At 40.6% G+C, this 143,646-nt stretch overlaps 6 protein-coding genes, 3 non-coding genes and 2 pseudogenes across 15 annotated transcripts; 4 read left to right on the top strand and 7 right to left on the bottom strand.

Annotated features, from left to right (window-relative positions):
• Positions 1–5,605: 5,605 nt before the first annotated feature.
• LOC137811517 (small nucleolar RNA R71) lies at positions 5,606–5,711 on the bottom strand (annotated as a pseudogene).
• A 1,021-nt stretch (positions 5,712–6,732) lies between these two features.
• Positions 6,733–7,401, top strand: LOC137806990 (uncharacterized). Its single transcript, XM_068607401.1, has one exon. It carries the CDS (start codon positions 6,733–6,735, stop codon positions 7,399–7,401), a length of 669 nt encoding a protein of 222 aa, XP_068463502.1.
• A 31,630-nt stretch (positions 7,402–39,031) lies between these two features.
• Positions 39,032–44,991, top strand: LOC137833422 (G-type lectin S-receptor-like serine/threonine-protein kinase At4g27290). The gene is made up of 7 exons (XM_068641777.1): positions 39,032–40,397; positions 40,501–40,620; positions 43,574–43,719; positions 43,794–44,004; positions 44,113–44,350; positions 44,424–44,574; positions 44,657–44,991. The coding sequence occupies exons 1-7, from the start codon at positions 39,122–39,124 to the stop codon at positions 44,960–44,962; spliced, it is 2,448 nt and encodes an 815-aa protein (XP_068497878.1). The 5' UTR covers positions 39,032–39,121; the 3' UTR covers positions 44,963–44,991.
• Positions 44,992–45,331: 340 nt separating this feature from the next.
• LOC137806980 (uncharacterized) lies at positions 45,332–46,524 on the top strand. The gene is made up of 2 exons (XM_068607389.1): positions 45,332–45,689; positions 45,863–46,524. Exons 1-2 carry the CDS (start codon positions 45,332–45,334, stop codon positions 46,522–46,524), a joined length of 1,020 nt encoding a protein of 339 aa, XP_068463490.1.
• Positions 46,525–50,168: 3,644 nt separating this feature from the next.
• Positions 50,169–62,561, bottom strand: LOC137830459 (uncharacterized). 5 transcript variants are annotated; one of them, XM_068637835.1, is made up of 11 exons: positions 62,296–62,561; positions 62,148–62,221; positions 59,159–59,317; positions 57,714–57,774; positions 52,778–53,176; positions 52,459–52,700; positions 52,173–52,302; positions 52,000–52,092; positions 51,810–51,911; positions 50,442–50,798; positions 50,169–50,354 (listed from the first exon to the last, which is right to left on the bottom strand). In XM_068637835.1, the coding sequence occupies exons 7-11, from the start codon at positions 52,266–52,268 to the stop codon at positions 50,280–50,282; spliced, it is 723 nt and encodes a 240-aa protein (XP_068493936.1). In that variant the 5' UTR covers positions 52,269–52,302; positions 52,459–52,700; positions 52,778–53,176; positions 57,714–57,774; positions 59,159–59,317; positions 62,148–62,221; positions 62,296–62,561; the 3' UTR covers positions 50,169–50,279. The 5 variants fall into 5 exon arrangements, 4 of the variants coding, with proteins under 4 accessions (XP_068493936.1, XP_068493928.1, XP_068493945.1 ...); XM_068637827.1 differs by lacking the exon at positions 59,159–59,317; XM_068637844.1 differs by lacking the exons at positions 57,714–57,774; positions 59,159–59,317.
• Positions 54,009–57,000, bottom strand: LOC137830454 (uncharacterized). The gene is made up of 3 exons (XM_068637808.1): positions 54,661–57,000; positions 54,277–54,585; positions 54,009–54,183 (listed from the first exon to the last, which is right to left on the bottom strand). Exons 1-3 carry the CDS (start codon positions 56,655–56,657, stop codon positions 54,024–54,026), a joined length of 2,466 nt encoding a protein of 821 aa, XP_068493909.1. The 5' UTR covers positions 56,658–57,000; the 3' UTR covers positions 54,009–54,023.
• Positions 62,562–74,832: 12,271 nt separating the features above from the next.
• On the top strand, positions 74,833–79,446 carry LOC137833222 (G-type lectin S-receptor-like serine/threonine-protein kinase At4g27290). 3 transcript variants are annotated; one of them, XM_068641590.1, is made up of 8 exons: positions 74,833–74,950; positions 75,028–76,227; positions 76,330–76,503; positions 77,805–77,953; positions 78,032–78,239; positions 78,352–78,589; positions 78,678–78,828; positions 78,926–79,446. In XM_068641590.1, the coding sequence occupies exons 2-8, from the start codon at positions 75,327–75,329 to the stop codon at positions 79,226–79,228; spliced, it is 2,124 nt and encodes a 707-aa protein (XP_068497691.1). In that variant the 5' UTR covers positions 74,833–74,950; positions 75,028–75,326; the 3' UTR covers positions 79,229–79,446. The 3 variants fall into 3 exon arrangements, with proteins under 3 accessions (XP_068497691.1, XP_068497686.1, XP_068497688.1); XM_068641587.1 differs by having other exon boundaries at positions 74,872–74,961; XM_068641585.1 differs by having other exon boundaries at positions 74,856–76,227.
• Positions 79,447–117,716: 38,270 nt separating this feature from the next.
• Positions 117,717–117,912, bottom strand: LOC137811642 (U2 spliceosomal RNA). Its single transcript, XR_011081108.1, has one exon. It is a non-coding gene; the product is annotated as a U2 spliceosomal RNA (small nuclear RNA).
• Positions 117,913–119,290: 1,378 nt separating this feature from the next.
• On the bottom strand, positions 119,291–119,475 carry LOC137811999 (U2 spliceosomal RNA; annotated as a pseudogene).
• Positions 119,476–122,389: 2,914 nt separating this feature from the next.
• On the bottom strand, positions 122,390–122,585 carry LOC137812002 (U2 spliceosomal RNA). The gene has a single exon (XR_011081217.1). It is a non-coding gene; the product is annotated as a U2 spliceosomal RNA (small nuclear RNA).
• A 2,895-nt stretch (positions 122,586–125,480) lies between these two features.
• LOC137811961 (U2 spliceosomal RNA) lies at positions 125,481–125,676 on the bottom strand. Its single transcript, XR_011081207.1, has one exon. It is a non-coding gene; the product is annotated as a U2 spliceosomal RNA (small nuclear RNA).
• Positions 125,677–143,646: the final 17,970 nt, after the last annotated feature.

The raw sequence follows: 143,646 nt of genomic DNA, 5'->3' as shown, positions 1-143,646 counted from the left end.
ACAAGAAGTCGGGATCGATCCCGGGCATGTCCGAAGCAGACCATGCAAACGCATCCAGATGCCGTTCTATCACCTTGGCGATCTGGTCCTGTAGCTCAACCTCCAGGGATCTTCCCAGCTTGAAGATTTTTCCCCCGATCTCTCTCTCGAGCCACTGCTCGACGGGTTTTGGTCTGGTTTCTCTGGCGATCACTGCCTTGGCGATTCCCAGTTCTCTCGCTTCCTCAGGGCGATTCCTTGCCTCTTCTTCCTCTAGACCGGCGTTCCGCTCCCCCAGATCAGCATCCACCATCTCTACGTCTCTTCCGGCGGTCTCTTCTATTATCGTCGACCTGGGCTTTACACCAGGAGGCGGGGTGGTTGTTACGTAACTCATCGATCTTTTGTTTTTCAGGCTATTCTCATAGCACTTCTTTGCTTCTTTCTGATCGGATTTGATGGTGATCACCACCCCCTCCATAGACGGCAACTTCACCTTCATGTGCCGAGTCGACGGTATAGCGCCTATCCGATTGAGCGTGGGCCTTCCCAACAGGATGTTGTAGGCTGAAGGAGCGTTTACAACAAGGTATTTGATTTTCTCTGTTCTTGAACCCGCCTCATCTGTAAACGTAGTCCTCAACTCTATGTACCCCCTGACCTCCACCTGGTCACCAGCGAAACCATACAAACACCCTCCATAGGGCCTCAGCTGGTCAAGGGGCAGCTCCAACTGCGTGAAAGTTGGCCAGAACATCACGTCTACCGAGCTTCCTTGGTCCACCAGAACCCTGTGGACCTTTCTTCCTGCTGTGATCAACGAGATGACTATGGGATCGTTGTCAAGAGGCACAACGTCTCGAAGATCCTGCTTGGTGAATGTAATGTCCACTTCCGGCGAGTGATCTTCAAACATATCCACCGTCATCACAGACCTCGCGTACCTCTTCCTCTGTGATGCGGTGCATCCACCCCCTGAGAAACCCCCTGCAATGGTGTGGATTTCCCCGTGCGTGGGCATCTCGTGCTGCTGAGCTTCTCCACCTGCTGGTTGGGAGCTCGACGCGCCCCCCGTCCTTCTATTCAGCAAATAGTCATTTAGGAACCCGCTCTTAACCAGATCGTCGAGCTGGTATCCTAAAGCCAAGCACGAATCCACTGTGTGACCAAAGCCCTGGTGAAACTCACACCAGGCGTCTGGCTTTGATCCCAGCACCTTGTCGCCCACCTTCTCTGGCGCTTTCAACCTAGCAGATATATTGGGAATGGCGATCAGGTCCACCAATCCCATGACAAACTTGTGCTTAGGTGGGCGATTGTATTCCTGGCGTGCTGGTTGCTGGCACCCTTGGCTCCTGCCCTTGTTCTTCCTTGGATCATAAGGATGGCGAGTCCTCTGATCCCTTCTGGCCGCCGCTGTCTCCAGCACCCTCTGTGGCTGGATCCTCGTCTGGGCGCGTGGCCTAGCGGGAGCCACGCTTCCCCTCTTCTCGGCGACTTCACTCTCGTCGGCGATCCACCGCAAGTCGCCTAACCTCAGCAAACGTGGCGGGGTGAGCCCTGATCAATGCCTTGCAGAATGGTCCCGGTAGGACGCCCTTCTTAAATGCATAGACCAGCATTTCTTCATCTTTAGCCAGCGATCTGACCATCTGCGCCCCAAAGCGATTCAAGTAGTCCCTGAGGGACTCTCCTTGATATTGCCTTATATCAAACAAATCGTAAGACACCCTGGGCGGTGCCTTATTCACGATGTACTGCTCGACGAAAATCTTCGAGAACTGTTGGAAATTGGTTATGTGACCGTTAGGCAGGCTCACAAACCACTCCAACGCCGTTCCCTGGAGTGTGCTCACGAACATCTTGCAGTATACGGCGTCTGATCCTCCTGACAGCATCATCTGCGTATGGAACGTGGTGAGATGAGCCTCAGGATCCTCCACGCCGGTAAAAACAGCCTTAACAGGTACCACACTCGCAGGAATAGGCGTGTCAGTAATCGCCTGAGCGAAAGGCATAGGAAAAACACGAGGTGGTGTTGATGGCGCGACCTCTTCAACAATAGGACGCCCTTGCTGCTCCTGAAGAGCTTGACGCAGCTCTTCAGTCACCTTGCTAAGCTCATCATTTCTGGCCCGAGAGGCGGCCAGGTCCTCATGCATTCTCGCCTGTTCTATGCGCGAGGCTTCCACAGTTGCCTGCAACGAGCGCATAATCTCTACCATCTGCGCCATGGTCATGGCGGCGGCGCCTTCAGCAGCAACGGGTGCAACTGGACTTGAACGGTTGCTTCTCATTTTTCTCATGAAAACTTAGCAAATCACAGAGAGTAATGAGCAACACTTCCTTCAGCGACGATCGACTCAGCGATCAATCGGTCAAAACTTCGCAGAACTTCGCAAGAAAACTTAAGAATACAGAAAATCTCCACAGAAACCTGCAACTCCACCAGAAACCACCGTTTCTCCCACGACAAACCAAACGAGTCAAAGAACTCAAACTTCACCGATCAAATCTCGCGCAAACAGCAGGAAACTTCACTTCACCGAACAAAAACCCAAACGAACGGTGGAAAACGCGAAATCACCGAACAAAACCTAGATGAACAGCGAACAGCGGTTGCACCAGCACACAACCACACAGAAAACTACGAAAACCTCCAAGAACTCACGTTGTGGATGGGAACAGGTTTTACACGGCCCCACGGTGGGCGCCTGATGATCCTGCCTGTTGACCAGAACGTTGGAACTTGCCTCGTCAAACTTGGATCGACGTGTGCACCGCTTCAACCTCCGTCCTTCATCACGATCCACCTCAAGAACCTGCAAAAGAACAGAGCGGCGCCGCTGCGGCCGATCGCACTCCAACGCCCAAGTCAGTGACTGAACCACCAAATAATTCAAGAGCAAACACTCAAGAACTCTCAAGGAACCGTGCAATGTTCTCTCTCACAGTATGCTCAAGAACTCGCAAGCGTAAAGAAGACAATCTGAACGTGCGTACCTTGAAAGTTCGTTGGGAAACCCTTAAATACCTGGTCACTTTCTCTCTCCTGGCAGTTACGCACCTGGACACGTGGCTCGCATCCAGTCGTACACGTGCCATCATCTGGAGCCTCCTTGACTTGGGCGCTGCTTCTGACTCTCTTTTGGCTAAGTTACTTATGCATGGTACTGCCCAGTGCATAGCTAACTTGGGAGCGCGATCTCTACTAGAATTGGCGAGTTAGGATGCCTTCGTACACCTTCCCTGTGGTCTCGCCGGCCGCCTTCATAATCTGCACCACCTTCATCTTCGGCGATGTGCTTGCTCTGGCGATCTCCAATCACTTGGTCGCCTGAGTTTACATCTGGCGACTTCATCTTTAACCCGGTGATCGCCGGTTCTGGTATGCTGGAGATCGGAGCACGCCAACTTAATAACTGGCGACTACACGAGCCCCCCGACTTCCTTCCCTTCTGCCAACCTGGCGTCTCGTCAACACGCCGATACTGTAGCTTGATGCCACGTCATCACTTCCGACTACCAAGGCGGTACACTTTTTATTTGGATTTACTCAAAGATAAAGTACTATTACACACTTTAAACATAATTAAAATAAATAATATTTATTTTAAATTAATTTATTTCGTATTCAAGATAACATTGAAAATGATAGAAACACTAATGCAGAAAACACATATTACACCGGTTCTGGGAGACATTTTATACTGGTTCTATAACCGATGTAGATCCCAGTGATGTAATATATCAATCTCATATTACACCGGGGTTGTAAAAATTGTTGGAATATGTTCCAAAATTTAAATAAAATAGTGTTCCAGAAGGGACATATTACACCGGTTGAGACAAACAACTGGTATAATATATGACAAGGGTGTTATCACCATAAACAGGCACCTCCTAAACACCCAATCAAGGGATGCCTCGTTTCATTTTCCCTGAACCACCACCGTCTACTCGACTGCTACACTGAACACATAACCCAATTCCCAACCCACACCATAGTCGTTCACCGCCTCAGCGCGTGTTGCATAGTCGGACGACGAACTTTGGAAATTTCCCTAAAGGAAAACCCTTCACCGAAATCCCTTAAGTTCTTCATCATGTTGCCTAGACCAGAACAAGCCGCTTCCGCCTCTTTTGACGATGTGTAACATTGGGTCGGAGATGAGCATCGCGCGGGTTGCATGACTATTGTTTCTGGTGTGGAAGGTGAAGAAAATGTTGAACGTGAGGTTAGAGAAGGCTCTGAATGAAGGCGTGAAGGTTGTGCATGAGTTAGAGATGAAGATCGTAAAAGCAAAGAAAGATGAAATCACACCTAATGGAAGAAAAGGTGGCATTGATTTGCTGGTTCGGTTGTTGGAGGGAGGTAGGGCAAGTGGACACGGTGGTGAGTCATATAATTATAAGTATGATAATGGCTGGGAGAGACACCACATCCCTAACAATGGTGTCGTTGTTCTAGTTGTTATCGAAACATGGAGAGGAAGAAGTGTTGGTTGTGAGTAAGTTTTATTGTGCAAAAGAGAAAAATGAGGGTTTGGATTATAAGTGTTTCATAGAGCTAAATTGTTGAACTCGTGTTTGTGTTACCTGATGGGACCCACATTCGGAAAGGGAATAGAGTGACTTATTTTCCAAACAGGGCGAGGAGAATGAAGAGTTTGTATGGGAAGGATTGCGATGAGTTTAAACCACAACGTTGGTTTGAATAAGAGAATGTTGCTAATGGTAGCTTCTCTCCTTAATCATTTTTAAAAATTTTATTAACTCACATATTACACTGGTTGGACTATCCAACCGGTGTAATATGTCAAGTAGAATTAAAAAATTTCAAAACTGTTTTCTTACTCTGTGCATGACATATTACACCGGTGTAAGATGTCATGCTCAGAATTTTATTTTTTTTACTTTGTACATAACATATTACACCGGTTGGGCCATCCATCTAGTGTAATATGTGTCAAATATTTACAAAAATGTCACCGCAATTTTAGTTACACCGGTTCTCATTTAACTGATATAATATCTACAAAGCGTTATTTATACTAGTGAAACGGTAATATTACTATTATTAACATTCAGATTAATAGTAGTATCTATAACATTAATAAATAAAGTGAATTCCTCTATTTAATGTACACAAATTCTTATCATCGTATCCTTTAAGTAGCAATTTTTTACTTAATTTATTTTATTTATAAAATAACATTGAAAATGATAGAAACGGTAATGAATTAAACCACATTGTCCAATTTGATATTATTAAAACGTTAATTAATTCATATGTTTAAAATGATCGCATATTACTTTAATAAAAGACAATTGTGTTGTATACTTTAAACATATGTTGTATATGTTTAAAATGATCGCATATTACATTGAAAATGATAGAAATACTAATGCAGAAAACACATATTACACCGGTTCTGGGAGACATTTTACACTGGTTCTATAACCGATGTAGATCCCAGCGATGTAATATATCAATCTCATATTACACCGGGGTTGTAAAAATTGTTGGAATATGTTCCAAAATTTAAATAAAATAGTCTAAGTAGTTGGAATGATGTAGAAGAGAAATTCCTACACAGATTCTTCCCACTCTCTCGATATATCAAGGCTAAGTCTGATATCTCCACATTCAGGCAAGGACCAGATGAACCTTTTTGTGAAGCTTGGGAAGGCTTGAAAGTGATGTTAAGCAGATGTCCTAATCATGGCTTTGAGGATATAGTTCAGTTGAACATATTCCATAATAGTTTGAGGCCTGATACTAAAATGATATTGGATGCTGCAGCAGGAGGTACAATGATGAGTGTTGATGCAGAGCAAGCTACAAGAACATTGATGCCTTAGCCTCAACAGATTACCAAGCTCAACATGATAGATATACAGTGCAAAAGAAAGGGGTGTTGGATCTTAGTACTTTAGATGCAATTATAGCACAAAACAAGATTTTGACTCAGCAAATTGAGGCATTAACCAAGCAAATGTCAAAACTGCCTCAACAATTACATGCAGTAAATTCTCCTTCAATTCAGAATCAAGCTTTGAATTGTGATTTTTGTGAGGGAGATAATCTTAATGGCCAATGCTCTTACCAAAATCCATCAGAGGAAGAGGTTCAGTATATGAATAATCAAGGAAGGCAAAGTGGCTTTGCATATAATTATCCAAATAGCATGACTCAAGGATGGAGGAATAATCCAAATCAAGGATTTGGGTGGAAGCAAGAGGTTGGATCATCTAACAGACAAGCTCCTTATTCGCAGCAACCACATTATCCTTCCGTTCATGAGAGAACATCCAAATTGGAGGATACTATTGAGAAATTCATGCAAGCCTCTCTATCTAATCAGAGAAATACCGAAGCATCAATAAAAATTTAGAGACACAGGTGGGGCAGCTGGCTAAACAGTTAGCTGATAATCAAGGAAGACAATTTTCAGCAAATACACAAACCAATCCCCAAGGAGCATTGCATGTCTATCACTACCAGAAATGGGAAAGTTATAGGAAAAGGAATTGGGAAAAACTTAGTTGTTGAGGAGGAGGTTTTAAAAGATAAAGAGAGTGAAAAAGAACAGATTGAGTGTGAGGGAGGAGAAAGAAGGAATAAGGAAGATGTTGTAGATATTGGTGAGAAAAAAAAGTGAAAAACAAGAGAGGAGTGTTCCTAGAAAAGATGTACCTTATCCACATGCACCTACAAAGAAATGCAAAGAAAGGAAATTTGCAAGATTTATGGATATTCTCAAAGGATTGCAAATTAACATTCCTTTTACTGAAGCTTTAAAGCAGATGCCTACATATGCTCAATTCATGAAGGAATTATTGACAAAGAAAAGAAAATTCAATGACCAGGAGATAGTTGAATTGGAAGCTGGATGCAGTGCTATAATTCAAAAATCATTACCACATAAATCCAGAGATCCTGGGAGTTTCACTTTGCCAGTTACCATAGGAAATCTTACTGTTGAAAAGGCATTATTGAATCTTGGAGCTAGTATTAATTTGATGCCTTTATCAATGCTGAAGAAAATTGGAGATGTAGAAGTGAAACCAACAAGAATGACTTTGCAGTTGGCTGATAGATCAATCAAATATCCACATGGAATAGTTGAAGATCTGTTGGTAAAGGTAGATAAATTTCTATTCCCAATAGATTTTGTTGTAATGGATATTGAAGAAGATGTTGAAGTACCTTTGATATTGGGAAGACCATTCATGAAAACTGCCAAAGTTATAATTGATGTAGACAAAGGAAAATTGAAGGTTTGTGTTCTAGATGAAGAAGTAAGCTTTAATGTTTTTGAAGCACAGAAGTATTCAAATGATCATAAAGAGTGTTTCAGAGTGGATATGAATGTTGTTGAACCTTCAATGATGTTAATCAGACGTCAAGCTATATGACGTTAAACGAACATTTGCTAGGAGGCAACCCGGTGTTTTGTTTTGAAATGTGTCTTTAATTTTTGTTTTGATTTAGTAGTATGTTTTAATATTTGATGTCTTTAAAACCAGTTTGATATCTGAAATGGTCATGCGGGTTTGAAATGTTAGGTGAAATGAATGGATGGAAGAAAGCTTAGAAAGGTTTGAAACTTTTGGCAAAGACAAAATGAAAATTTTCAAGAAAATTTCATTGCAGGGTAATTTTAGCTTAAGCTATAACTTTTAGCCTAAGCTAGATATGCAGAAAAAGAAAAAAAAAATTGTTCTGCAAATTTCGCTTGAGCTAAACTGGTCTAGCTTGAGCTAGAAAACTCTGTTGGTCTCGGCAAACCTTTAGCTTGAGCTAAAACGGTCTAGCTTGAGGTAGAAAAAATTGATGCTCTCTGCCAAACTTTAGCCTGAGCTAAAATGATCTAGCTTGAGCTAAACAAATTTGTTGCTCTCGGCCAAGTTTTAGCCTGAGCTAAAATAATCTAGCTTGAGCTAAACAAATTTGTTGCTCTCTGCCAAACTTTAGCCTAAGCTAAAAAGATCTAGCCTAAGCTAGTGAGTTTTTACATAAAAAAAAAAAACTGTAGCATTTTGAAATCACATTTGAAATCCCTGCACCCTAACTCATTTCATTCAAGCGTTCCCAGTTTTAAAAAAATTCATCCCAAAAGCTTTCATACTCATTCTAACATTTCATCTACATTTCTATTATCACGGTAAGTAGTGCTTTATGTATAAATCTATCATCTCCATAGCCATCATTGTTGCCTTCTCCATTCATTTTAAGATTTCATTGCTAAATTGCTATAAACTCAAAGATTCAATCTTGTTGATATTTAAATGTTTTGATGTTGAATATGATTGTTATTTTGAGTTTATCCAAAGTTAAGCACTGTCTTCCATAGATTAAATACCAAAAATTACTCATTCAATGGCATTCTATATCATGCATACCAAGTGTTTGTTAAAATGTCAATCAAATAGAACACTTTGGTTTGAGACGAAGGATATCGCGATCAGAGTTGATGGATGAAGTCTCACCCAGCAGGATTGCGGAGGCCCACGGATATAGTCGTTTGTAGTCTGGAAGAGGCTTCACCATCGCGCTGGTTTGTGGTGGGTTTGGTTGTGGTTGGCTAGGACGAGAGGACGCGGGTCTCGCGACTCGGTCGGAAGGGACGCTAGGATCCCTTGGGGGGTCGCGGGAAGAGGAAGGGTTTTCCCTACAGGTTTTCGTCGGAGGGTTGCGAGGAGATGGAGGAGGGTTTGGTGTGATTTTTGAACGAGCCATCGAGGAAGCTGCAAGAAGACGAAAAGGTATGAGAGTTCGTAAACATAGAGACTCGACAGAAGAGAAGGAGATGGAAGAACAAGGGGGGCTCGCAGAGAAAAGGTTCAGAAACCCTAAACGAAGAAAAGAGAAAACAAAGCAGAGAAAACATCCCACAACATATGCTCCAGACAGTTAATGGATGATGCAAACCGATTAAAATGCAGCAAATATCAGTAAAAATGATAAAAAGTTACCTTTAGATGATCAGAAGAGTATTCAGAAAGATGGTGGTTGGGGGAATCGAAGCGTTCGCTGGAGCGTTTCGAGAGTTTGAAGAGAGGTAGAAGATAATGAAATAGTGAAATGGCGCGAAGTGTTTAAGAGTTTCGAACGTTGCGAGAAGCGCAAACGACAATGAATAATGGCCGTTGATGAGTCCACGTGTCGAATGATCGAAGAAGTTGGTGAAGTGTCAAGTCAGTGAACAGTACGAGCGCCAACGTGCAAAGCCACGTAGGCAGCCGGATTTAAACTTCTTTAGTCTTCTCGCTGAACAAGTCGCAGCTCGAGACTGGGGGGCTTGTGTACCGACCAGGTCATCGGGTGTAATGACGTGTCTAACACGTGACTACGTGAGGCGTGTTTACCAGAGCACGTGGCTAGAGAAGGGCGAGTGGTTCAGAAGCTAGTGTAGTCACCGCTCGTGGAAGCGGCGTGCTACAACGTACATGATCGGTTGTCGCCGAGATTGTATAACGTTGACGTGTTAGACGATTGGCGACCGGGTGGCCTGACATCGCCGCAAGAAGCACGTCACCGGATTTCCCAACAGACTCAGTTAAGGCTGCTGGGAACTCAGAAGAGTAAGTCCAAGCGTGTAAGTCCAACGAGATGATTGTTGCGCTAGCATGGGGCATGGAGGTCGAGTAGGTTGAAGGGAACAGCTTGTCCATCAGCGACAGGATTCCCAGAGTGGACATTTGCTGGTGGCAAGGTTCCCCCAGCTAGAACATACATGGTGTAGCAATAAGGAAGGTACCACTAACGACAAGTGATGTCATAGATAAGGTGCATTTTGCTGCACCCGATACTCGCCTTGTCAGGTGGTGTTCTAGGGCATATTGCGTGCTAGCTTGCTCCTTGAGTAGAGGACTTAGCCGCGCAGATGGTTACTACACAGAAATAACGTGCAAGTTGCCCCAACCTAGATGACGACACGTGTAGGGTTGGATGCAATAGAGAAATGACGCTCAAGTTATCCTAGCTTAGACGATGACACGTGTAGGGCTGGGCGCTACCTGCTATCCCAGCCCAGATGGCGACACGTGCAGGGCTGGATGCGAGCCACGCGTCCAAAAGCATAACGGCCTAGAGAGAGAAGAAACCTAGCTATAAAGGTAAACTTAACAGAATTTGCAGAGGTACGTTTTTCATTACGGCTCATTGCTAGGGTTGTGTGCCTTTAGTACGGTTCTACAGAGCATATTTTCTCTCAGTTTTTGGGTGTTCTTGTTACTGACTTGAGCGTCGGAGCGCCACCGGCTGCAGAGGCGCCACCTTGTGTTTCCAGATTCTCAGAGAGGCTTTCTGTGGTGTGGACTTGAAGGGCACGTGGAGTCGAGCTGGTGAGGAGGTTTGTGACGAGGCAACGCTCTAGCGCTAAGTCAACCAGCAGGATCAAGGAAAAACAAACTTATTTATGCCCTTATATTAATGAGTAAGTTTAATTATAAGTCGTCAATTATTACTATTTCATGTTTAAAATAGAAAGTTAATTAAAAGTATTGTGTTGCGTTTAACTATTTATTATTATGCATATATCTTGAATGTTGCTCTCTACAACTAAATAATTATCAAACGACTTTGATTATATATCTCCGAAATACTCCAATATTTGTGTTGTTTCTAAGAACTCTAGTGTGGGTGGGTAGATATAACTCCAATGTGTTTATTTCTCAAGCAACTCGAGTGGATAGATATAATACAAAGTTAAACATATTTCTTAAATAAACCTTAATTAACCGATCATAATTAAATGAATTTAATGTAAATAATAATACTATTTACAAACAATTGCATTCATAACTGCTTCAAATATTTTTTCAAAGTGTTACTCTTTATCAAAGAGTTACTCATAACTATCTGAAATGCCTTTTAAAGACTTAATTTTCTTCACAAAGAAAAAAAGTTACTCTTAATTCTAACATTTTTTATCAATAATAAAAAATTAAATAAAAAGAAACATTGGGTATTATTCCCGTCCACCTAGCATGATATCCTTTGTGTATGCTTTAGTACTCCCATCAACAATTCATAAAAAGATTTGATTAACAAAAAAAAATAACATGCATAATTCAAGCAATATAAGAGGCGCATACACCATTCAACATAGGTAAATTTTGCTTTAGGGAACTTGTTAGTAATCTATCCCCAACTTTTTAACTATGCCACTCTAAAAAAATCTCATAGCATCCACTACTCCATTTTTAAAGATTATATTATCTTTATAGCCCCCACAATACCTAAACCACTGCTATCCACATGCGTTTTCAAATATTGTTTTAGTTTTTGTTTAGTTCCATAAAATTGTCTGAAGTGTTGCACAACCTTATAATGCATAACAATAATAATGACAACTCATCTATTGCATTGGTTCCAAACTCCCCTTGCATAATTACGCCTAAAAAACAGGTAATCAACACTTTCTTGTTCTAAGTGACAGAAAGGGCATATGCTACTAGACATAAGTATACCTCTACTATGGAGGTTGCCTTTCATTGCAATCCTATCTAACAATTGTCTCCAAGTAAAATGTTGTGCCGAAAGTAACAATTTAACTTTTTATAACTTTCTAAGAATTTTTCATACCAAAATTTAATGTTGTTACCATTTCCTATTGACCAATCCAAATTATTAACAAACCAACTCCCAGAATCCTCACCTCTACAAGTTCTTCTTAAATCTTTTCCACCACCATGAATCATTTTTACTAAGTTCCTTATCTATTAAAGTTCTCCAACTACCATTTATAGAAACTTCCTTCCAAATTTTCCCACACCCATTCTCCATTTTCACTTCCCTAAAAGAGCCTTTAAAAGACTTAAATCCTTTATTCCCAATCCTTTGTGTTCCTTTGGTTTACATATGCGATCCCAATTTAGTCAGATCACCCTTTTTCCCTTCATTGCCCAATCCCAAAGGAATTGCTTTTGAATACACTTAATGTTATTAACTATTGTTCTTGGCATCCTAAAAAGACAAGTAAACAGAGGCAAAGTAGTTATAACTGATTTAATAAAAAAGAAATCATCCCGGCTAAGGACAAAAACTTTTCCTTCCATCTAACTAATCTCCTGCTTATTTTTTGAATAACGTCTTTCCTCATCCCAACTTTCTAGGATTCCCCCAATTATCATTCCTAAGTATTTGAACGACAGATTCATTGTTCCACAATTTAAAACTATAGACTATTTTTGTATTGTGTGACCTTGTACACCCACCTCTTATTCAAAGAATCTAACTATGGTCTTGATTACCACAATATTGTGGACCTTGTCTTAAAAAAAAACAAAGTATCATCTGCAAATTGTAACATAAACACCATTACATTTTTCTTATCCACATATGCTCCCTTTAACAACTATTGTTGCACAACATTCCCTACTTAATTAGTAATACCCTCAAATACAATTAAATATAAGAAAGGGGAAAGAGGGTCCTCAGCCTTAACCCTTCGGACGAATAAAACTCTCTAGTTAAGTTTTCATTGATCAACAAAGAGACAAATGATGAAACTAGACACTCCTTAATCCAATTTATCCAGGTTGAACTATAACCTAATCTTTGCATTATGTCAAATAAAAAAAATATCATCTTATAGAGTCACATGCTTTCTCAAAATCTACCTTAACAAGAATACAACTCTTCTTATTACACCTCACCTCCTCAATTGTTTCATTTGCCACTAGGACACTATAGCATACCCATACCTCCAATAAAGATGATCGAGCTTGATCAATAACCTTATGCAATACACCCTTTCGTCTTATAGATATAATTTTTTTTATATGGTTTTATACATGCAACCAAAAGCTATGGGGATTACCATATTTTAGAATTATAACTATAAAAGAGACATTACCTCCCTTTGGCCATCTTCCATCTTTATAGAAGTTGTTAACACCTATTATTTCCCTTTTTAATATGTTTCCGAATTTTTTGAAAAAGTTAAAATTGAACCCATCTGGGCCAGGACTCCTATTACCATCATAATCCAAAACAACCCCGACAGAATGCTTAGAAAATTCCTCAATGAGATTTTCATTGTCTTGTGTATTTTTAGAATTAAATTGCACATTTTCTAACTTAACATCAAAACCATGTATTCTTATAAATCTCCTCTCAAAGAACCTTATAACCTCCTCTTTGATTACCACTAGATCCTTACATCAAGCATCTTGCACAATTAGTCCAATAAATGTTTTTTTGAATTTTCTCCAATTAATTGTTGAATGAAAAAAAAAAATCTAGAGTTCATATCCCCAACCTCTAACCACCAAACCCTAGAATTATTTTAAACATTGATTCCTGCCTCATGTTCACCCTTTCTAGTTAAGTTAAAAACTAAATTCTTTTGTTCCTTTTAGTTTCCCCCAACAATACCACAATGCTTACTATTTGGCCAAAGATCCAAGCAATCCGTAGAAAAAAGGTACAAATAACAAAAATCGATACATTTTGGGTTCACAAAAACAAGTTTTACAGTGTTGTTTACTCTTGTTCTGGGATTTATTGTGCCTTATTCTTTGAGTGTTTTATCTGAAATTTGTACCAGACATTCCTCATTAGTTGTGGTTAAAATTTGAGCCTAAAATTCGTTCTACAAAATATAAAATAAGTTTTTGATTCATCTTTGACAGTGCTGAAAGAAAGGTTCATTTCTGTGACCTAATGCTTCATTGTATGTCAAACTATTTTAATTTTTTATAATTGAATACTCATTATTTTGACCTGAGATTTTTTTCGTTTGATAAAAAATTGTGTTGAGGTTCTTGGATAAAAATTTCATCAACATATTCTTGCTAAAATTGTTTTCATAAATTATGGACTAGTCAGTGCCGTTTACTTTAGATATTTTTGTTATGTAATCCATTCTAAAGCTAGTCTTAGGTTCCATTTCTTTGTGCAAACTTTTCTTCTTTCCTTTAACTATTGTTTGTCTCATTAAATTCCTTTTGGTTTAACTTTCCCAAATTTTGATTTTCATGCTTTTGTTTATTGGATTGATTTTTTGGTGAATCAACTTTTGGTTTTAAGGAAGAGGACTCTTGGAATTCTTCTTTGAGGGTGATACCTGGCCTAAAACGTTTTTGTATCGGTCGATACCAGACGAGATATTCTCGGGCCTGGTGACCGAGTCAAAGAACACCTCGTGTCACGCAATAAATGAAAGTAACAACAGTTACAATAGCAACTAATGAGTCACATTCATATCCGGAAATAAGTAGGAAATAACTCCGACAAATCAGCTAAATACTGGTTAACTTAAAGATGGTACAAATATTCTTCAGATATTACAACATACTAATATTTTGCTGATAAAAAAAACATATATACCAATATACCTCCCTATTAATCAGGGATCATGATGCACATCAGTGAATAACTGATATTCGGCCCATCGCAACAAGAACCCATAACCAACACTATAAATAAACCCTCTGCAGAGGTGTAAGGTACGCTTTTGTCAATTACCAATATACAATCTTTACACAGATTGCTTACTTGATCGTCGGAGTATCTTTTTCAGGTCACTCCCGACCGAGCATCAACAGTTGTGGAAGGAGACTCGAAGGAAAGAGCTAAAGGATCACCGATATGTCAGCAATTGCACAACAAGTCTCAGGTAATATCTAGGCCTTCTTCGCCTATACAGGTACAATTGGAGCTCACCGTTGAGCCGAGATAGTAGTCAATTTCAGCATCAATTCCAGACTAGCAACAATGGTGTCAAAAAAGGAACATTGTCAACCACGACCAGGTCGTAAAGGAGCAGATCACACTAATCCAAACACTCCAGGCACAAGTGGAGGAGATGCGACAAAAAGGCATTGAAGATCAATGGCAGAATGAAGAAGAGGTATGCCTTCTCAAGGAGCAGAATAAAGAGTTGAAGCAACGACTCGATGGACCCGAACGAGAAGAGCAGTCTTAAACGCAGACTCATCAGAGCTCTAGGAAAACTGATTGATCCCACCTGGCCGATGACGATGAGGATCCGAAAGGAAATCCTTTTATGGATTAAATAATGGAAGCACAACACCTTGATAAGTGTCTAATTTCAGTAATATTTCATATTAAAATATACGCACTTATGAGAATTTATTGTTAATTTACATATAAAATAATCCTTAATTTATGAATTTATACCTTTTTATGAGCTTTATTTGAATAAGAGCATTTTATTTCCAAATTTAGTGTTAATTCCATATTTCTAGGGAGGATTGAAGATTTGGAGTAAAGGAGAATAATTTGAGATAAAAAGAGAAAGCTGGAAGGTCCCACAATGGAAAAAGATGCAAAGAAAGAGTGGGCCTTTTTATGTTTTATCATATAGCCCATTAACGCGACACAGGAAGCAACCTAACCCTCGAACTCTTATTGATCCTGCCTGTTGACCGGAACGCTGGAGAATGCCTAGTCAAAGGATCGACGTGCGCACCGCTTCTCCCCTTCGTTCCTCTCCGGGATCTACTTCAAGAACCTGCAAAGAAACGATACGGCGCCGCTGCGGCCGATCGCACTCCGACGCTCAAGTCAGTGACGGTATCACCAAAAACTAAGAGAACTAGAACCGTGCAAATCCTCTCTCACAATCAGCTCTATCACTCGCAAGCGTAAAGTGTATGAACTGAACGTGCGTACCTCAGAAAGTTCGTTAAGAGCTCTTATATACCTGGTGGTTTTCTCTCTCCTGGCAGTTACAGACTTGGACACGTGGCTCGCATCCAACTGTACACGTGCCATCATCTGGAGGCTCCCTGACTTGGCGCTGCTTCTGCTCTCATTTTGGCTAAGTTAGTTATGCATGGTACTGCCCAGTGCATAGCTAACTTAGGAGTGCGATCTCTACTGGAACTGGCGAGTTAGGGCCTTCATACACCTTCCCTGTGGTCTCGCCGGCCGCCTTCATAATCTGCTTCTCTTTCATCTTTGGCGATGTGCTTGCTCTGGCGATCTCCGACTGCTTGGTCGCCTGGGTCTACATCTGGCGACTTCATCTTTAACCTGGCGATCGCCTATTCTGGTAAGCTGGAAGTCGGAACACGCCAGCTTAACAACTGGCGACTACACGTGCCCCCCCGACTTTCTTCCTTTGTGCCAACCTGGCGCCTTGTCAACACGCCTATACTGTAGCAGGATGCCACGTCATCACACCCGACCACCAGGGCGGTACACAAGCCCCCCAGTCTTAAGCGAAGACTTGTCTAGCGAAAAGACTGAAAGAGCCTTCGTTAACACCGATCTACGTGGCACTGACACAGAATTCCAAGCGGTTGTACCTTCTGCTGCTCTGACGCTCCACCAAACCCTTCACTCATCGTTCAACACGTGGCTTCATCAACGGCTCTCTTCATCTACCGTTAGCGCTTCCTAAAATCATTTCGAAAACCCTTAAACCCATTACGCTCCATTGTTCCATCACTTTCTTCGTGCTTGCAAACGCTCTCACTTCCTTTTGCGAAAACTCTCAACACTCTTCAACGCTCCAGATCACCATTTTCCTCCATCGTCTTCCTGATCATCGAAAGGTAACTACTTTCCTTCATCTGCTGGTTTTCCTTGCATTTTCACCGATTCGCATCATCCTGTAACTGCTTGGTGCATACGCTGTGGGTTGTTTTTCTATTTCTCTTTCTGCGTAACTTAGGGCTTTGTCGATCGTCGCAACGAACCCACATTCGTTCGTCTTTCACCTTCCTTCTATGATCGAGTCAACCTTCGTAACCCCCCTGATCATTTTTCCTTTCTTCTTCCTTTGCAGCTGCTATCATGACTCGCACCAAGATTACCTCGAACCCCCCTCCATCAGCACGAAACCTTCCTTCACAAGCACACGACTCAACGCAAGTTCGTGGCGCTTCCTCTTCGCAGGCTGAGAGGCCTGCATCCTCCCAATCTGCCCTGGCCCAGGCGACTCCACCTAATGCTGGAGGAGCCCCTGTCCCTCTGCCAGACTTCAAAACATTATATCCCTGGGCCACCCCAACCCTTCTAAAAGAGACGTCCTCTGTGAACACCGCGGGAGCAGTCTTGCGGCTGACTAAAGGAGACGAGGTCTACCAATCGTTTCACAAGGAGCACGACGAAAAAATGATGGTGCTGCCTTACCCCGCCGACCTGCCCGTGTGTGCTGATGACAAAGTAAGCGCCGACGGGCCCTTCTGCTTTGTCTATACGACTCTGTTCAAGAAGGTCAGGCTCAGGTTCCCCTTCACTCGATTCGAGAGGGAACTTCTGACTGAGCTCAACATTGCTGCCGCCCAGCTTCATCCCAACAACTGGGCGTTTGTTCGAGCCTTCCAAGTGACGTGCGCCCACCTGGGGTTGCCCGCGTCGGTGGACGTGTTTTTGTTCCTTTTCGAAGCCAAGCACCCAGGTGACCGCCTGTGGGTCAGCTTGAACGCGATTGCTGGGAGGTCCATCTTTACCATCTTCCAGCAATCGTACAAAGACTGGAAGGGGAAATTTGTCCAAGTACGTGCAAACGACAAGGACACCTCTCTTCTTGACGGTTTCCCCTTGTACTGGGTGGACAAGGGGAAAAAGGAGTCCAAGAGCTGCTTCAGGAGGCCCAGAAGTCCTGATAGCATGGGAGCTTTGGACAGAGACCTTTGTCTCTTCTGGAAGAAGGTGGCGGACGCCAATGTATCATTCCTCACCGCCACCTTGATATGCTTCGAATTCTACGAAGATCAGCTAGATATCCGAATAGGTTAGGACATTTGAACTATTGCTTTAATACTGCCTCTGTTTAGCTGTTTCTGGGCGTCTTGTGCGTTATGCGCAAGACTTTGGTTTTACCTTTCCTGCATATACTACCTGCTTTGCTGCTTTATTACCTTATGCACTTATTCATTTCCCTTGAGTTAACTCGAGCATTTTCATTCCATGCAGACGACATGTTGCCCAGGAACATGCTCTCAGAGTTGAAGGCGCTCGCCCGAAACCACGGGTTGGCGAGCGGTTCCCAAACGGTGCCAAACTCAGTGGTGGAGGCCGCCATCGTCCATGGGCGATCACCACCGAAGGAGACTGCCCAACGCAAAAAATTGGTCCTTAAGAGACCCAAAAGGAAAGCCCCCCAAGTCATCCAAGAGGAGGAAGAAGAGGACGACGAGGTCACCGAGGATGGCCTTGTTACGAAGAGGAAAAGGGTGGCACCATCTTCACCACCTGCCCCACCCCCTCTTCCGACCTCAACACCACCATCAACGCCTGCTCCTCCTCCCTCATCGCCAACACCACAAGCTCCTTCATCACAAGTCCAAGCGGTCCCACTGGCCATTGCGCCACCTGCAGCTGAGGCCCAAGAGCCAAACTTCCTGGAGGACCCCCCAAGCGCCTCCACGCCACACATGTCAGCTGGAGGGGGCCCCCCTTCAAACGCTTCAGCTGCAGAAAATGCTCCAATCGGGGATGAGGTGGCTCATACCTCTCCAATCCTGATTACCGAATCCCCGATTGCGTCGCCACACCATGAAGCAACCACTGAAGATATTGCTAAGGAAGGTGGTGGCGAGAACCCTCAACAAGCCCCCCTGGCGCCTCTCCAAGCAGCAAACCTTTCCCTCAAAGTTACAAGGATGTGGGAACCTCTAACCGCCAAGTTGAAAACCATAGCAGAGGATATCCCCGCTATCATAACGAGGGCTGTGGAGAGCTCCACCAGGAGGCTTCAAGACGATCTCTTCAACCTCAAGACTGAAAATAGCACTATGAAGGTCGAGGTGGAGAAAATGTCATTCAACCTGACGCTCGCAGAAATCGAACACTCCCGAGTGGAGGATGCCATGAATACCGAGCTCAGGCTGGCGCGCAAGGAAGCTGCTGACCTTCGCCGCAAAGTTCACGATCTTGCCCAAGAGAAAGTCGAGTTGGAAAGCAAAATCGTGCCCCTTCGCGCCAAGGCGATCGACCTGGAGGCTCACATTCAAGCTGACGCCGCCAAGGTGCAAAAACTGGAGCAGAGGTCGATCGACCGCGAGAAGCTACTTGGGCAAGTAGAAAAAGCGAGGGACGACGCCATGGCTGATCTCGCCGAGGCAAACAAGGAGAAAGGAAAGATGGCTGCTGAGTTGGCCCAAGCTCAAACGGAATCCAAGAAGGTTACTGACGACCTTCTCCATGCTCAAGAGACCAACGAACAACTCAGAAAGCAGGTTGAAGAGCTGGAGCAGCAGAACAAAGAGCTCAAGAAGCAGGTTGAAGAACTTCAAGGGCAAATTGAAGAACTTAAGCTAAACTCTGCTCAGATTCTGGCTGCTGGATTCGAAGCCGCTCGGGAACAATTCGCATGCCTATTCCCCAATCTCGACCTCAGCATGGTGTCGTTGAACAACGAAGTAGTAGATGGAAAGGTCGTTCCTGCTGAAGACTAACCAACTCCACCTCATCTGCTACTTTATGATTTCCCTCGTATATATCTTGTAATAAACTCGCACCTATGTATTTTTAACAGATACTCATTTCAATCACAAAGCTTGGATATTCTCTCCCCTGACTCCTTTTAAGCGCTTTAACCTTCTTTGCATGTTTAACTTTGTCGGATTTAACTTAGTGATTTTGCAAACGCGACTTTTGACGTAACTGCCTCGAGCCAATTCAAACTTAAGCAATAATCACTTTAAACAACTTGTACTCTTGAGGCAACTAACCTTATTGCAAGAATGCCCTTCAAGCAACGAACTGTAACTCAATTATTGGCTCAAACAACGTCTCACTCGACCTGCTTTATCAAACAAGTCTTTCAACCTTCTCGCCGTGTTTGAACTTTTCCCGATCGCCAAGAACTCTTGGTAACATCAGCCTTTCCTAGCCTCATGCTTTGGCAATTGTTTCTTTATCTGGGAGCAGAGACGCCTTTAGGGATCTCTCCTTACCCTCCTGGACTTCAGAACAAAGACCGGCTGACTAGGCGTTCTCTTCGAACCTACATTAGCCACCTTCCATACTTCTTCCACCCTCTGCGCCGTACCTGAACTCGTTCGAGACGAGAAGGATTTTATCTCGCCTAAGCTCGCATGTAAGCGAGAAGGTCTTTAACTCGCCTGAACTCGCTCAACAGCGAGAAGGACTTTATCTGGTGCCTCAACTTGCCCAGGGTGTACATCTCCTCCCCCCTGGATGCACTGAGGACCTTTCCTTTTTTCTCGCCTGCACTCGCTCGACGGCGAGGAGGTCTTTTAACTTGCCTCTACATTGCCCCAGGAGTTACATCTTCTCGCTCCCAGAAACACGGAGGACTTTTTCTCTTTCTCGCCTGCACTCGCTCGACGGCGAGGAGGTCTTTTAACTTGCCTCTACATTGCCCCAGGAGTTACATCTTCTCGCTCCCAGAAACACGGAGGACTTTTACTCTTTCTCGCCTGCACTCGCTCGACGGCGAGGAGGTCTTTTACTTGCCTCAGGACGCGCGAGAGCGTTGAGGTCTTTCATCTGGTGCCTCCGATCGCCGAAAGACGATGAGGACTTTGAAAACTTAACTGGTGCCTCCAATCGCCGAAAAACGATGAGGACTTAAGACTTAACTGGTGCCTCCAATCGCCGAAAAACGATGAGGACTTAAAACTTTTTAGAAAGCACGCGATATATCTTTTCTTGCCTTAAATCATGTACAAATGACAAGGTCTTTCTTCAAAACTTTTGAAAATAGCACACATGCAATCTGAAAACACCTTATACTTCGAAAACTCTTCTTTTATTGGGTGGCCTCATTAAAAACCCTCCTTAGGGAAAAAAGAGTGCCCCCTTCAAACTGTTTTAACAGAGACATTGTAATATAACATTGTGTTTGTCTTTACTTACAAAGCTCTTAACTATAGTACAACTTCAGGTGTGTGGCGTTCCAGGTGCGAGGGATCGCCCCTCCTTCCAGCGTCTCTAAGCGGTAGGCCCCGTTCCCAAGCGCCTCGGTTATTCTGAACGGTCCAGTCCACTTGGGTGACAATTTATTCTCCATCTCGTACTGGTGGGCCTTCCTCATCACCAAGTCGCCCTCTCCAAACTGCCTTGGCATCACCTTAGAGTTGTATCTTCGTTCAACCCTTCTCTTCACAGCTTCAACTTTCAACCTCGCTTCTTCCCTGACCTCATCCAGCAGATCCAGGTTCAGCCTTCTCTCTTCATTCGAGTCTTCCTCCACGAATTTCTGGAATCTCGGCGAGCTCTCCTGGATCTCCACTGGAATCATGGCATCACACCCATAGACCAAGCTGAACGGGGTCTCGTGGGTTCCTGACTGCTCGGTAGTGTGGTACGCCCAGACTATATGGGGTACCTCCTCAGCCCAACTTCCCTTGGCTTTCTCAAGCCTTCTTTTCAAACCTCTCAACAACACCCGATTAGCTGATTCCACCTGGCCATTTGTTTGAGGGTGCTCGACGGATGCAAACACTTGTTGAATTCCCACCCCTTTGCAAAGCTTCTTCAACAGGTGGCTTGCAAACTGCGTCCCATTATCTGACACCAGGCGTTTAGGCACTCCAAACCGGCACACGATGTTCTTCCATACAAAACCTTCGATCTTGTGTGCGGTGATCTGGGCCACTGGCTCTGCTTCAATCCACTTGGTGAAATACTCAATCGCCACCACCAAGTACTTCATCTGCCTGATCGCCAGCGGAAAAGGTCCCAGGATGTCGATTCCCCAAGTATGAAACGGCCAAGGGCTATAGATCGACTTCAACTCCTCGGGAGGTGCCTTGTGCCAATCGGCGTGCTGCTGGCATTGTTTGCAGCACTGGGCATACTTCTTGCAATCTTCTCTCATGGATGGCCAATAGTAGCCTGCACGGAGAGTCCTCGCGGCCAGAGCTCGACCCCCGACGTGGCTTCCACATATACCTTCGTGGAGCTCTGCCATAATTCTCGTGCACTTCTCGCCGTGTATACATTCTAGGAGCGGGTGAGTGAACCCAAACCTGTACAGATCGCCATCAATCAACGTATACTTGCTGGAATTTTTCTTTACCTTCCTAGCTTCCGTCGGATCCAACGGGAGGAGGCCATCTGCCAGGCACCGTTTGTATTGCGTTATCCAAGTGTCTGGCTCATGGGCGGCGCAGACCTGCATCACGTCCACCTTCTCTCCTCGACATGCTTTAATTCTCGACGATCTCAGAGTTTCTTGCGTCAAAGACTTATGGCTTCTCGCTGCTCTCTCCGTCGACTTGCTTATCTGAAGGACCAGGTGATCTGCTACAAATGCCCTCGGCGTATTCAGAGTTTCTTGAATCACCGTCCTCTGCCTACCCCCCTTGCCTGAGCTGGCGAGCTTAGCAAGCAAGTCAGCTCGGGCATTCTGCTCCCTGGGCACATGTACTACTTCAAAGGAGGCAAAGGAACTCTTCAATTCCTGCACATACGCCAAGTAAGCCGCCATTTGTGGATCTTTAGCCTGGAACTCGCCTGTTACTTGCCCTGTGACTAGCAGCGAGTCACTCTTAGCCTTCAGCACCCTAGCTCCCATCTCCTTGGCCAGCAAAATCCCGGCGATCAGCGCCTCATACTCTGCTTGATTGTTGCTGGCTTTGAAGGCAAATCTCAACGATTGTTCGATCAGCACGCCGTTGGGTCCTTCCAATATGACTCCAGCACCGCTGCCCTGCTGGTTCGACGATCCATCCACCGAAAGCACCCAACGGAAATTGTCTCCTTCAACCCGCGTCGCCTCCGATGAGAGCTCAACCACAAAATCTGCAAAGATTTGCCCCTTGATCGGGCCTCGAGGCTCATATTTAATGTCAAACTCTGACAACTCCACTGCCCACTTCACCATTCTTCCCGCAACGTCAGGTTTCTTCAAGACCTTCTGGATGGGCAGGTCAGTCATCACCAGTATTGTGAAACTGTGGAAGTAGTGGCGCAACCTCCTCGCCGAAAACACCACAGCCAGCGCAGCCTTCTCCAGGGCCTGATATCTCGTTTCTGGGCCCTGCAACACCTTGCTCACAAAATAAATAGGCTTCTGAGCCTGATCTTGATCCTGGGCGAGCACCGCACTCACCGCCCTCTCAGTTACAGCAAAGTACAACCTGAGAGGGATTCCCGCCAACGGTTTGCACAGAACCGGCGGGCTCGCCAGATACTACTTTAGTTTGACGAAAGCTTCCTCGCACTCTTTCGTCCAAACGAATTTATTATTGCGCCGCAAACATTGAAAATAGGGATGCCCCTTTTCTCCGCTAGCTGACACGAAGCGAGATAGAGCTGCCATCCGACCTGTTAGCTGCTGGACTTCTTTCACCGTAGCCGGGCTTCTCATCGCCGAGATGGCGGCACACTTGTCTGGGTTAGCTTCTATTCCTCTTTCAGTCAAGAGAAAACCCAAATAATTTCCAGCCTCCACGCCGAAAATGCATTTCTCCGGGTTGAGCTTTAACTTGAACTTGGCGATCGTCGTGAACAATTCTTCCAAGTCTGCAACGTGCTTGCTCTTTTCCTGCGAGGTCACGACCATGTCATCGACGTAAGCTTGCACGTTCCTCCCCAGCATTGGTGCAAGTACTCGATCCATCAGCCTTTGGTACGTGGCCCCGCGTTCTTCAGCCCAAACGGCATCACCTTATAGCAGTAGCACGATCTTTCCGTCATGAAGGCTGTTTTTTCTTCATCCATGGGATGCATCTTGATCTGATTATAGCCCGAGAAGGCATCCAGGAAACTCAGCAGCTTGCACCCTGCAGCACTATCAACCAGGGCATCAATGTCGGTAAAGGATACGAATCCTTTGGGCAAGCTTTGTTTAAGTCGGTGAAATCGACGCACATGCGCCATTTCCCGTTACTCTTCTTCACCAGCACGACATTTGCCAACCATTCAGGGTACTGGACTTCCCTGATGTGGCCTGCAGCGAGGAGTTTCTGTGTTTCATCCCTGATCGCCTGCCTCCTCTCCTCGTTGAATTTTCTTCTCCTTTGTCGCACCGGTTTCACCAAATTGTCCATCGCCAGATGATGGCACAAGAAGTCGGGATCAATCCCGGGCATGTCCGAGGCGGACCATGCAAACGCGTCCAGATGCCGCTCAATCACCTTGGCGATCTGGTCCTGGAGATCGACTTCCAGAGATCTTCCCAGCTTGAAGATTTTCCCTCCGATCTCCTTTTCGAGCCACTGCTCGACAGGTTTAGGCCTGGATTCTCTGGCGATCACCGCCCTGGCGATTCCCTGTTCCCTTGCTTCCTCGGGGCGATTCCGCGCCTCTTCCTCCTCCAGGCCAGCATTCCTCTCCCCCAGCTCAGCATCCACCATTTCCACGTCTCTTCCGGCGGCCTCCTCTGTTACCGGCGGTCTGGGCTTCACACCGGGAGGTGGGGTGGTTGTTACATAACTCACTGATCTTTTGTTTTTTAGGCTATTCTCATAGCACCTTTTCGCTTCTTTCTGATCAGACTTGATCGTGATCACCACCCCTTCCATGGACGGCAACTTCACCTTCATGTGCCGAGTCGACGGAATGGCACCTATCCTGTTAAGAGTGGGCCTTCCCAACAGGATGTTATACGCTGAGGGGGCGTTTACGATGAGGTACTTGATTTTCTCCGTCCTCGACCCAGCCTCATCTGTAAACGTGGTTCTCAGCTCGATGTACCCCCTGACCTCTACCTGGTCACCAGCGAACCCATACAAGCACCCTCCATAGGGCCTTAGCTGGTCAAGGGGCAATTCCAGCTGCGTGAAAGTTGGCCAGAACATCACGTCTGCCGAGCTTCCTTGGTCCACCAGAACTCTGTGGACCTTCCTCCCTACTGTAACCAACGAAATAACTATGGGATCGTTGTCATGAGGCACAACGTCCCGAAGATCCTGCTTGGTGAACGTAATGTCCACTTCCGGCGAGTGATCTTCAAACATGTCCACTGTCATCACCGATCGCGCATACTTTTTCCTCTGCGATGCGGTGCATCCACCACCTGAGAAACCCCCTGCAATGGTGTGGATCTCCCCGTGGATAGGCATCTCGTGTTGCTGGGCTTCTCCACCTGCTGGCTGGGAACTCGACGCTCCCCCCGTCCTTCTATCCAGCAGATAGTCATTTAGGAACCCGCTCTTAACCAGATCGTCGAGCTGATACCTCAAAGACAAACACGAGTCCAAGGTGTGGCCAAAACACTGGTGGAACTCGCACCAGGCGTCCGGCTTTGTCCCCAGCACCTTGTCGCCCACCTTCTCAGGCGCCTTCAACCTAGCAGATATGTTAGGGATAGCGATCAGGTCCGCTAGTCCCATGAAAAATTTGTGCTTAGGCGGGCGATTGAATTCCCGGCGCGCTGGTTGCTGGCGTGCTGGTTGTTGGCGCGCTTGGCTTCTTCCCCTGTTTCTCCTGTCGTAAGGATGGCGAGTCCTCTGGTCTTTTCTGGCTGCCGCCGCCGTTTCCAGCACCCTCTGCGGCTGGGTGGGAGCCACGCTGCCTCTCTTCTCGGCGACTTCACTCTCGTCGGCGATGTGGGCCACCGCAAGTCGCCTGACTTCAGCAAACGTCGCTGGATGAGCCCTGATCAAGGCCTCGCAGAATGGCCCTGGCTGCACGCCCTTCTTGAAGGCATAAACCAGCATTTCTTCATCCTTGGCTGGCGATCTGACCATCTGCGCTCCGAAGCGATTGAGGTAGTCTCTGAGGGACTCCCCATGGTACTGCCTTATATCAAACAGATCATAGGACACCTTGGGCGGTGCCTTATTCACAATGTACTGCTCGACAAAGATTTTCGAGAACTGTTGAAAACTGGTTATGTGGCCGTTAGGCAGGCTCACAAACTACTCCATCGCCGTTCCCTGGAGCGTACTTACAAACATCTTGCAGTAGACGGCGTCTGACCCTCCCAACAGCATCATCTGCGTGTGGAACGTGGTCAGATGAGCCTCTGGATCCTCCATGCCGGTAAAGACAGCCTTAACCGGAACCACGCTCGTGGGAATAGGCGTGTCGGTAATCGCCTGAACAAAGGGCATTGGGAAAACACGAGGTGGCGTCGACGGTGCCACCTCTTCAACAGAAGAACGTCCTTGCTGCTCCTGAAGAGCTCGACGCAGCTCCTCAGTCACCTTGCTGAGTTCCTCGTTCCTGGCGCGAGAGGCGACCAGGTCCTCATGTATCCTCGCCTGCTCTACGCGCGAGGCTTCCACAGTTGCCTGCAACGAGCGCATCATCTCTGCCATCTGCGCCATGGTCATGGCGGCGTCGCCTTCAGCAGCGACAGGCGCCACGGGACTGGAACGATTGCTTCTCATTTTTCTCATTAACTTCAGCGAAACACAGGAATGCAGCGAACAACACTTCAGTCACGATCGAATCAGCGATCAATCAGAGAAAATAGCGCGAAACTTGCGCAAGAAAATTCAAGAACACCGTAAGCCTTCAACGAAAACCGCAACTTCACCAGAAACCAACGTTTCCCCGCGAACAGCCAAACAAACGAAAGAACTCGAACTTCCACCGAACAGATTACGCGTAAACAGCAGAAAACCTTACTCCACCGATCGAAAAGCCAAACGAACGGTTCAAAATGTAATCTCACCGAACGAAACTCAAAGAGACCGCGAACGACGGTTGCACCAGCACACAACCACGCTGAAAACCTCGAAAACCTCCAAACTTGCGCTGTGGATGGGAGCAAGCTTTACACAGCCCCACGGTGGGCGCCTGATGATCCTGCCTGTTGACCGGAACGCTGGAGAATGCCTCGTCAAAGGATCGACGTGCGCACCGCTTCTCCCCTTCGTTCCTCTCCGGGATCTACTTCAAGAACCTGCAAAGAAACGATACGGCGCCGCTGCGGCCGATCGCACTCCGACGCTCAAGTCAGTGACGGTATCACCAAAAACTAAGAGAACTAGAACCGTGCAAATCCTCTCTCACAATCAGCTCTATCACTCGCAAGCGTAAAGTGTATGAACTGAACGTGCGTACCTCAGAAAGTTCGTTAAGAGCTCTTATATACCTGGTGGTTTTCTCTCTCCTGGCAGTTACAGACTTGGACACGTGGCTCGCATCCAACTGTACACGTGCCATCATCTGGAGGCTCCCTGACTTGGCGCTGCTTCTGCTCTCATTTTGGCTAAGTTAGTTATGCATGGTACTGCCCAGTGCATAGCTAACTTAGGAGTGCGATCTCTACTGGAACTGGCGAGTTAGGGCCTTCATACACCTTCCCTGTGGTCTCGCCGGCCGCCTTCATAATCTGCTTCTCTTTCATCTTTGGCGATGTGCTTGCTCTGGCGATCTCCGACTGCTTGGTCGCCTGGGTCTACATCTGGCGACTTCATCTTTAACCTGGCGATCGCCTATTCTGGTAAGCTGGAAGTCGGAACACGCCAGCTTAACAACTGGCGACTACACGTGCCCCCCCGACTTTCTTCCTTTGTGCCAACCTGACGCCTTGTCAACACGCCTATACTGTAGCAGGATGCCACGTCATCACACCCGACCACCAGGGCGGTACACTTATGTATTGAGATGATATCTTATATATTAATATTCAGTTCTTGATTGATTATTGGTATTGTTGTTTTACTTTTAACTTTCCGTGACAAATTGAGAATCATAAATCTGATCGGGAGGTATGTTTAGGGTTTGGACCTAAACAACAATACTTAACATATTTGAGTGCTAGGAATAGACTTTAAATGTTAATTGTTATTAAAAGTCTGAGCTTCGTTCTAATTTGTTCTTATAATTATGCGAGAGATCGATAGCTATGGGACATTCTTAAGGATTTTATATGCGAGGAATCGATATAAATGATTTTTATACGGACCTCAATTTCAATCAAAGAACTTAATATTGACATGCTAATCAAAATACATAAGAGTGAGAAAGATGAAACCTAGTTCCTATTTTTTCCAACTTGAAGCAACCAATTCTTTGTCTATTTTTTATTGTTCTGTTTTTATATTTAGCGATTATTGTACTCGATAATTCATTGTTTCTTGTGGGATCGATATCCGTCTTTAGGGACAATTATTACTTCTGACAAACGCGGTGCACTTGCCGTAAAAAGTCATCAAGTTTTTGGCGCCGTTGTCGGGGAACATGTTTGAGTTGTTGAGTATAATTTCCTAAATATTGTGAATATTTTAATTTGTTTTAATTTTTTTGTTTTTATTTTTTACTGTTTTTATTTTGTTTTAAACAGATTTGTTTGTATTTTATTTGATTTTATTTTAATTTGCAGATTTACTGTATTATTTTAATTCTTATTTTGATTTTATTTGTTTCTATTTATTTTTAGATTTATTTTTTATTTTCCTTTTGATTTTATTATATTTTATTATAGTTCTTTTTCTTTAGCTTTAGTTACGTAGTTTTATTTAGGTATACGTAGTTTCTATTTATTTGTTTTAATTATTAATTATTATTAATTTTAGTTTTTATTTTTACGAAAACTTAGTTTACATAGCATTTAGTTGTTTAGGATTATATTTTTCTGTTTTATTTTGTTTTAGTTTTATTTTGTTTTTATTTTACTCCTAGTATTTATTTGTTATTTTAAGTATGTTATTCTTAAGTTTTTATTTATTTTAGTTTTATATTTTTTATTTATTCTTTTTTTTTTGTTTTTTTGTTTTCTTTTTTTTTTGTCTTTAGTTTTTAGTTTACGTAAGTCGTTATCTATATTTTTTATGAATATTTACTTTTTCTTTTTCTCTTAGAGTCATTTTAGTGTTTTATTTTATATTTTATATTTTTTTTGTTTATTGTTCTATTTTTGTTATTTTATTTTGCAGATTTATTTTTGTTTGTTTTTATTTTATCTTCAAATTTATTTATTTGTCTTTAATTTTATTTATTATTTTTTAAAAAAAGAAAAAAAATACTATGTTTTTTTTTTTCACTTATACTTTTTAGGAAAGTAACATGACAGAAAATCAAGCATCACCTCCTAATAGGACACTTGAAGATTATGTTATGTATCAAGGGCCAAGACATTTTTCTAGTATTACAATACCTGCTACCACCAAGGCCTTGGAAATAAAACCCGCTTTTCTCACTCTCATCATTACCCATCAATTCAAAGCAATGGATCATGAGGATCCATGTTCACATTTGTCTACATTCTATGAATTGGTGGGAACAATGGGCTTTCAATAAGGTGATCTTGAAAATGTTTATATGCGCTTGTTTTGTTTGTCATTGGCAGAAAAGGCTAAGGATTGCCTCAGATCACTTCCAAATCAGAGTCTCACTAGTTGGAAGGATGTAGAGGAAAAATTTCTGCAAATTTTTTTTTCCAATTTCTCGCTACATCAAAGCAAAGTCTGAAATTTTTGTGTTCAGACAAGGAGTAGATGAATCATTATTTTGTGAGACATGGGAAAGATTTAAAATGATACTTAGAAAATGCCCAAATCATGGTTTTGAAGATATTGCTCAACTGAGCATATTTCTCACCGGTCTCAGATTTGACACAAAGATGCTCTTACATGCTATAGTTGGCGGCACAATGATGGCTCTTGATGTAGAACAAGTGACAACGATTATTGCTGCATTTGCGTCAACTGATTATCAAGCCCAACATGATAGACAAAATACTCAAAAGGAAGGGTTGTTATAAGATGCACTCTTATCTCAAAATAAAATTTTGACACAACATATTGAGCAGCTAACCGCACAAATGGCTAAATTGCCCCAACAATTATATGTTGTTCATTCATCTCAAGGTCAAAGTCAAGCAATCAGGTGTGATTTTTGTGGAGGTGATCATCCTAATGATCGTTGTTCTTATCAAAACAATTCATCTGAAGCTGAGGATCCATCCATGCTTGAAAGAATGAGTAAAGTTGAAGACGCCCTGACAAAGCTTGTGAGAATGGAAGAAAATAGCATGACAACAGTCAGGAATATAGAGATCCAGATGGGAAAAGTGGCCAAACAATTTGAAGAAATACAAAGTGGCCAATTTTCAGTTGATAGCCAAACCAACCCAAAAGAGCATTGCAATAATGTAGTAACTGAAAAGGAAGATGAGACTGAGGAGTTAGAGAGAGAAAAGAAAAGAAGTGAGGAGGAAAAAATTAAAAATAAGGAGAGGTGTTATTGAAAAAGATTTATCATATCCTCATCCTCCTTCAAAAAAAGAGAAGGAAAGAAAATTCTTTGATAAATTGCTCCCTAAAAATTATTTTGTAGGAAACTTGAAGCAAGATTCAACATTTGAAAGATTTCGAAAGAATAGGAGCTACATTGAAGAAAGAAATATAGAGCTGGAGGATAGATACAATGCCCTTATTCGAAAAAGCTTGCCTAAAAAATTCAAGGACCCAAGAAGTTTTAATCTTCTAGTGTCTATAGGTGCTTTATCTGTGGACAATGCCTTGCTGGATTTGGGGACAAGTATAAATCTAATTCCTTGGGCAATATTGAAGAAAATAGGTGATTTGGAGATTAAACCCACCAAGATGACTTTAAAGTTAGTTGATCAAGTAACTAAGTATCCATATGGTGTGGTTGAAGATGTTCTTCTCAAGGTGGATAAATTCACATTCCCTGTGGATTTTGTTGTGATGAGGAGGTTCCCTTGATACTTAGAAGACCCTTTATGAAGACTGCTAGAATCATAGTTGACGTTGACAAAGGAGAACTTCAAGTTAGAACTCAAGATGAGGAGGTAACTTTAAATCTTTTTTATGGTCTTAAAAATTTTAAGGCAAGGGAATAATGTGTACAAAAGGATGCAACAAAGAGAGTTTTTCACCTTGAAATAAACAGGCATCAAGCTAGATGACGTTAAACGAGCGCTTACTGGGAGAGAACCCAATCCACATTTTAGTTTTATGTTGTTTTGTTACCTTTATTGATTTTATTTTAAATATATATATATATAAATCTTATATGCCTCCTAATTATTTTACAGGTTATGTATTTTGAATTGAGGGCAGGTTCTATTATTCAGGGGGACAGATGCAACAAATGAAGCAAGATTGTAGATAAAGATTTTAACAAAAAGCTGGATGACTTTTTAAGAAGAGAGGATTGAGCAAAAATATGATTTTATCTTTCTAATGCTCTTTTATATTCAGTTATTTGAATTTTATTTTTTTGTTTATTTTTATTTTATTTTATTTTTTTCGGTTATTTTGTTTTTTGTTTATTTGCTTATTTTTTTTAGTTTGTTTTAATTACTTATTTTGTATTTTGAATAAATTTGTTGTTTTTGTTAGTTTGCTAGTTTTAGGTTTTGAATTATCTTTCTTGAATAAATTTCAGTTTTAATTTGTTTGTTTTCTAGTTTATTCTTCAAATAAAAACGAACTAGAATATTAATTTTGAATTGTGGAAAAAAGAATTTGTGTTTAAATATTAAATAGTGAGATGAATTAGACACGGGTTGGAAAAGAAAATATGATTGAATCACTATTCAAATGTAGTTAAAATTATGATACATGAAAATTTAACAGGATGATTGATTAGGACAGATAATGACAAGACAAAAAGGAATGAAACCAATTAAATCAAGTGAATGTGTGAACCTTAAACAGTTTTTAGAGTTTTACTGATGAATTGACAGTTGTGGTTGCTTAATTTTTATTTTTGTTACATCATAAAAGAACATGAAGATGATTGAGGCATTTGTTTGTGAAAATTAGGAACCCAAGGCTAAAGAGCCAACCTTTATCTTATTAGAATTCCATTTTTTAATATATCCTCTTTGGGCCAATAAATTTTTTGTTCATATTGCACCTTAACCTTTAATGACATATTTTCCTACCCTTTAGCATGTTTAAGGAAGGAGAACATAGATGCAATACATATAGAAAAGAGAATTGTTGGTTTTAATTGTTGAAAATTCAAAAAGTTGAAAATAGGAAAAATCTATTCCTATTGATTGAAAAAAAAAATGGTTGGAAATCATAAAAAGGGTAGAAAGAAAAATGAGGAAAAGTGTGATCTTGAAAGAAAGCGGTGATTAGAGAACATATATGTTCTCTATAAATTGGATTGTAGGTATGTTCTTCTTCTTTAAGATGTGCATTTTGTTATCTGAAAAACCAATTTTTTTTTTTGAAGCCCAACCTCCTTACAACCCTAGAAAAGACCTCAAGATTCATGTTTCTAATATGTTTGTGATTTGAAGATGAAATGAAAAGCAACTATGATTTGTTATGATTCAGTGAAAATAGAGAGAAACACTTATTCGTGAGCATATGAGAAGATATTCTGATGAATTGTCATTTATTTGTTTTGATTTGATCCTAGAAGTTGATTGTGTCTATATTTTTCTATATTTTAATTTGGAGCATCATAAGTTTTTAATTTGATCTGTTGTTTAGTGAATTAAGCTGTTTGATATTTAAATTCAAAATATATTCATTTACTTTGCTTGAGGACAAGCAAGATTCTAAGTTGGGGAGACTGATAAGTGTCTAATTTCAGTAATATTTCATATTAAAATATAGAAACTTATGAGGATTTATTGTTAATTTACATATAAAATAATCCTTAATTTATGAATTTATACCTTTTTACATTTTTATGAGCTTTATTTGAATTAGAGCATTTTATTCCCAAATTTAGTGTCAATATCAGATATCTAGGGAGGATTGAAGATTTGGAGTAAAGGAGAATAATTTGAGCTAAAAAGAGAAAGTTGGAAGGTCCCAAAATGGAAAAAGATGCAAAGAAAGATTGGGCCTTTTTTATGTTTTATCATATAGCCCATTAGCGCGACACAGGAAGCAACCTAACCCTTGAAAACTAGGTTAAATAGAGGGCTAGAGGCTCAACCCTAGTGTGCTAGATTGAGAGGAAAACACCATAGAGTGAATTGTAAGAATGGAAGGTGGTAGAAGTATGCGTGGCTAATTCTACCCTTTAGGATTGGGAGTAATCTGCTCAAACTCTTATGTATTGAGGTGATATCTTATATATTAATATTCAGTTCTTGATTGATTATTGGTATTGTTGTTTTACTTTTAACTTTCCGTGACAAATTGAGAATCCTAAATCTGACCGGGAGGTATTTTTAGGGTTTGGACCTAAACAACAATACTTAACATATTTGAGTGCTAGGAATAGACTTTAAATGTTAATTGCTATTAAACGTCTGAGCTTCATTTTAAGTTGTTGTTATAATTATGCGAGGGAATTCTGTTAAGCGGTTTTAATATGTTTTAAATGATCCTAACTAACTTGGCTCCTTTATTAAATGCTTTTGACCACTTGGTGGGTCTATATAAAGGTGGTTTTACGCTCCCAATCTTGGAGTAACAGAAAGAGTTTATCAAAACAGTTTTTCCAAGATTTGAAAGAGCTTTGGATCATTCTTAAGTGTGGAATAGCATTGGGTTGTAATTCTGAACTTTAAGCTTTCTATTCCCTTCTTATTTGATTACTGTATTTCTGTGTTTGTATTGCCAAGGAGTGTTGTGTGTTCTTGAGGGGTTCAAGATCAACATTCTTGGTGTGGATTGCCAAAGGTAGTGTGTTTCTTGAGGGATTCAAGGTCACTACTTTGGTGTGTGGTGTTTGTAATCTGGTTTTGATTGCATAGTGGAATACCCAGTGGTTTCTGGGGACTGGATGTAGCTCCTGGTGTAAGAGTGAACCAGTATAAATTGCTTGTGTGCTCAGTATAAAAACAACCGATTGTTTTGACAAAACAACCGATTGTTTTCTGATATCATCTTAAAACAGTTTTGGGTATTTGATTCCTTGATTCTTTTCTCTGTAATTCAAATTGATTTTCATTATACCATCAAAGTTTGCGAAAATCCCTCTTATACAGTTCACCCCCCCCCCTCCCGTTTAAGGCCATATATTCTAACAATTGGCATCAAGAGCTAAGTTCTTGAAAGATATTCAAGTTTTGATCCTAAATCTTTTTTAAATGGCTGAAAAGTTTTCTTTTGGGGAAGGTGCCTGTTTAAGCAAACCACCTTTGTTTTGTGGTATGAAATATGAATTATGGTGTATAAGAATGAAATTATTTGTTGAATCTATAGATAGAAAAATCTAGAATGTTATTGCAAATAGCTATCTCATGCCTATATCTGAAAATGTTTCTTCTGAAAGAGAACATCTTGATTGTGTAGCTATGAACATCATTGTATTTGCACTTGATTCTAATGAATTGCTCAAGGTTTCTGAATGTAGTTCTGCCAAAGAAATGTGGAATACCCTTGAACAGTATCTCAAGAATCCAAGGAGTGCCTTGATGGACAAAGAAGAATCTTTTGTTGAATCTTTCTCTTCAGAATCCAGAAAAGAGGTTTGTCATATGACAAAAGAAGAATTTGGATCAAGTCAAGCTGCTGGGAACAAAAACTGTCAATACTCAAGCGATGAGAGTGAAGAGGAAACATTTAGGTTGCTGTTTAAGAAATTCAGCAAGTCCCTAAAGAAGAGAAACAACAAAAGTGACTCATTCAACAAGTATGATAACAAGAAACCTACTGAGTTTAACACTAACAAATATACATGCTTTGGATGTGGTGAACAAGGTCATATTAAAACTGAATGTCCCAACAAAGAGAGGAAAAACTTCAAGAAGCATGAGAAGAAAGGAAAATCAAGAAAAGCTTATAATCATGACTCATCAAGCTCCCCTTCGAGTGATGAAGAAGAAAGTGACACAAGCAGTGTAAGTTCAAGCACTTCTATTAATTTTGAGAATTATAGTCAACTTCTTGAGGCCTTCAATGAGACTCGTGAAGAAGCTAATAGGTTGACCCTTTTAAATAAACGGTTGAAAGGTTTAAAAAACTCGTTGAAAAATAGAGTCAAGATTTTGGAAGAAGAGTTGAACCATTCAAAAACATATTTTGAAAGTCTTGAAATGATTTACAAAAACTCTTCTTGCAAGTGTGATTCTAGCTCTTGTGAAAATTGTGAATCTCTTCAAAAGAAGGTTCACTATCTTTTAAAAACCATGGACAAGTTTTCCAAAGGCCAATCCAATCTTGAAACTGTTCTTGCTTCTCAAAAATGTGTTTTTGGCAAGGCTGGGTTGGGGTTTAATCCAAAAAGCAATAACAGATATGTTTCAAAACCCTTTTCAAGTTTCTTTGAAAAACAACCTGTTGTTTTATCGAAACAACCGGTTGAAATTTGTCATTACTGCATGAAAATGGGCCACACTATTAGATTTTGCAGAGTAAGAAGGTTTTCTGTTCCTAAAGGTATTTTGAAATGGGTTCCTAAGGATTCTAAGGTTCCTACTAACATCATTGGACCCAAATTCATAAGGGGACCAAATCTTGCTTCTTAATCTTTTCTTGTAGGTATCCTTGGCAGCCAAGAATCATTTTTGGACTTGAAGAATGACTGTCAAAGGGAAAAGCGACAAGAGTAAAGTCAATCTTTGTACCTACACCTTCAATTGAATATGTCTTGCAAGGTTCTTTGAAAGTCAAGAGACATCCTTGGCACATGCATAGTGTTGATCAAAAGAGAAACTTCAAAGAGAGTATGTGTGTTTTCATTTCACAATTTATGTAAGTATGCTTTATGATCATATGAACATCTCAAAGTCTTCTTTTTGGGTGAATCTTTTGGGGTTCTCTGTGCAAAGGTATAAACAAATTGCATACTGCTTTTTCATCAAATTAAAAGGTAATTTTTGGTTGTGAAAAATGTTCTTTTTGCTGTCACAGTAAAACAACCTGTTGTTTTTAAAAACAACTGATTGTTTTTCCTCTAGCACCTTTGTATAATGCTGCCAAGTTTGCTTATGCATGATTAAACCATTCCTCTTTTTCAAATCTTGCTTTTGGACAAATATACATTGAGTGTGCCTCAGAATTTGATAATAAAAGTTATATCCACTTGTTTTCTTGAAAGCTCTATGTCATGTTCTATTCTTGAAATGTCATCATTGTTTGTACTGCTGGACTACTCTATTATCATTCTGATTTCTGCTTTGTACAAGCCTTCTCATTGTCTATTTGTAGATCAAATAGGGGGAGCTGTTTATGCTTGATTTGGTTGTATAAGATAGCTTTAAAACTGATGCATTATGTTGTTGCTTCTCTGCACTTGAAAGCACTTGAACACTTTAATTTTTTTCTGGTTTTTCTGCTAATGTTGTATATGCAGAAAACTGGTTTGTGTGTGTCTTGTTATCTTGCTGTTATACTTGCTTTGTATAAGCATCAATTCTGTGTTACAGGACCTTTCAAGTACAGGTGCTATGATGAAGAATAATCAAAGTGATGTTTATGGTTCAAGAGTATACACCTTACTCAAATTCTTGACAAGTCAAAATTCATGACCTATGTAAAGTAAGTTGTATATGTTCATCCTATGCTTTTGGCTTCATAAGACCAAATGAGATTCTAAACATGCTTGAGGTAATGCAAAGGTATGAATGTATTTCATTATGCATTTCCCATCACTTTGAAAGATGATTTGCTTTGGAAAATAACATTTTCTTGTTGTCTCAGAAAAACAACCGATTGTTTTCACGAAACAACCGATTGTTTTACCTCTGGAACATTTGAATAAAGTTGTCATGATTTCTTATGCATGATTACAACTGTTTCTTTTCTTTCATAACCCATTATGAGTCAAATATGCATTCTTTGTGCCTCTAAATTAGATCATAAAGAGATATATTCTTTGTTTTCCTTGAAATTCAAAGCTTTTTATGAATGGCAACCACATTGGTGGTCATGGGGTTGATGAATATTTGTGAATGTAATCTTTGGAAAGCTTGAAGACCTTGCTGTTGGGTGTGTGTGTTGTCTAGTTGTTTGAAACTTGTTAATTCACTCCTTAAGATGATCCAAGTTCATTTGAATCTTTAACCTTTTGAAAAGATGTGTTTTCTAAAAAGCTGTAAAAAATTCAACAGGTTGTTTTACCTTAGCTGCTTTTGAAAAACTTGGTTGACTTTGCTGTCAAACCAAAACAATCGATTGTTTCGACAAAACAACCGATTGTTTTCCTGCAAATCTTAACAGAATTCTGTTAAGCGATTTTAATATGTTTTAAATGATCCTAACTAACTTGGCTCCTTTATTAAATGATTTTGACCACTTGGTGGGTCTATATAAAGGTGGTTTTACGCTCCTAATCTTGGAGTAACAGAAAGAGTTTATCAAAACATTTTTTTCAAGATTTGAAAGAGCTTTGGATCATTCTTAAGTGTGGAATAGGATTGGGTTGTAATTCTAAACTTTAAGCTTTGTAATACCCAGGTGTATTCTATTCCCTTCTTCCTTGATTACTATATTTCTGTGTTTGTGTTGCCAAGGAGTGTTGTGTGTTCTTGAGGGGTTCAAGATCAACATTCTTGGTGTGGTTTGCCAAAGGTAGTGTGTTTCTTGAGGGATTCAAGGTCACTACTTTGGTGTGTGGTGTTTGTAATCTGGTTTTGATTGCATAGTGGAATACCTAGTGGTTTCTGGGGATTGGATGTAGCTCTTGGTGTAAGAGTGAACCAGTATAAATTGCTTCTGTGCTTATCTCTTACCCTTAACTCTTTAAATTTTGTTTTTAAGTTGTTTTTATAAACTGCTGATAAAAACAACCGATTGTTTCGACAAAACAACCGATTGTTTTTCTGATATCATCTTAAAACAGTTTTGGGTATTTGATTCCTTGATTCTTTTCTCTGTAATTCAAATTGATTTTCATTATACCATCAAAGTTTGCGAAAATCCCTCTTAAACAATTCACCCCCCCTCTCGTTTAAGGCCATATATTCTAACAGAATTAACCACCCATGTTGGCCATTACAATGGAAAGCAAGAAAAGAAGATCCATAATGTTTCTCCTTGATGGTTGCCTCGTCTAGGGTTTTTTAACACCTTTTATTCTCCCAATTGATTTTTAGGGTTGTGCCTCACAACTCATATTTAACCTAGTTGGGCTTGGGCTCAGTGACTTCTAGCTTAGGCGTAATTGGGCGAGTTGGACGAAAACATACCCAACGTTACTCTCTCAACCCCTTATTCAGAACAATTTTAAAACTATAAGAGAATACCAATGTCCTATAGTGGAAGGTAAATGCAATTTCTTAATTCTTTTAAAAATTAGTTGTCTTGAACTAACCTAAATTTGTCTTTAAGTTATAGGAACGAGGCAAACCTTCTTTAGCATTTAACTCTAAGAGTTTAGCTTTGAATGCCTTTTGCTTCTTTTAACCTTTGACAAAACATTCCATTTTTGGCGAAGAATATTTAAATTTATTGAACTTTCTATAAATTCTTATAAGAAAGATGGAAATAATTGTGTTGGAGCTAAAAAGGATTGACAAGTATATATTCGACAGGAACTCAAGTGTAAATATGAGTATATGTTACTGAGTAAAAATAGAAAATTAAACACTATATAAAGAAAACAAATCTTATACCTATTTTTTTTCAAGATTTTGGATAGGAGGCCTTATACCTATTGTTTTTAAGATTTTAGATAGGAGGTGATTCTAGTTTTTTTTTTTTTTTAATTTACATCAATATTGTATCTTTCCAGTGTCACCTCTCCAAGATCCAACTATAATATTAGAGAGTAGATGGTTCTTTGTGACCCTACTTATACAGGATAAATCTTTTTATATTTCAGCTTTCAATTAAGCTTTGTGCTTCTTTTAACTTTTTTCACTTGGCAATAATCTTGAAAAAGTTTATTTTGACACTCAAACAATAAACAAAGTACGTGTGACACTTATAATAATATTTTAAATTAAAAAATAAAATAAATATAGTTAAAATAATAATTTATTAGGATGTAAAATGTGTATCTTATTCTATGGGGTGTTAAAGTATCACCACCCCAATAATCTTTCATCTCTGGAAAAAGGATCTTTGAAATTCTTCGAAGAAAAGGGGAAGGAATCGTGTTATGCTAAAATTGGTTGACAGCTATATGAAAGTTATTAATAAGATCTGGATTTATTGTATTAAATTAATTAGTAATATCTCTCTAAGAAGAAGGTGGGGTTAGTAGTTGACTTGGAAGTCAAGTCAGAATTTTTGTTTTTATCAGCAGTCATGTTAGAAATGAAGAGCCAAATTAGTATATATGTCAACTTGGAAAGTGATCAAGTTTGAAAAAAAAAAACAAAGCATACATACTTCACGGCACTCCTGAGTTTGTCCTGAATTTTCCAATTTCCAGTTGAACAAACACTTAGCTCAATCTATATCATCAATATCAAAATAACCTTGTACGACACACAAAAGCTCTGACAGAATGCACATTCTTACTTTCATGATTATGGTTGCATGCATACTTGTTCCCTCTCTCAAAATTTCCATAGCAAATAGTTCGATAAAAGTGTCTCAAGTCCTGAGGGATGAGCAGACCTTGGTGTCAAATGGTGGAAAGTTTGAATTAGGGTTCTTCAGCCCGGGTAATTCCCAGAAACGTTACCTGGGCCTTTGGTACAGGAACATCCCAGTTCAGAAAGTCCTTTGGGTTGCTAATAGAGCCAACCCCATCAATGATTCTTCTGGTATCTTAACACTGAACCCCACAGGAAATCTTGTTCTCACCCAAAATGGATCTGTTGTTTGGCACACCAACACTCTCAAACAAGCACAGAATCCAGTGGCTGTGCTCCTAGACAGTGGCAATCTTCTTATAAGAAACGAAGGAGAAACAAAGGAAGAAGAATATTTGTGGCAAAGCTTTGACTATCCCTCTGACACACTCTTCCCTGGGATGAAGTATGGACAAGACCTCCGAACTAGTCTTGAATGGAGTTATACTGCGTGGAAGAGTCCAGAAGACCCATCCCCAGGAGAGGTTTCTAGGGTCTTAAAACTCTACAACTATCCTGAGTTTTATACCATGAAGGGAACACAAAAATGGTTCAGGTTTGGACCTTGGAATGGCCTATATTTTAGTGGAACACCAGATCTACAGAACAACACCGTTTTTGAGTTCAATTTTGTCAGCAACAAGGAGGAGATATATTACACCTATAGCCTTGCAAATGATTCTGTGCTCTCCATAAATGTAATAAACGAAACCGGTACACTTTCTGGGTACGTGTGGGTGGAGGGTGGCCAAAATTGGAGGACATGTAGATACCTCCCAAATGAGATTTGTGACAACTATGGCCTTTGTGGACCCTATGGAAACTGCGTAACAACCCAATCACAAGTGTGCCAATGTTTGAAAGGTTTCAATCCAAAGTCACCTCAGAAATGGTACTCATCGGATTGGACTGAAGGATGTGTCCGTAATACACCGTTAATTTGCAATGGTACAGACAAAGGTGGGTTTCTGAAATTTGAAGGGCTGAAAGTTCCAGATACTACACATACTTGGTTGGATGAGAGTATCGGTCTAGAAGAATGCAGAGTGAACTGTTTGAATAATTGTTCTTGCATGGCCTATACAAATTCAGACATAAGAAATGGAGGTAGTGGATGTGTCATGTGGTTTGGAGATCTCATTGACATGAGACAGTTTCAAACTGGTAAGCAAGACCTATATATAAGGATGGCTGCTTCTGAGTTAGGTAAACTCAAGATCACTCTAACTTTCATCTTTTCATGTGAGTTTCAACTTTCAAAATGCTAAAATCTCTTTAACTTTATCCATTATCTGTTCTAACTCTCTAGGGTCTGTATATAGCCACAACAAGATCAAGACGCTTCCAATAGTTGTTTCCACCGTTGCAGCAGTTTGTGGCGTTCTATTATGTTCCTATTTATTCTGCAGAATTCGGAGGAACAAATCTGGTAAATTTGTTTATTCACAGTTTTTTACCCAACACATGACTGCGCTTTTTTTTCTATATATCTTTTTGGTTACAAAACTTTTCTATATATAACTTGGTAGAGTGTTAAATTTGAAGGTAAATTATTCTTCCACCATATCAAGGACCTGCAACCGATTTGTGAGTGAAATAAAGAAAAATGGTCTTACAAAATGATGAAAATGGTGTTGGAAAATGACAAGATGATCTTAGATGAAAGGGGTGAAACTGATAAAATTATTTTTTCAAAATGTATTTTCAGATTTTATATTCTAGTTTTAAATTATATTTTTTAAATTTTGGAGTTTTAAATCTAGAATAGAGGATAATGTTAAAAAATTTTAAAAATGATAAGATTCAAATTGAAATTGGTATGGTAGAAGGAAAATTTGTCAAATATAAATTAGAACAATATTTATATAAATATAATTATTATGCTGGTTATCTTACAATTCCTTATATCATCTAATTAATTTTAGATAGCTTATCTCCCAATAGATTCCTTTTGCGTACTCTTTTATCCAACTGTCATGTTTTAATTTTTTATGTTAATAGATCTTGAATCATGAGTAAACTAATTTAATATTTCTACTTTTGTTTATTACATGCATATGTCACAGTTTTATGATTTTTTTCACTGTCTCTAATCTCCGGTCATATGGTAGATTTTAATTACAAAAGACTGGGAGTATAAAAATTTAAACTCAACATCATTTTATTGACTTGGGGAAACCCAAGTCCATCTTTGTTAAATTTAAATTGTTTACATGTTTTTAAAATAATCTTGCATTTACTTATGTATTATGCTTTAATCTAAATATTATATTAAAAAAATTGAAAAATCTGAAAAATTAAATTCTATCTTATTAAATGTATAAAGAAATTTAAGTGTTATAATAATTTAAACTTCTACCCTTCCAATTAGTTCATAGTTTAACCACCTTTAGAATGAAAGTAAGAAAATAGAATCCCATCCTAACTAGTCCCTACCCAGTTAATACATGAGAAAGAAAACTCAAACATGAATTTTTTCAGTCAAAGTTGGATTAGAGTAAAGCATGAGTTTGGATTTTATTACCAAAATTGTAGCCTATGCTAGTGTCTCCTTGCATATAGTCTTTATTGTCAAGTCTTTTTCCCCCTCCATGTGTTTGGTTCTCAATTGGTCGATATTTATTAAATCTTTATCATTGTATTCAACTAGCCTTAATTTTTGTCTAGTTTATTGGGCATTTCAAGTAATCTAGTCACTCTTGTTTGGATATTTTCTTTATCACCATGATAGAAACAAAAACCATAGATTTGCAACCATCATCTAACGAATAGTTAGACTCTGGATCTAATGAGAAGATGGGTAGCTAGAAAGGTTTTAGAAGGTCCCAATTTTGTTCTATCTAATCTTAAGCCCCAATACTCCATTGGTTGGAGGATTCATCTTGAAATCTGCTTCTTCTTGTTGCGTGACTTTTGATTATAGAAAAATGTTAAAAAATCTCACACTAATTAAAAATAAAATATAATATATCAATTATTAGTACAAATTTCATCTTATAAATTAATTTTATAAAGTTAAATTAGATTTATAAAATCTATTTTTTAATATATTATAAAGTCATTTAGTATATTTTAATAAAAATAAATTAACTTTATTTGACACTTATTATCATCAGATTATCTATAAATATATAAGTTTTCGTAATAAGATCAAACTCTTTATTTTCAATCTTTTCTTCTACCTCCTCTAAATTCAAAACTCGTCCTCTTCTTGATAGTTTGTTTGGGTTCATTTCGTGTGCTTGTAAATTCTTTGACTTTTCTGTCACTCCATGCATTCGTGCTGGCTTGCTCTTACGTATCTAAAAAAATATTTTTTTCTGTACTTTGCATTATATTCCACACTTAAGACACCAAGTCATACAAAGTGATGGCAGGTAGAAAACCACTTGTCCAAGAGTGGAACTACTACATTTTTTTCTATAGGATTACCGAAATCAATACTTGAACTTTTCATGTGAGATTTTTTTTTCGATTTTCTGTTATAAAAGTTTATAAGAAATGAGTTTTCTGTAAATATTTCCCCTGAATTTTTTAAATTTCATCAAATATTTGCAAAACAAATCCTACCAAAATATAAGAGATTTTAGTGTTTTTTTATAGACTTTAAGAGATAGTAGTGAAGCATGACGCAGACATAATAGAGAAATCTAAAGAGTAGAGGGATGAGAAAAAAATAAAAAATATATAAATTTAAGTTATATCAAATTATTTAAGTTCATTTTAATGAATCTGTTATGTAATTCAATCAATATGATTTAAATTGGATATGGATTGAATTTTATTTTAAGATTTTAAAAAACCAAGATCAATGTTCATAATGGGAAATTATTTGATCGAAACAAACTTTTCATTAGTTTTGACCAAGACATTTAGTTTTTCTTCTTTTATTAGTTTTGACTCGGTCTGCAGGACATTTTTGGTTTGAAATTTTTCTCCAGTTTTGACCGATGCATTAATTATTAACTCAACTTCAAGTACAACATTATTGGTAATTACAAATAAATGTTATCCATCACAAAAATTATTATTTATTTTCTAAAGACTAATATTAAATAAAAGATTTTTTTAATAAATAATAAGTTATTTTGTTAAAATCAATAGACCCATAGTGTACATATGCATAGATTCTTACATTGTCACACATTATCCAAATGAGAAATAATTTTGTATGCAAAATAATTAAACATTAAAAAATAATACATAAAGAAAAAATTTAATAAAGTCATTAAATTAAACACTTGTATTTTTCTGTTGAACCATGTGTTATATATATGATCTCTCTCGAAATTAACATTCTATAATTTCTCCATTCAACACTATTTTGAGTTATACCCCCACTTAATTTATTAACATTACGAAGTCCTTCCTTCGTTTTGTAGAAAAATCATTGTCAGAAGAACACCATGAAAAACAAGTGGATGATCTGGACGTTCAATTGTTTGATCTATTCACAATTGCAACTGCCACTAACGACTTCTCAGCAGAAAATAAGATTGGAGAAGGTGGTTTTGGACCTGTGTACAAGGTAACTATTCTTAGAAAAAAGGCAGAAACATAAATATTAGTGCCTAGCATCTACTCATAATCCTGAGTATGCAGGGAGTATTAACTGATATGCAAGAAATTGCTGTGAAGACTCTCTCAAGGAGCTCATGGCAAGGAGTGACAGAGTTCATAAATGAAGTCAAATTGATTGCAAAACTTCAGCACCGAAATCTTGTAAAACTTATTGGTTGTTGCATTCAAGGACAAGAAAAAATGTTAGTTTATGAATACATGGCAAATGGAAGCCTAGATTCCTTCATATTTGGTATGGAAAATCAACAAAGCCTATATTTGGTTGTTAATGACTTCAGTGATATAAGCGTATTACTCAAATGATTCAGTGGTTAATAACATTTTTTTCTTGAACAAACAGATGATACAAAAAGTAATTTGCTAGAGTGGCCTCAGAGCTTCCACATAATATGTGGAATTGCAAGAGGGCTTATGTATCTTCATCAAGACTCCCGTTTGAGGATTATTCATAGAGATCTCAAAGCAAGTAACGTGCTTCTTGATAAAAATTTGAGCCCTAAAATATCCGACTTTGGATTGGCCAGAATTTTTGGAGGGGACCAGATTGAAGGAAACACAAGAAGAGTAGTTGGGACATAGTGAGTGTCTGGGTAACCAACACCAAATTTCTTTTCACTAAATATTGTTCTTGATGTAATGTGTGTTTTGCAGTGGGTATATGGCACCAGAGTATGCTGTTGATGGATTATTTTCTGTGAAATCAGATTTCTTCAGCTTTGGCATTTTACTGTTGGAGATTGTATGTGGAAAGAAAAATAGAGGATTTTATCACACAGATGGGAGTCTTAACCTAGTTGGTCATGTAAGAGCTTGAATCTACTTTCAAATAATGTATGTCTAATTTAAATATACAAATGATAATGATGCTTATTAGTATGACACAGGCATGGACACTATGGAAGAAGGGGAGGGCAATGGAGTTGGTTGATTCCAACAAGATGGAGTCGTGTATTATAGCAGAAGTTCTGCGTTGTCTCCATGTTAGTCTTTTGTGTGTGCAGCAGTACCCAGAAGATAGGCCAACAATGGCGTCCGTGATTCTAATGTTGGAGACTCAAATGGAACTGGTTGAGCCCAAAGAACACGGTTTCATTTCGAGAAATGTTTTAGCTGAAGAAGATTTACGGTTAAATTCGAAAGACACGAGTTCAAGCAACCATGTAACAATAACCATGTTAGAGGCCCGATAAATGAACAATGATTGACGGAGACGAAGAAATTATGTGTTGGCACGAGAAACAGAGTGTTGAATAAACTTTAAATGTAAATTTGTAGGTTTTAAAATTAGAAGTTAATAGAAAATAGTAGAATGAGAGTTTGGATAGGTGAAAGGTCAAAAGTTGTGCGTGAGATTTTAATTATGTTGTTAGTGGGGTTTTAAGGCCATAACGAAGATTTGTCTAGAAGAGTTTTCTAAAGCCTATAAATAGGATGCTCTCTCAGTTGTAAGAGGCACTAGAGAAAGAAATACAATAGAAAGAAATACAAAAAAGAGTGTTTCTTTAGAGAAAATACAAGTGTGAGTGGTTGTTTCTTTTTACAATTTGGTATCAAAGCCAATGGCAAATGTGATGGGTCAAATACCACTACCACGGTTAACAAAGGCGACCACATATGATAATTGGAGCATTCAAATGAAAGCTCTTCTCGGTTCTCAAGATGCATGGGAGGTGGTCGAAGAAGGTTTTGAAGAACCAACAAATACCACGGGTTATACGGCGGCTCAAATCAAGGTGTTGAAAGAGATGCGATCAAAGGATAAGGCGACACTATACATGTTGTTCCGAGCGATAGATGAGTCAGGCTTTGAGAAGATTGTTAGTGCAACTACTTCAAAAGAAGCGTGGGACATCTTAAAAAGGTGTTCAAAGGAGTCGACCGAGTTAAGCAAGTGCATCTACAAACTCTTCATGGCGAGTTGGAGAGCATGAAGATGATGGAGTCATAAAGTGTATCTGACTACATTATGCGTGTACAGACTGTGGTGAATCAACTCAACCGAAACGATGAAACGTTGACCGATGCATGACTTGTGGAAAAAAATTTGAGAACATTAACCGACAATTTTGAGAGTATTGTGTGCGCAATAGAAGAGTCAAAGGACCTTACGACGCTTACAGTTGACGAGCTTGCGGGTTCTCTAGAGGCACACGAGCAACGAAAGAAGAAGAAGGAGGAGGAAACACTCGAGCAAGCACTTCAAACCAAGGCATCAATCAAAGATGAAAAGGTACTCTATCATCAAAATTCTCAAAATAGAGGGTGTGGTCGTGGAAACGATCGTGGTGGAAAAGGCAGCAGTCATGAAGGGTACTATAAGGAGAATGAACAGTCGAGCCAACCAAATTGGCGTGGAAGAGGACGTGGTAGAGGAAGAGGCGACCGATCGAATTATTCCAACATCGAGTGCTACAAATGTCACAAATATGATCACTATGCGAAGGATTGCAACTCTGACAAATGTTACAATTGTGGTAAAGTGGGGCATTTTTCAAAAGATTGTCGAGTTGATATAAAGAGAGAAGAAACAACCAACCTAGCCTTGGAAGTCGAAACGAATGAAGGTGTTCTCTTGATGGCTCAAGATGAAGTCTACATTAATAGTGACACTCTATGGTACCTCGACTCAGGAGCAAGCAATCATATGTGCGATCACGAGTACATATTTAAAGATATGCAAAAGATTGAAGATGGTCATGTGTCATTTGGAGATGCATCAAAGGTGGAGGTCAAAGGGCGAAGTACGATTTGATACTTACAAAATGATGGCTTAATTGGGTCACTGCAAGATGTTTATTACGTACTAGACCTTAAGACCAACATTTTGAGTATGGGGCAACTCACAGAGAAAGGTTACTCGATATTTTTGAAAGATCGTCTACTACACTTGAAGAACAAGCAAGGGCGTTTGGTTGCTCGAATCGAGATGGCAAGAAATCGGATGTATAAGCTGAATTTGAAAAGCATATGAGAAAAATGTTTGGAAGTCAACATAGAAGATAAGGCATCGATGTGGCATCTCCGTTTTGGTCACCTACATCATGGTAGCGAAGAAGAATATGGTGCATGGGCTACCTAACATGGACTACGAGGCAAAGTTTTGTGAAGAATATGTGCTCAGCAAGCATGTGAGAACCTCGTTTCCAAAGAAGGCTCAATATTGGGCTAAGCAACATCTCGAATTGATTCATACCGATATATGTGGACAAATTACTCCAGAATCCTTCAATGGTAAAAGGTATTTCATTACCTTTATCGATGATTTCTCTCGAAAGACTTGGGTTTATTTTCTGAAGGAAAAATCCAAGGCATTCGAGGTGTTCAAAAAGTTCAAGGTGATGGTGGAGAAGGAAATTGATAGACAAATCAAAGTTGTACGATCTGATAGAGGTGGCGAGTATACTTCAACGACTTTCATGGAGTACTGCGAGAAGCAAGGCAAAAGGCGATTTCTAATTGCACCATACACTCCTCAACAAAATGGTGTGGCCGAGAGGAAGAACCGGACCATTCTCGACATGGTTCGATCAATGCTTAAGAGCTAAAAGATGTCAAAGGAATTTTGGGCAGAACGCCATCTATGTGCAAAATCGATGTCCACATGTGAAGTTAGATGATCAAACACCACAAGAGGCATGAAACGGACAAAAGCCAACAGTTTCTCATCTCAAAGTGTTTGGTAGTGTGGCTTATGCACACGTACCAGATCAACGAAGAACGAAGCTCGAAGACAAAAGCAAAAGGAATATTTTTATTGGGTATGATGAGAAGACAAAAGGATACAAGCTCCTTGACCCGATAAGCAACAAGGTGATGTTGAGTCGTGATGTGCGAATAAATGAAACAAGCGAGTGGGATTGCAATAAGCCTTGGTCTCAATGGACTGATTCAGAAAGCAAGAAGGCCAAATTCGATTGCATTGCCAAAAATATAATAACCTCTGCTTTAAATTCAGATGAGTTTTTCAGGGTCTCTCAATGCAAATCATCAAAAGAAATGTGGGACACCTTGGAGGTAACTCATGAAGGTACAAATGAGGTGAAGAGAGCTAGGAAAAATACCTTAATCCAAGAGTATGAGATGTTCAGAATGCTCAAAGGTGAAACAATTGTTGAGGTGCAGAAAAGATTCACGCACATCATCAATCATCTCATGAGCCTTGACAAGACCTTTGAAAAGGAAGAACTAAGCATCAAGATCTTGAAATGTCTTGATAGAGCATGGCAACCCAAGGTAACTGCTATTTCCGAATCTAAAGATCTAACATCTTTGAGTATGGCTTCTTTGCTTGGCAAGCTTAGGGAACATGAGTTAGAGATGAATCGACTCAATGTTCAAGAAAGCGAAGACAAGCACGTAAGGAGCATAGCCTTAAAAGCTTCCAAGCATAAAGGCAAACAAGAATCCAACGATGATAGTGACGAGGAAAACATTAGCTTGCTGTCAAGAAAGTTTAGCAAATTCTTGTAGAGGAACCACAACAAGGACAACAACAAAGATAGGTATGGAAACAAGAAATCCAATGATTTTAATTCCAATAACTATACCTGTTTTGGCTGTGGTGAGCAAGGTCATATAAAGGCATATTTTCCAAACAAAAGCAAAGAGAAAAAGCCTAGCTACAAGGACAAGAAGGGCAAAATAAAGAGAGCCTACATAGCTTGGGATGAAAATGAGGTATCGTCATCAAGTTCTTCATCAAGTGAAGATGAGAAAGCAAACATTTGCTTGATTGTTGAAGAAGATGATGAATCATGTAGCTCAAGTGAGGTAAGTTCATGTGCTTCTTTAAATGAACAAAATTATAGTGAATTACTTGAAGCTTTTCAAGAAACTCACGATGAAGCTAATCGATTGGTGCTTTCAAACAACCGATTGAAAGAACTTAACAGCTGGTTGGAAAAGAGAGTGAAATCACTTGAAGATGAGATTGAAAAATCAAAAAATGATTTCAAAAACCTGAAAAATCATTTAAAAAATTCTTCTTGGAAGTGTGACACTCTCATTTGTGAAAATTGTGAAAATCTTGAGAAAAAGGTGCATTATCTTGTTGACGCTATGGACAAGCTTTCAAAAGGGAAATCTAACTTTGAGAATGTCTTGGCATCTCAAAGCCGTATTTTTGGAAAGGTTGGTTTAGGTTTCAATCCACAAAACCAACAAGATAAGTTTTCAAATTTTTTTTTAAGAAAGCCAGTAAAACAACCAATTGTTAAATCGAAACAACCGGTTGTTACATGCTTTTATTGCATGAAGAAGGGCCATTCGGTTAGATTCTGCAAAATAAGAAAGTTTTATGTTCCTAGAGGCTACATGAAATGGATTCATAAAGGATGTGAGGTTCCAAATGAGAAAAAGAAACCAATTGGATCCACATTTGTGAAGAGACCATATCTTGTTGCTTGAACTCATGCTTTTGCAGGAAATCTAAAGAAGTGTGAAGGACTGAGTCATCTGATCAAGTTTTTGGAAAGAAAAGACCAACATTGAAGCTGAATCAATGTTATGTATCTGTCCAAAAGACCTCAACAGTCAAATCAAGGCTTCGTGATCTCAAAGCACATGGCTCATTGAAAGAACAACACAAAGGATAAGACATTCCTTATCTCTATTATTAATTCTGTTTTTAAGTTCTTTTACATGTTTGTATAACCTTTTTAAAGTGTTCAATTTCATCTGCTTTGATTTAATTATGCCCATGCTAAAAAATTCAAAATGAGTTTACTGCTGCAGAAAAACAACTGATTGTTTTCTCGAAACAACCGATTGTTTTGAGTCTGACAGCACTGTGAAGAAATCAATTTAATTTCTATCACTACAAAAAAAAGTGTATATTGTGGCGGTTTTTTTCGTATAAAGTGGCGTTTATAACCGCCACAATATACGCTTGTGGCGGTTTCCCAAACCGCCATAGAACTGGCCGCCACAAAGTTTAATGTGGCGGTTTTATGTTACCCGCCGCAACACCCGCCACTTTAAACATAGTGTAAGTAGTGGCGGTTTTTATCTGTAAGTAGTGTCAGTTATAACTGTCGCAATTTACAATCATTGAAGAAGATTCTGACACCATAATATTCGTAAGTAGTGGCGTTTTTAACTGACGTAATTTTATTACTGAATAAGGAAAATTTAACCACTTTTTTATAATCTTTTTTATAATTTTTTTTTATAATCTGTTTTATACAATTATAAAATTTAACCACCACTTTTCTATAATCTTTTTTATAATCTGTTTTATACAATTATAAAATTTAACCACCACTTTTTCAAAATAAAATAAAATAATGTATAAAGTTATAATCATCCATTCATTTCATTAAAAATTAAAGCACACATAATAATGTTCAAATGTTATATGTAATTGAAAGTTAAAACACACATAATAATGTTCAAAAGTTTAAAACACATAAAAAGTTCATACATCCCTAATTAAGTTTAAAATTCCAACACATAGTTGTTCAAAAGTTCATACATTCCTAGTCAAGTTTAAAATTAAAACACACATCTCTAATCAGTTTTGCTTCCGGCACTTGATCCTATTACTTGATTAGGTGATGGAGCACCACTTCCATAATCTGATGCCTGAAATAAATAATTTTAAGTTAATGAATTTGTATGTTTATAATTATAAAATAAAAGACACCAATAAATATTTAAATATATTAATACCTCATTGGTGGATGCATGAACCAAATTAGCTGCTATTGCAGCAAAATGTTCTGGAACGTCTTTTCTTGAAGCAATATAAGCAAGCAAAGTGTTCATTTGATTTTTCACAGTTGCAAGCTCATTTTCCATTTGAGTTATCCTGTCCTCCACATTTGATGAAGTTGAACTAGAGGAAGCATGGTTCATACCACTTAGCCTTGTTGTGGATCCTTTAAAAGCAAGGCTGGGACAAGCTCCATATGATAGCCCTCTAACTCGACCCGGATGCTCCTTACCAAATATGACACCAATTGGATCTTCTGGAGATATATTTGAACCACCTTTTGGATTTGTCAATATTAGTTCATCAATTTTTTCCTGGATAAAATTGAAAATATATCATGGCAGCAGCAGTAAACATAATGAAATGGTTGAACTCTCAACTACAACATAGAATGAGAGTAAGGTATAAAAGAAACCATCCAAAGTTCATCCCAATTCTCTACAATTTTGATGACAGTGACTTAAAACCCAAAGAAGGTAAAAAGGTAAGAAAAAAAACTGAGAAATTAAAGGCCTGAATATACTGACTAAAGAAAAAGGGGAGCATGCATGCAGATATTGATTAGTGACTTTATCATTTGGTTATTAATTATTTATACATAATAATGTGATTGTGTTTGGAATAATGGTACGTAATAATTAAAGCATGCTATAAAAGAAAATATTGATTAATTTTAAAATTCCCTTGTGGTAAAAGGTTCTTTATACCTGCACTCCATTATTAATTTCCCATAGCATGCTAAAATCTAGTGCGATTAAGAACACACCATGTGTTTGGTCATCAATCAATCTAGTGCTAAAATCTATATGATAGCATTCTCACTCATCAATCACTATCCAAATTAAGACCATGTGGTTGGAACCTTAGAGACAAAATCTGTAAAATCATACCCCTAAATATAGATGCACCTATTCATCTATAAATAACAATTACCCACCCCTGATTCCACTTAAGTTCATGCTATCATACCTCTCTGTGCCGGTCACCATCACATAAACTACCATTCATTTTTATCATTATAATTCTTATTATTATTACTATTTCTAGATTTCCTGCTTTTTCTTTTTCCTATCCACCACTTCCCATATCAATACATCATCATCAAAGCAGTTCAATATATCATCATGATCAATACATCATCATCAAAGCAGATCAATATATCATCATGATCAATACATCATCAAAGCAGTCCAGTATATTTCCATGATCAATACATCATCATCAAAGTAGTCCAGTATATTTCCATGATCAATACATCATCATCAAAGCAGTCCAATATATTTCTATGATCAATACATCATCATCAAAGTAGTCCAAACACTTACCCCAATTTCCAGCGCCTCTTCATTCACATATATGCCATTTTTCCTCTTATGTGTGATCTTCCACATTTCAGCTCGTCCAATATTTTTACCAGTCTCAATTTTCTATATGTTCAACAATAATAATATAAGTATAATGTGGTGGAAATTGTAATATATTAAAATAAAGAGCACAATATAAGTAAACAAATACCAAATTATTTCTTCTTCTTGACAAAGACATAGCACCACCAGTGTGAGGAATAATTTGTCTCTTCCTTATATCTCTATTTCTATTACACATGTTCTATAAAGTGAAAATGAAATCAGTTTTGTGTAAACTTAAAGTAAGCTTATTAATAATAATAAAAACAGAGTTTACTATACCACTGTAGAAGGCCTCAAACGATAATCAACAAAAACAACCCATTGTTCCATGTTTAATCCAGCTGGAACATTCTTGATGAGGTCACTTCTGCTCATAAGAGGGTCATAAAATTCATTCCAAAGCTTGCATCTGTATTCCCTCCACAGTTTCCCAATTTTAAACATAACATCTCTTTTAGCCAAATCTTCATTTACTTTGAATCAAAATCGAGACTTCAAAAAAAGAAAAGAAGTTAGTCCAAATGTATTGAATAAATTAAAGTTATTTCAATGTAAGTTATATTACCTTTAGTACACTCTCCCACACTGTATCCTTGTAAGTATCTGGCAAAGTTGACCACTTTTCAAAACTAATAGGGAACAATACATGATTTGCTGCTAGTTGTCCACAAACTCCAGCAAGTAAACCAGATGCTTCTCCAATTGGTTGAAAATTGTCATCATAGTTCACCACCACACGTAATCCGGTAGGTAAGTTATGAGCATCCCTAACCTTCACCTTTAGTTTTTGACTAACTCCTTCGCCATCTATAAAAATCCAAATACATTATTTCATGTGCAGTGAAACTTATTACATGTAAAGAAAAAAAGACAAAAGATTTTACCTATAGCATCAACAAACCAATAGTGGTTTGATTGCCTTGATTTTCTTGGTTGCACTCTTTCAGACTCAGAAGTTGGTTGTGCAGGTGCAGATTCAGAAGTTGCTGGAGGTACAGATTCAGATGATTCAAGATTTTCAGATTCAGTCTGTGGTTGTGGAACTTGTGAAGCTTGTGATTGTGGAACTTGTGAAGTTTGTGATTGTGTAGGTTGTGAGGTTTGTTGATGAATAGATTGAGAAGCTTGTGGTAGTGGAGATCCAAATGGACTTGCAGAAGTAGTTCTTGTCTGGTCCTGTGTAGTAGAAGGCGTAGCATTAATGTTTACATAGTTGGCCACAGATTTGTCTGAACCAGCAACTGACTTAAGCAAGTTCTTGATCCTTTTAGGTTTAGGCATATCTGCACATAAAATTGATCAACAACATAATTTAAATTTGAAGATATATTAAAAGTGGAGATATATTAAAAGCTTCATACATGCACATAGTAGATGAATGAACATATTAATAGTGCAGCTGAACCAAGGTTATTATTACTCTGACATTGAGTCATTTTCATGAAGTTCATCATCATTGTTGTCCTCATTTAGTAATTCATCATCTTCATCCTCCCTAAATAATGCCAATTGGTCAGAGTTGCTGAAAAATTCATGTAAGTCTTGTTGTGGACACGGTTCTACTTCACAAACTTCACCATCTCCTTCTCCCATATCATACAAGTCTCGTGGTTTCAAATGGACAACAATTGACCATTCCTTATTCACCTCATCATCTATATAATATACCATTCCAGCTTGTGAAGCTTCAATGTATGGATCATGCTCCTCACGATCTCCCGTGTGAATTAACCTTGAAAAATTAATACAAGTGAAACCCCAAGGATCCTTCCTCAACCCACAGTCCCTTGTGGTGTCAGCCCATTTACATTTGAACAAGATAACCTTAAAATGACCATAGTAATTAAGCTCAATTATATCTTCTAATTTTCCATAATATGCCAAATCTGCTTGTCTAATATTTTGATCCACACCACTTACAACACATGATGTTGAAGAAGTTAAGAACACTCCACAGTTTTGGGTTTTTAGGTCATGTTCTCGACTTTCAGTTCTAAATTTGAAACCATTTACATTAAAGGCAGAAATTCTTCTAGCATGTGTTGTTGGACCTTGAGCTAGATACTTAAGATCATTTGCAACTGTACTTGAAATGGCTATGTTATTAATCTACAAAAATAATGCTTGTTGTCAGTATATCTTTGAAATTGACATTTTAAACTTGTAAAAACATATTGTACCTACCCTTTGAGGAAACCAATTCATGAAATCCTTATTGATAATCTTTTCTAGCTCTGTATTTGGAATTCTTCTCCCTCTAGACCTTCTTCGTAAATGTTGTCTAAATTCCCTAAGAAAAAATTTGAAACCAATATATTACTAATAATTCCATAAAGGACAACTTTTCAACATAATTAGATTTATATTGAGTGTTAATACTCACTCAATGTAAGGTTGAACTTGAGGGCAATTAAATAACACATATCGATGTGCTTGTGTTCTCTCAATAGTTGACATCTCAAAAGTTGAAGCAGCACTTACAACTCTACCAATTGGTGGAAATAGGGTATTCAATTCTGAAATATTTGTGTTGAAAGAGTCATCTACACGTGAAGGTCTATTAGTTCTTGTTTTCATCCCTTCCATATATTGAGAACAAAAGGTCAAAACCTCTTCAGCTAGGTATCCTTCAGCAATAGAACCTTCAGGTTGTGCCTTGTTTCGAACATACGATTTTAAGTGTCCCAAATACCTATAAAATTCTTTCGCAATTAGAATAATCAAACTTTGAACTTAAAAAAAGTACAAAGGTTCGTAGGAAATTTACCTTTCTATGGGATACATCCAACGGTAATGTACCGGTCCTCCAAGTTTTGCCTCACCAGCTAGATGACATGTTAAATGAACCATGATTGTAAAGAAGGTAGGAGGAAATAACATTTCCAAGTGGCAAAGAGTTTGAATCATGCGAGACTCAAGTTTATTAAGATCAAATTGACTTAAACTTTTCCCACATAATTGTCGAAAAAATGAACACATTTCTACTATCACGGCAGTCACATTGTTTGGTAGAACATTACGTATGGCAATAGGTAGTAATTGTTCCATAAGAATATGACAATCATGACTCTTGAGTCCAAAAATCTTTCCACCTTTCAAATCTACACACCTTGCAATATTACTTGAGTATCCATCTGGCATTTTAGCCTTTTTCAACGTCCGCAAAAACGTTTTTTTCTTTGTTTTTGACAATGAAAATACACTTGGCCGAAATCTTCCTTTATCATTTGGCCAAAGCTCTTTCCTTATACCCATTTCTTTAAGAACCTTTCGGGCTTTGAGATTATCTTTGGACTTCTTAGGATCATTAAGTAATGTGTACAAAACATTGTCACAAACATTTTTCTCAATATGCATCACATCTAGACAATGGCGTAACAAGTTGGTCCGCCAATAAGGAAGTTCAAAAAATATACTTCTCTTTCTCCATTGCTCTGCTCCAACTTGAACAACATTCTTTCCACGAGCCCTCTTACTTGTATCTATAGGGTCTAATGGTTTTCCAAATGTAACATTCATACCCTCAATTTGATTCCATATGTCTGACCCTAACAAAGGTTTTGGTGCATCCCTTAGTTCATTTGTTCCATCAAAAAGATGATTATTGAATCTGAATCTGTGCTCTTTATTTAAAAATCTACGATGTCCCATAAAGCAGAATTTGCCCCTGTACAACCAAGAAGAGTCGGTTTCAAAGTTACAGGTAGGGCAAGCAAGACCAGTGTGCGTGTTCCATCCAGACAAATTACCTAGCCCAGGGAAGTCACTAATTGTCCACAACAAAGCTGCTCGCAAAGTAAACATTTCTTTTTTTGAATAGTCAAATGTTTGCACTCCATCAAACCATAAATCCTTCAATTCGCTTATGAGTGGTTCTAAGTAAACATCAATGTCATTTCCTACCATTTGTTTTCCAGGAATTATCATGGAGAGGATAAAAGATGTTTGCTTCATACACTGCCAAGGGGGGCGATTGTATGGGATGAGAACCACTGGCCATATACTATGGTTTGTACTCATGTTTCCATAAGGATTGAAGCCATCAGCAGCTAAGCCTAATCGTACATTTCGAGGATCATTTGCAAATTCTGGATGCAATAAATCAAATGATTTCCAAGCCTCGGAATCTCTAGGATGCCTCATCAACCCATCTTGATTATCCTTTGATGCATGCCATGTCATAGACTCAATCGTCTTAGAACTCATAAACAATCTTTGCAAACGCGGTTTTAATGGAAAGTAACGCAAGATTTTTGCGTATTGCTTCTTATCTTTATTTTTCCACTTAGATGTTTTGCATCGTTTACATTCTTCTAAGCCTTCATTGTCTTCACCCCAATATAGCATACAGTCTTTTGGGCAAGCTGGTATTTTGACATAGTTAAGTCCAAGTTTGGTAATCACAGTTTTCGCCTCATAGAACGAGTTAGGAAACTTAGCATGTTCAAATGCGTCCTTTAGCAACTCTAGAATCATGGTCATTGCTTTGTCACTCATTCTACTCATGCATTTGATATGGTACAACTTCAACATGAATGATAATTTTGAATACTTTGTACAACCTTCATATAAGGGTTCATTATTGTCCCTCATCAATTCATCAAAGTTTGTCTTTCCTTCATCACCCACCATATTAGTTTGCAGATCATCAGCTTCAGTATCCTCATCATGCCCCGCAAACCCGAATGCATCATTCAACATGTCTTCCATCGGATTTTGAGATTCCAATAAATCTTCAATGACATGCGCACTTGTGGCGACCATTGACTCAATTACACTTGATCCTTCACCATGCAAATACCAAGTTTTGTAGTTCTGAGGGAAAGCTGTACATGTTAAGTGTTCTTGAACTACATCCCTTGTTTGCCACTTTTTGAAACCACATTTTGCACATGGACACTTAATTACAGGACCATTAGCATGTTGAAATGCAATATCCAAAAACACATTCAACCCATTTGCATACTCAATGGTGTTTCGTGGTTTACAAATCCACTATTTATCAATTGGCATGACTACACCAAAACAGCAAAATAGAACATTACTTATCTAGTAATGTGTACATATATTATATATTAAACTGAAGTAAAAAAAGTTAACTAAAACAAACTTACTTGGAGTGTGATGGTTGTGAAGTTGTGAAACTGCTAGATGATTGTGAAGCTGGAAATTGTAATATAGTAGGTTTTATCCATTAATTGAGTCATAATATAATCAATCTTTACAATCTAAACTACATTTTATTCTGGCAAATCCATAATTTAAAATGGATGAAAATAATATTATATAATTTAGAAGGAATGTAATTTTTTTAAGATCGAAAACATTTTTTGACACATCTAAAGCTCAATAACTATGATAATTATATTTGGCCTTTCTTAGGAACTATTAGATTGGGTATCTCTTTTCCCCAGAAAGGATATAAAAATAAGCTAAAGTAACATTTATATTTTGTTTAATAATCAACCAGATTATAATTCAATTAAGTTAGGTCAAGTTATCAAATTCATTAATTTTAATTATAAAAAATTTATCCATTCAAAATAAAATTTAACGTTCTTTAGTATTGGCAACATGTTAAGAATATGATATACAAATAATTAATATTAATATGATAAAACATAAAAACAATTGTAAAAGTATTAGATGTTATGAATTAGGTTAACTAAAAAATTTAATACAACTCACTCAATCTAAAATAAAATAATAAACTATATAAACAACATATAATAAACTATATGAATTGTATTAAGCAATATTCAAAATACATTAATTTATAAAATCTGATATAATTGGTGAGTAATTTGTCTTTGAACGTACCCTTTTGGGTGCTGCCTTAAGAGCAATTCTTGTCCTATGATTCCTAATTATCAAAGAAGTCCTGATTCACAAAATGATTCAGATTAGTACATAAAATACAATAATCACCTTACACACTATATTGATTGCAACATGAACTTAAAAGAGCAGGGTAAGAATATTCCAAACAAGTGACATCCAACTTAAATAAACTTAGATAAGTTTGGTCAATCAAATACACAGAATATAGCAAATCAGAATAGTCACTCAATCAGGAGAGCATAGTCACCATCACCAAAGCATCAAGAGGGACAAGTTATGGGCATCATAGTGAAAACTGAATTCTAAAAAGAGTTGTGAAAACTCAATTCTTTTATAAACTAAAAATTAAATAAAAAACTAAAAAAATTAAAATATAAACTCACTTTTATATAATCTTTTAGTCATGATTAAGGACTTAATAAAATCCCTTGACTTGACTTCTTTAACAATTTCCATAGATCCAATGCTTAATACAGAAAAGCAGTTTCTGCAGCAAACCAAATCCTTCTCTGTGTGATTCATCAACAGCTTTCAGAATAATAATGCACTATAATTGTGGCATTCACTTTTAAATCAATTTTCAAAACAGTTATTAATTAGGAATCATTTAGATTCTGGTATTTAATATTTGTTTTTGTTGAACATTAGTATTTTTAAGTATATTAAAAATTATTGTTGACTGAAAAAACTGAAGACGTTGTAATGTGGTAATTCTGGAATGGTTATGACTATTTAAAAGGAAGGGAAGGGCACAACTCACACACAAAAGTTGCTTACACCCCACACATTATGAAAGCATATTAAGAAGAGAATACTATAAATAAATGGTACAATCACATTCAAACTATTAACTTTTGCTTTTTCTCATATATATTCCATACATATATATATAAAAAACTATAATCTACAACTTCACATTTGCAAGAGACAAATTCAGTAAAGAGGTACCATCAAGCTAGTAGCCATTTTTATTGTTTGCTTATTAATTATACCAACAATGTGAGAGAAAAAAGTCTTAGTTTAGTTGGAAAGAAAACAAAAGGTGGATTAAAAATGGGGTCCACAACATACATGCACCTATATTAAGAATATGGAGTTATAGCTAGCATGTTCAATTAAGCTGACAGTAATATTATTCATATATCACTCATATTTTATATTTTTTTAAGGAAGAAGGACAGAGAAACAAAACACATTCTTCCTTTCTATTTTCTCTGTCATAAACCTGAGGTTTAAAATAAATTTTCAAATAAAGAAAGCGTATAATTATTGTGCGTGTGATAATTAGCATAAAAGTGAGAAGTCCCTAGCACAGGTCAAACAGTTAACATAATCACGAGCTAGCTAGTCAGAGACAGACAGAGAGGTAGATTGATTTTTACAACTGTCAAGGGAGGGAGAGTAAATCTGATATTCAAACGTACCCTTTTTTGCTATAACTCCAAATTATCCAAACTTCTCTTTTCTCTTTTCACGACCTTCTTCTTTTCTTCACCCTTCAACCGTTGCTGAAAACACTGCTAACACCACCTCCAGAAAGTGTTGGGATTTTCTACTCAGAATGGCGGTTTTCCAAAAATGTCCTGATTCACAAAATAAGATTTTCAAACATAAATCTATATATATGAAAAATAGCTATATTGAGAGAGAGAGAGAGAGAGAGAGAGAGAAAATGATGAGATGAGGGATGGAGTTGATGAAAGAGGATAGCCCTACCAAAATAGCCATTAGCCAATGCATACAGATGGGACAAAATGATCTGATGAGGGAGAGTTTATCAAAAGGACAAAACATCATTGATCTATCACAGACTCAATGATCCAAAAAATCTGGCACCACCATGGGATAAAGGGAGACCACAGAAATAGAGGGTGGGACCATATGTAAGGGAATGGGGACACATTCAAATCAACCAGATTGCTGGAAAAAGGAACTTTATTCAGTGGTGGTGAGCTTACCCAATAATTCCATTTGAAGAGCATGTATAACTAAATGTAAGAGACACATCAAGTGCACACAATATATAAATAGTATAGCTTCAGCCTGCAGCTAGGTAGGTAGCTGTTGAAGCATATGTTATTACAGTTTCCATTTTTCAGCCTTCAGATCATGCAAACCAAACCCCCCCCCCCCCCCTTCATCTTTTTTTTTTTGGACCACAACACAACTCAAAAACTAATAAAAAAAACATGCAAATTGTAATACAGAGAGGTGAACATGTGAAAGTAAATAAAAAGAAGTTGGAGGGTAGTAGTGTATTAGTCTTGGGTTATGGAAGAAGAAGAACACAGGGTGACACAGGGTCTGATAAAACCGTTGGGCTATGTTGGTGTCAGGTCGCTTTCGAAGCATGAATTGCGTAGGCTCTAGGAAGATTAGGGGGAGTAGATGGTAGAGAGTTGTTGGTGTAGTTTCATTTATTCATGTATTGTAACCATGTCTTGGCTTTTGTTTCTCGCTTTTGTTGCTTTCCAGTACTGCAAAAATTGTATGAGTATATTTATGATGGATTCATCTGCCACCCAAGCTGTATCCGCTGACTTCAGACCCTTATGCTTTCCACCATTTTCCTTTCCTGCATTAACTTCTCCCATCAATACTCTTTAATCTTCCATTGTTAGGGACACATCAGTTTTCACCTTTCTCTCCCTGTCACTCTCTCTTCACTTTCATACTATCACTAACAACCAAATATTCTAGTTAGCTCCAAACTGCTCCACTTCTTCTATGCAATCTCCTTCCCCTACATTTCTCAAATAACTAACTATTTTCCTTTCCTTTATACATACTCACTCAAACTCCTCCCCTAACATTGCATTCATGTTTTCAATTGTAAATTTGAAAAACAGATTTTGTTGGGAATCAGTTGGAATACACTAAAATGTTGTATTTAATTTAATTCATTTTTTTATGATATAAAAATGTTCAAGCTCCCTTTGTTTTTTAATAATATTCTTTATCCATAGTTCAACTTATTTTAACTGTAAATACTTTTTAAATTTTTATAGAATACTTTTTAAATTTTTATAGAATGGCGGAAAGGTTGGTATAGAATCAAGGAGAAGTGAGTCAGGTCACAAAGAGCATGGTGATGTGAAATACCCAAAGGGATCAATAGTAAATGATTCTAAAAGTAATGGCAAAGAAAAAGAAGTACAACTCAGGAAACAGCTAAATGATGTGCCTGCTAGACAGAATGCTACATTAGATTTCTCAGAAAAAGAGAATGATGGAGATGAATGGCCAATAATTAGAGAAAAGAAAACCGGGATACAGAAAAATGTGGTGGAGGGTGCCACAAATGCTGAATTGACAGAAGAAATAGATGAGGTCCAAAGCTTTCATGATGAAAATGGTGTCCCACCTGATGTCAATGAAATTGAAATAGTATTTGGTCGGGCACACATCCGGCATGAAGAAAACCTGTCAAGTGTTAGTAAAGGAAGTTGGCTCAGAGGACACATATATGAAGTCACATACGTAGAAGATAACACTGTTGAAGTGAATTTGGAAGCATCAAAGAACGATGCTGATGAGGAAATTAATGCAGGAAATAGTATTACTCATGCCTATACTTCAGGCATGAAACACAGTTCAGAAATCGGTGAAGCAGATAGCTAGTTTGGTTTAATAAGATTATGATTCTCATCTTTGTAAACTAGAGTTCATAGATGCCATTTTCATTACAAAAAAAATACAGAGCTGTAAGGGGTGAATTTCTAGGCTATAGAGTTTCTTTAGTTCATGACTATGTATGATGTAATTGTACTTAGGGAATTGTAACATTGCATATATTTTTCTTGAAGAGATCACTTCTGCAGCATTGTTTTCGTTGGATTTGAAAAACTGTATAGACTAAGATAAATGTAATTGTTGTGAATGATACATTTTGTTTTCCAGCTACAAACGAAAAAGAAGAAAAGAAATATTGGCATATGAATGGTATAATATGATTGTAAAAGGCAACTCCTAGAAATGCCATTTTTGGTAGCTGTTGAATATTAGCAAAAATGAAAAAAATAGATGAAAATGAGATATGTTGACGCAATAATAAAATATACAGATGATACGCTGTAAAGGGTTTAAGGAAAGAGGTGATGCCTTATTCCTAAATCTTACTATATTTTAGGTACTTCATAATGAAAATCACATTCTGAGAGTTGCAATAGGTAGTAATAGAAAAAGGTAATAATGCAAAAAGGCTAGAAAAAGGTAAATAGAAAGTGAGAACTTTAATTGCATTGTCTCTAAATTTGGCAGCTACTCACCCAAACCTACCCAACAGTAGCTCCTCTGTTTGTTAGACTACTGCATTCATCGGAACCTAACTTGAATTACAATCACAACCAGACACAGACAGACTAAAAATTATATGACCATAGAAACCACAGGACGAGCTGACATTCATGTTACCTGCAACATCTCAACAAGAAGAATGATGCGCGGATTCGTGTGGAGGCAGAGAGCGCGGGTTCATTGCATAAAACCTAAAATGTAAAGGATAAAGTTGAATGAAGTTGATGGTCGACATTGATAAGAGAACGTGCGAGCATTTAATTACCTTCAAATCGGTTCCATGTAGAAAGCGCTAGGGTTCGTGTGGAGGCCGAGAGCGCTAGGGTTCGTGTGGGGGCCGAGAGCGGTAGGGTTCGTGAGTAGGCAGAGAGCGCTAGGGTTCGTGAGGCAGAGAGAGGCGAGAGTGAAGAGTTAGGGTTCGTGAGGCAAAGAGAGACGAGAGTGAAGAGTTAGGGTTCGTGAGGCAGAGAGAGACGAGAGTGAAGAGTTAGGGTTCGTGAGGCAGAGAGAGACGAGAGTGAAGAGTTAGGAGTTAGGTTCACTCTGGTTTCCTGAAATTCAAAAAAAAAATTATTTTCTTAAGTTTTAAAAAAAAAAATTATTTTCAATTGAAAAACTGAAGGATTTTTAAATAAAAAATGTGAATATAGGAATAAAGGAATAAAGCAATTTCAATTCTGAAGGAAAATTATGACAGTTAAAAATGACATAATTTGAAAGATAATTGTGGCGGTTAATGAAATGACGTATTATACTGAAATTTGTGGCGGTTATTAATAACCGCCATATTAAAACCGCCACTTTTTACACATTTTTTTGTAGTGTATTTTGAATTTCTATCCGTTGCAGATCAAATTAAAGAGAGAATCCTTGGTCTATGAACCTGTGTTGAATGCTGATCACGCTCAGAAAGAAGTTACAACAGTCATAAAGGAATATATTCCAAAATCTTGGAAATTCAAGAGCCTTAATGACTAGTCAAAGATCACATGTGAAGACCATGTGATTTTCTGCTTTTTCGGACGTTTTCTGTGCAGGGCATGGTCAAGTCCTCTCTCTCTGAAAATCTGGTACCCACTCATGTCATTAAATTCTTTATGATTCTGTTTGTGCTATAAAATCTATTGATGCTGATCTTCCACAAGAGCAAACAATTGCAACATCTCTAGCAAAATTTGTGAGTGAGCTTTTCTCTGCTTTTCATCTTTGCCATCATGGACTCAACTCCTCCCACCTCAAGAAGAGTCAAATCCAGAGCAGTAAGGTTTGGAGGAAGGCTTGAAGAATGGTTTTCTGGTGATAATGATGTTATTGAGAGATATAGATTTGAGACTAGCACCAAAGTGATAAACAACCCTAAAGTTGTTTGCTTTGATTGGCTGAAAAGCCAAAAGCTGGACAATGTCAGAAGGCTTCTCAAAGATCAATCCCCTAGAAAGTTCTTGGAGATAAAAGGGAATATCTATCTAGATTTGATAAGAGTTTTCTACACAAATCTCAAGTTTGAGGGAAACAACCTTGTTTCTCATGTAAAAGGTGTAGATATGGAGATAACACATGAAGTGTGGACTGTTGTAGCTGGTCTAAAGTACTCAGGCCTCAGAACTAACAAGGGGAACCTTGGAGTAATAGAGGACTTCAACAAAGTTCAATACTACAAGAGTTGCTTGAAGAACCAAAATGCATAAGTTAGGACTTGTTCGGTTGGTGGCTTAAGGTTTGATGAAAGGTTGCTAGCCCTCATTGTGACTTGGATTCTAACTCCAAGGGGGAGCAATCATTCAATGCTTACTAAGGAGGATCTGGTGTACATCTTCTGCATTATGAAGAAGATCAGAATTAATTGGATACACATCATCAAATAGCACATGCAAAAGGCAATGAGGTTAAGTGACTATGATTATCCATATGCTGTTTTGATTTCTAAATTTCTGCTCTATTTTGAAGTGAACCTAGAGGATGAAACATCTGAGTTGGTCAAGTCAACTCAAGATTTGCACAATGGATCTCTCAGCAAAATGGGTTTTACCAAAGTAGGTGGCAAATGGATTAGCAAAGATGGTGACTTGGGAGCCTCATCTAGTGCTGCTGCTGATCATGAACAAGATGAACATGCTGCAGATATGGATTTTCAACATGAAGATCTACCTTAAGCACATCAAGATGTTGGACCTAGTGCTGGTGCTGGAAATCAAGAAAAAAGAATGCCAACCATGTCTTCTTTTGAGAGATACATGGTCAATAGGCTTGATAGCTTTGCGGAGAATCAAAGGAATCTCCATGATCTATGTGTCAGCAATTTCCAGAGGATTGATAACAGGTTTGACAACATGGATGCACGTTTCATGACCCTAGATGAACAGATTGAGGCAGTACAAGACCAAATCTTTGATCTTCAATATGCTGATGATGATGAATGAAGAAAAACAACCGGTTGATGTATCGGAACAACTGATTGTTTTTGGTGGTTATATCAGTTTTTCTATTTTTGTTTTTTTGTTGTTGTTTTAAATCTGATGTATTAAGAACATTTATCTTGTTCATTTCTTCTTTTTGTCTATTTGTGAAGACAAATAGGGGGAGATATATGTTGTGTTTGATTTCAGTTTTTATTTTCTGCAAAAAGTTTGGATGAGTGAAACCTTATAGGTTTTTGCTCATATGTTTGTTTGTTGTTTGCCCTTTGCTCTGATATTATGTTCTGAACCTCTATATTTGTTTTTCTGCTAACCAAATATCAGAAGTTCTGTGTTTTGCTTAAAATTGTGCTTTGCAGGAACTGCTTCAGATTCAATCAGGTACAACACAAGCATCAGGGATTTTTCTTCATAAAATAGGGGGAGATTGTTGAACCAAGTGGTGTTCAAGCTTTGAAGAATCCAAACCCTTTGAAGGATGCTGAAGGCTAGGTTGTGCTTGTTGTTGCTGAGCTGTCTTAGATAGGATCTGGGGTAGATTGTTTATGTAATCCACTCTTGATTGAATCCAAAGCATAGGCATTCTCAATCTTTTTAAAAGAAAAGTGTTTTTCAAACTAAGTGAAAAACAATCGATTGTTTTGTCGAAACAACCGATTGTTTTATACTTAGGTGTTTTTAGAAAAGATTGAAAAATATTTTTATGGTTGACTTGCTGTCAAAACCAAAACAACCGGTTGATTCATGGAAACAACCGATTGTTTGTTTTGGTACCATAACAAAAAACTGTTTTGTGCTTTGACTGAGCATTAAATGATTTTCCAACTGTTTACGCTCCAGTTTTTAATGCTTTGACCAATCTTTAAATGCAATGAATAATTTGTTAAGACTTGATAACAAACAACATCTTTGAATATATTCAGAAAAATAGATTTGAGTTTTTTTAAGAACTAACACAAGATTTTGAGATTTTCAAAGAGTTGAGATTGCTTAGAGATTGAGATTGATCAAAGAGTGTGAGATAGGATTTATGCTTGTATTGATTTCAGAATTGCTTCTATAACAAGTGTAATCCTTGTATCTGTTGAACAAGAATCTTTGTGTGTTTGTTGAGAAGTGCTGTGTGTTCTTGAGGGGATCAAGATCAGCATTCTTAGTGTTGGTGTGTTGGCCAAGAGAAGTGTGTTTCTTGAGGGGATCAAGGTCACTTTCTTGGTTGTGTTGTAAGTGATCTAGGTTTGATTGCTTAGTGGAATTCCTCAGTGGTTTATGAGAAGACTGGATGTAGCTATGGGTTTAGAGTGAACTAGTATAAACATCTGTGTGCATTCTCTCTATCCTTAATCTCTTTAAATTCAGGTTTAATATTTGCAAACTTGTATAAACAACCGATTGTTTCTATGAAACAACCGATTGTTTTTCTGGTGTTGTTGTTTTTGCTTTGAGTTTTTGGCAAACTGAATTCTTTATCATTTGTTTCTCGAGATAATTTCATTATTGACTTAAAAGTTTGCGAAAACCCTCTTTAAACAATTCACCCCCCTGTAGTTTAAAGTCATCCATTCTAACAAAAATAAGGTTCACGTAAATTAGTGTTAAGATACATATATGTTAAAGAATTATAAAAATAATTTACCATCATCTTACCTGATCCCAATCATTTTTAAGGCCTAGTCTTACAATGGTAACCATCCATTGCATAACGTAATAGTCACACTCACACCTTCCTGATTGTCTATTACACTATAATTCAATAAAAAGTGAAAGTTAATATTAATAAACAATGAAAAGAGAAAGACAAAAATTACAAACCTTTAGTTCCATCCATTTCAGATTTTGAAATTTTGAATTGGATCGACCTCTTAGGATGTTATATCCACGCCATGAACTGATTAATACAAAAAGCCGCATTAGTAGATGTTTAATTAGTAACATACGGAGTTAATTTTATAGTGTACTTACTTATCAATGATATTTTTCAGATGTGTTGATGGTGTCTTGTATAGGGAACAAAACCACACAGCAGTCTTATCAATCGTTGATAAGACAAGTAACTACCAATGACCCCTATATCATCCATGAAAAGATTTAGTAAATATTTAAAACATGAAGTAGTAATAATTGACAACTTATAATTAAACTTACTCATTAATATAAAGGCATAAATAAATTTGTTTTCCATCTTTTTCCAGGGTGTTAGTGATGTATGATTGGGTTTCAGTTTTCTTTGTTCCAATGGGATTAGTATATGAGAGATCTAAGAATCCGTACACATATTGATTCCCATCAAATAGAAATTCCATGCAAAAATCTACAAGTTATTAGTTAAAGCATAATCAATAATATTTAACATAAAATAAATTTAAATATAGGTAAAGATACTTACATCATAAATTTTTTAATTATATTTATATTGAGCTCCTAATCCTTAGCTACAATATCTAACAAATCTGACATGTATATGTACAGTGGCATGTCAGTGTTTATTTCAAAAGACATATCATCCCAAGGAACTTCCAAAGGGTCTCGATCAATCTCTCTAGCAACTACAACTAAAGATGTTATAGGATCGTCAATCGGAACCTCATGCTTCTTTTTGGGACTTGGTTTCCGACGAGGTTTCTACAAAATAAAGAACATTTGTATAAATTAGATGTATTATATACTTATAAATTAATATAATGAAATGAAGTTATTATCGGAGGTTCTGGTATAATTCGAAGGAGTCTAGGTCAGCCTATGAATGTCTCAAATGCATCGGCCATAGGTTTTACCTCATCTGAAGGTAGTGGAATACGAGTATCAGCTACTCGTACTCTTTCAACCGTTACCTTCGCCACATTAGGGGAGAGAGGAACATTATGTAAGGTGGTGGCTTCTTGATAGACTTTTCCAATGGCCACCACCTGAGGAAGTATGCCTCCCTCTACCAGTAGCTCACATTGGCTCGTCTGGCCAATGATATGCTCCCCTGATGTTGTAGAAGCCGCACAACTCCCCTTTATGCTCTTGGGAGCGGGACTAACAAGCGCATCAACTGGCTCAGCATAACCTTGTTGCGATAGAAACTCCTGTCACAACTCTAGCTGCATCTGATCAACCTCTTTTCTCATCTCTTCTATCAATTCTTGACGTATCTTACCCGTAATTTCTGCTTTGGTCTTTGTGGTGGGATAGGAGGATGAGTGTCGTGGTGCAGCTCCCAAATATAGTTTAATTCCAACCCCTTTTCCAGTTGCACGAACACGACACAATGCTCAAGTCGTCCAATTGCTTCAACAAGGATATCGTGACGACCTTCATGTACACAATTACCTTGGTAGATTTGCTCAACCAAGGAATCCTACAAAAGACCAAAATTATATAAGTTTTTAGTATAATTAATGCTTTAAGTCCATAGTAGCAAAAGAGGATAAAAATAACTTATAATTTTTTATAATATTATTTTTTATTGGTTAGAACTAAATGCACCCGACTTTTTAATTCGGGCCATCTTCCATTTTAGGTGGCACAAAGGTGGTGATGGAGGAGAAGTGACCCATGTATCAATCTCAAACCCACTACCCTATCTGGATTGATCTTTTTCCACCATCAGTAATTGCTCAAGCTTTCGATACCCCGAACGAGATAGTATGTGTGGGGTAACATTCTTTAATGTTATGTCTTAAGCTTTCTTCTGACGATCCTGTCATAAATGAAATAAACAAAGTGAGGAATTAAATAATATTAAGTTACTAATGTTATATAAATAAAAATAGTTAAGTAACTTCACTTACCTTCCAAGCTTCACTTTCACGGCTTTGAACAAAAAACCGTCATGTCTCTTCATCAATATGTTTGTAATTTAATCAAGGATTTTCGCCTTTATACTTGCCAAAAATATATTTCATCGTCAGTGTTGACTTAAACTGACGGAATTTAAGTATGATATTGGATATGATCTTTAATCGAAGCAGTTCCACATTAGGCATTTAAAATTTTTCTTGCAAAATAATATCATCAAATTAAAATGGATCAATGAATATTAAAAAGCATTATATAATAACGATAATAATGTAAAGCTTACCTGAACATCTTCCCAAAGCATGTTCGGATCAACCTCTGACACATCATCCCATGAATTAATCAAAATGGAGAGCCTCTCACGAGAAACAACTCCAAGATAGCTACTCAACATCTCATCATTAGGACCAGAAGCCACTCCAGTGTTGACGTCAATGTCAACACGTGTCTTCTCACCAACAACACGTCTTAAGAGAGACGCTTCAATCTAGTAGGTCCTCTGCTTCCTAGTCCGGATCGGGGTCTGATTGGAATCTGATTGTCATCCTTATCTGTGCTAAAAAAGTAGGTAAAAAAACATTACTTAATTTGCATCGAAAGAAGATGATATAAAACAAATACATAAATTTCTAAATGCGTATTATAAAAAATATTTCCAAATTTATTACCATAGTGGGTTGAATGTTCATATGTAAATTCCTTCACTGTGGTCTTTACGGGTTGCATGTACATCATCAACTACATCGTCATCTTTATTAATTATCATTCATGTGAATGAACGGGGATCACTATTTTCAATATCATCTATGGCCTCCCCTTGTTTTTTTCTATGTAAAACGACATACCAATGTTATGACGTAGGATCTTTGACGTAGAAAACTTGAGATTCTTGTTGAACCATTATAAATGGCTCATCTCGATACCCTATCTTTCTAAAGTCCACTAGTGCGAATCCTGATTCATCAATTTTAACCCCACTTTTATTACCAACCCATTTACACTTGAAAACTAGAAAGGAAAACTTAGTATAGTCAACCTCCCATATCTCTTCTATAAAACCATAGTATGCCATTGATCCAAGTACATGATTTGTATCTTTCGAAGTGGAAAACTGCATTGACTCGACTTCAAGTGTAACACCAAAATTTTGAACTGTACTCTTTTCATCCATAGACTTCGTGTAAAATATACAATTGTTCACTTCGTACGTCATAAAAGAAATGACATCAAACTTCAATCCAACAGCCAACCAGGTCAAGGTCTCCAATGTTGTTGAATCCTTTAATACCTCATCTTTAAACCAAGGCATGAAAGTTCTATTATGTTCCATTAAGAACCATTTCTTTTCTTGTCTTGGGTTATTTGCCTTCACAACAACTTTATGAGCTTCTATGTAAGGTATAACTTCATCTGTGTTATTCAATATATACAAAGTGCTTTCAAGACTTCTGATCGATATTTGCTTACAATATTCACACCACGTAAACATTTACTTGTAGAACGCCTGTGGTGCCATGAATTAGCTGGAAGACCTTGTATTTGCTTTTGACATGTACTCAAAACAAAATTCAATACTTTCTTCAGCTATGTACCTTTCAATTATTGAAGCTTCTGGACGAAAATGATTTTCCACATAACCTTTCAAAATTTTTATATACTGCTCAACAGGATACATCCATCTTAAGTACACTGGTTCGCACAATCTAACCTCTCTTACCAGATGTACAACTAGATGAACCATGATGTCAAAAAAAAATGGAGGAAAAAACATCTCCAATTCACACAAGATAACAACAATTTCATCTTCAAGTTCATCTAGTTTTAATGGATCAATGACTTTACAACAGATGGAACAGAAGAATGAGCACAAATGGGTTATGGTATGTAACATGTTTTGGTAAGATCCCGCGAATAGTTACTGGTAGCAACTGTTGCATGAAGATGTGGCAATCATGAAACTTCATCCCAATTAACTTCAAATTCATCACACACATTTTTCTCAACATGCATTACATTTATAAAATGTTTGACTTCTAACCTCGACCAGTACGAAAGATCAAAGAAGATTGATTTTTTCTTCCAAATGTTTGTCACAAATGACTTCTTTTTCGACTTATCGAAGGTGTGGTCTATGTTATTTACCTTTTCATAAACCTCAACACCAGTTAATGGAGTTGGTGGACTACTAGTCTCTTGATGTCCATTAAAGAATTTTTTTCAACCTGGTAAGGATGATGACTTCTAAGAAATCTCTGATGCGAAGATATACTGTCTTCCTTCCATGTTTCAACTGTTGAGAAACAGTGTCTTCTTCGTATATTGGTCATGCTTTATGACCCTTAACAATATATCCTAATAAGTTACCATATGACAGAAACTCATCGATGGTGCAAAATAACAAGCAAGCATGTTGAAAATTTCATTAGCAAATCCGTCAAATACTTCAACACAGTAATGCCACATTAACTTCAAATCTTAAATTAGGGGACTTAGATAAACATTTATGTCATTTCCTGGATCTTTCGGACCGGATATCATCATAGAAAACATGATATATTTTCACTTCATGCACAATCCAGGAGGTAAGTTGTAAATAACTAGTAAAATAGGCCATGAACTATGATTCGTACACATATTACCAAACGAATTCATTCTGTCTATAGCTAAACCAAGTCAGATATTTCTTGATTCTTTACCAAACTCTGGAAACTCATAATCAAATTTCTTCCATTGAATAGAATCAGTTGGATGTCGGTACATGCCATCACATTTCCTCTCATCTACATGCCATCTAAGATTCTTAGCATGATTTGGGTTTGCAAGCAAACGCTTCATCCTTGGAATGATGGGAATATACCACATAGCCTTGATTGGGGGTCCATGCTTTTCTATCTCTTCAATAATATCATCATCTTTTTGTTTCAACTTATAACGTGATAACCCACACCTCGGACAACTTTTCAACAATTCAAAATCTTTCTTGTATAATATACAATCATTAGGACATTCATATATCTTTTTATACTCCATTCATAATTACGATTAGGTAGAGTATTTCCTTATGGAAGCATATCCTTCAACAACTGAAGCAATTTCGTGAAGCTTTCATCAGTCTATCCATTTATTGCCTTCAAATTCATCAATCTTAACACCGTCGACAATCGTGTGAAGTTAGTTGATCCAGGATACAATGGAGTCTCTGCATCGCTTGACATACTTCCATATCCATGCGCTTCTGCAACACACTCAGCTTCCACATCACAAATTATGTCCTCCAATCGATCATCATCTACATCATCATGTACTGCATCATCCATGGTGGACCCCACATATTCTTCAGTTATAGAAACACGTGATAAATTTAATAATTCACTAGGGGTGGCAAAGCAGGCTGGCCCACCCCGCATTGGCCTGCCCCGCATGCGGGTTGGCCCGCGGGCTTGTGGGCTGGCCCGCATAACTTTTACAAATGTACAATTATATAGATGCAATATGAAATTATGAATTGATGCAATATGAAATTATGAATTAATCTAGCCTGCGGTGTACAAGAAAGTATGACAAACAAATACACCTCACAAATTCTGAAATTGATTATACAAGGTGGCCAAAAAACAAGTACACATCATCAATAGTTATAAGAGATTTGATGAACTAAAAAACAACACTGAATAAGCAACTGACATCAATTAACAATCAAAAGCAGTTATCACATCAAATACTTGTTATGCAGTTGCTATTATATCATCTTCTTCCACTTCAAGAACATTAGATGCAACCTTAAAAGAGCTTTCATCTTCCACGTTTTGATAATTATAATATTTTCCATGATCTGCATTCATTTGAACAATGACAATGAAAGAATGAATTTACCCTCAGAAAATCCATGCTTCCAGAAATAATACAATAACAATAGAATTGGTTAAAATAATTAAATTACCTTTAGAAAATCCATGCTTCCAACTAGAAGTACAAACAATTGCTTCCACATTTTCAGACAAAAGAGAATTCATATACTTGTTAAGAATTCGAGAACCAATGCTAAATGCAGATTCTGATGCAATTGTGGTTATAGGAATACTCAACAAATCTCTAGCCATTAACGCAAGATCCGAAAAATGTTGACTATTAATTTTCCACCACTCTAACACATCCATATGCTCCAAAAACATCAAAATCCAAAGTTGGCTCATTCAAATAAGTGTCAAGTTGTTTTCTTCCACTTTGATTAGCTACTTCAACTTTGATTAGCTACTTGAAGCTTACACATTTTTAATTCCTATTATAGATGTAATAATTTAGTAACATGGGGCAAGTACAACAAAAACTAAAAAATTAACTGAAGTACATTTAAGTAAGCAACTTCCATAAAAAATACTTGGTTTAGAAGTAGATGAGGATGAAGATTTTTCTTGCTTACACTTTAGAGTATTTGATGTTGTTGTTCTCAAACCTTTGCCAGAATATTCAGCAAAAAGTTTGTATAATTTTTGCTTGATGTTTTCTAATTTCAGCTCCCAAGTTAGTGAATCAATTTTTTCAAAGAACTCAATGTTTCTAACTTCATCCTTGGGTCTAAAATTGCACCAAATGAAAGTGCAACACTATATTTATCCCAGTATTTTTGAAATTTGACTATCATCAATTCAGCCATATTCTTAATTAGTGCATTTTCATCTTTCACATTTTCTATCAACAAGCTTTGAATTTTCAAAACTTGTAAAAAATACAAGTTGGAAGTTGGATAACTTGTAGCAGAAATCAAGGTAGTGATATCATAAAAGGGTAACAAGAACTTACAAAATTTTTCTGCTTTCTCCCAATCTTCCTCTGAAGGGCAATATTTATAAGATTCATCAACCAAGTGCAAGCTTCAAAAAACACGTTCATATTTAAGAGCACTTTTAAGCATCAAGTAAGTTGAGTTCCACCTTGTAGGAACATCAAGACACAAACCACATGACGCATCAATATCACTAAACTTTTCAAGGCATTGTTTGAATTTCATCATTCTACTCTTTGAACCCCTCACATATTTGATGCTATTTCTAATTTGGTTCAAAGCCTCACCAAGCACCTTTAATCCTTCTTGAACAATTAAATTTTTAATATATGTGCACAACAACGAACATGAAAGAATTCACCACCACATATCAAACCATTTTGTATAAGAAGTTGGCTTCTAATTTGGTTCATAAGCATATACGAATGCGACTATTTACCATAGCCGCATTTATAAATAACATTTACGAATGCGGCTAATTAACCGTCTTCTTATATATTCAATTTAAAACTAAGTGTACAACAAATGCGACTATATAACTGCCGTTTTAAATATAAATTACCCGCCAGTGTTTTTGACTTTCTGTGTTAACTATGAAAAAAATATTAAAAAATGAACCATTTATTCCTTTTACATATTTATTATACATTTTGGTGGACACTTTATCTAAATGAGCCTAAACTAACTGATAACTGGATAATTTGGTCGGTCTGTATGTGGTGGGATGATGTGATACAAGTGATTGACCAAATCTAAATCCATTACTAGGACAATTGTAATTATGAATAATTATAATGTTTTCTTCATTATCTTTATTTTCTTTTTCATTTATATAATAAGCGTCGAATGCAAGTTTTACTTTCAAGACATTAATACACTATTTTTAGTAAATACTTTGTTTATAAATGATAAAAAGTTATATGCAAGTTGCTCAAGTCATATATCAAAGTGGTATTTTAACGAAGTAAAACATTAAGGTGTGACATCAGCTAACTACGACTTCCAATTAGTATATATTATAGATTCCGGATTAAAATGAATTTTTAACTAGTCAGTATAGTGTTATTATTATATATACGAAAGGCATGTTAGAGGTCACTTACACATAATAAAAAAAGTATTCCATAAAAATTTGAATAACATATTCTATTAATTATATCCACTTATTTTAATTATTACTTTCTCCGTTTCTTGTTGAATCTTTGATAATTTTGTTTATTATTTATTATTTACGAAATTTTATATCATATTATTTTTTTTATCAATTATACTATTATATATAATTTTTTTTTTATCAATTATAAGAAATCTAAATCACTATCGTGTTTCTTAATTTCTATAAAAATAACTTTAAAAGAAAGGATGAAAAGGAACAAAATGGGAGTAGAAACTATTAATTTGTAAGTGTAACAACTAAAAATAATGTTTGATTATAACTTACTAAATATCTATTTAATAACTACAATGTTCTTTTGTTTTGAATAAACTCTGTATATTTTGAACAAAGTGTTAAGCATTAACTGTTCAAAGTAATAAGATTTAGCAGATCTTTTTTTATATACATGTATACTTCATGTCCAACTCAGACCTGGCTCACATCTTACATAACCATTTCCAATATTTATTAAGGAATTCAACTTCAATAGTCAAACATTAAATAGTCACATCAACTTCGCTTCACGTAAGAGAAATCTAAAGAATACAAGCAGAAAGTAAGCTTTCTCATATAAGCAAAAACTCATAAAATATCTTATCTTCTTGTTTACTCATTCATCTAGTAGACCAATAAGGGACGGTGCCAGCTGAATAAAATATTCTCAAGACAACATATATCTAAGGATCATAATACGTGGTTGACTAGCAATTCATGTTAGATAGAATGAAGAACCAAACTAAGCTTTAGAGACTCTCAGTCTAGCAGAGTTCCACAAGCTGTGGTACAATATGGGTATTATTCTTACTTTTTCTATAATATTTGCATGCATACTTGTTTTCTCACTAGAAATTTCCGTAGCAAATGATTCAATCAACGTGCTCCAGTCCCTGAGTGATGGGAAGACTTTGGTATCAGAAGGTGGAAAGTTTGAACTAGGGTTCTTCAGCCCTGGTAGTTCCCAGAAACGATACTTGGGAATTTGGTACAAGAATATCCCAGATAAGACATTTGTTTGGGTTGCTAATGGGGCCAACCCCATCAATGATTCCTCAGGCATCTTAACAGTGAACACCACAGGCAATCTTGTTCTCACTCAAAATGGTTCTCTTGTTTGGCACACCAGCTCTCAGAAACAAGCACAGAATCCGGTGGTAGAAATGTTGGACAGTGGCAATCTTGTGGTCAGAAACGAGGGGGAAACAAACCCAGAAGAGTATTTGTGGCAAAGCTTTGACTATCCATCTGATACACTCTTGCCAGGGATGAAGTTAGGATGGGACCTCCGAACTGGTTTTGAACGGAAATATACTGCATGGAAGAGTCCAGATGATCCATCCCCAGGTGATGTGTCTCGGGTTATGAAACTCTACAGCTATCCTGAGATTTATATGATGAAGGGTACACAAAAGTTGCTGAGGTATGGACCTTGGAATGGCGAATATTTCAGCGGAATGCCAGATCTGCTGAATAACACCATTTTTGACTTGAGTTATGTCAGCAATGAAGATGAGATTTACTACACCTATACACTCGTGAATGATTCTGTCCTCTCCAGAACTGTAACAAACCAATCAGCTACTATTGATCGTTATGTATGGCAGGAGGTTGAGAAAATATGGAAAATATATAGATCCTACCCGAAAGAGTTTTGCGACAAGTACGACTCGTGTGGACCCAACGGATTATGTGTACGAACTCAGTCACAATCTTGCACATGTTTGGAAGGTTTCAGTCCAAAATCACAACAAAATTGGATCTCATCGGATTGGAGTGGAGGATGTGTGCGCAATAAAGCGTTGAATTGCAGTCATGATGTGTTTGTCAAATATGAAGGGCTGAAAGTTCCAGCTACTACAAATACTTTGTTGAATAAGAGTCTTGGCCTCAAGGAATGCGAAGTGAAGTGTTTGAATAATTGTTCTTGTATGGCCTACACTAATTCAGATATAAGAAATGGAGGCAGTGGTTGTGTCCTGTGGTTTGGAGATCTCATTGACATGAAACAGTTTGAAACTGGTGGGCAAGACCTGTATATCAGGATGAATGCTTCGGAGGCTGGTAATTCGCATCAACTTTTATCTTCTCATTTCATTTGCAATTTTGTTTTGAAAGCTCAAAAATCTTACTCTGACTTTAGAATTGACTATTTTGTTTTTATAGTCAATTCCAACTCTCAAGAACCTGTACCAAGCAAAGAACCTGTACCAAGCAAAGAACCTGGCAACAACAACAACAACAGACGAACGATAGTCGCTTCAACGGTTGCTGCAGTTTCTGGTTTTCTTATTCTTCTGATTACTTGTATCATTTGCAGGCTTCATAGGAACAATGCTGGTAAGTAAATTGTTTACCCAGATGCATGACTTCACTTTTTTAAGTTTTCTATAGGAAAAGATTTCTTTAACAAAAAAAATAAAACATATATAATTGAAAATCATTATAATAATATAATAATATTTTAAATTAAAAAATAAATTAAATATGATTGAAATATTAATTTATTGGAGCATGAAGTGTATCTTTTGTAATATGTGTGGTATTAAGATATCAGCACCCTTCTATAAACTACTCTCTACTCTTCTAATTAATTGAGGAATAATTGCTATAAATATAGTTACTGGGATATGTAATAGTCAACCTATAATTCCTTCACAACATGCCATTTATTTAGATAAATTATCATGCTATTGGTTTTTGTTTATTAGGCTTGATTTTATTAACTCTATATCACACGCGTTTTTGTTTATAAGACGTACGTCTTATAAATTATCAATAAACTGGCCTCTATAATCATGAGGAAACAAATAGTGATATCGTTTTAGCTTCATGAGAATGTATCATACACTTCATCTTATTTTAAAATATAGTACTTTTTGATAGAGAATTTATAAATAGATTGAAATTTTATATACTACAAAACAATTTTAAGTACTTTAAATTAAAGAATTTGAATTTTTTTGTCCCTATTTTTTATTTTCCGCTTTCTTTTCTCCCTCTCTATTTTGTTCTCTCTCCCTTTTCATTTTCTCCTTTTCCTTCATTTCTTTAGGCTTTTGGTTTCTTTTTTTCCCCTCTTTCACTTTAGAATAAGCTTACACTGAAAAAATTAATACCTAGAAGAAATATTAAACTCCTTTTGCCCATTAGTCTTTATTGTCTAGTGGTTAAAATAGTCTCACATCTCTTTTTTTTTAATAATAATAGAAATTAGTTTTAAGTTTTATTAATAATACAAATTATTTTAGATATTAATAATTTTTTTTAATATTTAAAATAATGTATAAATTAGTAAATATAGTGACTAATTCTTTTTTATCTTTAAAATTATTTTTTATTTAATAATTTTTTGTGGTAGATACATATTTAAATTGATATTTCAATTAAGAAAAGTTGAAGGTAGATTGATGTTAATTTCAACAATTAATTTGTTGATGTTCACAAGGTGTAGAACAATTCAAACTTTCATAGAGAAACTAGTATAGAGTGAAAAGCATCTAATCGTTAAATTAAAGGGAGTATTAAAGCTGAAAATATGAAAATATTCAACCTTGAATCCTTAAATCTTGGGGATTGTTTTAGAAGTTACTTAGCTTTGTTCCCTTTATCTACTATATTATACTTCCTCTTATGTGTAGGAAATTCATCAACAGAAGATAACAACAATAAGAGACATGTGGATGATCTGGACGTCCAAATGTATGATCTTGTAACAATTGTAAAAGCCACTAATAACTTCTCCACAGAGAATATCATAGGAGAAGGTGGTTTTGGACGTGTATACAAGGTAAACCATTCTTTAATCATCACTACTATATCAAAGATAATAAAATTGTTCTTACTCATGATGAACATGAGTGTGCAGGGAATAATCGACAGCCAAGAAATTGCTGTGAAGACTCTATCAAGGAACTCATGGCAAGGTGTGACAGAGTTCATCAATGAAGTAAACTTGACTGCAAAGCTTCAGCATCGGAATCTTGTTAAACTTCTTGGTTGTTGCATTGAAGGAGAAGAAAGAATGCTCATTTATCAGTACATGGAAAATGGCAGCCTAGACTCCCTCATTTTTGGTAAGGAAAATGAGCAAACAATAAATTGGGTTGCTAATGACAGTGGTTAAAGATGCAGATTCGTAAAATGAATATTCAACACTAAAATCAATTTTTTGCCTAAATAAAACAGGTGACAAAAGCAGTAAATTGCTGGAGTGGCCTCAACGATTCCAAATAATTTTGGGAGTTTCAAGGGGCCTTATGTACCTTCATCAAGATTCACCACTGAGGATCATCCACAGAGATCTCAAAGCTAGTAACATCTTACTCGATAAAACGTTGAATCCGAAAATATCAGATTTTGGTGTATCAAGATCTTTTGGAGTAGACCAACTTGAAGGAAGCACAAGTAAAGTAGTAGGGACCTGGTCAGTGTGTGTATTTATGCTGAACCATTTTTTCTCTTTTAACAAATATGTAAAACTGTTCTTGATACATGAAACAAATCTCTTGCAGTGGGTATATGGCGCCAGAATATGCAGTTGATGGATTGTTTTCTGAAAAATCTGACGTCTTCAGCTTTGGCATTCTGGTGTTGGAGATTATTTGTGGGAAGAGAAATAGAGGACTTTATCAGCAGACAAGAGTCTTAAACCTTGTTGCTCATGTAAGAGCTTGGATATATAGTTTTAACGTAGGTATGTTTTCTGGAAATTCAACAAATAGTTGTCTTTTTTTCTAATACTTTTGTTATTACAAAACAGTCATGGACATTATGGAAAGCGGGCAAGGGAATAGATTTGATTGCCTCAAACATGAAGATGTCATCGTGCGTTATATCTGAAGTACTGCGTTGTCTCCATGTCGGTCTTTTGTGTGTGCAACAGTACCCAGATGACAGGCCTACAATGATGTCAGTGATTCTGATGTTGGAGAGTCACATTGAATTGGCTGAGCCCAAAGAACCTGCTTTCATTTCAAGAATTGTGTTACTTGAAGAAGATTTATATCCGAAAGATACAAGCTCAACCAATGAAGTCACCGTTACCATTTTAGAACCTCGATGACTCATGAAACGTTACATGAGAGTGATATATGTTCACAACCATGCATGTATTAGATTATAACTATTTTTTTTTTTAAAATGACATAATTTTAAAATTGTATTAATCAAATCATAATTGTAAATTAATGTATTTTAATTTGTAATTGTTAGAATATCATTTTAATAGATGTATAAAAGGATATTTATAAGAACTCATGCTAAACTTGCTATACTTTTACCTACGGATACCCGGGTATATGGGAGTCCTGCTGATAGAAATCGGTTTCTTAACAAAACCAGCTGTTATAACCATACAATAAATTAGATTTAAAACTATAACAGCTTGAACTCACTGTAATATAAATCATAACAAATCAATAGAATAATTATTACTTATCTTTTTATCATGTTAATGACATTTTTCAAAGTTTTTATGGATGAGGTAGTTTCTATAGAAGATTTGTAAAAGACTTTAGTACTATTGTTGCACCTCTAAATGAGATAGTAAAGAAGGATGTAATGTTCAAATGGCGCCAAGAACAAGCAAATGCTTTTGAAACCTTGAAAGACAAATTAACCAAGGCACCCATTTTCACACTTTCCAACTTTGCTAAGACATTTGAGATTGAGTGTGATGCCTCTAACATAGGCATTGGGGCTATCCTGCTTCAAGAAGGTCACCTCATAGCTTATTTTAGTGAGAAACTCAATGGGAGTCATCTCAATTCACTAGTGCAGACAGGTCAAACAAGTGCGACTATTTTACATTTACAAAGGCGGTTATATAGCCGCACTTGATCAACACGCATTCTTAAATCGAAGATTTACAAGTGCGGCTATTTAGCCGCATTCGTAAATACGATTTATAAATGCGGCTATGGTAAATAACCGCATTCTTATTTAACTTTAAAAAAAAATTAAAACCCTAAACCCTAAGGCAGCAACAACGGAGCAAATACAACATAGCAAAAATCCAAACAGCAGGCAATGAAGCTGGTGACCTTCGTCAATACAAGAAAGCAAATAGATAAGAGAAACGAAAAATATATATATAAATCAATGGTGAAGAAGAAAGAAAACTCGAAAAGAACTTACAATGGCACAAATAAGACAATGAAGGCTCGTAGAAAACGAGAGGAAGCACGAGAGCATAAACAAAAGAGAAAATGAAGCGTCAGAGAACCCTTCGCCAATGCAAGAAAACAAACCAATAAACAAGTGAAACGAAAAAAAATTATAAACCATTGGTGAAGAAGAAAGAGAGCGAATCGAAACGAACTTACATTGGTACAAGAACACAATGAAACAGAAGAGAGGAACATCAGAGCAGAAACAAAGAGAAAACGCGAAGCACCTGAAAGAAAGAAAGTATGAAAGCGTAAGTGGCGCGCTTCAAAATTAGGGTAAAAAAAGATTTAAGAATGCGGCTATTAGTAATAGCCGCATTCATAAATCATGCGCTTTGATTTACGAATGCGGCTATCTAAATAGCCGCATTCGTAAATCATGCGTTTTGATTTAAGAATGCGGCTATTTAAATAGCCGCATTCGTAAATCATGCACTTTGATTTAAGAATACGGCTATTTAAATAGTCGCATTCGTAAATGAAATTAATTTCAAAAATGCCACCGCGTTTTGAATGACAGCGGCTGTACCGCCCTGGTAGTCGGAAGTGATGACATGGCATCGAGCTATTATATAGGCGTGTTGAACGGGACACCTGGCTGACGGAAGGGAAGGAAGTCGGGGGGCTCGTGTAGTCGCCAGTTATTAAGTTGGCGTGTTCCGATCTCTAGTATACCTAAACCGGCGGTCACCAGGTTTGAGATGAAGTCGCCAGAGGTGAACCCAGGCGCCCAAGTGATTAGAGATCGCCGAAATAAGGACATCGCTGGAGATGAAGTCAGATAGTCATTTCCTAGCTAGCCAGAGGATGAGGTCGGGAGACAGCTTACCTGAACATACACGGTGAAGCAAGTAAAGTAGATCATGAAGGCGGCCGGCGAGACCACAGGGAAGGTGTGTACGAAGGCACCCGAACTCGCCACTCAGAAGAGATCACGCACTAAGGCAGTTATGCACTGAGTTGTGTCATGCATAAGTAACTTAGCCCAAAAGCCTGAAGAGTAAGAAGCGGCGCCCAAGTCAAGGATGCTCCAGATGGTGACACGTGTACAGCTGGATGCGAGCCACGTGTCCAGATGTGTAACTGTCAGAAGAGAGAAAGCGCACAGGTATATAAGAGATTCTAACGAACTTCTGAGGTACGCACGTTTAGATTGTTTCTTTACGCTTGCGAGTCTTGAGTACGCTGAGAGAGAATTTTGCACGGTTCCTTAGAGTTCTTGAGTTTTCTCTTAGTATTTGGTGGTTCAGTCGCTGACTTGGGCGTCGGAGCGTGATCGGCCGCAGCGGCGCCGTTCTGTCTTTTGCAGGTTCTTGAGGTGAATCACGGTGAAGGACGGAGGCTAACACGGCGCAGAAGTCGATCCAGGTTTGACGAGGCAAGGTTCTTGCGTCCCGGTCAACAGGCAGGATCATCAGGCGCCCACCGTGGGGCCGTGTAAAACCTGTTCCCATCCACAGCGTGAGTTCTTGGATGTTTCTGCGGTTTCTGTGTGGTTGTGTGCTGGTGCAATCATTTTCCGCCGTTCATCTAAGCTTTGTTCAGTAGTTTCGTGTTTTCCACCGTTCGTTTGAGTTCTTGTTCGGTGAGGTGAGGTTTTTCGCTACTTACGCAAGTTTTAATCGGTGAGATCTAAGTTTCGCCGCTCGTTTGGATTTTCGTGGAAGAAATGGTGGTTTGTGGTGGAGTCGTGAGTTTCTGCGAAGGTTTTCTGTTGAGGTTGTGTTATTGAAGTTCTTCAGAGTTTTGCGAAGCTCTGACCGATTGATCGCTGAATCAATCGTCGCTGAAGAAGGTGTTGTTCATCGCTCTTTGTGATCTGTCAAGTTTTCATGAGAAAGATGAGAAGCAACCGTTCAAGTCCAGTTGCGCCCGTTGCTGCTGAAGGCGCCATGACTATGGCGCAAATGGTGGAAATCATGCGTTTGCTGCAGGCGAATGTGGAAGCCTCGCGCATAGAGCAGGCAAAATGCACGAGGACCTGGTCGCCTCTCAGGCCAGGAATGAAGAGCTTAGCAGAGTTACTGAAGAATTGCGCCAAGCTCTTCAGGAGCAGCGAGGGTGCCCAGTCGCTGAAGAGGTCGCGCCGTCAACGTCGCCTCGCGTTTTCCCCATGCCTTTCGCTCAGGCGATTACAGACACGCCTATCCCTGCGAGTGTGGTACCTGTGAAGGCTGTTTTTACCGGCGTGGAGGATCTTGAGGCACATCTCACCACATTCCACACGCAGATGATGCTGTCAGGAGGATCGGATGCTGTGTATTGCAAAATGTTTGTGAGCACACTCCAGGGGACGGCGCTGGAATGGTTTGTGAGCCTGCCTACAGGTCACATAACCAATTTCCAACAGTTTTCGAAGATTTTCGTCGAGCAGTACATAGTGAACAAGGCGCCGCCTAGGGTGTCTTATGATCTGTTCGACATAAGGCAATACCAGGGAGAGTCCCTCAGGGACTACTTGAATCGTTTTGGGGCGCAGATGGTCCGCTCGCCGGCCAAGGACGAAGAAATGTTGGTCTACGCATTCAAGAAGGGCGTGCTGCCGGGACCCTTCTGCGAGGCGTTGATCAGGGCTCACCCCGCCACGTTTGCTGAGGTTAGGCGACTTGCGGTGGCCCACATCGCCGATGAAAGTGAGGTCGCCGAGAAGAGAGGAAGCGTGGCCCCCGCTAGGCCACGTGCCCAGACCAGGATCCAGCCACAGAGGGTGCTGGAGACAGCGGCGGCCAAGAGGGATCAGAGGACTCGCCATCCTTATGATCCAAGGAAGAACAAGGGCAGGGGCCCAGGGCGCCCCCAACTGGCACGTCGAGAGTACAATCGCCCGCCGAAGCATAAGTTTGTGATGGGATTGGCGGACCTGATCGCCATTCCCAATATAGCGGCCAGGCTGAAAGCGCCCGAGAAGGTGGGCGACAAGGTGTTGGGACCAAAGCCAGACGCCTGGTGCGAGTTCCACCAGGGCTTTGGCCACACTGTGGACTCATGTTTGGCTTTAGGATACCAGCTCGACGACCTGGTCAAGAGCGGGTTCCTAAACGATTACTTGCTGGATAGAAGGACTGGGGGCGCGTCGAGCTCCCAGCCCGCAGGTGGTGAGGCTCAGCAGCACGAGATGCCTACTCACGGAGAGATCCACACCATTGCAGGAGGTTTCTCGGGTGGTGGGTGCACCGCGTCACAGAGGAAGAAGTATGCGAGGTCTGTGATGACGGTGGACATGTTTGAGGACCACTCACCAGACCTGGACATCACGTTCACGAGGGAAGATCTCAGGGACGTTGTGCCTCACGACAACGATCCAATAGTCATCTCGCTTGTTACGGCGGGAAGGAAGGTCCACAGAGTACTGGTGGACCAAGGAAGCTCGGCAGATGTAATGTTCTGGCCGACTTTCACACAGTTGCAGTTGCCCCTTGACCAGCTGAGGCCCTATGGAGGGTGTTTGTATGGCTTCGCTGGCGATCAGGTGGAGGTCAGGGGGTATATAGAGTTGAGAACTACTTTCACGGATGAGGCGGGCTCGAGAACGGAAAAAATCAAGTACCTCGTCGTGAACGCTCCCTCAGCCTATAACATTCTGTTGGGAAGATCAACACTCAACAGAATAGGAGTTGTGCCTTCGACCAAGCACATGAAGGTGAAGCTGCCATCAATGGAAGGGGTGGTGATCACCATCAAATCTGACCAAAAAGAAGCGAAGAAGAGCTATGAGAATAGCCTGAAGAACAAGAGGTCAGTGAGTTACATCACGACGACGCCGCCTCCCGGTGTGAGGCCCAAGCCAACAGAGTGGCGGGTTGTTGGTGCGGCGATGGAGGTGGCCACCGGAGGAGACGTCGCCATGATGGATGCTGAGGCTGAGGGAGAGAACGCTGGGCGGGAAGAAGAGGCGAGGAACCGCCCAGAGGAAGCGAGGGAGCTGGGAATCGCCAAGGCGGTGATCGCCAGGGAAGCTAGACCCAAACCCGTCGAGGAATGGCTCAAAAGGGAGATCGGGGGAAAGATCTTCAAGTTGGGAAGATCCTTGGAGGCTGAGCTCCAAAACCAGATTGCCAAGGTGATAGAGCGGCATCTGGATGCTTTTGCATGGTCTGCTTCAGACATACCGGGAATTGACCCCGACTTCTTGTGCCATCATCTAGCAATGGACAACCAGGTCAGGCCAGTGCGACAGAGAAGAAGGAAATTCAATGAGGAGAGAAGGCAGGCGATCAGGGATGAAACCCAGAAGCTCCTCGCTGCAGGCCATATCAGGGAAGTCCGGTACCCTGAGTGGCTAGCTAATGTCGTGCTGGTGAAGAAGAGCAATGGGAAATGGCGCATGTGCGTCGATTTCACCGATCTGAACAAGGCTTGCCCAAAGGATTCGTATCCTTTGCCAAGCATAGACGCCCTGGTGGACAGTGCTGCAGGGTGTAAGTTGCTGAGTTTCCTGGATGCCTTCTCGGGGTATAACCAGATCAAGATGCATCCCATGGATGAAGAGAAGACTGCCTTCATGACCGAGAGATCGTGCTACTGCTACAAGGTGATGCCATTTGGGCTGAAGAACGCGGGGGCTACGTACCAGAGATTGATGGATCGGGTACTTGCACCAATGCTGGGAAGGAATGTGCAAGCATACGTAGACGACATGGTCGTGACCTCGCCGGAGAAGAGCAAGCACGTTGCGGACTTGGAGGAGTTGTTCACCACGATCGCCAAGTTCAGGTTAAAGCTGAATCCCGAGAAGTGCATCTTTGGCGTGGAAGCGGGGAAGTTCTTGGGATTTCTCTTGACTGAAAGAGGAATCGAAGCCAATCCTGACAAGTGTGCTGCCATCTTGGCGATGAGGAGCCCGGCTACCGTGAAGGAGGTGCAGCAGCTTACAGGTCGGATGGCCGCCCTGTCTCGTTTCGTGTCAGCCATCGGAGAGAAGGGCCATCCGTATTTTCAGTGTTTAAGGAGAAACAACAAGTTTGCTTGGACGAAGGAGTGTGAAGAGGCCTTCGTCAAGCTTAAAGAGTACCTGGCGAGCCCGCCTGTTTTGTGCAAACCGCTGGTGGGAACCCCTCTCAGGCTGTATTTTGCTGTGACTGAGAGGGCAGTGAGTGCGGTGCTCGCCCAGGACCAAGATCAGGCCCAAAAGCCTATTTATTTTGTCAGCAAGGTGCTGCTAGGCCCGGAAGTGAGATATCAGGCCTTGGAGAAAGCTGCACTGGCAGTGGTTTTTTCGGCGAGAAGGTTACACCACTACTTCCACAGTTTCACAGTACTGGTGATGACCGACTTGCCCATCTAGAAGGTTCTGAAGAAGCCCGATGTAGCTGGGAGGATGGTGAAGTGGGCGGTGGAGCTGTCGGAGTTTAATATCAAGTATGAGCCCCGAGGCCCGATCAAGGGGCAGATTTTCGCAGACTTTGTGGTCGAGCTCTCGTCTGAAGCAACACGAGTTGAGGGGGATGATTTTCGTTGGGTGCTTTCGGTGGACGGATCGTCGAACCAGCAGGGTAGCGGTGCTGGAGTCATCTTGGAAGGGCCCAACGGCGTGCTGATTGAGCAGTCCCTGAGGTTTGCCTTCAAAGCCAGCAACAATCAAGCAGAATATGAAGCGCTGATCGCCGGAATCTTGTTGGCCAAGGAGATGGGAGCTAGGGTGCTAATGGCTAAGAGTGACTCGTTGTTAGTCACGGGGCAGGTAACAGGAGAGGTCCTGGCAAAGGATCCACAAATGGCGGCTTACCTGGAGTATGTACAGGAGTTGAAGAGTTCCTTTGTCTCCTTTGAAGTGGTGCATGTGCCCAGAGAGCAGAATGCCCGAGCTGACTTGCTAGCCAAACTCGCCAGTTCAGGCAAGGGGGGTAGGCAGAGGACGGTGATCCAAGAAACTCAGAAAACGCCCAGAGCATTTGTGGCAGATCACCTGGTTCTTCAGATAAGCAAGTCGACGGAGAAAGCGGCGAGGAGTCACAGGTCTTTGACTCAGGAGACCTTGAGATCACCAAGAATAAGAGCATGTCGGGGAGAGAAGGTGAACATGACGCAGGTCTGTACTACCCATGAGCCAGACACCTGGGTAACACAGTACAAGCGATGCCTGACGGATGGCCTCCTCCCGCTGGATCCGACGGAGGCCAGGAAGATAAAGAAGAGCTCCAGCAAGTTCACGATGATTGACGGCGAGTTGTATAGGTTTGGGTTCACACACCCACTCCTAGAATGTGTGCACGGAGAGAAATGTACAAGAATCATGGCCGAGCTCCATGAAGGGATTTGCGGAAGTCACGTCGGGGGTCGGGCTCTGGCCGCGAGAACCCTCCGTGCAGGTTACTATTGGCCTACAATGAGAGAAGACTGCAAGAAGTACGCACAGTGTTGCAAGCAATGCCAGCAGCACGCTGATTGGCATAAAGCGCCTCCCGAGGAATTGAAGTCAATTTACAGCCCTTGGCCGTTTCATACATGGGGGATCGACATTCTGGGACCTTTTCCGTTGGCGATCAGGCAGATGAAGTACTTGGTGGTGGCAATTGAATATTTCACCAAGTGGATTGAAGCGGAACCAGTGGCCCAGATCACCGCACACAAGATCGAGAGCTTTGTGTGGAAGAACATCGTGTGCCGGTTTGGTGTGCCCAAGCGCCTGGTGTCAGATAACGGGACTCAGTTTGCAAGTCACCTGTTGAAGAAGCTGTGTGAAGGGGTGGGAATTCAACAAGTATTTGCATCCGTCGAGCACCCTCAGACAAATGGCCAAGTAGAGTCAGCCAATCGGGTGTTGCTGAGAGGTTTGAAGAGAAGACTAGAGAAAGCCAAAGGAAGTTGGGCTGAGGAGGTACCCCGTATAGTTTGGGCGTACCACACCACCGAGCAGTCAGGAACCCATGAGACCCCGTTTAGCCTAGTCTATGGATGCGACGCAATGATTCCAGTGGAAATCCAAGAGAGCTCGCCGAGATTCCAGAACTTTGTAGCGAAAGACTCGAATGAGGAAAGAAGGCTGAATCTGGATTTGCTGGATGAGGTCAGGGAGGAGGCGAGAGTGAAGGCTGAGGCGGTGAAAAGAAGGATCGAACGAAGGTATAACTCGAAGGTGATGCCAAGGCAGTTTAAAGAAGGCGACCTGGTGATGAGGAAGGCCCACCAGTACGAGATGGAGAACAAGTTGTCGCCTAAGTGGACGGGACCGTTCAGGATAACCGAGGCGCTCGGGAACGGCGCCTACCACTTAGAAACGTTGGAAGGAGGGGCGATTCCTCGCACTTGGAACGCCACGCACCTCAAGTTATATTACAGTTAAAAGCCTTGTAAGTAAAAACAAACACGAAGAGTTTGCAAGCTTTCTGCTAAAACAGTTTGAAGGGGGCACTCTTTTTTCCCTAAAGAGGGTTTTTAATGAGGCCACCCAATAAAGAAGAGTTTTTCGAAGTTTAAGGTGTTTTAGATTGCATGTTTGTTGAAAGTTTTTAAAGGCGAGTTTTGAAGTTATGCTGCATGCTTTCTAAAAAGTTTCTAAGTCCCCATCGTTTTTTGGCGATTGACGGCATCAGTTAAAGTTAAAAGTCCTCATCGTCTTTCGGCGATCGGAGGCACCAGCAATAGTTAAAAGACCTCAACGCCCTCGCGCGTCCTGAGGCGAGAAAAAGATAAAGACCTCCTCGCCGTCGAGCGAGTGCAGGCGAGAAAGAGTAAAAAGTCCTCAGTGCTTCCAGAGGAGAGAAGATGTAGCCTCTGGGGCAATGTAGAGGCACTAGTAAAAAGTCCTCAGTGCTTCCAGGGGAGAGAAGATGTAGCCTCTGGGGCAATGTAGAGGCACCGGTGAAAAGTCCTCAGTGTTTCCAGGGGAGAGAAGATGTAGCCCCTGGGGCAATGTAGAGGCACGAGTTAAAGACCTTCTCGCCGATGAGCGAGTTCAGGCGAGTTAAAGACCTTCTCGCCGATGAGCGAGTTTAGGCAAGTTAAAGACCTTCTCGCCGATAAGCGAGTTCAGGCGAGTTAAAGACCTTCTCACCGGTGAGCGAGTTCAGGCAAGATAAAATCCTTCTCATCCCGAACGAGTTCAGGTACGGTGTGGAGGGTGGAAGAAGTTTGAAGGATAGCTAAGGTAGGTTCGAAGAGAACACTTAGCTATCCGGCTTGCTGTTCTGAAAGTCAGGGAAGGTAGAGAAGGATCTGAAAGGCGCCTCTACCCCCAGATGAGGGAACAATGGCCAAGTTGTGAAGGCAAGAGTTAAGGCCCGCTTCGATGGAGCAGATCAGGTGAGCTATGTCTTAAACTTTTAGTTGGGGTGAAACTCGTTGTTTGGAAAGTGGTTTCGCGCTGAGGTTCATTACCTTAAAGTTCACAAGTTGTTAGAAGGCTATCGTTCGAAAGATGATAGTTTACAGCAGTTAGTAAACAGTTGCGCTCGCAGAGTTGCTAAGTCAATTTCGTTTAAGAGGTTTATACAAGAAGAAATAGAGCTAACAGAGAGATTATATAAAGAAGCAGGAAATTTCATACACAGTGGTATCAGTTCAAAGTACATGTACCAAAAAGGGAAAAAATTATTACAAGTAAGTGTGTGTAAGAGAGAAAACAGATGAATAAGTGATGGAGGGGAGTGTACCGTCCTGGTAGTCGGAAGTGATGACGTGGCACCAAGCTACAGTGTAGGCGTGTTGACAAGGCGCTAGGTTGGCAGAAGAGGAGGAAGTCAGGGGCTCGGGAAGTCGCCAGTTGTTAAGTTGGCATGTTCCGATCTTCAGCATACCAGGCGATCGCCCAGTAGAAGGTGAAGTCGCCAGATGTAAACTCAGGCGACCAAGCGCTTGGAGATCGCCAGAGCAAGCACATCGCCGGAGATGAAGGTGAAGCAGATTATGAAGGCGGCCGGCGAGACCACAGGGAAGGTGTACGAAGGCACCCTAACTCGCCAGTTCCAGTAGAGATCGCACTCCCAAGTTAGCTATGCACTGAGCAGTACCATGCATAAGTAACTTAGCCAGAAAGAGAGTAAGAAGCAGCGCCCAAGTCAAGGAGGCTCCAGATGATGGCACGTGTACGACTGGATGCGAGCCACGTGTCCAAGTCTGTAACTGCCAGGAGAGAGAAAGTAACCAGGTATATAAGAGTTCTCAACGAACTTTCTGAGGTACGCACGTTCAGATTACACTCTTTACGCTTGCGAGTTCTAGAGCTTACTGTGAGAGAGAACATTGCACAGTTCCTTGAGATTTCCTAAGTGTTCTTGCTCTTAGTATTTGGTGGTTCGGTCACTGACTTGGGCGTTGGAGTGCGATCGGCCGCAGCGGCGCCGCTGTGTTCTTTTGCAGGTTCTTGAGGTAGACCTTGAAGAAGAACGGAGGTCTGAAGCGGTGCACACGTCGATCCTTTGACGAGGCAGGTTCCAACGTTCTGGTCAACAGGCAGGATCATCAGGCGCCCACCGTGGGGCCGTGTAAAACCTGTTCCCATCCACAACGTGAGTTCTTGGAGGTTTTCGTGATTTTCTGCGTGGTTGTGTGCTGGTGCAATCGCAGTTTGCTGTTCGCTTGAGTTTTGTTCGGTGTTTTCGCGTTTTTCGCCGTTCGTTCGGACTTTTGTTCGGTGAAGTGAGGTTTTCTGCTGTTTACGCGTGGTTTGTTCGGTGGAGATTGAGTTCCTTCGTTCGTTTGGTTATCCTTGGGAGAAGCAGTGGTTTCTGGTGGAGTTGCAGGTTTCTTTGGAGGTTCGCGGTGTTCTTGAGTTTCTTGCAGAGTTTCGCGCAGTTTTTCCGATTGATCGCTGAATCGATCGTAGCTGAAGTAGGTGTTGTTCGCTGCATTCTGTGATTCGCTAAGTTTCATGAGAAAAATGAGAAGCAATCGTTCAAGTCCCGTTGCGCCCGTCGCTGCTGAAGGCGTCGCCGCCATGACCAAGGCGCAGATGGCAGAGATGATGCGTTCGTTGCAGGCAACTGTGGAAGCCTCGCGCATAGATCAGGCGAGAATGCATGAGGACCTGGTCGCCTCTCGCGCCAGGAATGATGAGCTTAGCAAGGTGACTGAGGAGCTGCGTCAAGCTCTTCAGGAGCAGCAAGGGCGTTCTACTGCTGAAGAGGTTGCGTCGTCGTCGCCACCTCGTGTTTTTCCTATGCCTTTTGTTCAGGCGATTACTGACACGCCTATTCCTACAAGTGTGGTCCCTGTTAAGGCTGTTTTCACCGGCGTGGAGGATCCTGAAGCTCATCTCACCACGTTCCATACGCAGATGATGCTGTCAGGGGGATCAGACGCCGTGTATTGCAAGATGTTTGTGAGCACGCTCCAGGGAACGGCGCTGGAATGGTTTGTGAGCCTGCCTAACGGTCACATAACCAGTTTTCAACAGTTCTCGAAGATTTTCGTCGAGCAGTACATCGTGAATAAGGCACCGCCCAGGGTGTCTTATGATTTGTTTGATATACGGCAATATCAGGGATAGTCCCTCAGGGACTACCTAAATCGCTTCGGGGCGCAGATGGTCAGATCGCCGGCCAAAGATGAAGAAATGCTGGTCTATGCATTTAAGATGGGCGTGTTGCCGGGACCATTCTGCGAGGCGTTGATCAGGGCACACCCCGCCACGTTTGCTGAGGTTAGGCGACTTGCGGTGGCCCACATTGCCGACGAGAGCGAAGTCGCCGAGAAGAGAGGAAGCGTGGCTCTCGCTAGGCCACGCGCCCAGACCAGGATCCAGCCACAGAGGGTGCTGGAGACAGCAGCGGCCAGGAGGGATCAGAGGACTCGCCATCCTTATGATCCAAGGAAGAACAAGGGCAGAGGCCAAGGACGCCAGCAACCAGCACGCCGGGAATACAATCGCCCGCCTAAGCACAAGTTTGTCATGGGATTGGCGGATCTGATCGCCATTCCCAACATATCCGCTAGGTTGAAGGCGCCAGAAAAGGTGGGCGATAAGGTGCTGGGACCAAAGCCAGACGCCTGGTGTGAGTTTCACCAAGGCTTTGGCCATACAGTGGACTCGTGTTTAGCATTAGGATACCAGCTCGACGATCTGGTAAAGAGCGGGTTCCTAAATGATTATTTGCTGGACAGAAGGACGAGGGGCGCGTCGAGCTCCCAACCAGCAGGTGTTGAGGCTCAGCAGCATGAGATGCCTACGCACGGAGAAATCCACACCATTGCAGGGGGTTTCTCAGGCGGTGGATGCACCGCATCACAAAGGAAGAACTACGAAAGGTCTGTGATGACGGTGGATATGTTTGAAGACCACTCGCCAGAAGTGGATATTACATTCACCAAGCAAGACCTCCGGGATGTTGTGCCTCATGACAACGATCCCATAGTGATTTCGTTGATAACAGCAGGAAGAAAGGTCCACAGGGTACTGGTGGACCAAGGAAGCTCGACAAATGTGATGTTCTGGCTGACTTTCACGCAGTTGGAGCTGCCCCTTGACCAGCTGAGGCCCTATGGAGGGTGTTTGTATGGGTTCGCTGGTGACCAAGTGGAGGTCAGGGGGTACATAGAGTTGAGGACAACGTTTACAGATGTGGCGGGTTCAAGAACGGAAAAAATCAAATATCTGGTTGTAAACGCTCCTTCAGCATACAACATCCTGTTGGGAAGACCCACGCTCAACAGGATAGGTGCCATACCGTCGACCCGGCACATGAAGGTGAAGTTGCCGTCCATGGAGGGGGTTGTCATCACCATCAAATCCGATCAAAAGGAAGCGAAGAAGTGCTATGAGAATAGCCTGAAAAACAAGAGATCGGTGAGTTACGTAACAACCACCCCGCCTCCTGGTGTGAAGCCCAGATTGACGGTAACAGAAGAGATCGCCGGAAGGGACGTGGAGATGGTGGACGCTGAGCTGGGGGAGGGGAATGCTGGTCTGGAGGAGGAAGAGGCAAGGAATCGCCCTGAGGAAGCGAGAGAACTGGGAATCGCCAGGGCGGTGATCGCCAGAGAAACCAGACCAAAACCCGTCGAGCAGTGGCTCGAGAGAGAAATCGGGGGAAAGATCTTCAAGCTGGGAAGATCCCTGGAGGTTGAGCTCCAGGACCAGATCGCCAAGGTGATTAAGCGGCATCTGGACGCGTTTGCATGGTCCGCTTCGGACATGCCCGGGATCGATCCCGACTTTTTGTGCCATCATCTGGCGATGGACAACTTGGTAAGACCAGTGCGACAAAGAAGAAGAAAGTTCATCGAAGAGAGGAGGCAGGCGATCAGGGACGAAACACAGAAACTCCTCACTGCAGGCCACATCAGGGAAGTTCAGTACCCTGAATGGTTGGCAAATGTCGTGCTGGTGAAGAAGAGTAACGGGAAATGGCGCATGTGCGTCGATTTCACTGACCTGAACAAGGCTTGCCCGAAGGATTCATATCCTTTACCAAGCATAGACGCCCTGGTAGATAGTGCCGCAAGGTGTAAGTTGTTGAGCTTCCTGGATGCCTTCTCGGGGTATAATCAGATCAAGATGCATCCCATGGATGAAGAGAAGAAAGCCTTCATGACGGAGAGATCGTGCTATTGCTATAAGGTGATGCCGTTTGGGCTGAAGAACGCGGGGGCCACGTGCCAGAGGCTGATGGATCGAGTACTTGCACCGATGCTGGGAAGGAACGTGCAAGCGTACGTCGATGACATGGTCGTGACCTCGCCAGAAAAGAGCAAGCACGTTGCAGATTTGGAAGAATTGTTCACGACGATCGCCAAGTTCAGATTAAAGCTTAATCCAGAGAAATGCATTTTCGGCGTGGAGGCTGGAAAGTTTTTGGGTTTCCTCTTAACTGAAAGAGGCATAGAGGCCAACCCTGATAAGTGCGCCGCCATCTTGGTGATGAGGAGCCCAGCTACGGTGAAGGAAGTTCAACAGCTAACAGGTCGGATGACAGCCCTGTCTCGCTTTGTGTCAGCTAGCGGAGAAAAGGGCCATCCCTATTTTCAGTGCTTGAGGCGCAATAACAAGTTTGCGTGGACGAAGGAGTGCGAGGAAGCCTTCGTCAAGCTGAAGGAATATCTGGCGAGCCCGCCGGTCTTGTGCAAACCGCTGGTGGGAACCCCTCTCAGGTTGTATTTTGCTGTAACTGAGAGGGCGGTGAGTGCGGTGCTCGCCCAGGATCAAGATCAGGCTCAAAAGCCTATTTATTTTGTGAGTAAAGTGTTGCAGGGCCCCGAAACGAGATATCAGGCCCTGGAAAAGGCTGCGCTCGCTGTGGTATTTTCGGTGAGGAGGTTGCGCCACTATTTCCATAGCTTCACCATTCTGGTGATGACTGACCTGCCCATCCAGAAGGTCTTGAAGAAGCCTGACGTTGCAGGAAGGATGGTGAAGTGGGCAGTAGAATTGTCAGAGTTTGATATTAAATATGAGCCCCGAGGCCCGATCAAGGGGCAAATCTTTGTAGATTTCGTGGTTGAGCTCTCATCTGAGGCGACGCGAGTTGAAGGGGACGACTTCCGTTGGGTACTCTCGGTGGATGGATCCTCAAACCAGCAGGGTAGCGGTGCTGGAGTCATTTTGGAAGGACCCAACGGCGTGCTGATCGAACAATCTTTGAGATTTGCTTTCAAAGCCAGTAACAATCAAGCAGAATATGAGGCGCTGATCGCCGGGATTTTGCTGGCCAAAGAGATGGGAGCCAGGGTGTTAATGGCCAAGAGCGACTCGCTGCTAGTCACAGGGCAAGTAACAAGCGAGTTCCAGGCTAAAGATCCACAAATGGCGGCCTATTTGGAGTATGTGCAGGAATTGAAGAGTTCCTTTGCCTCCTTTGAAGTAGTGCATGTGCCCAGAGAGCAGAATGCCCGAGCTGACTTGCTAGCTAAGCTCGCCAGCTCAGGCATGGGGGGTAGGCAGAGGACGGTGATTCAAGAAACTCTGAAGACGCCGAGAGCATTTGTGGCAGATCACCTGGTTCTTCAGATAAGCAAGTCGACGGAGAAAGCAGCGAGAAGTCATAAGTCCCTGACGCAGGAAACGTTGAGATCGCCGAGAATTAGAGCATGTCGAGGAGAGAAGGTGAACATGACGCAGGTCTGCGCGATCCATGAGCCAGACACCTGGATAACACAGTACAAGCGATGCCTGGCAGATGGCCTTCTCCCACTGGATCCGATAGAGGCTGGGAAGGTAAAGAAAAATTCTAGCAAGTACACATTGATTGATGGCGATCTGTACAGGTTTGGGTTCACTCACCCACTCCTGGAGTGCGTACAAGGCGAGAAGTGCACGAGAATCATGGCAGAGCTCCACGAAGGTATATGCGGAAGCCACGTCGGGGGTCGAGCTCTGGCCGCGAGGACTCTCCGTGCAGGGTATTACTGGCCATCGATGAGAGAAGACTGCAAGAAGTATGCCCAATGTTGCAAACAATGCCAACAGCACGCCGATTGGCACAAGGCGCCTCCCGAGGAGTTGAAGTCGATCTACAGCCCTTGGCCGTTTCATACTTGGGGAATCGACATCCTGGGACCGTTCCCGCTGGCGATCAGGCGGATGAAGTACCTGGTGGTGGCGATTGAGTATTTCACCAAGTGGATCGAAGCAGAGCCAGTGGCCCAGATCACCGCACACAAGATCGAAGGTTTCGTGTGGAAGAATATTGTGTGCCGGTTTGGAGTGCCCAAGCGCCTGGTGTCAGACAATGGGACTCAGTTTGCAAGCCACTTGTTGAAGAAGCTGTGCGAAGGGGTGGGAATTCAACAAGTGTTTGCATCCGTCGAGCACCCTCAGACGAATGGCCAGGTGGAGTCAGCTAATCGGGTGTTGCGGAGAGGTTTGAAGAGAAGACTAGAAAAAGCCAAAGGAAGCTGGGCTGAGGAGGTACCCCAAATAGTCTGGGCGTACCACACCACCGAGCAGTCAGGAACCCATGAGACCCCGTTCAGCTTGGTCTATGGGTGTGATGCAATGATTCCAGTAGAAATCCAGGAAAGCTCGCCGAGATTCCAGAACTTTGTAGAGGAAGACTCGAATGAAGAGAGAAAGCTGAACCTGGATCTACTGGATGAAGTCAGGGAAGAGGCGAGATTGAAGGCTGAAGCAGTGAAGAGAAGGGTTGAACGAAGATACAACTCGAAGGTGATGCCAAGACAGTTTAGAGAAGGCGACCTGGTGATGAGGAAAGCCCACCAATACGAGATGGAGAATAAACTGTCGCCCAAGTGGACAGGGCCGTTCAGAATAACCGAGGCGCTCGGGAACGGCGCCTACCGCTTAGAGACATTGGAAGGAGGGGCGATTCCTCGCACTTGGAACGCCACGCACCTGAAGTTGTATTACAGTTAAGAAGCCTTGTAAGTAAAGACAAACGCGAGGTTATATTACAATGTCTCTGTTAAAACAGTTTGAAGGGGGCACTCTTTTTTCCCTAAGGAGGGTTTTTAATGGGGCCACCCAATAAAGAGAAGTTTTCGAAGTACAAGTTGTTTTAGATTGCGTGCCTGTTGTTTTCGGAAAGTTTTGAAGAAAGACCTTGTCGCTTGTGTGTGGCTTAAGGCAAGTTAAAGATATATTGCATGCTTTCTAAAAAGTTTTAAGTCCTCATCGTCTTTCGGCGATCGGAGGCACCAGTTAAAGTTTTAAGTCCTCATCGTCTTTCGGCGATCGGAGGCACCAGTTAAAAGTTTTAAGTCCTCATCGTCTTTCGGCGATCGGAGGCACCAGTTGAAAGTTTTAAGTCCTCATCGTCTTTCGGCGATCGAAGGCACCAGTTAAAGTTTTAAGTCCTCATCGTCTTTCGGCGATTGGAGGCACAAGTTAAAGTTAAAGTCCTCATCGTCTTTCGGCGATCGGAGGCACCAGCTAAAAGACCTCAACGCCCTCGCGCGTCCTGAGGCGAGTTAAAGACCTCCTCGCCGTCGAGCGAGTGCAGGCGAGGAAGAGCGAAAAGTCCTCAATGTTTCTGGGGGCGAGGAGATGTAACCCCTGGGGCAATGTAGAGGCACCAGTGAAAAGTCCTCAGTGTTTCTGGGGGCGAGAAGATGTAACCCCCGGGGCAATGTAGAGGCAAGTAAAAGACCTTCTCGCCTATGAGCGAGTTCAGGCAAGATAAAATCCTTCTCGTCTCGAACGAGTTCAGGTATGGTGTTAAGGGTGGACGAAGTTTGGAAGGTGGCTAAGGTAGGTTCGAAGAGAACGCCTAGCCACCCGGTCTTTTATTCTGAAGTTCAGGAAGGTAGAGAAGGATCCGAAAGGCGCCTCTACCCCCAGATAAAAGAACAATGGCCAAGGCATGAAGCCAGAAATAAGCTGATATCGCCAAGAGTCTTTGGCGACCAGAAAAAGTTCAAGCAGCGGCGAGAAAGTTAAAGACCCGTGCTGATGGAGCAGATCGGGTGAAGAAATGTTTTAAGCCAGTGGTTGAGTTGAAGTTCGTTGTTTGAAGGGTGATTTTACGCTAAGGTTAATTGCCTTAAGATTACAAGTTGTTAAAGTGATTATTGTTCGAGGATGAAATGGTTCGAAACAGTTAAGTACGAGATCGTGCCTACGAAATTACTAAGTTATTTTTCTGAAGTAAAATTGCACAAGGAAAGTTGAAGCAGGCAAGGAAGTTACAGAAAGAAATACGAAGGCAATTTCATTAAAGTAAATATTAGTACAAAGCACATGTACAGGAAAATATGAAGTTTATTACAATTGCATACAAAGGAAAGCATAAAGGTGGTGGATGAGGGGAAATTGATCAGTCTTCGACGGGAACCACCTTCCCATCCATCACCTCGTTGTTTAGAGACACCATGCTGAGATCCAGGTCGGGGAACAAGCATGCGAACTGTTCCCGTGCAGCCGCGAATCCAGCAGCCAGAATTTGGGCAGAACTCATATTAAGATCTTCAATCTGTTTCTGGAGTCCTTCAATTTGTTCCTTCAGCCCCTTATTCTGCTGCTCCAGCTCTTCGACTTGCTTCTTGAGTTTTTCGTTGATCTCTTGAGCCTGGAGAAGGTCTTCAGCAACCTTCTTGGATTCCGCTTGCACTTGGCCCAGTTCAGTAGTGATTTTCCCTTTCTCTTTGTTGGCCTCGGCAAGCTCATCAATGGCGTCGTCCCTCGCCTTCTCCACCTTACCCAGGAAGATCTCCCGATCAGCAGACCTCTGCTCCAGTTTTTTTCACCTTGGCGGCGTCAGTTTTTATCGAAGCTTCCAAGTCAGCCACCTTAACGCGATAAGGCACAATCTTGCTCTGTAGTTCGATCTTTTCTTGAGCCAGTTGCTGCACCTTATGGCGGAGTTCAGTGGCCTCCTTGCGCGCCAACCGGAGCTCGGTGCTCATCGCATCTTCTACTCGGGAGTGTTCAATCTCCGCGAGCATCAGATTGAAGGACAACTTCTCCACCTCAACCCTCATGGTGCTGTTCTCAGTTCTAAGGTTGAAGAGGTCGTCCTGGAGCTTCCTGGTGGAGCTCTGCACAGCCCTAGTTATGATGGCGGGGATGTCTTCTGCTATCGTCTTCAGCTTGGCAGATAAAGGCTCCCACATCCTCGTGACCTCGAGAGGGAGGTTTGCTGCTTGGAGAGGCGATGGGTGGGCCTGTTGTTGGTTTTCATCGCCACCTTCTTTAGTTGGCTCTTCAGTAGGCACTTCTGGGCGTGGTGGCGACGTTGGGGATTCGGTAATCAGGATTGGAGAAGTATGGGCAACCTCATCCCCGATTGGAGCAATGTCTGCGGCTGAGGTATTTGAAGGAGGACCGGAGCCCCTCCAGCTGATACATATGGTGTGGAGGCGCTCGGGGGGTCCTCCAAGAAATTGTCTTCGGCAGCCTCAACCGCGGGTTGCAGTTGCCAATTGAATGGCTTGGACTGGCGAAGCAGGAGCTTGTGTGGGTGGCGATGATGGAGGTGGAGCAGGCGTAGATGGCGGCGTTGATGTGGGAAGAGGGGGTGGTGCAGGAGGTGAAGAAGGTGCCACCCTCTTCCTCTTCGTGACAAGGCCATCTTCAGTGGCCTCGTCGTCCTCCTCTTCCTCCTCGTGGATCACCTGGGGGGCTTTCCTCTTGGGCCTTTTGAGGACAAGTTTTTTGCGTTGGGCGGCGGGTTGGGCATCGGAAGGTGTTGGGCCCTTGGGTGGCGATCGGCCCTGTGCGGCGGCGATCTCCACCACAGAGTTTGGCACTGTTTGAGAACCCGTTGCCAACCCGTGGAGTCGGGCGAGCGTCCTTAACTCAGCAAGCTTGCCCTGGCCCAACATGTTATCTGCATAGAGCAAAAATGCATGGGTTAGTTCAGAGAGAAGATAAATGCATAAGGCAGTGTGCAACAGCAAAGCAGATAAAGAGTGTAGAAAAGTAAAACCAAAGTCTTGTGCACAAAGCACAAGACGCCCAGAAACAGTTGACAGAAGTAAGTATTGAAACAAGAACTTGAATGTTCTCACCTATTCGAATTTCGAGTTGATCCTCGAAGAATTCGAAGCAGATCAGGGTGGTGGTGAGGAAGGTGATGTTGGCATCCGCCACACTCTTCCAAAAGAAGCAGAGATCTCTGTCCAATGCGCCCATGCTATCAGGACTTCTGGGTCTCCTGAAGCAGCTCTTGGACTCTTTGTTCCCCTTGTTTACCCAGTACAAGGGGAAGCCGTCGAGTAGGGAAGTATCCTTGTCGTTGGGGCGCACTTGGACGAACTTTCCCTTCCAGTCTTTATAGGATTGCTGGAAGATGGAAAGGATTGATCTCCCAGCAATCCCATTCAAGCTTACCCACAGGCGGTCTCCTGGGTGCTTGGCTTCGAAGAGAAACAAAAATACATCTACAGATGCTGGCAACCCCAGATGGTCGCACATCACTTGGAACGCTCGCACGAACGCCCAGCTGTTGGGATGAAGCTGGGCGGCGGCGATGTTGAGCTCAGTAAGAAGCTCCCTCTCAAAGCGGGTGAAGGGAAACCTGAGTTTCACCTTCTTGAATAGAGTTGTGTAGACAAAGCAGAAGGGCCCATCGTTGCTCGCCTTGTCGTCGGCGCAAACTGGCAGATCGGAGGGGCAAGGCAGCACTGTCATCTTCTCATCGTGCTCCTTGTGGAATGATTGATGAAGTTCATCCCCCTTCGTCAACCGCAGAACTGCTCCAGCAGTGTTCACAGAAGACGTTTCCCTCAACAGGGTCGAGTTGGCCCAGGGATACAGTTTTTTGAAGTCCGGTGGGGGGACGGAGGCTCCTCCGGTGACAGGCGGAGTAGCCTGGGCCAGGTTGGGGCGGGAAGGTGCAGGCCTCTCAGCCTGGGAAGATGAAGCACCGCGTGCTCGCGGTGGGTTGAGTGCTTGAGAAGAGGGGTTTCGCGATGAAGGAGGAGGATTCGGGGTGATCTTGGAGCGAGTCATGATGGAAGCTGCAAAGGAAGAAGAAAAGGAAAAAAAAAATGGTCAGGGTTCGCAGAGGTTGACTCGATCATGGGAGAAGGGTGAAAAACAAACGAACATAGGTTCGTTGCAACGATTGACGAAGCCCTAAGTTACGTAGAAGGAGAAATGGAAAAAGCAACCCACAACGTATGCACCAGACAGTTACAGGATGATGCGAATCGGTTAAAATGCAGGAAAAACCAGCATAAGAAGGAAAGGAAGTACCTTTTTATGATCAGAAAGGCGATGAAGAATGTTGGTGATTCAGAAAGTTGAAGAACGTCGAGAGCTTTTTCGCAGAAGAAGGTTAGAGCGTTTGTGAATGCGAAGAAAAGTGATGGAACAGTGTGGAGTGAAAATGGGTTTAAGGGTTTTTCGAAATGGGTTTGGGAAGCGCAAACGGTAACTGAAGGTAACCGTTGATGAAGCCACGTGTCGAGCGATGGGTGAGGGGTTTGGTGGAGCGTCAGAGAAGCAGAAAGTACAACCGCTTGGAATTCTGCGTCAGTGCCACGTAGGTCGGTGTTGACGTGACTCTTTCAGTCTTTTCGCTGGACAAGTCTTCGCTTAAGACTGGGGGGCTTGTGTACCGTCCTGGTAGTCGGAAGTGATGATGTGGCACCAAGCTACAGTGTAGGTGTGTTGACAATGCGCCAGGTTGGCAGAAGAGGAGGAAGTCGGGGGCTCGTGAAGTCGCCAGTTGTTAAGTTGGCGTGTTCCGATCTTCAGCATACCAGGCGATCGCCCAGTAGAAGGTGAAGTCGCCAGATGTAAACTCAGGCGACCAAGCGATTGGAGATCGCCAGAGCAAGCACATCGCCGGAGATGAAGGTGAAGCAGATTATGAAGGGGCCGGCGAGACCACAGGGAAGGTGTACGAAGGCACCCTAACTCGCCAGTTCCAGTAGAGATCGCACTCCCAAGTTAGCTATGCACTGAGCAGTACCATGCATAAGTAACTTAGCCAGAAAGAGAGTAAGAAGCAGCGCCCAAGTCAAGGAGGCTCCAGATGATGGTACGTGTACGACTGGATGCGAGCCACGTGTCCAAGTCTGTAACCGCCAGGAGAGAGAAAGTAACCAGGTATATAAGAGTTCTCAACGAACTTTCTGAGGTACGCACGTTCAGATTACACTCTTTACGCTTGTGAGTTCTAGAGCTCACTGTGAGAGAGAACATTGCACGGTTCCTTGAGATTTCCTGAGTGTTCTTGCTCTTAGTATTTGGTGGTTCGGTCACTGACTTGGGCGTTGCGCCGCTCTGTTCTTTTGCAGGTTCTTGAGGTAGATCTTGAAGAAGGACGGAGGTCTGAAGCGGTGCACACGTCGATCCTTTGACGAGGCAGGTTCCAACGTTCTGGTCAACAGGCAGGATCAGGGAGCAGCTAGTCTTCAGAAGGAACGATCTTCCCATCCACCACTTCATTGTTTAGCGACACCATGGAGAGATCCAAATCAGGGTACTGGCAGACAAATTGCTCCAGGGCGGCGTCAAACCCAGCAGCGAGGATTTGGGCGGAGCTCAGCTCGAGCTCTTCAGTTTGCTTCTTGAGCCCCTCGGTCTGCTGCTCTAACTCACTAGCTCGTTTCTTTAGTTCTTCAGTTGTTTCACGAGTTTGAAGGAGGTCTTCAGTAACCTTCTTGTTCTTCAGTAGCTTGGGCCAGCTCTGCGGCGATCTTTTCATTTTCCTTTTTGGCCTCAGCAAGCTTAGCCATGGTGTCATCTCTCTCTTTTTCAACTTTTCCCAAGAGGACCTCCCGATCTACTGACCTCTTCTCAAGGCTTTCTACCTTGGCTGCATCTGCTTTGATCAACGCCTCCAGGTCAGCCACCTTGAGACGGTAGGGGACCAGTTTGCTCTCCAGCTCAATTTTCTCTTGAGCTAAGAGGTGCACCCTATGGCGTAGATCGGTGGCCTCCTTGCGCGCCACCCTCAGCTCAGTGCTCATAGCGTCCTCCACTCTCGAATGGTCGATCTCTGCCAGCATAAAGTTGCAAGACAACTTCTCCGCCTCGATCCTTATTAGGCGATTCTCCTCTTGGAGCACGAAGATGTTGTCCTGAAGTTTCTTGCTTGAGCTCTCCACAGCTTTTGATATGATGGAGGGGAGGTCCTCTGCCATCATTCTGAGTTTGGCTGTGAAGGGTTCCCACATCCCTTTAACCGCAAGGGGAAGGTTGGCAACCGCTGTTGGTGGAGGTGCTGAAGGAGCCTGGTGCTGGCTCTCACCACCGCCCTCTTGGATTGGTTGTTGAACTGGAGCTTCTTGGCGCGGTGGTGACGTGGGGGACTCAGTGATGATGATTGGTGAGTTGTGAGCACCTTCATCCCCACCTGGCGCGGCTTCGGCGTTTGAGGCAGTTGAAGGAGGACCCTCTCCAGCGGATATGAATGGCGTGGAGGCGCTCGGAGGGTTCTCCATGAAGTTGGGCTCAATAGCCTCAACCGCGGGAAATGAAGCCGCCAAAGGCACTGCTTGGACTGGCGGTGTTGGAGTTGGGGGAGGAGGCGATGTTGGAGTTGGAGCTGGCGGGGAAGGCGGTGTTGGTGTTGGAAGAGGAGGTGGAGCAGGTGGTGAAGAAGGTGCCACCCTTCTTCTTTTGGTGATGAGGCCATCCTCAGTTGCCTCGTCGTCCTCTTCTTCATCCTCATGGACCACCTGAGGAGCTTTCCTCTTTGGCTTCCTTAGGATAAGTTTCTTGCGTTGTTGGGCGGGCAAGGCTTCTGAAGGAGCTGGGCCTTTAGGGGGCGATCTGCCCTGGGCAGCGGCGATCTCCACCATCGAGTTGGGCACAGTCTGGGAGCCCGACGCCAACCCATGGGCTCGGGCGAGCGCCCTCAATTCGGCTAGCTTGCCTTTACCCAGCATGAGGTCTGCATAATGCAAAGGTATACAGGTCCGCTCAAAGACAAAGATAAACACATGAGTAAGTATGCAAATGAGACAAACAAGTGGTGCAGGAAATAAAGACCAAGTCTAGTACGCAACAGACAAGATGCCCAGTAACAGATAACAGAGGTGCAGCACAGGGCAATAACTTAGATGTTAAGGTAAGCACTAACCTATGCGAGCCTCGAGTTGGCCCTCAAAGAACTCAAAGGAGATGATCGTAGAAGTGAGAAAGGTAATGTTCACGGCTGCCACGCTCTTCCAGAAGAGGCACAGGTCCTTGTCCAAAGCGCCCATGTTGTCGGGGCTTCTTGGCTTTCTAAAGCTTCCCTTGGAGTCTTTATTTCCCTTTTACCCAGTACAAGGGAAAGCCGTCGAGCAGCGAAGCGTCTTGGTCATTCTGGCGCACTTGGACGAATTTGCCTTTCCAATCCTTGTAAGACTGCTGGAAGATAGAAAGGATCGACCTCCCAGCAATTCCATTCAGGCTCACCCAAAGGCGATCTCCAGGGTTCTTGGCCTCGAACAGGAAGAGGAACACGTCTACCGAGGCCGGTAGTCCCAAATGTGCGCATATAATTTGAAACGCCCGCACGAATGCCCAACTGTTGGGATGGAGCTGGGCGGTGGCGATGTCGAGCTCGGTTAGTAGTTCCCGTTCGAAACGGGTAAGGGGGAACCTAAGTTTCACCTTCTTGAAGAGGGTGGTGTACACAAAGCAGAACAACTCGTCGTTGTTCCCTTTGTCATCTGCACAGACTGGCACGTCGGGGGGCCAAGGTAGCACCGTCAGCTTGTCATCGTGCTCCTTGTGGAACGAAAGGTTGGGCTCGTCCCCTTTCTTCAATCGAAGCACCGCCAGGGCAGAGTTTACTGAAGAGGTCTCCTTCAGTAAAGTCAAGGTGGCCCATGGGTATAGCTTCTTGTAGTCTGGAGAGGCGATGGAGGCACCTCCGGCGATGGGTGGAGTTGCCTGAGCAAGGTTGGGGTGAGAGGTTGCAGGCCTCTCAGCCTGGGAAGAGGAAGCACCAGGTGCTCGCGATGGGTTAGGCACTTGAGATGGAGGGTTTCGCGACGAGGGAGGAGGATTCGCGGTGGTCTTTGTTCGAGCCATCGCAGGAACTGCAAAGGAAAAATGAAAAGAAAGGTGAGCGAAGGTTGCAAAGGTCAACTTGATGGTGAACGAAGGATGAAGAAAAATGAACGAACAAAAGTTCGTTATGATGGAAGAAATGGAAGACGAAGCCCTAAGTTGCGAGAAGGGAGAAGCAGAAGAAGCAACCCACAACGTATGCACCAGACAGTTAATGGATGATGCGAATCGGTTAAAATGCAGCAAACATCAACAGAAGAAGTAAAAGGGGTACCTTTCGATGATCAAGCAAACGTTGAAGGGAGTTGGGGATTGAGAAAGTTGAAGAACGTCGTGGGTTTGCAGAAGAAAACTCAGAGCGCTTGAAGAGGCAAAGAGATGATGGAACAGTAGAAATGAAATGGGTTTAAGGGTTTTTCAAACGATTTTTGGAAGCGTAAACGACAGCTAAAGATGACCGTTGATGAAGCCACGTGTCGAGCGATTGGGAAAGTGTTTGGTGGAGCGTCAGGAAAGCAGAAAGTACGAACGTTTGGAATTCTGCGCCAGCACCACGTAGATCGGTAGTGACGTGACTCCTTTAGTCTTTTCGCTGGACAAGTCTTCGCTTAAGACTGGGGGGCTTGTGTACCGCCCTGGTAGTCGGAAATGATGACGTGGCATCGAGCTATTATATAGGCGTGTTGAACGGGACACCTGGCTGACGGAAGGGAAGGAAGTCGGGGGGCTCGTGTAGTCGCCAGTTATTAAGTTGGCGTGTTCCGATCTCTAGTATACCTAAACCGGCGGTCACCGGGTTTGAGATGAAGTCGCCAGAGGTGAACCCAGGCGCCCAAGTGATTAGAGATCGCCGAAATAAAGACATCGCCGGAGATGAAGTCAGATAGTCATTTCCTAGCTAGCCAGAGGATGAGGTCGGGAGACAGCTTACCTGAACATACACGGTGAAGCAAGTAAAGTAAATCATGAAGGCGGCCGGCGAGACCACAGGGAAGGTGTGTACGAAGGCACCCGAACTCGCCACTCAGAAGAGATCACACACTAAGGCAGTTATGCACTGAGTTGTGTCATGCTTAAGTAACTTAGCCCAAAAGCCTGAAGAGTAAGAAGCGGCGCCCAAGTCAAGGATGCTCCAGATGGTGACACGTGTACAGCTGGATGCGAGCCACGTGTCCAGATGTGTAACTGTCAGAAGAGAGAAAGCGCACAGGTATATAAGAGATTCTAACGAACTTCTGAGGTACGCACGTTTAGATTGTTTCTTTACGCTTGCGAGTCTTGAGTACGCTGAGAGAGAATTTTGCACGGTTCCTTAGAGTTCTTGAGTTTTCTCTTAGTATTTGGTGGTTCAGTCGCTGACTTGGGCGTCGGAGCGTGATCGGCCGCAGCGGCGCCGTTCTGTCTTTTACAGGTTCTTGAGGTGAATCACGGTGAAGGACGGAGGCTAACACGGCGCAGAAGTCGATCCAGGTTTGACGAGGCAAGGTTATTGCGTCCCGGTCAACAGGCAGGATCAGCGGCTAACCCTAAAACTGCATTAAATAAGTAGTCGTTGTTTATACATTTTGTTCTAGTGATTACTCCACCTATGACAAAGAGCTTTATGCTCTTGTTAGGGCTTTGCAAAATTGGCAACACTATCTTTTTGTCCAAAAGAGTTTGTAATACATAGTGATCATGAATCTCTTAAATATTTGAAAGGCCAAAGCAAACTTAACAAGAGACATGCCAAGTGGGTAGATTTTATTGAGCAATTTCCTAATGTGATCAAACATAAGCAAGGCAAGTCTAATGTGGTGGCACACGAGGGTATTTAAGACAATCTCTTGTTAGGCCAGAGAGAATTTTTCATACATGATGACTTTCTCTTTAAAGGGAAAAGACTTTGTATGCCCCAAGGGTATTTAAGACAATCTCTTATTAGGGAGGCACATGAGGGTGATTTAATGGGACACTTTGGGGTAGCAAAAACCTTAGATACATTGCATGAGCATTTCTTTTGGTCCCATATGTGCAAATCCATACATAGCTTATGTGATAAGAGCATAGCATGTAGTAAGGCCAAGTCTAAAGTGCAACCTCATGGTTTATATACCCTTCTTTCCATCCCGGACATGCCTTGGGTAGACATCTCTATGGATTTCATTTTACGTCTTCCCAAGACATCTAAGGGTATGGATTCTATCTTTGTGGTGGTGGATCACTTTTCCAAAATGGCCCATTTTATTCCATGCCACAGAGTAGATGATGCTTGTCATATTGCAAATCTCATCTTTAAGGAAGTTGTTAGATTGCATGGGCTTCCTAAAAAGTATAGTATTTAACAGAGACTCTAAGTTCTTGAGTCACTTCTGAAAGACTTTATGGGGAAAACTTGGTACTAAACTTTTGTTTTCTACTACTTGTCATCCCCAAAATGATGGTCAGATAGAATTGGTCAATAGAACTTTGGCCCAAATCTTAAGATGCCTTATTTTTGGGAACCCAAGGGTGTGGGAAAATTTACTTCCTTATATTGAGTTTGCTTATAATCGAGTAGTTAACTCTACTACTTCTCACACCCCTTTTGCGGTTGTGTATGAGTTTAATCCCCTCACACTCCTTGACCTACTTCCTATTCTTGTACTTGTTGAGGTTTTGTGCAAAGATGGTTTTGGAAAAGCATCTTTTATTAAAAACTTGCACCACCACATCAAGCGCTAAATTGAAAGGAAGGTAGGAAAGTATGCACAACACGCCAATAAAGGGCGCAAGACATTGATCTTTGAAACTGGGGATTGGGTTTGACTTCACTTGAAGAAGAATCGCTTCCCTACTCAAAGGAAATCCGAACTCCTCCCACGTGGTGATGGGCTCTTCCAGATAATCCAAAGGATCAATGATAATGCTTACGAGTTAGATTTATCTGGCACGTATTTAGGGAGTCATTCTTTTAATGTTAGTGAGCTAACTCCTTTCTCTACAGGTGTTGCAAATTCATGGACAAATTTCCCCCCACTCGAAGAGTATGATGAAGACCTGCGAGATAGAGCATCCTCTGACCAATCCCAACCCTCAAGAAGGATGACAGGATCCAGGGCTAGGTCAAAACCCACCACTAGTCAGTTCTTCAGAGCCCATCATTTCTCAGAGGATCACCAGGAGAAGAGCCCAAGCTATGGGAGTTGAGCACTAGCTAGTCTCTTTGTTTTTAATTTTAGTAGAGTAGGGTCCATATAGCATAATAGGGGGTGTATTTATCAATTTAGCTTTTACCAAGTCTATTAGGGTTAGGAGGTAGCCCTATTTGCTAGAAGCTAGGACTAAGGGCAGCTTTTACCTAGGTCAACCCCTAGGTCGCCCTTCTCTTATGACTCTTCTACCCCTCCCCCATCTTGCCCACCAAGGCACCCATTCCTATAAATAGGGTGTCTTGCCTCATGTATTTTCAACTAGATTTTGAATATAGTAAAGAAACTATGCTTGAGTGATTAGTGAGTTTTGTCTCCTAAATGATTTGGGTCTTATCTTGAGTGTGTGAGCATTTCAAGTGGCGGCTCTTCCTTCACTTATCTTGGAGTTTCCCACTCTCCAAGTGGCGTGATCATCTTCACCATTTCACCATAAGCTTCCTTCATCTCATCTCTTTTTCCATCCTTCCTTGCACCATTTTATGTTACTTGTTATGTTCTTGTTTATGTCATTTCCTTGTGGTCATCTTCATTCTTTACTCCACTTGGTTAAGTTCGTGTCCAATGGGGATCTTCTTTGGGTTCTCACCTCACCAGTACAAAAAGGTAGATTAACGACGGTTAAAATCAACATTTAAAGACGGTTCCAGAACCGTCGTTATACAGGCGTCGTTAAAAGGTATGGATTTTTCACGACGGTTCTGGGAACCGTCGTTAAAACGCCGACTTATAACGACGGTGTCCACAACCGTCGTTAAAGGTGGATTGTGATTTTTTTTTTAAACTTCAAGGGACTTTTAAAGACGGTTCCCAGAGGAACCGTCGTTGTAAATATGCCTTTTTTAAAGACGGTTCCAAGTGGAACCGTCGTTATATGTATTGCTTAAAAAAAAAATTATTTTTTAAAAAATTTCAAACAACCTGCATAAAGTTTTCAATTCCAGAAAATAAAAACATTTCAAATCATAATTTAAATATAAAAATTACATACAACAAATTATAACATTATACAAAAAAGTTTGGTAATATACGAAAAAATTTGTCATTGTAATGATTTATCTATACTAGAGTGTTATACATGGTTACAAAATACTTTGACCATGTTGTTCTCACATACTCCAATGCTTCTAAATCTAGCGGGTGTTGGTCGTTGAACAACTGTGACATTTGAAATATTTTGAATTAGTGCATGAATAATAAATCTCAAATTTTAAAGTGTTTATTGTATTACCTTATCTCAACCTTTCTTAATTTCAGCTTGCAAAATAGTCAACATCCACTGCATAACATAATAACCGCACTCATAATTTTCAGGTTGCCTGTTGGACTGCATGTGAAAATAAATGTATTAAATGAATGAGTGAAACACATTAAATTAAGTGAACAAATATACTTTAAATACCTTAAGGTACATCCAAGTGAGTTTTTGTGCGTTTGAAGTTCTCCTCCCACACAACATATTATATCCAGAGTAAGCACTAAAATAATAAGATTTCATGTTAGAATACATAACATTATATAATATATAAGTAATAATAAATATTAAATGAAACTTTCATACCTATCTATAATGTTTTTAAAATAGGCAGGAGGTTTTTTATGCAAGGAGCAAAACCATGCAGCGGTATGATCTTGAACAGATATGATCAATAGTTGTCAATGACGCCTGTATAACAAATCAGTTAATTAGTTTCTCTTATTTCAATAATTTATTAAAACTTATTTAATAAATAAGAACTTACTCATGGATGTACAGAGCAAAATAAATGTGTTTTCCACCATTCTTTAAGGCAGTGGTGATGTATGTTTGTGTTTCCGACTTCTTGTTTCCAATTGATTGAGTGATTTGAGGGTCTAAAAACCCATATATATTGTGTTTCCCCTCATCAAAGCATAATCCAGAAAGATACCTAAATTTCAATAAGTTAGTACTAATATATTTAATAAATCAAAAGTATAAAGATTTTAAAATTTGAACTTACATCATCCATAATTGCATAACTGTTATGTTAATCTCTTGATTTCCGGATGCAAGGTCACACAAATCAAACATGTAAACGTACAACGGTAGATTACTATGCCTTTCAAAAACATTGGCATCCCATGGAACCTCTAAGACGGTTGTATCTAAAGCTGTAGCAACTTCCACCAATGCTGCCAGAGGATCATCAATGGAGACTATTTTCTTCTTTCCCAGAGGCAGATTTGTCTTAGGTTCCTGTTACTCATCAAAAGAAAAAAAATACTTAAATTAGTTAGAATGTAATATATCTGATATATAATTGTATTAGTATTAGTGCAAATATATACCATAGAGTCTATAGGTCTGACGAGATGTCTAGGCCAGGCAACGAAAGTATGTAATGCCTCTGCCACAATTGTCACCTCTGATGTCGGCACAGGAACTGCAAGATCACCATAAAGGACCTTCTCCACCGTGACCTTCATGAAATTAGAAGGAAGAGGCACATTGTGTAACATTGTGACCCCTTCATAACACTTACCTAAGGCAACGAATCGGGTCAAAGAATTACACTCAACATATAATTTGCATTGGCTAGTTGAGCCAAAGTCATCCCCTGATAGATCAACTACCGAACAAATCCCTTTAGTGCTGACTTTCTTAATAGGAGGCGGAGGTGGTTCATCTTCTACCATAGTAGGTGGTTGCTGTGAGTGTCTTAAACCCTCCCACCGCTTTTTGAACTCCATTTCCATTCGCGCACTAAACTCCTCCATGAAGTTTTCTTTAAGCTCTTGAGTTACCTCAGCCTTTAACTGCTCACGTAGTTGTAGTAAATACTCTTGGCTAGGTTCATTGGACAATTGTTCCTTGCTGTGTGATGGAGGTCCAAAGTATGACCGAATCCCAACCCCATATCCAGCTACACGAACACGTCCAGGGTGGTCAGGTCGTCCGAGAGCAACATTAAGAATATCATTGCGACCACATGGTTTAAAAGTCCCCTGTGTTGATTGCTCATTAAGAGATTCCTAAAACAAATGAAAAGAAATTGACAAACTTCAACACATTGAATTTAAAATAACACATTGAAAAGAAATTGTCAAACTTACAATGCGTTGAACTGTTTGTTCTGTAGACTTAGAACTCCATGTCCCTAATGTGTTTATACGGGCACCATTCCATATCTCATGTCGGAGTGGTGGGGATGGAGGTCTTAAAGAATCTACACTATTCATTTCCTCAATGGAAGTAGAACGTGCTTTAATCTTTTCTTCAAGCATCTTCTGCTCTAGCAACTTATAACCACCACGAGACAATAAGTGTGGGGTATCATTATGTGTCTGATTGGCTTTTGCTTTGTTCCGAACCTCCTATCATAACACTCAAAATTTAGTAATACGTTAATATAAACTATATTCAAATATAAAAGTGATACTAACCTGCCATTTTTCAGTTTGTCGAATATTGACAAACTGCTGCCAAGTTTCTTCATCAATGGATGCATATTTTGCACAAGGATTTTCTTCTTTCCTTTTCCCATATATATAATCTGTTGTCAATTTTGATTTGAACTGACGAAACGTGACACCCACATCTGAAAGAACCTTCGCTTTCAAGGTTTCCACATTCGGGATGTTGTAATGCGTCTACATTGTTTGAAAGAATTAGTTCATAAACGAAAACAAAGTATAAAAGAACTTTAGATTGAGCAAAGTAAAAACAGTTACATACCAGAATATCTTGCCAAATCATGTTTTTCTCGTGGTCAGTCACGTGATCCCAGGACTGAGTTAAGATAGAGATCCTTTCACGAGATAGTACTCCGAGATAACTCCTATATTTCTTTGCATGTTGCCCAGTGGGCACACCAGTGTGGATATCAATAGACAAAGGTATTTTGTCATCTTTAGTTATCTTCTTAAACATATTCTTCAATCTTGTAGGTCCTCTACCGGTTTTTGAATGGGAAACTTTATCATCTGCCATGTTCCTGTTATCAAAAAAATATAATAAGCATCAAGAATATGAAATATATTGTAAAACTAAACATGAATCACATGTACATACAAATATGTATTCCTTCATCATGATCATTTCGAGTTGCATGTACAACATCAGCAACATCCTCGTACTCTTTATTGATGGTCGTTCTTGTAAGTGATTCAATCTCACAAATGTCATTGTTTGTATCTTCTGGGTCATTATGTTGTTTTTTCCCATGTAGCACAACAGACCAGTGGTCAGACGTAGGATCTTGGATATAGAAAACTTGGGAAGCTTGATGTGCCATTATAAATGGTTCGTCATGATAACCTATCTTTCGAAAGTCAACCAAAGTCATTCCTGATTCATCAACTTTGACACCAGTCTTATTGTCAACCCACTTGCATTTGAAAACAGGTACAGTAAACTTTGTATAATTAACTTCCCAAATCTCTACTATGACACCATAATAAGGCATTGATCCCACAACAGGATTTTGATCCTTTGCAGTTGAAAACTGCATAGACTCTGCCTCCAAGGTGACTCCGCTATTTTGCATTGTACTCCTATCATCTCGAGACTTTGTGTAAAACAAACAACCATTTACTTCATAGCCAGAACAACATAAAACATCAAATTTGAGACCATTTGCAAGCCATGTTAATGTTTCAGATGCTGATGGATCATTCATTATTTGTTGCTTAAACCATGACATGAAAGTTTTGTTATGCTCAATTAACACCCATTTTTTCTGATTGTCTTGGATTTTTATATTTCACAATGTCTTTGTGTGTATCTAAGTATGGTAACACCTCATCAGTGTTATTCAAGATATACAAGTGTGCTTGCAGAACCTCTTCTCTAGATTTGCTTATGACATGTACACCTCTTGAAGATTTACTTATGAATCTACGAGAGTGCCAACCTTTTTCAGGAACTCCTATACATTTGGCTTTTGACATGTACTCGGAACAAAACTCAATAGATTCTTCTGAAATGTATCTTTCAATAATGGAAGCTTCTGGACATTGATTCTTCACATATCCTTTCAAAATCTTCATGTATCGTTCAACTGGATACATCCTTCGCATATAAACTGGCCCACACAATCTGATTTCTCTTACAAGATGAACAACCAAGTGTACCATAATATCAAAAAAAGATGGAGGAAAAAACATCTCGAGTTGACACAAGATAACAATTATTTCTTCTTCAAGTTCATCCAACTTCTGAGAGTCAATCTCTTTACTACATATGGAATTGAAAAATGAACATAGTCGAGTGATTGTATGCCTAACATTTTTGGGCAAGATTCCACGAATAGCCACTGGTAATAATTGTTGCATTAGAACGTGACAATCATGTGACTTTAAGCCAATTAGTTTCAAATCATTCATAGATACAAGACTCTTCACATTTGAAGAGTAGCCTTGTGGTACCTTAACACCTTTAAGACATTCACAAAAACTTGTTTTCTCTTTCTTTGACAAAGTGTAACACGCTGCAGGCAAGTATGTACGTTTACCAACTTCTCTCGGTGCCAATTCCTCTCGTATATTCATTTCAATCAAATCCAGACGTGCATTCACACCATCCTTTGTTTTGCCTTTAATGTTCAGAAGTGTTCCTATTAGACTGTCACACACATTCTTCTCTACGTGCATTACATCTAGACAGTGTCTAACATCCAACTTACACCAATACGGAAGATTAAAAAAGATTGATCTCTTCTTCCATATTTCACTCACCGTTTGCTTCTTCTTCATTTTTCCAAAAGTCACATTAACATTTTTTTTTTCATAAATTTCAACACCACTTAATGGAGTGGGACAAATGTCATGTTCTTGGTATCCGTTAAAAGCTTTTTTCAATCGACGATACAGATGATATTTCTTTAGAAATCTACGATGCCCAAGATACACGGTTTTTCTTCCATGTTTCAACTGCTCATAAGATGTCTTGTCTTGACATATTGGACATGCTCTATGGCCTTTCACACTATAACCTGACAAGTTCCCATATGCAGGGAAGTCATTGATAGTACAAAACAACATCGCATGCAATCGGAAAGATTCATTTTTAAACGCGCCAAACACATCAACCCCTTCATTCGACAATAATTTCAAATCTTCAATCAATGGATTAAGATAAACATCTATGTCATTTCCAGGTTGTTTTGGACCAGAGATCATCATAGATAACATCATGTATTTGCGCTTCATACACAACGCAGGAGGTAAGTTGTAAATCACTAACAAAACGGGCCATGAACTATGATTACTACTTAAATTTCCAAAGGGATTCATTCCATCAGTTGCCAATCCAAGTCTTAAGTTTCTTGATTCTTTTCCAAATTCAGGAAATTCTTTATCAATATTCTTTTCCAAATCAGCAAGATGACGAAGTAATCCATCACATTTTCTATTATCTGCATGCCACCTAAGGTTTTTAGCGTCATCTGCATTTGCAAACAAACGCTTAAGCCTTGGAATTATCGGAAGATACCAAACAACCTTAGCAGGAGGACCTTCCTTTGTCAATTCATCAATTTCATCATTCTGACCAACCTTAACCTTATAGCGTGACAAACCACACCTGGGAAATCTTGTTAAATCTTCATACTCATTTTTGTATAAAATACAATCGTTAGGACATGAATGTATTTTTCTATACTCCATACCCATTCGACAAAGTATTTTTTTCGCCTCATAATTTCGATTGGGCAAGGTATTTCCTTCTGGAAGCATGTCCTTAAGCAATTGAAGCAATTCTGTAAAACTTTTGTCGGTCCATCCATTCATTGCCTTCAAATTCATTAACCTTAACACTGCTGATAATCGTGTGAAGTTAGTTGAACCAGGATACAAAGGAGTCTCTGCATTATTAGACATATTTTCAAAAACTACATTAGCAAATGATTCAGCTCCCACGTCACGAATCATGTCTTCTAATCTATCATCCATTGAGAAATGAACTTCCTCTGAAGCTCTGCGCACACTTGGCAAGTCTAACAATTCACCATGCCACGTCCATGTCGTATAACTTTTCAAAAATCCATCACACAAAAGATGTTCTCTAATTTTGGAAACACTCAATATCCTTCCATTCAAACAATTGACACAAGGACACCTTATTCTTACTCCATTATGATTACTAATGGCATTATGTTGCGCAAACTGTAAGAATTCTTCAACCCCTTTTTCATAAGCATCACTTATCCTTGGTGTATTAATCCAACTCCGATCCATAAAATTGGTAAACTAAGAAAATCTATATCAAAATTTGCGAAAGTCAAACACCTCAAACTCAAAATCAATGTATTCAATATAATCAAATGTACTATCTAATTCATTATAAAACTAAATCAAAATTGCCGAAGGTCGGACACCTCCGGACTCAGAATCAGTACGTTCAATATGTAAAAACAATATCTAAATATTAAAAACTAAATCAAAATTGCCGAAGGTTGGACACCTTCGGACTCAGAATCAATATGTTCAATAGGTAAAACAATATCTAATATAAATCAAAATTGCCGAAGGTCGGACACCTCCGGACTCAGAATCAGTACGTTCAATAGATAAAAACAATATCTAATATAAAATAAAATTTAATATATTAATAAAAAATTACTAACCTGGAAATGGAGCAAAATAAATGTAGCAGAAAAGTTCCCGCCTTTACGTGGGAATGTTGGCGTGGAGGTTTACATGCAAGGGACTAAGCGGAAAGGCGGAGGCCACAGAGCAAAGCACGGCGACGGTGAGAGAAACGACCTTGCACGCACTAACGGGGCGAGGCGCGGCGATGAAGAGGCGCGGCGGTGGCGAGTCGCAGCGGTTAGGAGTCGCGGTGGTTGCGAAGCGCGGTGGTGGCAGGCGCGACGTCCGATAGTGACCAGGCACGACGTACGGCGGTCAAGAGGCGCGGAGTTCTGGGATGGCGAGGCGCGGCGGTCGAGAGGCGCAGCGGTGCGGGGGAGACGACGCGTGCGGAGGGAACGACGGAGGTGACCCACGACGGCGTATGGCTTCGCAGTGATGGGCTCAGGGGCGGCGGGCTACGACAAGGCTGTGAGGAGTGTGGAAGAAAGCAAAAGAGCGAAGAAGAGTGTTGGACAAGAAGTGTGAATGAAAGTGTACGTTGGGCGGCAATTGAAAAAAAAGGGATGTGCTTTTAAAGACGGTTCCTGATGGAACCGTCATTATATGTCCCCTTGATACACTTTTAAAGACGGTTCCAGATGGAACCGTCGTTATAATGCACTTTTAAAGACGGTTCCAGATGGAACCGTCGTTATATCTTGCTTTTATTTACAAAATTGCCACCGTGCTTTTTATAACGATGGTTATTTTTAAACCGTCTTTGTTTAGAGTCGTTAATGAAGCTTTTTGTACTAGTGCCTTGTATTGATAAAAATAAAAAATCATAAACAAGAGCAACCGATTCAAATGTACAGTCCTAAAATCAACTCACATCACATCTACTCTTGTTGCACATAGAAAGAAACTTGATAGTCGTGTTGTACTTATGTGTTTCTTGGTTTTAAATCGCAACAAAAGGTTTTGTTTTCTTAAACCTAAAGAGTCATAAAATTGAGATTTCTAGACATGTCACTTTTTATGAAAATTATTTTCCATATCATTTGAAAAATGAAAAATATCCCAATAGCCTTTCTTTCCCTAATCAACAATTATGCTCAGACTTATGATGATATAAATATGCACATTGACAATGTCTCTCACAACAATAATAATGATGTTTGTTGTACCGATCAGGTCATCGGGTGTGATGACGTGGACAAGAGAAAGGTGGGTGGTCAAGAAGTCAACATAGTCGCCGTTTATGGAAGTGACGTTCTGCGGTGTACATAGTCGGTTGTCGCCGCTTTGTGTGTCACCGACGTGTTAGATAATGGAAGATCAGGTGGCAAGAGAGACATCGCCCAAGGGAGGCATCGCCCAAGGGAGCCATCGCCCAAGAGAGACATCGCCCAAGAGAGGCATCGCCCAAGAGAGGCATCGCCCAAAAGAGACATCGCCCAAGAGAGGCATTGCCAAGCAAAGACATCGCCCAAGAGGAACAGTCGCCAAAAGAAGGCGTCGCCAAGATAAGGGGCCGCCAAGAGAAAACATAGCCAAGCGGAGATATCGATGGTGTTAGCCCCGGATGCCCATGGGTAGGAAAGACCGTGGAGGGGGCAACACCGTGAGGAAGCCTTGGACCTTGATAGCTCAGAACAGTAACAAAGAAAGGTGGCTTCAAGGCCATAAGTTCTAGTACCAGTAGGGGGTAAACCTGACTCGTGAAGTATCCACGCCACTGCTGGGAGACCCTGGGACAGATACGACCCATGAGAGGACCATGATCAGGGGAGAACCACATGCATAATACGAGAGAAAGGTATATACACCCCCAGGGTGAGTGACTAGCGATTGGGGCGCATGAGTTGGCACCCAGAAAGTCACCCCACGCGCTAGAAGCACTTCGAAGGAAGGAGGGCCCACACAATGGATTAACCCTAAGTTGGGTTGCGGCGCTGTGGGACCCTCTGCGCAGAATAACAATGAAGTCAGAAGGGCACGTGACGATCCGCACGTGCTCATTAAAGGTTTTAGTGAAAGTTTGCCAAGGTACGCGCTAATTCAGTTAAGATTTGAACGTTCCAAGGAATATTTTTATACGCTTTCAATGCGCTTTAGCGCGCTTTAAACATGAGAGATGTATAAAAAGGGACCTTGGGGCGTTTGAAAGGGGAGAAGAGTTTTGACCTAATTCTCATAGTTACACAGAGCACAAACCCTAGTTGTTTTCGCTGCGCACCCACTGTGAGCACAAGGCAATTAGGGCAACACAGTTTTAGTCACTCAGTTATTTCAGACCACCTTCAAAGCATTCGTTTACGGTGTTCCGATACGGAGGTGCGTCACCTTTGATGTTTCTCGCTAGCTGACTTGATCGTCGGAGTGCAAACGGCCGCGAGGGCGCCCCTTTGTTCACTTCTTTTCAGGTATCAAAGACGGAGCATAACGAAGGTGCCCTAGCTCGCAAGGACAAGCCACGCACAAAGACGATCCTGGTCAACCGGCGGGAACATTTGTATTGATAATAATAAAGTATATACCAATCTTCTTAGATGATCCAATCACAACATAAAAATGCCATCATATTTGTTAGACTTCTAGACCAACAACAATCAGGTAAGTGCTAAGTATCCCATTCAATCCTTCTTAAATTTTAATTCTTTGTCTTTTGGTTTTAGACATATCATAATGTTTATTTTTTCACATGCTGAACCTCAAAATTATGAGGAAGCAATTAAAAACCCTTTTTGGGTTCAAGCCATTAAGGACAAATTAGTTGCTCTTACAGCTAATCAAACCTAGATTATCATAGATCTTCCTCTTGAAAAATTTGCTAAAATCAAATATCATTCTGATGGTTCCATAAAATATCATATCAAATCCTGGATATGGATGAAACATAGGTTACGCTCTCTCAACTATTCCTTCTCGGATTGGCATTTGAACCTAGTACAATGCTTAAAAAGTTATTTGTAAAGGGGAGGGGTAGTGACTAGGAGTTGTTGGCTGTTGTAGAAGTCTTTGAAGGAGAGAAGGCTGGGGAACAAAGCTGATATCATGGTGAGAAGCAAGACTATGAGGCAGTTTTTAAGGAGGCTCTTGGATTTGTATCTAGTCGCTATTAATCACTTTATAGCACTGTTTTCTGATTGAAGATGTAGGAAAAATGTTGGGAATGCATGTTTGATTGTGAAGCTGTGGTAATTGCGTCTCTTTGCCGTGGTTCACACTATTCATACCTATAATTTCAAAAGTGTAGATCTTCCTATCCACAAATCACTGCCAAATGTTATCAACTACCTTACAACTAAAAAGAAAGAAAGGTGATTAACCTTTTCTTTTTCACATGTAGAACAAAAGAACCCATATGTAAACATTCTGAACTTGCTTAGAGTGGGATGCATCAGACTCTTGCAGTAGTGCAAGACAAGAGTGATGCCTAAGAGTCCCAATAGCAAGCTATTGCAATGGACCCTCTCCCTCAAAATATTAATTTAATATCGTGTGAATCAGTGATTCACATATCAGATATTAAACTGATAAGAACAGATACTACACTTGATCTTAGCCAAAAGGCCGAGAAAGGTATGCTTTAAACCGTGTAAGTGTTGAGATTTTATTTCATAAGTTTTAGTGGCTTGTCAGAGTCCTGACTAATGTGGGACCTGGAGATGATCGGGTTTCTTTTCAGTTCATATTTAAGATTTTATATCTCTGCTAATGATGGATAATGGTAATGGGTTACATCTATGTTTGAGTGGTGGTTCATGATTTATTCCCTGTGCACATCTGATAAATATATGCAAAGAACATTTATGAGTTCAGGTTTAACATAGAAGCAGTTGTGCGTGTTTGGAGAAAGAGTTTGGGGCATTGCAGGATCTTGGTGCAGTTTTCTTTTGCATATATTGATAGACACAAAATCTAGGGTGGCAAGGGGGTCACTCTCCTTAACAACCATATCAGAAACTATACTTTGAAAGTAAGGCTGGTATTAGTGGCAGATATGATTGACTCCATGATACTTGTTGCATAGATCATGACTTGGGGTCTGAATTTTTAAAAGAATCTCTTTACATTTCACAGTAGAAATAAGCCAACCAAATAGTTCTGCCAAAAAAACAATAAAAACTAACTACCATCAAGACATATATAAATTTTCTTTAATCATCTATTTTACCATCATTGATGATATATTTAATCAGGAAGAAGCTTAATTTGTATCCTAAAATCTTTGGACAGAAAAGGATAATAGTTATGTATCAATGATTAGCATCATGACAAGCTATACAGTTCAACAATCAAGTTAGTAATGATAACCAACTGCTTTACTGATGTACACAGTACAAAATCACATTTTCCGGATAATTATACCATGAAATTAATAACTTGTGAACCACAAGACTAATCAATATGAATCCTTAATTTTAAACAATATTATGAAAATAGCTTGCGTTTGGTGTTCAAGGTATATATACATATGCATGCAGAATTATGTAACTGAGAAAGACATTTTGAATTAGCTCTAAACCCTAAAATCATACATAACTTATGAAAACAGAAGATTATATATGTGCAATAAAAGGATTATATGTATGCAAGTTCATTGAATAATTAGAATTGTATACATGCAAGTCCAGTCAATATTATTTCTTTATATGCTTTGGATTTTACCCTATATCAGCAGGGTTTAGGGTAATCTGAATACGAAAAATTCTACATTTGTTGTTTACCCATAACCATGTGTTGATCTGTACCAATGCAAAAATCTCTTCTAAATACTTTATTATTTTATGATTCCAAATACCCTAAACCATCTGCATTCTCCTCCAAATCAAACATTTTCTAACCTAATCAGCTATTCATACTTATAATTTCAAAAAGTGTACATCAACCCTTAAGGACATTTTGTAGTATAAATTGTAAAACGAAAGAATCCATATGTAAACATTCTAAACTTGTTTGTAGTGGGATGCATCAGACTCTTGCAGTAGTGCAAGACCAGAGTGATGCCTAAGAGTCCCAATAACAAGCTATTAATGGACACTTTCCCTAAAAAGTAAATTTAATATCGTGTGAATAAATATCCACATATTAAACTGATAAGAACAGATACTACACTTGATCTTAGCCAAAAGGCCGAGAAAGGTATGATTTGTTTGAGGTGAGTGTATTTTGGTTTTGTACTATGAACTTCATTTTCTTGACAGAGTCCTGACAAATGTGGAACTTTTTCAGTTGAATAAGGATAAAAATAATTTTATATACTTCCATACAGTTTTAAGTTTCATTTTGAATGTCTTGGTAGGAGACAGCTTTGGTCCAACAAATCCGACACAGAAATATGACAAACTTGAACCTTTTAGTTTAATATTTTCTTATAAACAAAGAAAAGAAGTCATGCTAGTTATTTGTTTAATATAAAAGGGAAAGAAAGGAAAATGACCACAATCCTGTTTTCTCATAGTTCACATGTTTACGTGAGAATGACTGTAGAAAGATATTGAGCCTCATGCATAAGAACAGGCACACCTCACATGATGGAAGAGTTGCAATCAAAAGAACAGTCACACCTCACAGGATGAAGACTTGCAATCAAAAGAACAGACACACCTCATAGGATGGAAGACTTGAAATCAAACGAAGAGCCTCATGTTACTAGTGATGAAGAGTTTGTTAATATAGTTAGAAGTAGTTAGTCATGGTAATTCGTGTACTTGGCATCAGGCAAACTCTTCTGAAAAAAAAGTGTTAATTTTTCTTTGCTAACGGTACCTAAATAGTGTAAAATAAATATAAAAAATTATCTTTTATTTCATCATATTTAAATATTGATACACATTTAATGAATAGACATATCAGATATATTAAGACACGATCATACATATATTGAACCACTCTTAATATACAAAACAAAATTAGGGTAAATAAAATATTTCATTGTTAATGCAAAAGCAGTGTATTGTGATCCTGACTGATAGTACTAAAAGGAATAAAGTAAGGTCTGCAATATGTTTTAGGAAATTGAAGATCAGAACAAAGATGAAATACTAAAAACTACAAACACCTTATAAAAATAAAAGTGATAGTCCAAGCAGACAGGGCTGACCAGGCCATTAGGGACTGAGGTTGCTGCAGCCTGTGATCCCTCCACTGTTGGGAGTGGGAGGTGGTCGCTGCTCTGTGAAACCAGCCTCACGCTGTGCCCTCCAACTAAGAGTCAAGAGACCTTTGCCTTCACTAAAGTCCCCAGACTCAACTCTCAACTTGGAGTGGGCAGGCCAACATATTGCATACACAGCCCAACCCAGCAAGCCTCAGTGATGTTCCAGCACAGTAATGCTCCCACTTGGGTCACAAGCTGGAGTAACTCAGCTCAGCAATCTGGCTTCTTGTTAGTGAAGTTATAAAGAATTTGTTGTTTCATTTTGTTTGGGATGTGGGATGTAATTATCATAAAGTTTGTAGTATAGCCACTCACTTTATTTTGGGTGTTGTTTTTATATATACACAATATTATGTTAGATTGTCTAGTATATTCTTATATAGTCACTCTTTTGCCAAAGCATCTAGTATTTGTGTAGATGATCTTCGACCGTCTAGTCTATTTTTTTGTTTAGAATATCTAAACATCAAGTCGTTTATTCTTACTAGATCGTTTAGTTGATAAACAGTCTAGACTTCTTGTTTTATACCAGATCGTCAAACATGTTAGCATATTGTTTAGACCATCTTGATGGTTAGTTAATCATCCTATGTTAATTTGTTTTCTTTTGGGTTTTGCTTATGTTTTCGCTGTATGTATACACCCTTGCCTGCCTTTGCCTTTACAAGAATAATACATGTGCTCTGTTTTTTGTTTTCTTTCCATTTTCCCTTCGTTCTCCTTTTTTTTCTCTCTAAGTTTTCTTCGTGGCATGGAGAATTCCATGAACCTGTAAAATCATCTCTTGAGAGACCATCTTGCATACCATGTTATTAGATTCAAACATTTAATTTAGTCTTATTAGAAAAATGGAAGAGGAGGTTGAAAAAAAAAGAAAAGCAGATTGTGGAAAGATGTTTTGGAATCAAAGTAAAATTGTTGGTGGAGACAGAAAAATGAATGAGCTGGGATAAAACTCCAGTCACCACTGCTATTAGCCTCAGAGAAGTGCTCCTCCGTGCATGGTGGCTCTCTCAGAGAGGAAGCTCATGTACCAAACACTTGAATGCTTCTTTTCTAGGAATAAAAAAGGGAAGGAAGAGAGCATAACTAATATTGGTTTTCTGCCAACAGTTCCATGCCCTTCTCTGACAGTGAATGACTACAAGTAATTTGTATCCACTATGATAGTTTAATTTTATTATAAATGTCTTTTTGTAAAGAATTAACACCAAGAGGGTAGCTCTAATCGTGCAAGTTGAAATCAGAAATGTTCAAGGCAATATATAAAACAACATATAATTCAGGTTACCTGAAATACTCACACAGAATGGTTTTTTCAAACTATTTGGATCTAGCTAGATACCCTCTCCCTACCATTTGAAGTAAGAACAAAGTTGGATTTTATTACACGCATTGATTATTGAGTTTAATATAAGTAATTGCAGCCACAGCCACAGGGGTGTTCCATCATCATAATGTCCCCACTTGTAACTCACCTCGGCAATCTGATATCCTTGACAGAGAAATTATAGGTACATAAGTGAAAAAAAGCCTGTGAGAATAGTAATAAATACATTGAAAACATATTTAAATGAGTATATTAACAATAAATAATAAATTAAATTAAATAAATCACTTAAGTGATGCAACCCATTTACATATATTAATCAATTTACAGGTAATTATTAATACAAGATCACACTGTTGCCACAGTGGAAGAGTAGTTTGTGGCAAAAGAAGTGAATTGCATATCTAACCCATTAGCTGGGGTATATGAGCATGGAATTCTTTGCACTATTCAAACCTATAATTTCAAAAGTGTACATTAGCCCTGGATTTGATTGACATTTTCTTCACATATTGTAAACTATATATAGGACAAAAGAACCAATATATAAACAATATAAACTTGTTTGGAGTGGGATGCACAAGCTCTCAGTAGTGCAACACAAGAGCAATGCCTAAGAGTCCCAATAGCAAGCTATTGTAATGGACACTTTCCCTAAAAAATAAATTTAATATCGTGTGAAACAATGATCCACATATCATATATTAAACTGATAAGAACAGATACTACATGATCTTGATCTTAGCCAAAAGGTCGAGAAAGGTATGTGTACGGACCAGGTAGTCGGGAGTGATGACCTGGCAGCAAGAGATAAAATAGGCGTGTTGAGCGGAACACCTGGCTGGCAGAAGGGAAGCACATCGGGGAGTTCATGTAGTCGCCAATCGTTAAGTTGGCGTGCTCCGATCACTAGCATATCTAAACCGGCGGTCACCAGGCTTGTGTTGTAGTCGCCGTATGCGAGCTTAGGCGACCAAGTGATCAGAGATCGCCGAGAGGAGGACATCGCCGAAAGATCAGGAAAGCTTGTTCAAGGCTTTCAAAGGGCACGAGTGCGAAGGATGAAGTTATCAGATGATCATTCCCTAGCTAGCCAGAGGTTGAGGTCAGGGAACAGCTTACCAGGACATGCACGGTGAAGCAAGTGAAGCAGATCATGATGGCGGCCGGCGAGACCACAGGGAAGGTGTGCATGGTGACACCCGTACTCGCCACACAGAAGAGATCGCGCTCCAAGGCAGCTATACACCGAGTTACTCCTTGCATGGGTAACTTAGTCGAATAGCCTGAAGAGTAAGAAGTGACGCTCAAGCAGAGGACGCTCCAGATGGTGACACGTGTACAGCTGGATGCGAGCCACGTATTCAGATGTGTAACCGTCAGGAGAGAGAAAGTGCACAGGTATATAAGAGATTCTAACGAACTTCTGAGGTACGCGCGTTTACGTTTAGAACACTTCTTTACGCTTGGAGAATATTTGAGTGACTGAGAGAGTTTTTGCACGGTTCCTTGAGTTCTTAGTTTTCTCTCTTAGAGTTTTGGTGGTTCTGTCACTGACTTGAGCGTCGGAGCGCGATCGGCCGCAGCGGCGCCACTCTGTCTTTTGCAGGTTCTTGAGGTGAATCGAGGTGTGAAGGACGGAAGCTAGCGTGGTGCAAAGCCGATCCATAGGGAGATACCTTTGACGAGGCAAGGCTCTTGCGTTCTGGTCAACAGGCAGGATCAGTATGATTTGTTTGAAGTGAGTATTTTGGTTTTGTACTATGCGCTTCATCTTCTTGACAGAGTCCTGACAAATGTGGAACTTTTTCAGTTGAATAAGGATAAAAATAATTTTATATACTTCCATACAGTTGTAAGTTTCATTTTGAATGTCTTGGTAGGAGACAGCTTTGGTCCAACAAATCCGACACAGAAATATGACAAACTTGAACCTGTTAGTTTAATATTTTCTCATAAACAAAGAAAAAGCCATGCTAGTTATTAGTAACAATGTGTTTAATATAAAAGGGAAAGAAAGGAAAATGACCACAATCCTGGTTTCTCATAGTTCACATGTTTATGTGAGGATGAACTGTAGAAAGATATTGAGCCTCATGCATAAGAACGGGCACACCTCATAGGATGGAAGAGTTGCAATCAAAAGAACAGACACACCTCTAGGATGGAAGACTTGCAATCAAACGAAGAGCCTCATGTCGTAGTAGTGAAGAGTTTGTTAACATAGCTAGAAATAGTTAGTCATGGTAATTCATGTACTTGGCATCAGGCAAAACATCCTCCAACAATTTGTAAATCAATTTAACACTTTTTCTTCTGATCTGTGAAGACCTTTACCATTCCAAAAGGATTTTGACAAAAAAAAAAGTGATGGCAGACCAGCCTCACCAGGCTCTGCAGCAGTGATCCCTCCACTGTTGTGAAACCAGTCTCACACCAATAATGTAGTATAAAATAGTTAAATGTTTGAACCTGTTAAAATTTTTGTATGTTCTTTCTTCATATTTCTGTTTTACAAAGTATCTTATAGTATGATGAATTTTATAATATAACTAAGCTCTAAATTCAACACAGTAATAGTAAAAAGGAAAAAACATGTAACCTTCCCAAGTCAGTAATAAATTATTATAGTTAAACCATATTAAGGGGAATGCAACACACTTTTGCAGTAGTGCAAGCAAAATAATCAACTACAATAGTTAAACTGTTTTTAAAGGGATTGATGCTACGTGCTAAAGAGCCCATTAGTTAAATAGTTCACATGCTCCTTGATTTAGGCGCTTCAGGAATGCTAGAGTGCAAAATAATTTTAGAATTAAATCAATGTTCAAATTTGACATTGAGAAGTGAGTATATTCTTCTTCCAATAGTTTACTTGAACTTATTATGTGTACTATGTTCTTTCTTTCTTTTCATAGTCTCTGAAGTTTGATTTTGAATGCCTCAAAATTGTAGGAGAGAGTCTTTTTAAAAAATAAGTAACAGAAAGATGACAAGCTTGAAGCTGTGAAATGTCTAAACAAAAATTTAATTCATGATAGTTATTTTGTAACACTGTCAATGCAGCTTCTTGAGACCATATTGTTGTTGAATAACACTACAAAAAGATGAAAAGGACGACAATTCAATTTTCTCAGATTTCACATTGTATAATTAGGAAGGAACATAGACATATGTTGAGCCTGATGAATGAAGAGAGCACACCACATAGAATGGAAGACTTTGAATCAAATGAATCCCTTCTTCTAATAAAGCCAGACGAAGAAGATATAGAATTCAGTGCCACTAAGCATTCAAAGTATAGCTAATTGATAGTGGCATGTATCAACTTCATATATATGTAGACAAAGTATCCAAACACCAGCTAGATTCATATTAAGTTTTATTCTTTTGTTCTAAGTAAGATTATCACATTTTGAAAAAAAAAAAAGTGTAGTTAGTGTAGTCCATCAAACTAGGCTAACCAGACCATTAGGGACCTAAGGAGCTCACAGTGCAGTCAGAGGTGTATAATCACAAATTTGATTGAAAGTCTAACTTAATTTGTGATTATATAAATAACATAAAGAGATTTAAGAGAAGATGTTAATATATAACCATAAAAAAACAACATAACACAAAATCCCTCATACCACAATAAAAGAAAATTGAACTCATTTGAGTGAGATGCACCATTCTCTTGCACTAGTGCAAAACAAGAGCAATGCTTGAGAGCCTCAGTAGCAAGCCAATGCAGTTGACCCTCTCTCAAAAAAAATTAATTTAATATTGTATGAACCAATGGTCCATATATCAGATATTAAACTGATAAGAACAGATACTACACTTGATCTTAGCCAAAAGGCCGAGAAAGGTATGATCTCCACACTGCAAGGGTTGAGTTTTTATTTTTTGAGCTTCATATGCTTGTCAGAGTCCTGACTAATGTGGGACCTGGGAGATGATCATATGCAAGGTTTCTTTTCAGTTTGGGGGCATTGCAGGATCTTGGTGTAGTTTTTTTTTTTTTTTTCATATATTGATAACGAAATCTAGGGTACCAAATGAATGTATCACAATAACAGAAAAACCACCTGCTAACGGGCATAACTTATCTTTAGGTGCTAACAACAGAAAAATATCATGTTTAACATGTGCACCATTATTCTAGGGTACTCCTCTTTCATTCTCAACAACTATTAATTAATATGTAACTGCCATGTATTAATTAATATATAACTAACTTGCATATTATCACAAGAGGTAAATATGTTTTTATCTCCAGAATAATATGATAACATATTTAAATAATAACAATTATATCTTTCATCTTCATAATTATATGATAACAGATTTAAATAACAATTATATATTTCATCTTCAGAATAATATGATAACAAATTTAAATAACAATTATATCTTTCATCTTCATGATAATTTGATAAAAGATAAAATATCTTTTTATCTTTTATCTCAATTACCTTTTCTGGGTTGAGCTCACGACCCACCTCTTCGGCCCAAACACTGACTGACCTCCCCAAAATACCTGGACCGAGGTCCCAAGCATTCTTGTCTAGTACATAAGCCCCCCTAGACTTGAGGCGAGCTTGACTAGGCGAAGAGGCTTACGAGAATATAATCTCAACTGAAAACATATAACAGAAAAATATTTTGCCTACGGGCACCTTTACAAATGGTGCTAACAACAAAAGAGAATCTTGTGACCTTTATTCACGGGTGCTTGCTACTTAACTTATCATATAGCAAACTTCAACTAGCTCAAATATAACAATTGCTATCACACACATGCGGACTAACCCATCTCTACCTCTTAAGCATAAAGTAATAAAGATAACAAAAATGCAACTTAGGCAAAATCTAAGCTTGAAAAAACATGGAGTCCTCAACTAACCTTTTGATGAACTATACATCCATAGCTACAACAAGTGATATGATTCCAATAGCAAAGAAGAGAATGATTCTTGACATTCTTAGGAATCAACTTGAGTTGGACAATAGTTAGGCACTTTTTCTTAGAATTGGATCAATGTTCTAAGTCAAGAACTCACCAAAACTAGCACCAAATCCAAACTCATATGGAAGTTCCTCATATTGTCAAATTGAACCAACAAAAAGAGGTAAAAATCAAAAGCACCGAATAGAATTGAATAAGAACAACTATGAACCGAACAAAATGAATTAAAAGGCAAGAAAACTGAAAAGGAGTGTTGGAAAATAACAACAGCCGAACCAAAAAAACTCAAGAACACAAGAACACCAAACAGAATTTCAAGGAAACAAGCTTAAACATGAACAATTGAAAGAGAAGGAAGGAAGGAGAGGAGAAAGCTCATGAAGATGGATGTATGGTTGGATGATCACGCCACTAGAAGGATGGATGCTCCTAGATGAGTGTGCAAGCCGCCACTTGAGGTAACCATGGAACCATCAAGATAAGACTAGAGAAGAAGGCTCAAAGCTCTCCAATGCTCTATCAAAATTTGAGTATAGTTTCTCTAATTAAAATTCAAATCTGAAATGTACAAGGGCAGCACCTATATTTATAGCCTAAAGGTCCTGAAAATCAAACTAAGAGAATTCAAAATTCCCTCCTAAAAGAAGCTACAACCGGCGCCTAAACAAGACATGAGGAAGGTGTGATCCCTTCTCTCACTTTGGCACCTCCTTATTTACTCCTACACCTATCTACTAACACACCCCCCTCCTAAAGCTCCTAACTAAAGACTAAAAGATGCTATAACAATAGAGGTTTCTAATGTTTCCCTCTAAGCACCTTCAACCAAAGAAATTACAAAAAGAGAAAATAATTGATGGAAACCAAGTAGAGGACGCTCAAGCCCATGAAGCCCAAGCCCAACAAGGGGCCCAAGCCCAACGAATCACTAGGAGCATGACAAGACCTTTGGGACAAGAGTATCAAAAGATGAGTCTTCTTATTTCTATTGTATAGAGTAGGGGTGCGGATATTAATAAATAGGTGTGAACTTAGTAAGGGATGCTAGGGGGAGTGTAAATATGAGTTAGGAGGTGCCAAACTAGGAAGGAAAGTCACACTTTCTTCATGCACTAGTTGGCGCCGAATTTGAATGTCATTAGGGGCACATTTAGCTTTGCATTTCAGCACCTTATAGGCTATAAATAAAGGTGTTGCCCTTGTACAAATCAGATTTGGAAATTAGAAGTAAAGAAACTATACTCAAGTTTAGAGAGAAATTGTGCGTCTTGTTGTCTTCTTCTTCCTTTGCCTTATATTGTGTGCCAATGGTGAGCTTTAAGTGGCGGCAACCTTTCACTTATCTTGGAACAAGGCTCCAAGTGGCGTGAATGCAGTCCAAACTCTCAAATCCAGCAAGCTTCATTCAATAAGTGTTCATTCTTTCATCTCTTGCAATTTCAATCGGTAGTTTCCATTGTTTTAGTGTTCTTCATCCTTTTCACTGTTTGAATTGGTGTTTCTTAGCTTATTCTTCAATTTCTGTTCGGTAGTTTTCTGTTTTTGGCTGAGTTCAATTATGTGTTCTTCCATTCTTGTTGCTTGATTCAATTTGACAATATATGGACTTCCATGTGAGCTTTGGTTTGGTGCAAAGTCTTGGTGAGTTCTTGAATTAGAACATTGATCCAATTCTAATTAAAGTGCCAATTCATGACCAACTCAAGTTGTTACTAAGAATGTCAAAGAATCTTGTATTCTTGCTATTGCATTCTCATCATGTGGTATCTAGAGTTTAGGTTTTGTGTTGCTTAATTTTTGAGTTGTGTTGCACTTTATTTTCAAGAACTCTTTAATTCAAGTTGTTTACCATTCTGTTTTTAGGTTGTATTTTGAGTTTCCTTGTTGTTTTTCTTTTGTTACACCAAGTGTTTGTGAAAAAGGATTATGACACTCATTATTCATATGAGTTTGGCTGCTTTTTGGAAAGGCATTCTCCTTCCTTAAGCTGACCTTAAGCTTCCTTTCACTTGTTGTTATATCTTGTGATATGTCTTTTAATTTTGTAATCATGTCAAGTTTTGTCTTAGTCATGTTATTCCATAATTGTCATTACTTCTTGTAGTACTTTTATTGCTTTGATTGTTTCTTGCTTTGGTTTACTCTCTGTTTTTGAAGTTTATTGCTTGATCCTTTGTGCATTTTCCTTTTTAGATTTGAGTTCATGCTTGTATTTTCATTCTATACAAGTTCCTTTACACAATCTCCATTATGTCTTTGCTAGTTCATCATACTGTTTTTCATTCCTAAATAGGATACTCTGTTTTCTTACAAACGTGCTACTGTTTTCAATTTACTGCAATTAATTGGCTCACTGGAAATTTGTAAAAAATTGGATTTACATTCTTCAAAGTGTTACAAAACCATAGCAAAAAGAAGTACTCAAAAATTCCAAGTACACAAAAAATGATAAATAAAATACGAAAAGTGTACAATTCTGCCGAAAAAAATACGGTAATTGGGCAGCGATTTTGAAAAATTTATTTCTCTCAATTGGCTTACTGTTTTTAACTCATTCCATTGCTATTATTGAGTTGAGACATTGAAGTTTCTGTGGTTAATTTTTCACATTCCAGTTCGCTTTCAATCATTCCAGTTAAATCTGTAAACATAGCACAGTTTGCATAAAAAAAAAAAATATTTTACAGTAGCTTGTATTTTTTATTTCTTAAATCTACTCTAGTACTTTTCTTTAGGACTCTTTTGGTGTGTCTTCTTTATTCATTGAGTTCCTTATTTTCTTGCTTGTCTTTCATTCATATTCTTTTCCAGTTTGTCATATATTGCTTTCTGTTTTGGTTTAACTTTTCTTGCTTATACCTTTTCTTGCTTATCTTTTTGTTCTTCTAAAGTTTTGTGGAGACTTGTTCTTAAGTGAGTGTGGTTTGCTTTGACATTTTTCATTTGAAGCTCCTCCATTCCACAAGAAAGGCTTGGTTGAGGACAGAATACTTTCTTGGAGTGGTTTGAGTACTTTCTTTTGGCATTTTCCAGCAACCTATATCTCACTTTATTTTGCTAACAAGTTTCTTTAATTGTTTGTTTCTGTTTTTGTACTTTTTGATCATGGCTAATTTTTCTAGTGGAGAATCCTCCAAACCTTGCTCACCTCAAAAGGCAGCTTTCTTTGAAGATTTAAAGAATGCTAGACAATCAAATGCTCAATATCTTGATATGATAAGACAAATGGAGGCACGACTCCAAAGCTTGGAGTTAAGCCGTGAAGAAGTTCATCAAAACCGGGAGAGAAGACATCATCCTCCTCTTCGGAATTCTTCAAGGCATTCTCATTCTTCTCATGGACATTATGAAGACAATGCACGGCCAAGGCACCATCAACATGAAGAGAGGCGCCAACATGTGGCTGGCCCTTATTCACCTATTGTAAAACTTCCTAGCTTTAGTGGTGAAAGTGATCCTAATGTGTACTTAGGATGGGAGGCTAAGGTTGAGCAAATATTTGATGTAAATGGGGTTAGAGATGAGCATAGGGTTAGATTAGCATCTTTAGAATTCTTAGACTATGCCATGCAATGGTGGCATCAATATCTCATGGACATTGACCTACACAAGAGACCGCCCGTGGTCTCTTGGGACGATTTGAAAGCTTGTTTACGCGCTAGATTCGTACCCCCACACTTTAGGAAAGACCTATTGTTGAAACTCCAACGGTTTCATCAAGGCACGCTAAGTGTGGATGATTAATTTAAACAACTAGACACGCTTTTAATTCGAGTTCATATGGATGAGAGTGAGGAAGCTAAGATAGCTAGGTTTGTGAGTGGCCTTCGAAGGGACATTCAAGACGTGGTAGAGTTACAAGAATATTCTTCTTTGGAAAATGTGGTTCACCTTGCTAGTAAAATTGAAAATCAACTTGCAAGGAAAAATGCTTTAAAAAATTCTTCTAAGGATAACTACTACCACTCTTCTTGGAAAAATAAAAATAGCTCTTTCTCAAATATCCCTTTTAAGGACTCTACTTTCAAACCTAGAGATTCTAAGCCTTCCACTTCCACTTCTAGGCCTAAATCACCACCTAAATCGTATAGTAAGAAGTGTTTTAAATGCTTAAGCTATGGACATATTGCTTCTAATTGCCCTTCTAAGCGAACTATGTATATGCATGATGGGGTAGATGGTAGTGAGCATGAGTCCGAATCTTCTAGACATTCCTCACCTTCTAGATCCCCAAGTGAGAGTGAGAGTGAGAGCCCACATGAGGGTGACCTATTAGTAATAAGATGCATGCTTGGACAAGTTTTAAAACCTTTTGATGAAACTCAAAGAGAAAATATTTTTCATTCAAGGTGTCTTATTAATGATAGGGTATGCTCTTTGATTGTGGATGGGGGAGTTGTGCTAATGTGGCAAGCACAAGAGTGGTAGACAAACTTGGATTACCTACCATCTCTCATGCAAAGCCCTACAAGTTACAATGGTTAAGTGAGGTTGGTGAGTTAGTTGTTAACAAGCAAGTCCTCATTACATTTTCCATTGGTAAATATAAAGATGAGGTCTTGTGTGATGTTGTCCCAATGGAAGCTACACATATTCTTTTAGGTAGGCCATGGCAATTTGATAGAAAAGTTTTTCATGATGGCTTTACCAACAAAATTTCTTTTAACTTCCATGGGCACAAAGTCATTCTTAAGTCTTTCTCTCCAAAGGAAGTACATGAGGACCAAGTCAAAATGAAAGAAAAGAGAGAGAAAGAAAATGATAAAAAGAGTTCCAAGAGAAGCCTTCTCATGTCTACACAACAAGTTAAAAAGGTAATAGTTACTCAAAAGCCTATTTTTTTAGCTATTCCTAGAACTATTGAATGTGAGTCGGCTAAGGATAGTCCCACATGTTTGGACAATTTGGTAAAGGAATATGAAGATGTGTTTCAAGATCCTCCTAAAGGCTTACCACCTCTAAGAGGGATTGAACACCAAATAGACTTCATGCCCGGGGTTTCTTTACCAAATCGCCCCTGCATATAGGACCAATCCCCAAGAGGCCAAAGAAATTCAACAACAAGTTGAGGATTTATTAGCTAAGGGGTGGGTACAAGATAACATGAGCCCATGTGCTATGCCTGTCATCCTTGTCCCAAGAAAAGATGGGACATGGAGGATGTGTACGGATTGTCGTGCTATAAATAACATTACCATCAAGTATAGGCATCCCATTCCTAGGTTAGATGACTTGTTGGATGAATTACATGGGTCTAAAATATTTTCCAAAATTGATCTTAAGAGTGGTTACAATCAAATTCGAATTAAACATGGCGATGAATGGAAAACCGCTTTTAAGACCAAATTTGGTTTATATGAGTGGTTAGTCATGCCTTTTGGCTTGACTAATGCTCCTTGTACCTTCATGCGACTCATGCATCATGTATTAAGAGCATTCATTAGCAAGTTTGTTGTGGTTTACTTTGATGATATTCTTATATATAGCTTGTCTTTAGAAGATCATGAGTCACATGTTAGACAAGTCTTAGAAACTCTTGGGAAGGAGAAGTTATATGCTAATCATGCTAAATGTTTCTTTGCATTAGATCATATAGACTTCCTAGGGTTTGTGGTAAGTCATAAAGGGGTGCATGTAGATCAAACAAAAGTTGCAGCAATTCAACATTGGCCTACACCCACCAATGTCAATGAGGTACGAAGTTTTCATGGACTTGCTAGTTTTTATAGGCGGTTTGTGAAAGACTTTAGTACAATTGCCACACCTTTAAATGCCATAGTAAAGAAGGATGTGGTTTTTAAGTGGGGACAAGAGCAAGAAAACGCTTTTCAAACTTTGATGGAAAAATTGACTAAAGCCCCCATTCTAGCCCTTCCTAACTTTGCTAAGACATTTGAAGTAGAATGTGATGCCTCTAATATAGGCATTGGGGTTGTTCTCCTTCAAGAAGGACACCCCATAGCTTATTTTAGTGAGAAACTCAAAGGGAGTCATATCAATTACTCCACTTATGATAAAGAACTTTATGCTCTTGTTAGAGCTTTGCAAAATTGGCAACATTATCTTTTTCCAAAGGAATTTGTGATCCATAGTGATCATGAGTCCCTTAAATATTTGAAAAGCCAAAGCAAGCTTAATAAGAGACATGCTAAGTGGGTGGAGTTTATTGAACAATTTCCTTATGTGATCAAACATAAACAAGGTAAAATTAATGTGGTTGTCGATGCTCTTTCAAGAAGATATACCTTGTTAAATGTTTTGAATGTTCAATATTTAGGATTTGATCACATAAAGGAACTTTATCATGATGACCTAGATTTCTCTCTAATCTATCAAGAGTGTTCCAAGGGAGGTCACAAAGACTTTTTCTTACATAATGGTTTTCTTTTCAAAGGAAAACGATTTTGTGTTCCCCATGGATCCATACGACAATCTCTTGTTAGAGAGGCTCATGAGGGTGGGCTTATGGGACATTTTGGGGTAGCTAAGACTTTAGAAACATTGCATGAACATTTCTTTTGGCCTCACATGCGCAAATCCGTACATAACTTCTGTGATAAATGTATAGCATGTAGGAAGGCTAAATCTAAGGTCCAACCCCATGGTTTATATACCCCTCTTCTTATCCCTACAATGCCTTGGGTTGATATTTCTATGGATTTTATTTTAGGACTTCCCAAGACATCGAAGGGTAAGGATTCCATCTTTGTGGTAGTGGACCGTTTTTCTAAAATGGCTCATTTTATTCCATGCCACAAAGTGGATGATGGATGCCATATTGCAAATCTCTTCTTTAAGGAAGTTGTTCGTTTACATGGACTTCCTAGAAGTATAGTATCCGATAGGGATTCCAAGTTCTTAAGTCACTTTTGGAGGACCTTATGGGGGAAACTTGGCACAAAACTTCTTTTTTCTACTACTTGCCACCCTCAAACTGATGGTCAAACTGAAATGGTTAATAGAACTTTGGGTCAATTATTGCGATGCTTTCTTTCCGGGAATCCAAGGGCTTGGGAGGATTTACTACCTCATGTTGAGTTCGCTTATAATAGGGTAGTAAATTCCACCACTAACCATTCTCCTTTTGAGGTTGTCTATGGGTTTAATCCCCTCACACCTCTAGATCTTCTTCCCATTCCTGTACTTGATGAGGTTCTATGCAAGGATGGTTTTGAAAAGGCTTCTTTTATTAAAGACTTGCATACCCGCATCAAGTTACAAATTGAGAAGAAAGTTGGTAAGTATGCTGAAACTGCCAACCAAAGGAGGAAGGCATTAATCTTTGAGCCCGACTATTGGGTTTGGCTTCATTTGAGAAAGGATATATTTCCTTCTCTAAGGAAGTCCAAACTTATGCCTCGTGGTGATGGCCCTTTCCAAGTCATCAAGAGGATTAATGATAATGCCTATGAGTTAGATATGCCTAATACTTATCTTCGTAGTAATTCTTTCAATGTTACTGATCTCACTCCTTTTGATGCAGGTTTCCCAAATTCGTGGACGAATTCTCTCCAACCCGGGGAGTATGATGGAAACCAAGTAGAGGATGCTCAAGCCCATGAAGCCCAAGCCCAACAAGGGGCCCAAGCCCAACGAATCACTAGGAGCATGACAAGACCTTTGGGACAAGAGTATCAAAAGATGACTCTTCTTATTTCTATGTATAGAGTAGGGGTGCGAATATTAATAAATAGGTGTGAACTTAGTAAGGGATGCTAGGGGGAGTGTAGATATGAGTTAGGAGGTGCCAAACTAGGAAGGAAAGTCACACTTCCTTCATGCACTAGTCGGCGCCGAATTTGAATGTCATTAGGAGCACATTTAGCTTTGCATTTCAGAACCTTATAGGCTATAAATAAAGTACTGCCCTTGTACAAATCAGATTTGGAAATTAGAAGTAAAGAAACTATACTCAAGTTTAGAGAGAAATTGTGAGTCTTGTTGTCTTCTTCTTCCTTTGCCTTATATTGTGTGCCAATGGTGAGCTTCAAGTGGCGGCAACCTTTCACTTATCTTGGAACAAGGCTCTAAGTGGCGTGAATGCAGTCCAAACTCTCAAATCCAGCAAGCTTCATTCAATAAGTGTTCATTCTTTCATCTCTTGCAATTTCAATCGATAGTTTCCATTGTTTTAGTGTTCTTCATCCTTTTCACCATTTGAATTGGTGTTTCTTAGCTTATTCTTCAATTTTTGTTCGGTAGTTTTCTGTTTTTGGCTGAGTTCAATTATGTGTTTTTCCATTCTTGTTGCTTGATTCAATTTGAAAATATATGGACTTCCATGTGAGCTTTGGTTTGGTGCAAAGTCTTGGTGAGTTCTTGAATTAGAACATTGATCCAATTCTAATTAAAGTGCCAATTCACGACCAACTCAAGTTGTTCCTAAGAATGTCAAAGAATCTTGTATTCTTGCTATTGCATTCTCATCAATAATTGTCCCCTAGCTCCTAAAGCTTTGAACATGCTTATTGTATGCCTTTGAGGTGGGCTTTGACCTCCATGGGGTCCTCCATTTGCGCCTCTACCTCTTCTTGATCTTGTTGATTGGCCTCCATGTCCACTTGAGCTTGATCTCCATCATACTCCCCGAGTTGGAGAGAATTCGACCACGAATTCTGGAGACCTACAGAAAAAGGAGTTAGATCGCTGACATTAAAAGTATGACTACCTAAGAATGTATCAGGCATATCTAACTCATAAGCATTGTCATTAATCCTCTTGAGGATTTGGAAAGGTCCATCCCCTTGAGGCATTAGTTTGGACTTCCTTTGAGTAGAAAAACGATCCTTCCTCAAGTGAAGCCAAACCCAATCGCCCTCATCAAACAACAATGCTTTTCTCCTTTTATTGGCAAGTTCAGCATACTTGCCAACCTTCTTCTCAATTCTCTTCTTGATGTCTTTATGCAAAGTTTTTACAAAAGAAGCCTTTTCATCCCCCATCTTTGCACAAGACATCTCTAAGAAGGGGAATAGGAAGAAGATCAAGAGGTGTTAGGGGGTTAAACCCATAGACAACCTCAAAAGGAGAATGTGAGGTGGTAGAATTTACTACACTATTATATGCAAACTCAACATGGGGTAGTAAATTCTCCCACACTCTAGGATTCTCCGAAATAAAACATCTCAATAGTTGTCCCAAAGTTCTATTCACCACCTCGGTTTGACCATCAGTTTGTGGGTGGCAATTGGTAGAAAATAAAAGCTTAGTCCCAAGCTTGCCCCACAAGGTCTTCCAAAAGTGACTCAAGAACTTGGAATCTCTATCGGGGACACTATAGATCTAGGAATCCCATGCAAGCGAACCACTTCTTGGAAGAAGAGGTTTGCAATGTGGCATGCATCATCCACTTTATGGCAAGGAATAAAGTGAGCCATCTTTGAAAAATGATCCACTACCACAAAAATGGAGTCCTTTCCCTTTGATGTCTTGGGTAAGCCTAAGATGAAATCCATAGATATATCTACCCAAGGCATTGAAGGGATAGGAAGAGGAGTATATAGACCATGGGGATGCATCTTAGACTTAGCTTTGCGGCAAGCTATGCATTTATCACACAAACTATGAACATGTTTATGCATATGAGACCAAAAGAAATGTTCATGCAATACATCCAAAGTTTTAGCAACCCCAAAATGTCCCATTAAACCCCCCTCATGAGCTTCTCTAACAAGAGACAATCTAATAGAGCATTGAGGAACACAAAGACGTTTTCCTTTAAAAAGAAAGCCATCTTGTATAAAAAAATCTTTGTGTACTTTAGGTGTATTTTATTTATCATTTTTTGTGTACTTTGAATTTTTGAGTACTTCTTTTTTCTATGCTTTTATAACACTTTGAATAACACAAATCCAGAATTTCAGAATTTTCCAGTGAGTAAATCAATTGCAATAAGGAAAAACAGTAAGCACGTTTTCAGAAACAGAGGAATCCTAATAGGAATGAAAAACAGAATTATGAACTAGCAAAGACATAATGGAAAATGATGTATAGGAACTTGTATAGGTCTAGAATACAAGCATGAACTCAATTCTAAAACAGAAAATGTACAAAGGATCAATATAAAATTCAGAAAATTATATGACACTAAAGCAAGAAACAAGAAAATCAACAAAAGTACTACTAGAAGTGATGACAATTATGGAAAAACAAGACTAATACAAAACTTGTATGGATTCAAAAAGGAAAATACTCAAACATATGATAGGCAAAAGAATTAAAACAGCAAGCCAACTCAAATAAGCCTTAAAACAGAACCATAAATTGCAAGAAATTAAAAGAGCTCTTGAAATAAAGTGCTACACAACTCAACAATTAAACAAGAACACACCTAAACTCTTGATACCACATGATGTGATTCCAATAGCAAAGAAGAGAATGATTCTTGACATTCTTAGGAATCAACTTGAGTTGGACAATAGTTAGGCGCTTTTTCTTAGAATTGGATCAATGTTCTAAGTCAAGAACTCACCAAAACTAGCACCAAATCCAAACTCATATGGAAGTTCCTCATATTGTCAAATTGAACCAACAAAAAGATGTAAAAATCAAAAGCATCGAATAGAATTGAATAAGAACAACTATGAACCGAACAAAATGAATTAAAAGGCAAGAACACTGAAAAGGAGTGTTGGAAAATAACAACAGCCGAACCAAAAAAACTCAAGAACACAAGAACACCGAACAGAATTTCAAGGAAACAAGCTTAAACATGAACAATTGAAAGAGAAGGAAGGAAGGAGAGGAGAAAGCTCATGAAGATGGATGTATGGTTGGATGATCACGCCACTAGAAGGATGGATGCTCCTAGATGAGTGTGCAAGCCTCCACTTGAGGTAACCATGGAACCATCAAGATAAGACTAGAGAAGAAGGCTCAAAGCTCTCCAATGCTCTCTCAAAATTTGAGTATAGTTTCTCTAATTAAAATTCAAATCTGAAATGTACAAGGGCAGCACCTATATTTATAGCCTAAAGGTCCTGAAAATCAAACTAAGAGAATTCAAAATTCCCTCCTAAAAGAAGCTACAACCGGCGCCTAAACAAGACATGAGGAAGGTGTGATCCCTTCTCTCACTTTGGCACCTCCTTATTTACTCATACACCTATCTACTAACACACACCCCCTCCTAAAGCTCCTAACTAAAGACTAAAAGATGCTATAACAATAGAGGTTTCTAATGTTTCTGTACCGCCCTGGTGGTCGGGTGTGATGACGTGGCATCCTGCTACAGTGTAGGCGTGTTAACAAGGCGCCAGGTTGGCAGATGGGAAGGAAGTCGGGAGGCACGTGTAGTCGCCAGTTGTTAAGTTGGCGTGTTCCGATTTCCAGATTGCCAGAATGGGCGATCACCAGGTTGAAGATGAAGTCGCCAGATGTAGACTCAGGCGACCAAGCAGTCGGAGATCGCCAGAACAAGCACATCGCCGAAGATGAAGGAGAAGCAGATTATGAAGGCGGCCGGCGAGACCACAGGGAAGGTGTATGAAAGTCCCCAACTCGCCAGTTCCAGTAGAGATCGCACTCCTAAGTTTGCTATGCACTGGGCAGTACCATGCATACGTAACTTAGCCAAAATGAGAGTAGAAGCAGCACCAAGTCAGGGAACCTCCAGATGATGGCACGTGTATGGTTGGATGCGGGCCACGTGTCCAAGTCTGCAACTGCCAGGAGAGAGAAAGTCACCAGGTATATAAGAGCTCTTAACAAACTTTCTGAGGTACGCACGTTCAGTTCATACACTCTACGCTTGCGAGTGACAGAGCTGATTGTGAGAGAGGATTTGCACGGTTCTCGTTCTTAGTATTTGGTGATACCGTCACTGACTTGAGCGTCGGAGTGCGATCGGCCGCAGCGGCGCCGTGTTGTTTCTTTGCAGGTTCTTGAGATAGATCCCGAAGAGGAACGGAGGTGAGAAGCGGTGCGCACGTCGATCCCTTGACGAGGCATTCTCCAGCGCTCCGGTCAACAGGCAGGATCATCAGGCGCCCACCGTGAGGCTGTGTAAAACTTGCTCCCATCCACAGCGTGAGTTCGTGGAAGTTTTCGAGGTTTTCGGCGTGGTTGTGTGCTGGTGCAACCGTCGTTCGCAGTTTCTTTGAGTTTCGTTCGGCGAAGTTTGCGTTTTGTACCGTTTGTTTGGCCTTCAATCGGTGGAGTGAGGTCTTTTGTTGCTTGCGCGCAATCTGTTTGGTGGAAGTTCGAGTTCTTTTGTGGTTTTCTGCGAAGGTTTTCGGTGTTCTTGAGTTCTTGCGCAGTTTCTTGAGTTTTCTCCGATTGATCGCTGATTCGATCGTGGTTGAAGTGTTGTTTGCTGTATTTCTGTGGTTCGCTGAAGTTAATGAGAAAAATGAGAAGCAATCGTTCCAGTCCCGTGGCGCCTGTCGCAGCTGAAGGCGACGCCGCCATGACCATGGCGCAGATGGCAGAAATGATGCGCTCGTTGCAGGCAACCGTGGAAGCCTCGCGCGTAGAGCAGGCAAGGATACATGAGGACCTGGTCGCCTCTCGCGTCAGGAACGAGGAGCTCAGCATGGTAGCTGAGGAGCTGCGTCGAGCTCTTCAGGAGCAGCAGGGACGCTCTTCTGCTGAAGAGGTGGCACCGTCGACGCCACCTCGTGTTTTCCCAATGCCATTTGTTCAGGCGATTACCGACACGCCTATTCCCACGAGCGTGGTTCCGGTTAAAGCTGTTTTTACTGGCGTGGAGGATCCAGAGGCTCATCTGACCACGTTCCACACGCAGATGATGCTGTCAGGAGGGTCAGACGCCGTCTACTGCAAGATGTTCGTAAGCACGCTCCAGGGAACGGCGATGGAGTGGTTTGTGAGCCTGCCTAACGGCCACATAACCAATTTTCAACAATTCTCGAAAATCTTTGTCGAGCAGTACATTGTGAATAAGGCACCGCCCAGGGTGTCCTATGATCTGTTTGATATAAGGCAGTACCATGGGGAGTCCCTCAGAGACTACCTCAATCGCTTCGGAGCGCAGATGGTCAGATCGCCGGCCAAGGATGAAGAAATGCTGGTCTATGCCTTCAAGAAGGGCGTGCAGCCAGGGCCATTCTGCGAGGCCTTGATCAGGGCTCATCCAGCGACGTTTGCTGAAGTCAGGCGACTTGCGGTGGCCCACATCGCCGACGAGAGTGAAGTCGCCGAGAAGAGAGGCAGCGTGGCTCCCGCCAGGCCACGCGCCCAGACCAGGATCCAGCCGCAGAGGGTGCTGGAAACGACGGCGGCGGCCAGAAAAGACCAAAGGACTCGCTATCCTTACGATAGGAGAAATAAGGGAAGAAGCCAAGCACGCCAACAACCAGCACGCCAACAACCAGCACGCCGGGAATACAATCGCCCGCCTAAGCACAAATTCGTCATGGGACTAGCGGACCTGATCGCTATCCTTAACATATCTGCTAGGTTGAAGGCGCCCGAGAAGGTGGGAGACAAGGTGCTGGGGTCAAAGCCGGACGCCTGGTGCGAGTTCCACCAGTGTTTTGGCCACAATCTGGACTCGTGTTTGTCTTTAGGATACCAGCTCGACGATCTGGTTAAGAGCGGGTTCCTAAATGACTATCTGCTGGATAGGAGGACGGGGGGAGCGTCGAGTTCCCAGCCAGCAGGTGGAGAAACCCAGCAACACGAGATGCCTATCCATGGGGAGATCCACACCATTGCAGGGGGTTTCTCAGGCGGTGGATGCACCGCATCGCAGAGGAAAAAGTACGCGCGATCGGTGATGGCAGTGGACATGTTTGAAGATCACTCGCCAGAAGTGGACATCACGTTCACAAAGCAGGATCTTCGGGACGTTGTGCCTCATGACAACGATCCCATAGTTATTTCGTTGATCACGGCGGGAAGGAAGGTCCACAGAGTTCTGGTGGACCAAGGAAGCTCGGCATACGTGATGTTCTGGCCGACTTTCACGCAGCTGGAATTGCCCCTTGACCAGCTAAGGCCCTATGGAGGGTGCTTGTATGGGTTCGCTGGCGACCAGGTAGAGGTCAGGGGGTACATTGAGCTGAGAACCACGTTTACAGATGAGGCTGGGTCGAGGACGGATAAAATCAAGTACCTCATCGTAAACGCCCCTTCAGCATATAACATCCTGTTGGGTAGGCCCACTCTTAACAGGATAGGCGCCATTCCATCGACTCGGCACATGAAGGTGAAGCTGCCGTCCATGGAAGGGGTGGTGATCACAATCAAGTCGGATCAGAAAGAAGCGAAAAGGTGCTATGAGAATAGCCTGAAAAACAAAAGATCAGTGAGCTATGTAACGACCACCCCACCTCCCGGCGTGAAGCCCAGACCGCCGGTATCAGAGGAGGCCGCCGGAAGGGATGTAGAGATGATAGACGCTGAGCTGGGGGAGAGGAATGTTGGCCTGGAGGAGGAAGAGGCGCGGAATCGCCCCGAGGAAGTGAGAGAACTGGGAATCGCCAAGGCGGTGATCGCCAGAGAATCCAGGCCCAAACCTGTCGAGCAGTGGCTCGAGAAGGAGATCGGAGGGAAAGTTTTCAAGCTCGGAAGATCTCTGGAGGTCGATCTCCAGGACCAGATCGCCAAGGTGATTGAGCGGCATCTGGACGCGTTTGCTTGGTCCGCTTCGGACATACCCGGGATCGATCCCGACTTCTTGTGCCATCATCTGGCGATGGACAACATGGTGAGACCGGTGCGACAAAGGAGAAGAAAATTCAATGAAGAGAGGAGACAGGCGATCAGGGACGAAACACAGAAACTCCTCGCTGCAGGCCACATCAGGGAAGTCCAGTACCCTGAATGGTTGGCAAATGTTGTACTGGTGAAGAAGAGTAACGGGAAATGGCGCATGTGCGTCGATTTCACCGATCTGAACAAAGCCTGCCCAAAGGATTCATATCCTTTACCAAGCATCGATGCCCTGGTTGATAGTGCTGCAGGGTGCAAGCTGCTGAGTTTCCTAGATGCCTTCTCGGGCTATAATCAGATCAAGATGCATCCCATGGATGAAGAAAACACAGCCTTCATGACGGAGAGGTCGTGCTACTGCTATAAGGTGATGTCGTTTGGGCTGAAGAACGCGGGGGCCACGTATCAGAGGTTGATGGATCGAGTACTTGCACCAATGCTGGGAAGGAACGTGCAAGCTTACGTCGATGACATGGTCGTGACCTCGCAGGAGAAAAGCAAGCACGTTGCAGACTTGGAAGAATTGTTCACGACGATCGCCAAGTTCAAGTTGAAGCTCAACCCGGAGAAATGCATTTTCGGCGTGGAGGCTGGAAAGTTTTTGGGTTTTCTCTTGACTGAAAGAGGAATAGAAGCTAACCCGGACAAGTGTGCCGCCATCTTGGCGATGAGAAGCCCGGCTACGGTGAAAGAAGTCCAGCAGCTAACAGGTCGGATGGCAGCCCTATCTCGCTTCGTGTCAGCTAGCGGAGAAAAGGGGCATCCCTATTTCCAATGTCTGCGGCGCAATAACAAGTTCGCTTGGACGAAAGAATGCAAGGAAGCTTTCGTCAAGCTAAAAGAGTATCTGGCGAGCCCGCCGGTTCTGTGCAAACCGCTGGCGGGTACCCCTCTCAGGTTGTATTTCGCTGTGACTGAGAGGGCGGTGAGTGCGGTGCTCGCCCAGGATCAAGATCAGGCTCAGAAGCCTATTTATTTTGTGAGCAAAGTGTTGCAGGGCCCAGAAACGAGATATCAGGCCCTGGAGAAGGCTGCGCTAGCTGTGGTGTTTTCGGCGAGGAGGTTGCGCCACTACTTCCACAGTTTCACAATACTGGTGATGACTGACCTGCCCATCCAGAAGGTCTTGAAGAAACCCGACGTTGCGGGAAGAATGGTGAAGTGGGCAGTGGAGTTGTCAGAGTTTGACATTAAATATGAGCCTCGAGGCCCGATCAAGGGGCAAATCTTTGCAGATTTTGTGGTCGAGCTCTCATCAGAGGCGACGCGGGTTGAAGGAGACGATTTCCGTTGGGTACTCTCGGTGGATGGATCGTCAAACCAGCAGGGTAGCGGTGCTGGAGTCATATTGGAAGGGCCCAACGGCGTGCTGATCGAACAATCTTTGAGGTTTGCCTTCAAAGCCAGCAATAATCAAGCAGAGTATGAGGCGCTGATCGCCGGGATTTTGCTGGCCAAGGAGATGGGAGCTAGGGTGCTGATGGCTAAGAGTGACTCGCTGCTAGTCACAGGCAAGTAACAGGCGAGTTCCAGGCTAAAGATCCACAAATGGCGGCTTACTTGGCGTATGTGCAGGAATTGAAGAGTTCCTTTGCCTCTTTTGAAGTAGTGCATGTGCCCCGAGAGCAGAATGCCCGAGCTGACTTGCTTGCTAAGCTCGCCAGCTCAGGCAAGGGGGGTAGGCAGAGGACGGTGATTCAAAAAACTCTGAAGACGCCAAGAGCATTTGTAGCAGATCACCTGGTCCTCCAGATAAGCAAGTCGACGGAAAAAGCAGCGAGAAGCCATAAGTCTTTGACGCAAGAAACCCTGAGATCGCCGAGAGTTAGAGCATGTCGAGGAGAGAAGGTGGACGTGATGCAGGTCTGCGCCGCCCATGAGCCAGACACTTGGATAACACAGTACAAGCGGTGCTTGGCAGATGGCCTCCTCCCGCTAGATCCAACAGAAGCTAGGAAGGTAAAGAAAAATTCCAGCAAGTATACATTGATTGATGGCGATCTGTACAGGTTTGGGTTCACTCACCCACTCCTGGAATGTATACACGGCGAGAAGTGCACGAGAATTATGGCAGAGCTCCACGAAGGTATATGTGGAAGCCACGTCGGGGGTCGAGCTCTGGCCGCGAGGACTCTCTGTGCAGGCTACTACTGGCCATCCATGAGAGAAGATTGCAAGAAATATGCCCAATGTTGTA

This window comes from Phaseolus vulgaris, chromosome 11, assembly GCF_000499845.2.
Source record: "Phaseolus vulgaris cultivar G19833 chromosome 11, P. vulgaris v2.0, whole genome shotgun sequence".
In the NCBI taxonomy this organism is placed as follows: domain Eukaryota; kingdom Viridiplantae; phylum Streptophyta; class Magnoliopsida; order Fabales; family Fabaceae; genus Phaseolus; species Phaseolus vulgaris.
Note: the sequence above shows the minus strand (reverse complement) of the source record. Positions and strands in the feature narration are given on the sequence as shown.

What these genes read in the sequence shown, in the direction of transcription:
- LOC137806990 (XM_068607401.1), top strand. Translation starts at nt 6,733, where the DNA reads ATGGATATTCTCAAAGGATTGCAAATTAACATTCCTTTTACTGAAGCT.
- LOC137833422 (XM_068641777.1), top strand. Translation starts at nt 39,122, where the DNA reads ATGCACATTCTTACTTTCATGATTATGGTTGCATGCATACTTGTTCCC. An exon ending in GATGGCTGCTTCTGAGTTAG is followed by an intron (nt 40,398 to 40,500) that starts GTAAACTCAAGA and finishes CTAACTCTCTAG; the next exon opens with GGTCTGTATATAGCCACAAC. An exon ending in AATTCGGAGGAACAAATCTG is followed by an intron (nt 40,621 to 43,573) that starts GTAAATTTGTTT and finishes TTCGTTTTGTAG; the next exon opens with AAAAATCATTGTCAGAAGAA.
- LOC137806980 (XM_068607389.1), top strand. Translation starts at nt 45,332, where the DNA reads ATGGCAAATGTGATGGGTCAAATACCACTACCACGGTTAACAAAGGCG. An exon ending in CTACAAACTCTTCATGGCGA is followed by an intron (nt 45,690 to 45,862) that starts GTTGGAGAGCAT and finishes TGTGCGCAATAG; the next exon opens with AAGAGTCAAAGGACCTTACG.
- LOC137830459 (XM_068637819.1), bottom strand. Translation starts at nt 52,337, where the DNA reads ATGTTTAAAATTGGGAAACTGTGGAGGGAATACAGATGCAAGCTTTGG. An exon ending in AAGAGGCGCTGGAAATTGGG is followed by an intron (nt 50,799 to 51,809) that starts GTAAGTGTTTGG and finishes AATTTTATCCAG; the next exon opens with GAAAAAATTGATGAACTAAT. An exon ending in TTCATGCATCCACCAATGAG is followed by an intron (nt 50,355 to 50,441) that starts GTATTAATATAT and finishes TATTTATTTCAG; the next exon opens with GCATCAGATTATGGAAGTGG.
- LOC137830454 (XM_068637808.1), bottom strand. Translation starts at nt 56,657, where the DNA reads ATGGTCGCCACAAGTGCGCATGTCATTGAAGATTTATTGGAATCTCAA. An exon ending in TGGATGTATCCCATAGAAAG is followed by an intron (nt 54,586 to 54,660) that starts GTAAATTTCCTA and finishes AGAATTTTATAG; the next exon opens with GTATTTGGGACACTTAAAAT. An exon ending in CAAGTTCAACCTTACATTGA is followed by an intron (nt 54,184 to 54,276) that starts GTGAGTATTAAC and finishes ATTTTTTCTTAG; the next exon opens with GGAATTTAGACAACATTTAC.
- LOC137833222 (XM_068641585.1), top strand. Translation starts at nt 74,958, where the DNA reads ATGGGTATTATTCTTACTTTTTCTATAATATTTGCATGCATACTTGTT. An exon ending in GTTTTGGACGTGTATACAAG is followed by an intron (nt 77,954 to 78,031) that starts GTAAACCATTCT and finishes ATGAGTGTGCAG; the next exon opens with GGAATAATCGACAGCCAAGA. An exon ending in TCTTAAACCTTGTTGCTCAT is followed by an intron (nt 78,829 to 78,925) that starts GTAAGAGCTTGG and finishes ATTACAAAACAG; the next exon opens with TCATGGACATTATGGAAAGC.